The sequence below is a fragment of the Cibotium barometz genome, chromosome 49, assembly GCF_041138505.1.
Source record: "Cibotium barometz isolate CiBa-2024 chromosome 49, ASM4113850v1, whole genome shotgun sequence".
NCBI classification, from domain to species: Eukaryota; Viridiplantae; Streptophyta; class Polypodiopsida; order Cyatheales; family Cibotiaceae; genus Cibotium; species Cibotium barometz.
Genome location: NC_141094.1, coordinates 5,530,495 through 5,674,673, shown reverse-complemented (window position 1 = coordinate 5,674,673; position 144,179 = coordinate 5,530,495).

Genomic DNA, 144,179 nt, shown 5'->3' with positions numbered 1-144,179 from the left:
AAAAATCTTCTTCTGCTTCACTCAACACTCAACACACCATATACAAGATAAGAGTACACACAATATGAAAGGTACTCAACCAAATACATACAAGGGTTCTCTCTAGTATGAACCCAACTAAATGAGCTGGCGCTATAACTATGCCAGTCTCTAGAATGGCTGTCACACAGCCTGTCTAGTATGAACAAGGGTACACACAATATGAAAGGTACTCAACCAAATACATACAAGGGTTCTCTCTAGTATGAACCCAACTAAATGAGCTGGCGCTATAACTATGCCAGTCTCTAGAATGGCTGTCACACAGCCTGTCATCCCACTGGCCGCATATAACCCAAGATCTCACCAACCATGCCAGTGGTGTAAGTGTGGGGTCTATCCCCCAGGCGGGTCATCAGTGTCCACCGCCTCACTAGACGAGCTCGATATCTCAACACTCCCCTCGAGGCGGGCCTATCCCCCAGGCGGGTCATCAGTGTCCACCGCCTCACTAGACGAGCTCGATATCTCAACACTCCCCTCGAGCTCAACTCCATCTCATGTACACAAACAAGTGAAGCTCTGAATCTGTGGAGCTTCTCTGTACCCAATGCTTTAGTGAAGATGTCAGCTACCTGATCCTGTGTGCTGACATAAACAAGGTCAAGGTCTCCTGCCAAGACCTTCTCTCTTACAAAATGGTAGTGGACCTCTATATGCTTCGTGCGAGCATGAAAAATTGGATTCCTGGCCAACTGTATACTGCTAATATTGTCACAAAAAATGACAACTTGTCTATCCACTGATAGACCCAAATCTGCAAGTAGCTTTCTCAACCAAGCTACCTCACATGCTGCCATAGCAGCTCCTCTGTACTCGGCCTCTGTACTGGATAGAGCAACCGTAGGCTGCTTCTTGCTGCTCCAAGTAAAAGCAACACTCCCCAAAGAAAACATGAAGCCACTAGTAGATCTTTTATCTGAGATACTACCAGCCCAATCAGCATCTGTGTACCCATGTACACATATCTCTGTCCCAGTCTCATAAAATAGTCCACAATGCAAATCAAACCTCACATACCTCAGTATGCGTCTCAATGCATCCAAATGCGGTTTCCGTGGAACCTGCATAAACTGACTCACCAATCCAACAGCATAGCCCAAATCCGGTCTGGTGATCGTCATGTAGATCAAGCTTCCTACTATGCGCCTATACATAGTAGGATCCTCCAAAATCTCTCCTGAATCTGCACTCAACTTGCCATTCTGATCCAATGGCACTGAGATAGGCTTACAGCCTATCATACCATACTTGGACAACATGTCCAAGCCATACTGTCTCTGTAGTAATCCAATACCATGTGGTGACCTAATCACCTCAATGCCCAAGAAATATTTGAGCTCCCCCAGATCCTTCATCTCAAACTTCTGTCTAAGCAAGATCTTTACATCAAAGATCTCTACATCATGGTCCCCCGTAATGATCAAGTCATCTACATAGATGACACAACAAGCACAACCCCTCTATCACTGTGTCTCACATATAACGAGAAATCTGCATTGGCTACATGAAAGCCAATAGTGACAAGATATGCAGAAATCTTGTCAGACCATGCTCTTGGTGCTTGCTTTAAGCCATACAAGGCTTTCTTCAACCTGCAAACATGCTCGGGGTGACTCACATCCTCATAACCAGGTGGCTGCAACATATACACCTCTTCTTGCAAATCCCCATGCAAGAATGCATTCTTTACATCCATCGGATGTAAAGACCATTGCTTTGATGCAGCCACTGCTATCACAACTCTCACTGTTGCCATCTTGGTAACTGGGCTGAAAGTTTCCTTATAATCAATGCCATATGTCTGCGCATATCCTTTGGCTACTACCAATCTAGCCTTGTACCTACTTATGCTTCCATCACTGTTATGTTTTACTTTGTACACCCACTTGCATCCAATGTCTTTCTTGCCTTTAGGCAATTGTACTAAATCCCAAGTCTCATTTCCATATAGTGCATCCATCTCCTCATCCATAGCTTTCTCCCAACATACATTTCGAACAGCCTCATCAATGCATGTGGGCTCTATAACCTGCACAACTTTTGCCACGAATGCATAGTGATGTGCCACATAACCATTATAGGTAAACCTCTGCATAGGATTCTTCACTCTCCTAGATCTTCGCAGCTTTGCATTCATGGCTTCATAGCCTTCTTTACATCAGGTGTTCTCATAGTTGGTATCCCAAGATCCTCATCAAGGCTCATCTCTGAGCCACTAGACTCTCCACCATCAACATGAGAATGCCCTGCAGAAATGTCTGGCATACTAAGAGGCTCAATCACTTTCTCTTTGCCTTTATGTGATGTACTAATCACATTTGCAGGATTGGTATTATGATGCAGCCTGCCACTCGCTGCCACTCCATGGTCTATCAACTGAACCACTAGATGAGGACTTTCCTGGTCCACTCAAGACTGTGATTGTGGTTGCTGACTTGCATTCTGTGCAACCACATTTCCACTCACATTAGCCCCAACAGCTTCTTTTTCAGCAGTATACTAGCTGCTCATCTCATCAAAAACAACATCCCTGCTTACCCTCAACTCACATGTAGCAGGGTTATAACACCTGCATCCCTTTTTCTCAAGGAAATAATACACATTTTTCAGCTTTTGGATCCAGCTTAGTTCTCAGCTCATCTCGCACATGCACATGTGCGATGCATCCAAAGACAGATGAGACAAATCATGTTTTTTGCCAGTAAACCTCTCCTCATCATGTATGGCTGTAGTTGGAGTCTTGTTCATGATGTAAACTGCTGTAGAAACAGCCTCAGCCCAATAGCTATGTGGCATATTCTTCTCTCCTATCAATGCTCATGCAATCTCAGCAATGTGCCTGTTTTTTCGCTCAGCAACTCCATTTTGCTGTGGAGTGTATCTGCTTGTAAACTATCTTTGAATACCATTCTTCTTTAAAAATTCAGAGAACTCATTGGAGAAGTACTCTCCCCCTCCATCTGACCTTAGGCACTTTACATGTTTCCCTGTTTGCTTTTAAACCATAACTCTGAAATTCTGAAAATGAGTGAACACCTCTCCCTTCTCCTTCATGAAGTATACCCACACTTTCCTTGTGTGGTCATCATCAATAAATGTCACATAATACCTGCAGAAGAATACCCGCAGCCTCCCATGGACATGATCTTCGTAGTAGGAACCCATACATCTGAATGCACAACATCTAGTGCATTTCTGCTCACATTTCTGTCACGTGGAAATACATGCTTTGTTTGCTTTTCAAATTGGCATGCTTCACATATTTTCTACATACCTTCAACTTTAAACTTTGGTAGCCCTGTCACAATTCCTTTAGTTTGCAAAGACTTCATTTTCTGCACATTCACATGTCCAATTCTTTTATGCCAAATGTATGTGTCTACAACAATTCCTGAACCATTTGCAAACATCGCAGCACTCACTTCAGACATGTTTACATTCAATGTAAACATTCTGCCCACTCTGTTGCCTTTTGCAACCAACTTGCACTTGTCCTTAAAGTCTTCAACATAACAACCATCAGGGTTAAACCAAACCTGCAAACCTTGCTCAATCATCTGGCCAATTGAAACCAGATTCTTTGTTATGTTCGAAACATGAAGTACATATGCAAGGTACTTCACTTTGCCATCCTGCACATAGACAATGGCACATCTCCAACATGGGCAATTGGATGAGCAGTGTCATCCCTTGTTTCCACAAAACCTGGTCTTTCAAGGTCTTTCATCTCCTTGAACCACTCCCCATGACTTGTCATGTGGTTTGAAGCACCTGAATCAACGTACCATACATCATCTTTATGTGCTGCTTCAACATTTTCAGACATGGCATTAACGACATGCTCGATAATAAACAACCTTTCCATGACCTCTTTGACTCCCCCTGCCTTTGAATTGGCCTCTTCCACCTGCGTGTTGTTGTTGTTGTGAATTCTACGGGAAAGGTGAAAAGATGTAGGGGGGAAGAGAGCTTGAGCTCTTGCAAGCACACACACACACTCACAAAACCCTAATAGAGAACACACAAGGTGAGAGGCTGACAATCTTCTTCTGCTTCACTCAACACTCAACACACCATATACAAGATAAGAGTACACACAATATGAAAGGTACTCAACCAAATACATACAAGGGTTCTCTATAGTATGAACCCAACTAAATGAGCTGGCGCTATAACTATGCGAGTCTCTAGAATGGCTGTCACACAGCCTGTCATCCCACTGGCCGCATATCACCCAAGATCTCACCAACCATGCCAGTGGTGTAAGTGTGGGGTCTATCCCCCAGGCGGGTCATCAATGTCCACCGCCTCACTAGACGAGCTTGATATCTCAACACTCCCCTCGAGGCGGGCCTATCCCCCAGGCGGGTCATCAGTGTCCACCGCCTCACTAGACGAGCTCGATATCTCAACACTCCCCTCGAGCTCAACTCCATCTCTGAATCTGTGGAGCTTCTCTGTACCCAATGCTTTGGTGAAGATGTCAGCTACCTAATCCTGTGTGCTGACATAAACAAGGTCAAGGTCTCCTGCCAAGACCTTCTCTCTGACAAAATGGTAGTGGACCTCTATATGCTTCGTGCAAGCATGAAAAACTGGGTTCCTGGCCAACTGTATACTGCTAATGTTGTCACAAAAAATGACAACTTGTCTATCCACTGATAGACCCAAATCTGCAAGTAGCTTTCTCAACCAAGCTACCTCACATGCTGCCATAGTAGCTCCTCTGTACTCGGCCTCTGTACTGGATAGAGCAACCGTAGGCTGCTTCTTGCTGCTCCAAGTCACAGCAGCACTCCCCAAAGAAAACATGAAGCCACTAGTAGATCTTCTATCTGAGATACTACCAGCCCAATCAGCATCTGTGTACCCATGTACACATATCTCTGTCCCAGTCTCGTAAAATAGACCACAATGCAAAGTAGACCTCACATACCTCAGTATGCGTCTCAATGCATCCAAATGCGGTTTCCGTGGAACCTGCATAAACTGACTCACCAACCCAAAAGCATAGCTCAAATCTGGTCTGGTGATCGTCATGTAGATCAAGCTTCCTACTATGCGCCTATGCATAGTAGGATCCTCCAAAATCTCTCCTAAATCTGCACTCAACTTGCCATTCTGATCCAATGGCACTAAGATAGGCTTACAGCCTGTCATACCATACTTGAACAACATGTCCAAGCCATACTGTCTCTGCAGTAATCCAACACCATGTGGTGACCTAATCACCTCAATGCCCAAGAAATATTTGAGCTCCCCCAGATCCTTCATCTCAAACTTCTGTCTAAGCAAGATCTTTACATCAAAGATCTCTGCATCATGGTCCCCCGTAATGATCAAGTCATCTACATAGATGACACAACAAGCACAACCCCTCTATCACCGTGTCTCACATACAACGAGAAATCCGCATTGGCTACATGAAAGCCAATAGTGACAAGATATTCAGAAATCTTGTCAGACCATGCTCTTGGTGCTTGCTTTAAGCCATACAAGGCTTTCTTCAACCTGCAAACATGCTCAGGTTGACTCACATCCTCATAACCAGGTGGCTGCAACATATACACCTCTTCTTGCAAATCCCCATGCAAGAATGCATTCTTTACATCCATCTGATGTAAAGACCATTGCTTTGATGTAGCCACTGCTATCACAACTCTCACTATTGCCATCTTGGCAACTGGGCTGAAAGTTTTCTCATAATCAATGCCATATGTGTGTGCATACCCTTTGGCTACCAATCTAGCCTTATACCTGTTTATGCTTCCATCACTGTTATGTTTTACTTTGTAGACCCACTTGCATCCAATGGCTTTCTTGCCTTTAGGAAATTGCACTAAATCCCAAGTTTCATTTTCATATAGTGCATCCATCTCCTCATCCATAGCTTTCTCCCAACACACATTTCCAACAGCCTCATCAATGCATGTGGGCTCTACAACCTACACAACCTCTGCCATATATGCATAGTGATGCGCCACACATAGGTAAACCTCTGCACAGGGTTTTTCACTCTCCCAGCTCTTCGTAGCTTTTCATTCATGGCTTCTATAGCCTTCTTTACACGAGGTGTTCTCATAGCTGGGATCCCAAGCTCCTCATCAAGGCTCATCTCTGAGCCACTAGACTCTCCACATCAACATGAGAATGTCCTGCAGAAATGTCAGGCATACCAAGGGGCTCAACCACTTTCTCTTTTCCTTTACGTGATGTACTAATCACATTTGCAGGACTGGTATTATGACGCAGCCTGCCACTCCATGGTCTATCAATAGACCCACTAGATGAGGACTCTCCTGGTCCACTCAAAGACTGTGATCGCTGACCTGCATTCTGTGCAACCACACTTCCACTCACATCAGTCCCAGCTTCTTTTTCAGCATTATACTAGCTGCTCATCTCATCAAAGACAACATCCCTGCTTACCCTCAACTCACGTGTAGCAGGGTTATAACACCTGTATCCCTTTTGCTCAAGGGAATATCCAATAAACACACATTTTTCAGCTTTTGGATCCAGCTTAGTTCTCAGCTCATCTGGCACATGCACATATGCAATGCATCCAAAGACTTTCAGATGAGACAAATCAGGTTTTCTGCCAGTAAACCTCTCCTCTGGAGTTACATCATGTATGGCTGCAGTTGGAGTCTTGTTCATGATGTATACTGTTGTAGAATCAGCCTCAGCAGCCCAATAGCTATGCGGCATATTCTTCTCTTCCATCAATGCTCGCGCAATCTCAGCAATGTGCCTGTTTTTTTGCTCAGCAACTCCATTTTGCTGCAGAGTGTATCTGCATGTAAACTGTCTCCGAATACCATTCTTCTTCAAAAATTCAGAGAACTCATTGGAGAAGTACTCTCCCCCTCCATCTGACCTTAGGCACTTTACATATTTCCCTGTTTGCTTTTCAACCAAAACTCTGAAATTCTGAAAGTGAGTGAACACCTCACTCTTCTCCTTCATGAAATATACCCACACTTTCCTTGTGTGGTCATCAATGAATGTCACATAATACCTGCAGCCTCCCATAGACATGGTCTTCGTAGGACCCCATACATCTGAATGCACAACATCTAGTGCATTCCTTGTGTGGTCATCAATGAATGTCACATAATACCTGCAGCCTCCCATAGACATGGTCTTCGTAGGACCCCATACATCTGAATGCACAACATCTAGTGCATTTCTGCTCACATATCTGTTACGTGGAAATACATGCTTTGTTTGCTTTCCAAATTGGCATGCTTCACATATTCTCTGCATACCTTCCACTTTAAACTTTGGTAGACTTCATTCTCTGTACATTCACATGTCCAATTCTTTTATGCCAAATGTCTGTGTCTGCAACAATTCCTGAACCATTTGCAAACATTATAGCACTCATTTCAGGCATGTCTACATTCAACGTAAACATTCTGCCCACTTTGTTGCCTTTTGCAACCAACCTACACTTGTCTTTAAAATCTTTAACATAACAACCATCAGGGTTAAACCGAATCTACAAACCCTGCTCAATCATCTGGCCAACTGAAACCAGATTCTTTGTTATGTTCGAAACGTGAAGTACATCTGCAAGGTACTTCACTTTGCCATCCTGCATAGACAATGGCACATCTCCAACATGGGCAATTGGATGAGCAGTGTCATCCCCTGTTTCCACAAAACCTGGTCGTTCAAGGTTTTTCATCTCCTTGAACCACTCCCCATGACTTGTGATGTGGTTCGAAGCACTTGAATCCATATACCATACATCATCTTTTTGTGCTGCTTCAACATTTTCAGACATGGCATTCACGACATGCTGCATAATGAACAACCTTTCATTATCCTCATTGTTTCTGCTTGAGGATGTATAATAGTTGTTCTGCTACACTTTCCCATTTTGCATGTCAGCCTGCTTCTTATAACATTCTGCCTGCACATGTCCAGGCTTACCACAATAAAAGCATTCACGTGCATCATTATATTACCTTTGCCAATTTCCACGTCCTCTTTGACTTCCCCTGCCTTTGAATTTGCCAATTTCCACGTCCTCTTTGACTTCCCCTGCCTTTGAATTTGCCTCTTCCACCTGTGTGTTGTTGATAATGTACATGATTGTTAACGAGCATGATATTGATTGAACATAAAAAAATCAAAATAAAAAAGGAAAAAAGAATACAAAAGGAAAATGAGAAATGGTCCAAGCTCCCACCTTAATCGATGACTGGGGGCTGGAAGAACCGGGGAAGACGATGCATGATCGGAAACAGGAGCTCAAAGTGCATAGCAATGGACACACGATATGCGAAATGACAAAAAAGGAAAGAATTTTTGATTTTATAATGCAGCCGGATAGGGTCGTTGTCTTAATAAAGAAAGCCACGTGGCATTTTGAGATTGGCCCATGAGAAGTGATTGTTTCACGGCGTGAAATTTTTTGAACCAGTTCACGGCATGAACCTTTTAGGATTGGCTCTCATGGCGTGAACTTCTTTGAACCAATTCATGGTGTGAACTTTTTAGGATTGGCTCACGATGCGAACTTCTTTGAACCAGTTCACTGCGTGAACTTTTTAGGATTAGCTCATGGCATAAACTTTTTTGGATCATGAATGTTTAAGATTGATACCTTCTATTTTTTTCTTCATGCTCAGTCATTCAAACATGCATTAAATGAGTGAATGATACCCAATTTACCTTGTATCCATTGGGCAACAAATAGATACCTTCATCTTTTATTGCCATGGAAACCAAGGTGACACCTTGGCACTTCGAGGTTGGTGTTGATGTAGGCATTTTAGCTCCGTGTAGGAGTTTTTGATTCTTCCTTCCACCCAACTAAGCAATGTTGTTATTGGGTCCTATGGGTGGGGGCTTTTATCCTTGTCCCTTGGCTAAACTTCTTTGTTTCGTTTAGAGTATTTGTCCAGCTCCTTGATTGAAGAGGTTACTGACATTTCTTTAGCAATCCTCAACCCATCTTGTTGAGTTGTTTTCCTCCTCCATACCAATGTTTCTATAGTTTTAGCATTAGCTTTAGTTGGGTGTTGGTGTTGCATGCTTTTACTACCCTTTACTTTGTTACCGGAAAAATTTGTGACAGTGGCCACCAAGCGAGGTTTGGGTACCCACACTACCGTATTGCCTTGGTAGTATCCTTGTGAGGTTTGGGTACCCACACTACCGTATTGCCTTGGTAGTATCCTTGCGCTCGTAGTAGTAAATCCTTTTGGACCCATTTCTTATGAAGGCCTTGTGGGATGTTGGTATGTCTGGAGGAGTACTACCAACTTGTTTGTGACGGCCAAGTCTGATTTTTGGCTCCTTTGTGAATCTTTCTTAATGTATCCTTCTCATGCTTCTTGTGGGGCTGGTTTTTGAGTTGAACCTTGGGCACCCATTTATGTGTACCCTGTGACTTCGGGTATTGTTTGTGTAGGGTTTTTGGGACTGATGCTTGTTCTATTTTATGAGTTGATGTTACCATACTCGGTGTCGTTCTTTCATCAATAATGATCTGTTCCCCTCTGTTTGTCAGGCTCCATAAGGGTTTGGAGATGAAATTGTCGCCCTCGTTCAACAGCGCTGTCCTCTTCTCCCATTGAATATTACATTTGCTAGCGTAAATCCAAGATTGTCCTAGGATCATTTCCTCTTCCATGGAACCTACAGGCATGACAAACACTTTCCCAACCAAGGAGTTATTTCTGATGGAAATGTTAACACTTAAAAATCGCTCAGCTTTCATAGTTATCAAGTGTACACTGTGTACTTGTGCATTAGTGGGTTCAAGGTGTGGTCTATTTAAGGCTACCCATGTCTCATATGAGATCATGTTATGACTTGATCCCATATCTAGTAGTGCAATGCTCGTTGCATGGCCTTTAGCTGTAGTGAGTTTCATCTTGAGTCGTGTTGGCTCAATGTTCAGTTCCTCTTCGTCCCCGCCGAGAGAGTCAAGGCCATGTTAGCATGTAACATTCTCTTCTAGAGTAATTGTTTAGCTTTGGCCTCCCTTGCCTTAGCCTCTTCTTGAGCTTGCTGGATTTTTTCCTTTGTGAGCTGTTTTTTTGTTTTAAGAGATGTTCTTGCAAGAGCATCTTGGGTCAGTGGTACAAAATATTTTTTGAGTTTGCTACCATTGACGTAACCCTCCATATGTATGCCATCAATTGTCTCAATTCTAACCAACCCCTGAGGTGTGATCTCAGACACCCGGAAGGGTCCTAGGCCTCTATATTTGATTTTCTTTTTTCTGGTGCTTCCTACACCATACATGAGGACAAGGTTTCCTATTTCCAGTTGTTTTTGTTTCAATTTTTTGTCGAACCAATGCTTACTATGCGTAGTTTCTCAACCATGAGTCCATGTGATGCTATTAGCTTGGTCTCATTAAGCTTCTCTAATTCGATTAGCCTTTCAGCTAATGCATTCTCTGTTAGACGTTCTTGCACTGCAATCCTTAAGCTCGGAACTAGGTATTCCATAGGCATTACTGTCTCAACATCATAAGCTAGATGAAAGGGAGTGTATCTTGTCGTCGTTACCTTATATGATGTTCAATATGCCCATAGGGCTGCTGTCAGCTTATGTTCCCAGTCCGTTCGACTTGCCTCCAAGGTTTTGGATAAGATAGTACACAAAATTTTGTTTGTACTCTCTGCTTGACCATTAGCATGTGGATAATAAGGTGATGATTTCCATTGGACCACTAAGAATACAACAAGTGAATGATCTATCACCTCATTAAGAAAATGTGAGCCACGATCACTAACTAATTCTAATGGGCAGCCGAACCTCGAGATAATTTGCTCATATAAGAATTTTGTTGTTGTTCGTGCATCAGCTCGCTTCGAGGCTCTGGCTTCCGCCCATTTGGTGAAATAGTCCGTGTGGCCACGATCACATATCGGGCTTGTGAGATGGATGTGCCACTGGACTAATATGTCCAACAAAATCTACTCCCCATTTTTCAAAGGGTTGTCTTACAATAATAGGGGTGAGCAGCATTTTGTCCCTTTGTTGTGGGATAGTAAAACGCTGACATTCTTTGTACCTTTTGATAAATTCTATGGCGTCTCCAAACAACATGGGCCACCATAATCCTACTCTTGAAGTACCTTGCGAGCCGCGATTTCCCCAACAAAATGCTCTCCTGCTATCCCTGAATGAGCTTCATCCATATCATGATGAACTCATCTTCTCTCATACATCCTTAGAACACTGTCTTTACCCAGCTTATATAGCTCTCTCGCAATTAATTGATAAGCCGCCACATTTTATCTTTGTTCAAGGGTGTTTTCGAGACGGAAAACCATAAGCTAGATAATCAGATATCTCCTTGCTCCATTCAGGTACCATGTCTAGTTTGAACAAACGAGCATCAGGGAGATCATCTTCAACGCCCATTTTGCTGGTTCTCTATTTAGAATTCTTGGCATATGATCGGCTAACATATAATGTGCCCCTTTTTGTAAGTGTAAAGACAAATTCCAACAGTAATAGCAACCATCGTGTGATTCTTCTCGTGGTGTAAGGCTTATTCACTAGGTACAATAAGGCTTGATGGTCCACGAAAAATACGAATTTGTTGGCCAATAGGTAGTGTCGACACTTCTTGGGAACGTAAACCGTGGCCAATCCTTCTCTTTGTGGTGGTGTAGTTCACTTCTACATCATTTAATTGATGATGACTAGCGAAGTAGACTAGATAGTCTTTGAACTCACCAGGCTGGGCTGGTACGCATCCAATAGCAAAGTTTCATGCATCAATATGCACATGAAATATGAGGTCCCAATTGGGGGGTCGTAGAATTGGCACACTAGCCAATGCTTGGTTCAATCGATCATATGCTTCTTGGCATTCCTCAGTCCATTCAAAGACAATGAGTAGCTTGTACAATGGCCTGGCGGTTTTAGCATAGAAAATGATGAAGCGACGATAATACCCAACGTGGCCAAAAATCTTTGCACACCTTTGTAGTTAGTGGGCGCGGTGGCAGCTCTAATATCAACTTGACTTTGCTATCATCCATGGATATACCATTCTTTGAAACAATGTGTCCCAAAATTGGCACTTTAAAGGGTTCAAGGATATACGATATAATCAACATCGCTCGAACACCTTCCTTAAGCAAGCCAGATAGTCCACCCATCGAGAGCATGCGCACCGATCATCAATGAATACCTCCAACCACTTCTGCAAGTAGTCTTTAAAGGCTGTGCACATCAATCGTTGAAATGTTGCTGGGGCATTGGTGAGACCGAAGGGCATGACTTTGTATGCAAATGTCTCCCACATTGTATTGAAAGTTGTCTTGTGCTGGTCTTCTAGTGCTATTGACACCTGATCGTAGCCGAAAAATCCATCCAAGAAGCTGTAAGCCACTCTCTCCAAAACATGTTCTATATAGGGTAATGGATAATGGTATTTCCTAGTAGCTACGTTGACCTTTTTAAGATCAACACATACCCTAAGTTTTCCATTCTTCTTTGGCACTTTTATGATTGGTGATAACCAATCCGTGTGTTCTATCTCTCATAGATGAAATCCATAGCAATGAGCTTGTCTATTTTCTCATTTACAATTGTCGCATACTTAGGATTCATTTGGTAGGGTTTCTACTTGGTTGGTCTTGATCCTTCCATGATTGGAATTGTATGCTGCACTACCTTAGATGGTACGCCCTTCATCTCCTTATAATTCCTGGCAAAACAATCCTTGTAAGGTTCCCCCCTTCCACAAATAGGGGAAACACTTAAGATAGTCCACTAAGTCTTAACTTGGAGAAAATTTCCTACTCATCGACACCTTGACCATGCAGAGATTCAAAGATACGATTCATAGGTAAGACCTAGTTCTATCCCGCAGGAGGGGGAGCGTGGTCTTCTAAAATCAAATCATCCATAGGGTAATTGATCACATAAATTGGGCAACTACAAGACTTGATTTCTAGAGGCAACGCTTTTTTCCTCATCCATGTAAGGCACAGCCGCCGCCGCCGCTGGCCTAGTCTTCTAGAATAGACCCGCTGGCCTAGTCTTCTAGAATAGAGTTGCCCGAGAACTTATTTATCTAGCGTAGGGCTTTCACTTAATCTGTTGGAAAGCTACCCAACTAATCGGGTCCACTCGTCCGTAGGATGGTGCCATCGGGGCATTCCATCCTCCCACTTTCCACCCTACTCACGCGTCAATTTGTTTTCTAATTAATCCTACCACACTGTTTGACATAAACAAACATGTTCCTTAATTAAGACCCTTTTCACAAGGTTTGTTAAAATAGCCTTTTTCTACAATACAATCATACCAAAGACAAGATTTATAAAAACAAAGTTAAACATGAATCAATTTCATACAAGCCAAAGTGGCTCTCTTATTCTTTTCCTTTATACCGCCACCGATGATCTAGAATTCGACCTTCCAGCCTCCACATGCTAGGCAAAACCCTACGGGACCATACACCTCATCGTCCGCCGCCGCTGGCGAGGACTCAAGCTGGCCTGTCGCCCTCTCAGGCTCCATCGCCGCTCGATCCTCCCGCCCCTCAGAGGGATGTCTGCGCACTAGGGTGGGCTAATTCACCGCACTAGCCTGGGCCCTCAGAACTAGGCAGCATCATCACAATCACTTGCCTCAATCGGTAAACCTCATTCTCCCAATGGTATGAGGGATACCATGGGCCAACTCCAGGCCTTACTAACGTCTCCGCCGTCCGGCTACACAAGCACAAGAACGGGGCAGCGTCAAGGCAGGGAGAAGTTATACCTGTACCTTAATTTAACCAAGATAACAATCCATTTACTCACTAAACTATATGACTAGGATCCATGTCACCTTCTTTAAGAAAACAATCTTTTTCACAAAGATTTTAGCATTTCAACTTGAGATTGCGATAAGACATTCTTTATTAAGGCATATGCTATTGCTTAAAAGAATATGCACTTTAAATGGTAAATCAATCAAATAGATCACTGTAACAATCAATAGAAAATCCGGGGCCATACCTCAACCCCTAAGAATGATATGTAAATAAAAAAAACAAAATATGTATATACCTTATAGAAATTTGTCGTTTATCTCGTTGTCCTTGCTTATTAACAAGAGCTTTAGAACTTGACATATGAGAATAGAGTCTTCTAATACCTTGTCCTTTGATTGAAATCATCCAATAATCTCCAAGCTTTATCTCCTCTTACTCATACTGTGATTCTTCTCTCTTTCTAAGATCTATGGCAAAATAGCCTTCTTCTACAGGTCTACAGCATAGTATTCTTTCTCTAAAAGAAAAGCTATGGAGTTTTGGTCTCTTCCTCCGAAAGACTATAGAAATCTAAGCTTCTTTTCTAAGATATTAGATAAGAATGAAGGGATATAAGCATCTTCAACTCTAGGATTACCTTGAGGCTACTTGCTGTCTTCTCACAGTTTTCTCTATGTAGAGACCCTGACAGAAACAGCAAACTGTTTCGGCCATAACTCTTTGATAAGAACTCAGAATATGGTCATGTAACCAGTCAAAAGAACGGGAAGGCATCTAGTCTACAAGCTAGCGTAGGCAGAATAGGCAAAAACGTGTGTATATAGCCACAAACGCGCCATCTTTGGAAACACGTTGTTTTTCCACATTTTTAGTATGAATGGACTCTAAATGTGTAAAAGTACTCTAAATATGACCTCTTATCACCTAAAATCGAAATTCTATTTTTGGGGGTACTTATCTCTTAATAGAACTATTCTTATGTTCTTATTTCTTTTAGGATTTTTAGAGCTAATATTTTTATTCTAACACTTTCCTAATGTTTCTAGCCTTATTGTCTCACTCTTCTCTAAATACACTCTCTTTCCTTATTGAAATCTATATTAAAAGAGACACATACATACATGGCTTGGGAGGGACCTTACAATCTCCCCCACTTAAAAGATTCGAGATGTCCTCATCTCGCGAGCTAGGGTAGTATCTAAGTAAATCCTCCTATCTCTTTCAAAGCGGTGTCCCCCCACTAGTTAAAAATCTTCTTTTATCTAAACATTGTTCCGAGTCCCTTATTTCATTTGTTTGGCTTGTTTTATTTTACTTCCAAAAGATCTTTATTATTCTAGAGTTAATTGGCCTTATTATCCTAATTTCTTGCATCCATATACCTCTCATATGATATGAACCTTAGAATTCCTTATTCTATACCCCCCATGTAATATGGTACTTAACAAATTATCATGGTGGAAAAATATAAGGGAATCAATTCTTTACGCAATCTAACCTATGATAGTAATTTCATAATCTTAGAATCGTCTTGTAGAATACTTCTATTCATCATGCATATTACTTCATATGAATCTTGCACCAATCATCTATTTACTTATAGAAATACTTGTTGAATTCGATTATCTTTAACCCTGCTATCCCTATTTCTTGACCTAATTTTTACTCTAGCTCATGATTCCTTGTAGCCAAGAGTGGACTTGACGTTCCTCTTGAATTAGGGGACCTCTTCTTGATTAACATGGAAGGACTCATGTCCTTCTTGACACTTTCTATATAAAAACTTTATCATAGTCTCTGGCTATAACTATGGCTTCTGAAATAGAGGATGGTTTTACATTCTTGATGAGGTTATTCAAAGGTAGATTAAGCTTCCAGATGAATTGATGGAGAAGAGTTACCTCATCCATCTCTGCAGCAAATCAGAGAAGTTTAACAAAAGTTAGGTGGTATTCTTTTAGGGTCTTCCTTTCTTGGGTTAGCTCAGAAAATTCATTCATTTTATCCTCTCAAAATCCTGGAGGACAAAACCTTTCACGAAGGTATACTTTCATGGCATCCCATAACTGATTCTAGCTCCAGTAGTGGTTAGATTGACAACAATGCTTCTAACTTTCTAGCTCCAATGGTTAGATTGACAACAATGCTTCCAACTAATTTAGCATTTCTTACGATTTTTAGACGCGAGCAAGGGTGAGCTTGCTTCTTTCATTGTATCCATTAAAAGTTCAAAACTATCAAATACTTATCATAGCACCACATTTGAAGGCAGTCAGGATTAATACATCTAAGATCTTCATTTTTTTGAGAATTACACATTTGGTATCTTGGGATTAACACATCTAAGAGCATGATCCTCTGGGAATTACACATCCGAGACCCATGTTTGTCTGAGATGGGTTTAAAATCTTAGATGATCGTCCTAGTGTAAAGTATCGAATGGATGGCATTCACACGTCAACTATTCAAATCTTAATGGAGTTACAATCTTAATAATTTATAATATGCAAGTTAATGAGATATATCCTGAAAATTTCTCTAAACAAGTTTCGGTCTATCCTTCTAGTCATTCAGTCTCTCACTAGTTTCTTAATTTGATCACCCTATGTTTTCCTCACAAAAGGTTTTTTCCCCAATCTCATTTCTCAAATTTATTGTACAAATATCTTGCGTGTGCACCCCCAAGATATAAGCACAATTTCATAGGATGATTGTCTCAACATGTGAGGATATTCAAATCACTTCTATGGCCAGTAGAGATGATTGATTCGTCCTCATATGATAACCAATCACTTGTTTTAATCCCTTGATAGTTAACCTTTGAAAAACAAATCCTAGGAACTAAGATCGGCTCTGATACCACTTGTAAGGTTCCCCCCTTCCACAAATAGGGGAAACACTTAAGATAGTCCACTAAGTCTTAACTTGGAGAAAATTTCCTACTCATCGACACCTTGACCATGCAGAGATTCAAAGATACGATTCATAGGTAAGACCTAGTTCTATCCCGCAGGAGGGGGAGCGTGGTCTTCTAAAATCAAATCATCCATAGGGTAATTGATCACATAAATTGGGCAACTACAAGACTTGATGTCTAGAGGCAACGCTTTTTTCCTTATCCATGCAAGGCACAGCCGCTGGCCTAGTCTTCTAGAATAGAGTTGCCCGAGAACCTATTTATCTAGCGTAGGGCTTTCACTTAATCTGTTGGAAAGCTACCCGACAAATCGGGTCCACCCGCCGTCCGTAGGATGGTGCCATCGGGGCATTCCATCCTCCCACTTTCCACCCTACTCACGCGTCAATTTGTTTTCTAATTAATCCTACCACACTGTTTGACATAAACAAACATGTTTCTTAATTAAGACCCTTTTCACAAGGTTTGTTAAAACAGCCTTTTTCTACAATACAATCATACCAAAGACAAGATTTATAAAAACAAAGTTAAACATGAATCAATTTCATACAAGCCAAAGTGGCTCTCTTATTCTTTTCCTTTATACCGCCGATGATCTAGAATTCGGCCTTCCAGCCTCCACATGCTGGGCAAAACCCTACGGGACCATACACCTCATCGTCAGCCACTGGCGAGGACTCAAGCCAGCCTGTCGCCCTCTCAGGCTCCATCGCTCGATCCTCCCGCCCCTCAGAGGGATGTCTGCGCACTAGGGTGGGCTAATTCATCGCACTAGTCTAGGCCCTCAGAACTAGGCAGCATCATCACAATCACTTGCCTCAATCGGCAAACCTCATTCTCCCAATGGTATGAGGGATACCATGGGCCAACTGCAGGCCTTACTAACGTCTCCGCCGTCCGGCTACACAAGCACAAGAATGGGGCAGCGTCAAGGCAGGGAGAAGTTGTACCTATACCTTAATTTAACCAAGATAACAATCCATTTACTCACTAAATCATATGACTAGGATCCATGTCACCTTCTTTAAGAAAACAATCTTTTTCACAAAGATTTTAGCATTTCAACTTGAGATTGCGATAAGACATTCTTTATTAAGGCATATGCTATTGCTTAAAAGAATACAAACTTTAAATGGTAAATCAATCAAATAGATCACTGTAACAATCAATAGAGAAGCCGGGGCCATACCTCAACCCCTAAGAATGATATGTAAATAAAAAAAAACAAAATATGTATATACCTTATAGAAATTTGTCGTTTATCTCGTTGTCCTTGCTTATTAACAAGAGCTTTAGAACTTGACATATGAGAATAGAGTCTTCTAATACCTTGTCCTTTGATTGAATCTCCAAGCTTTATCTCCTCTTACTCATACTGTGATTCTTCTCTCTTTCTAAGATCTATGGCAAAATAGCCTTCTTCTACAGGTCTACAGCATAGTATTCTTTCTCTAAAAGAAAAGCTATGGAGTTTTGGTCTCTTCCTCCGAAAGACTATAGAAATCTAAGCTTCTTTTCTAAGATATTAGATAAGAATGAAGGGATATAAGCATCTTCAACTCTAGGATTACCTTGAGGCTACTTGCTGTCTTCTCACAGTTTTCTCTATGTAGAGACCCTGACAGAAACAGAAAACTGTTTCGGCCATAACTCTTTGATAAGAACTCAGAATATGGTCATGTAACCAGTCAAAAGAACGGGAAGGCATCTAGTCTACAAGCCAACGTAGGCAGAATAGGCAAAAACGTGTGTATATAGCCACAAACGTGCCATCTTTGGAAACACGTTGTTTTTCCACATTTTTAGTATGCATGGACTCTAAATGTGTAAAAGTGCTCTAAATATGACCTCTTATCACCTAAAATCGAAATTCTATTTTTGGGGATACTTATCTCTTAATAGAACTATTCTTATGTTCTTATTTCTTTTAGGATTTTTAGAGCTAATATTTTTATTCTAACACTTTCCTAATGTTTCTAGCCTTATTGTCTCACTCTTCTCTAAATACACTCTCTTTCTTTATTGAAATCTATATTAAAAGAGACACATACATACATGGCTTGGGAGGGACCTTACAATCCTTAAATTCCTCAAGGAGGGCAACGAGGTCCTCTTCTTCAGCCAAAGAAGAGGGCAATGAGCTCCTCTTCTTTAGCCGAAGTCAAGTCCTTAGTAATGAATACGAGTCTGGCTTCCTCCCTTTGTCCCGCAATATCAACTTCCTTGACCTCCCCAGCCATCGCATGATGTGGATATTGTTGAGATATTGAGCTCATCTAGTGAGGTGGTGGACACACTGATGACCCACCTGGGGGATATGCCCCACACACCACTGGCATGGTTGGTGAGATCATGGGTGATATGTGGCTAGTGGAATGACAGGCTGTGTGACAGCCATTCTAGAGACTGGCATAGTTATAGTGTCAGCTCATTTTAGTTGGGTTCATACTATAGAGAACCCTAGTATGTATTTGGTCAAGTACCTTTTCATATTGTGTGTACTCTTATCTTTGTATATGATATGTTGAGTGTTTTGTGAAGAAGAAGAAGATTTTCAGCCTCTCACCTTGTGTGCTCTCTTTTAGGGTTTTGTGAGTGTGTGTGTGTGCTTGCAAGAGCTCAAGCTCTCTTCTCCCCTGCATCTTTTCATGGTATCAGACTTGGTTCATGCTAAGGGCTGAGTTGCAAGCAAGAGAAGCATAGGAAGCAGTATGAGGGTAAGAGCTTCAACTACTCTCCCCTATTTGTGTTGGTGACTCCATCCTTGTCATCGGGAGCTCTACGGGAGGCACCGGCACGATCTCTGATTGAGGAGCTTTCTTCGCGAGAGTAAAGCTATAGGGCAACTATATTGTCCTATCGAATATCGAACAAAATTTTTCGTGCCAAAAACGCGTTTCGGGCATGTTAGGACTTTCGTTTTTCAGAAAGCAGGTGATTTTGAGCACTGTGTAGGTAAGTCATCGATTCTATGCAGAACTCTGTTTTAAGAACTGCAGGAAGACAAATTGGTTGTGCAGACATTTTGTGTGCTGTGCAAGGAGGTCAACAATTACCATTGGGTGTATGTATGCACATTGAGGTCACTGGTTGTGACATTTGAGTGTAGTACATACCGCCGCAGAAAATACAGCAGCTTGTGCAGGACAAAACCAGAGTGCTGTTTCTGGTAAATTTGGGTTTATTTCATGAAGGAGAAAAGTGAGGTGTTTTCTCACTTTCAGAGATTTAAAGCCTTGGTCGAGAAGGAAAAAGGCATGCAAATAAAATGCCTAAGATCATATGGTGGGGGAGAATATTTCTCCAATGAGTTCAGCGATTTTCTGAGAAAGTATGGAATCAAGAGGCAGTTTACGTCGTGCAGGTACACTTGACAACATAATGGTGTTGTAGAAAGGAAAAACAGGCACATTGTAAAAGTGGCACGTGTCTTGATGGCTGAAAAGAATATGCCACATTACTTTTGGACAGAATCAGTAACAACTACTGTGTACATTATAAATAGGACACCCGCCTGCAGGTGTTCATGGTATGACTCCTAAACAGAAGTTTACAGGCATAAGACCGGATGTGTCTCACTTGAAAGTGTTTGGGTGTATTGCATATATGATCTTGATGAAGTGAGAACAAAGTTGGATCCAAAGGCAGAGAAACGCTTCTTCATTGGTTATGCTATGGAGTAAAAAGGTTATAGATGCTATAACCCTACCACTCGTGAGATGCGATTAAGCAAAGATGTTGTCTTCAATGAGATGAGTAGCTGGTATGCACCAATAATGAAGCCAATAGAAGATGCAGATGTAAGAAGTGCTAATGTTGTGCTACATTTGGAGCAGGAATCACAGGGACTGAGTGGACTTGGGAAGTCCTTGAGCACTGGATCCAATGTTAGCACATGGTCAACTTGAGGAATGATTCAGGTAAACATGTAGCACGAAAAGGGAAGGAAAAGGTAGATCAACCTTTTGTGCCTGATTTGTCAACAAGTCACTCATATGTGGATGGTGGCTCTAGTGGCTCTGAGTAGAGCCTTGATGAGGAGCTTGGCATTCTGTATGTGGTTACTCTTGGTGTAAGGAGAACCAGGGTTATTTTGAGGACACCTGGCACACTGATCCAGGTGTACGTAGTTCTATAAGGGTTAGATACCCTGTTGCTAATAAGTTGAGATATGATGGATATACAGCCCATCATTATGCTTACATGGTAAAAGCAATAGAGGAGATTGAGCCCACCTGCTTTGAACAGGCACTTGGAAATAAGAAATGGGAAGATGCCATCGATGAGGAGATGGTAGCATTGGATGCAAATGCAACATAGGAGTTAGTGCCTTTGCCTAAGAAAAAGACGGCAATTGGATGTAAGTGGGTGTATAAAGTCAAGCACAATGCTAATGGTTCAGTGATGAGCAGGTACAAGGCCAGATTGGTTACCAAGGGCTATGCGCAGACTTATGGCATAGACTATGAGGAGACTTATGGCATAGACTATGAGGAGACATTCAGCCCGGTTGCAAGAATGGCAACTGTGAGAGTTGTCATTGCTATGGCTACAGACAGCGAAGGGTTGGTCTCTACATCAAATGGATGTAGAGAATGCTTTCTTGCATGGTGATTTGCAAGAAGAAGTGTACATGATACAGCCACCAGGTTATGAGAGTCATGCACATCCAGATTTTGTGTGCAAGTTACGCAAAGCCTTGTATGGCTTGAAAAATAGGCACCTAGAGCATGGTCAAACAAGATCAGGGAGTATCTTGTTACTATTGGATTTTAGATATCCAATGCAGATTTTTCACTATATGTGAAAAAGACAGATAGAGGGATCATGCTATTAGTCATCTATGTGGATGACTTGATTATCTCTGGTGATAGTGATGTAGACACACATGATATCAGGATACTTTTGAAGTAGAAGTTTGAGATGAAGGATTTGGGTGAATTACGGTATTTCTTGGGCATAGAGGTGGTGAGATTACCTTATGGCATTTTGCTATTGCAGAGGCAGTATGGTTTGGACATGTTGTCCAAGTATGGCATGACAGGCTATAAGCCTATTTCAGTGCCATTGGAGCAAAACACAAATCTTTGTGCAGATACAAGTGAGCTTTTGGAGGACCCCACTACATACAGGCGCATAGTGTGTAGTTTGATCTACATGAACATTACAAGGCCAGACTTAAGCTATGCTGTTGGACTTGTGAGTCAGTTTATGCAGGCCCCTAGGAAGCCACACTTGGATGCTGCTAGACAGATCCTTAGGTACATAAAGTCCACAGCTGATTATGGACTTTTCTATAAGGCTGCTACTACAGAAATACAGTTGCATGGGTACACATATGCTGATTGGGCTGGTAGTATTACAGATAGGAGATCTACCAATGGTTTTATGTTCTCATTTTGGAGTGCTGCTATGAGTTGGAGCAGTAAGAAGTAGCCAGCAGTTGCCTTGTCGAGTACTACAGAGGTAGAGTACAGGGGTGCTGCTATGGTAGCTTGTGAGGTAGCTTGGTTTCAGAAGCTACTTGGTGACATGGGAGAGCCCATGGATAGGGCAGTTGTCATATGTGACAACATGAGCAGCATACAGTTGGCTAGTAACCTAGTATATCATGCTAGAATGAAGCACATTGAGGTGCATGATATACTAGTAACCTAGTATATCATGCTAGAATGAAGCACATTGAGGTGCATTATCACTTTGTGAGGGAGAAGGTTTTAGCAAGAGATGTAGATCTAGTATATATCAACGCAGAGAATTAGGTGGCTGATATCTTCACGAAGGCATTGGGCACACATAAGCTTCACAGGTTTAGGAGCTTACTTGGAGTGCACTGTGTGGAGTTGAGCTCGAGGGGGAGTGTTGAGATATTGAGCTTAACTAGTGCTACGGTGGACATTGATGACCCGCCTGGGTGATAGCTTCCGCATCTACACCACTGGTATGGTTGGTGAGATTATGGGTGATATGCAGCCAGTGGGATGATAGGCTGTGTGATAGCCACTTTGGATTACTAGAGACTGGCATACTTATAGTGCTAGTTCATTTAGTCAGGTTCACATGATGGACCGACCCTTGTATGTTGTATATAGTGTGTACTCTTATCTTTATGTTAGGTAGAGAAGAAGAAGATAGAAGAAAATTCAGCTATCCATCTCCCTCTTGTGTCTTGCTCTCTGTTGTGTGTGTTTGCTAGGGTTTGAAGCTCTCCCTCTTCCCCACATTCTCTTTATATTTGGGTTGAGATATAAGAGCTTGCGCTATGCCCTAATCACTTCAATGTGCATAGAGTGTCCCTCCGCTCATCAGGGGAGTAACTTGCTGCGTTTTCTCTTGAGTGGCGTGGCTGACTATGGCTTCTTGTTGCATTGTCAATGCTTTTTTGGTATGATCTTATTTCCTGTGCTAGCTCAACCTCCAGTCTTTGTGATTCTGCAGCCATGTCCGAGATGATGCCCCTCATTTTTCTATCTATCTTCTTCTTCCTCCCTTTCTTTATCTCCTTCATTATGGCTTGTATTTCCACTAGTACATCTTGGCCCTCTTACATCTATTCAGTGCTGGTTGCTCTGGTAGTAATGCTAACTACATCTGCTCTACTGGTTTAGGCTCTGGGAGAGGCCTTTTTGCCACATGATTGAGGACTTGGGTCAGCAGTACATGTTGCATACCTTAGTTTGGTGGGCCTTGAGATAGTTTTTCATTTCCCTATGTATGTAATACGCCCAATCCTCTTCCTTTTCTTCATGCACTTTAGCAATCTTGTTCAATGGAACCTTGTTGTAGCGATCCATTGGCTTCACCTGCATGATCAACGACATAGCTTTGCAGGCTTTCTCCGTGACCTTATCCTGGATATTCTCATGCTCTGCCCCATTTGAGTTATACTAACTCTTCTTCAGCATAGCGTCCAAAGGCATTTTGTCGAAGGCATGGGCGTAGACTTTGACTGATGGTGGGAGCTGCAAAGCACCGAATGAGTTCTTTTGTGATTAAGAGCTACTTTGTTGTGCCATCGGCTTTTGTGACGGTGCCACGCTTGGTGGCTTTGTCATAAGTCTTGATATATTCTACACAGAGCTCCGTGTCGATGTTCCTTGGAAGGATCTGTGCCATTCTCCCTAGGCCCACTTTCTCCAGCTTCTCCTTAACCTCTGCCTCTTCCAGGATTTGGAGGCACTCTGGGCTGTGATAATGCAGTGTGACCTTTCCATGGGCTGTAAGGATCTCCTTGTTTTGTTGATGATGGCCCCATGGAAGGCTTGGGCATATGGGCCCAAGTAGTTCAATTTTGGTACACGCACTGGTTTCTTCTTTTGACTTGCTGGGGAGCCTATAGTGCTAGCTTGGGTGACTGCAGGGGGTCTCTACAGCTTCTGTTTTTATTTCGTGAAAGTTAGTTTCATGAAAGGGAGTTCCATGAAAAGGAGCTCCGTGAGATAGATCATTACAAAGAGCATGCACTCATGCTTTCCCCAATTCATCCAAAGTAGCTCCATCACATCAATCACCACAAAACAACATCCACATAGCATCCAAAATCATGTGATTCACACAAGCACAATTCACTCATTTGCATCACTTCAGCCCCTTTACCTTTACTCCATGGCCCTCATCAATGAACACAACAATCAACCAAATGGCAAGTAGACTCCAATGGTTCAATGAACACCAAAAGAGTGATGCTTGCTTAATGCTTAAGCAAATCAATGGCTCATATGATGCATCCAAGAAGTCCTTTTAATGGTAGACGTAATGGCTATGCAAGAGCTCCAAAGTCTCATGAACATTACCATCATTGCAATTAGCATGCAAGTAGTAGGCAAACTAATGGCATTCCAAACATTTCAAATGCAGCGATAATCTTCCCCGAAATCACTTGTAATGGAGCTTCTTAACAATAGCATTAAAGCATATCATATGCACCCTGACTCCATGATTTTTTTTTTTGGCATGTTAAAAATATGAGACTTGAAATGGATTGAGGCATAAGATAATGATGAGAATCAACCTCAACTACTGCGCCCAAAATCGCTGTTGCGCACAGCCGACCATTGGAGAGAAGGCGTCGTCGAAATCGCTGTAGCCGCATATCCCTCCAAATGGACTCAAAACAGTGTCGTGTGATTCAGCTTGATTTCTCCATGGAAAGAAACTTAAATCAACCAATTGCTCGGATCAGTCGGAAGCTCTTGAAATGCTCCTTCAAAACCCTACAAAAATGATGATCAATGGCAAGAAAAGGAAGCTCTATTTCCCTCGAAAATCAGACATGTAGAGATAAAGGGGTTGATCAAAACATTTTGGATTAGGCAAAGATTAATCAAGATTAGCCACTAATTTTTTTTTTTCCAATTTTGATCCTCCCTTTCAAATTTTGGGCGACCGCCTCAGAAATTGGTCCTCAGCCAGCCAAGGAAAACCTCAAAACTTTACCTAAATCAAAATTTCAAGATGATCCAAGCACTCCACACTCCCCATGCCCCATTTGTTGATCAAGAACTCAATCAAAATCAAGAAAATGTAATTGTTTTTGAAATTTTCAGAACCCGACTAAATGAGCTGGCGCTATAACTATGCCAGTGTCTAGTAATCCAAAATGGCTGTTACACAGCTTATCATCCCACTGGCCGCATATCACCCATAATCTCACCAACCATGCCAGTGGTGTAGATGTGGAAGCTATCACTCAGGTGGGTTATCAATGTCCGTCATAGCACTATTCGAGCTCAATATCTCAACAAAACACTTGACACATTAAATCAAGGCTTAGTGGAGTAATTAAATCATCTACAGGAGGCTACAGGAGGGCTAAAAATCAGCGCAGAAATCCATGATGGAGTAGAAAAATCATATGAAGCTCAAATGGATGTATAGCTTACATAATAAGCTTATAAATTGGTCCCCACATGTGTATAAACATTTTTTATATAACCTAAAAGATATCATTTGGGTGTAATGAAGCAAAAGGAGATGATTAATGCATGATTACTAGAGTTGTTAACTATGATTAATGAACAAAGCTTCACTAAAATAACAATTACTCTCTCCACTTTCACAATTGGACTAATTCCTTGCATATATGGAGTTAGAGGACATTGATAAAAAGAAAATGAATGCCTTGAAATAAGATTTGGATGCATATAAAATGAATTGGAAGCGGATTAGTGCTGGTAATTAATAGTTTATAAGTTTCGGACCAAAACAGAGAGCTAGTTTTTGCATATAATTGGTACTTGGTGACCTTGGATGATGTCCATGTTTATGTGCAACATGGAGGATGTATGGGTGTCAATGCATATTGTCTATAATTGATTTGATCATTTCCCAGTGATTTGGAGGATTGGAAGGCTTAGCAAAACCTATCACAATAGGGCATAGTGGATTGTTCATTCATAGTTGAGCTCAAATGCTACGTGGGTGATCTTGTATGCATAATACAAGCTAATTGAAGAGTTTTGGAAAGTGGAGGAATGTTTCGAATGCATTTCTTAGATTTTGTGAGTGGAACTAAGTTGTTTTCAGCTTTTGCAAATTGTTTTTGAGCCTAAGAAGTTATTGCCATGAAAATTGAGGGATGTGTGGATAGCATTGGTGCCGAGGTATATGTATGTATGTGTATGTCTAAGTTGATTGTTGGAAATCTTGAGTGAACATTATGCTAAGAAAAATGAGTGACAAATTTTTGATAAATTTTTTTGGTGAAAAGATTGATAGACACAACTTCTGCATTCGGAAGTATTGTATGACAAATTTCCTCAAAGCAAAAAGTACTCAAGCGAGGAGACGGAGCCAAGGGTTCCCCAAATGAATACAACACCCACCCAGTTTACAACACATCAGAATTGGACAGAGAGGGCCTTCAAAGTGTTGCATTATTTCTCAAATTTTTTTTACAAACACCATGTTATGCCATATACAGGACACACATAATCCCAAGGATACATGTGATACTTTGGTAAAGTTGTATGATACGACTACATCACCAAAGAAGATGCAATTAAAGTAGAAAATACTACATGGTGTGACTTGCAACAACAATAGAAGTATAAATGATTATGTGCAAGAGATCAAAGAATGTCGTGATGCATTATCATCTATTGGTGCCTCCATGGATGATGATGATTTGGTATCCATTACATTGAATGGCTTGGGTAAGGAGTACAAGGCATTTGAAAGCTCTATCAAGGCTAGATTTGGAGATTCCCTAGATTTTGATGATTATTGTGAAAGAGATGAAACTTGGTTTAGGTGACTCATTTAGCACAAATGAACATGCACGGGATCAATCATTTTATACTTATCGAGATGCTAGAGGCAGGGGGAGATTTAGTCTACGAGGATGCACAGGTGGACGTGGTTGGTAGTGTTGAGATATTGAGCTCGTCTAGTGAGGCAGTGGTCACTGATGATGACCCGCCTGGGGGATAGGCCCCACACTTACACCACTGGCATGGTTGGTGAGATCTTGGGTGATATGCGGCCAGTGGGATGATAGGCTGTGTGACAGCCATTCTAGAGACTGGCATAGTTATAGCGCCAGCTCATTTAGTCGGGTTCACACTATAGAGAACCCGTGTATGTATTTGGTTGAGTACTTTTCATATAGTGTGTACTCTTATCTTGTATATGGTGTGTTGAGTGTTGAGTAGAGAAGAAGAAGATTTTCAGCCTCTCACCTTGTGTGTTCTCTATTAGGGTTTTGTGAGTGTGTGTGTGTGCTTGCAAGAGCTCAAGCTCTCTTCCCCCCTGCATCTTTTCATGGTATCAGAGCCTGGTTCGTGCTAAGGGCTGAGCTGCAAGCAAGAGAACCACAGGAAGCGGTACGAGGGTAAGAGCTTCAACTACTCTTTCCTATTGTGTTGGTGACTACACCCTTGTCGGGAGCTCTATGGGAGGCACCGGCAAACGGTCTCTGATTGAGGGGCTTTCTTCGCGGGAGTAAAGCTATAGGGCAACTATGCAGTCCTTTGGACTGATCCTTTGGACTGAAATTTTCGGGCCGAAAACGCGTTTCGGGCGCGTCTGGACCTCCGTTTTTCAGAAAGCATGCGATTTCGAGCACTGTGGGTAAGTCATTGATTCTCTGCAGAACTCTGTTTTAAGAACTGCAGGAAGACAGATTGACTGTGCAGACACTGTGGGTGCTGCAAAGAGGTCTACAGTTGCCATTGGGTGTATGCATGCACATTGAAGTCACTGGTTGTGACATTTGAGAGTACTACAGTACCGCTGTGCAGAAAATACAGCATTTGTGCAGGGAAACCAGAGTGCAGTTTCTGGTAAAATTGTGTGTTTGGCAAGATGTCTAATGATGGCATAACACAGATTGTGGCTGAGAAGCTGGATAAGAATAACTTCCATGCTTGGAGGTTCAGGTTGACGAATTTCCTGATGGGAAAAGGCTATTGGGACTACATAGAAGGTGAGCATGAAGAGGCACCGGAGATACCGGTAAATCCGACTGCTGCAGATGTGAAAGAGTTTAAAGACTGGAACCAAGGAGCCAGGAAGGTTATGTATTGGCTTTCCATTAGTATACAGGACACCATGATTGGGCACATTCAGGATGCCAAGTCCCCCAAGGAGGCGTGGGACACCTTGGTAAAGCTTTATGAAACAAACACCAAGGCACGTAAGATACAGTTGAAGAATGAACTTCATACTGTGGAGAAAAAGAGCATGTCTGTGAATGACTATGCGCTGAAGATAAAGGGTATTGTGGAATCCCTTGCATCTATTGGTGTGTCAGTAGATGATGATGACAAGGTGGAAGTCTGTCTACGTGGTCTCGGGCCACAATACAAGGCGTTCAAGATGTCCATTCAGACTCGGGAAAACATTCCCAACTTTACAGATTTGGTGTCTATGCTGATTATCGAAGAGAAGAGCTTGGGTGAAGACCAACAGTCTTTACAAAGTAAAAACAGTTCAGAGCAACAGGCCTTCTACACGAGTTCAGGAAGAGGACGAGGTAGAGGAGGCCGTGGACGCGGTCAAGGAGGTGGCCGAACAGGTAATCAGAATTATGGTCAGCAGCAGCAGCAACAACAACAGTCCTAGAATCAACAACAACAACAACACGCAGGTGGAAGAGGTAAATTCAGAGGCAGGGGGAGTCAAAGAGGCCGTGGAAATTGGCAAAGGCAGTACAATGATACACGTGAATGCTATTATTGTGGTAAGCCTGGACATGTGCAGGCAGAATGTTATAAAAAGCAAGCTAACATGCAAAATGGGAAAGTGCAGCAAAACAACTATGCATCTTCAAGCAGAAATAATGAGGATAATGAGAGGTTGTTTGTTATGCAGCATGTCGTGAATGCCATGTCTGAAAATGTTGATGCAGCACAAAAAGATAATGTATGGTATGTGGATTCAGGCGCTTCGAACCACATGACGAGTCATGGGGAGTGGTTCAAGGAGATGAAAAACCCAGAAAGACCAGGTTTTGTGGAAACAGGGGATGACACTGCTCATCCAATTGCCCACATTGGAGATGTGCCTTGTCTATGCAGGATGGCAAAGTGAAGTACCTTGCAGATGTACTTCATGTACCGAACATAACAAAGAATCTGGTTTGAGTTGGCCAGATGATTGAGCAAGGTTTGCAGGTTCGGTTTAACCCTGATGGGTGTTATGTTGAAGATTTCAAAGACAAGTGCAGGTTGGTTGCAAAAGGCAACAGAGTGGGCAGAATGTTTACGTTGAATGTAGACATGCTTGAAATGAATGCTGCGATGTTTGCAAATGGTTCAGGAATTGTTGCAGACACAGACATATGGCATAAAAGAATTGGACATGTGAATGTGCAGAGATTGAAGTCTATGCAGACAAAAGGAATTGTGACAGGGCTGCCAAAATTTAAAGTGGAAGGTATGCATAAAATCTGTGAAGCATGCCAATTTGGGAAGCAAACAAAGCATGTGTTTCCACGTAACAGATATGTGAGCAGAAATGCACTAGATGTTGTGCATTTAGATGTATTTAGATGTTGTGCATTTAGATGTATGGGGTCCTACGAAGACCATATCTATGGGAGACTGCAGGTATTATGTGACTTTCATTGATGACCACACAAGGAAAGTGTGGGTATATTTCATGAAGGAGAAGAGTGAGGTGTTCACTCACTTTCAGAATTTCAGAGTTTTGGTTGAAAAGCAAACAGGGAAATATGTAAAGTGCCTAAGGTCAGATGGAGGGGGAGAGTACTTCTCCAATGAGTTCTCTGAATATTTGAAGAAGAATGGTATTCGGAGACAGTATACATGCAGATACACTCCGCAGTAAAATGGAGTTGCTGAGCGGAAAAACAGGCACATTACTGAGATTGCGCGAGCATTGATGGAAGAGAAGAATATGCCGCATTGCTATTGGGCTGAGGCTGTTTCTACAGCAGTATACATTATGAGCAGGACTCCAACTGCAGCCATACATGATGTAACTCCAGAGGAGGGGCTGGATCCGAAAGCTGAAAAATGTGTGTTTATTGGATATTCCCTTGAGCAAAAGGGATACAGGTGTTATAACCCTGCTACACGTGAGTTGAGGGTAAGCAGGGATGTTGTCTTTGATGAGATGAGCAGCTGGTATGCTGCTGAAAAAGAAGCTGTTGGGGCTGATGTGAGTGGAAGTGTGGTTGCACAGAATGCAGGTCAGCAATCACAGTCTTTGAGTGGACCAGGAGAGTCCTCATCTAGTGGGTCTGTTGATAGACCATGGAGTGGCAGGCTGCGTCATAATACCAGTCCTGCAAATGTGATTACTACATCACGTAAAGGAAAAGAGAAAGTGGTTGAGCCCCTTGGTATGCCTGACATTTCTGCAGGGCATTCTCATGTTGATGGAGAGTCTAGTGGCTCAGATATGAGCCTTGATGAGGAGCTTGGGATCCCAACTATGAGAACACCTGGTGTAAAGAAGGCTATGGAAGCCATGAATGAAAAGCTGCGAAGATCAGGGAGAGTGAAGAACCCTGTGCAGAGATTTACATATGATGGTTATGTGGCACATCACTATGCATATATGGCAAAGGTTGTGCAAGTTGTAGAGCCCACATGCATTGATGAGGCTGTTGGAAATGTGTGTTGGGAGAAAGCTATGGATGAGGAGATGGATGCACTATATGGAAATGAAACTTGGGACTTAGTGCAATTGCCTGAAGGCAAGAAAGCCATTGGATGCAAGTGGGTGTACAAAGTTAAACATAACAGTGATGGAAGCATAAACAGGTACAAGGCTAGATTGGTAGCCAAAGGATATGCGCAGACATATGGGATTGATTATGAGGAAACTTTCAGCCCAGTTGCCAAGATGGCAACGGTGAGAGTTGTGATAGCAGTGGCTGCGTCAAAGAAATGGTCTTTACATAAGATGGATGTAAAGAATGCATTCTTGCATGGAGATTTGCAAGAAGAGGTGTATATGTTGCAGCCACCTGGTTATGAGGATGAGGGTCACCCCGAGCATGTTTGCAGGTTGAAGAAAGCCTTGTATGGCTTAAAGCAAGCACCAAGAGCATGGTCTGACAAGATTTCTGAATATCTTGTCACTATTGGCTTTCATGTAGCCAATGCAGATTTCTCATTGTATGTGAGACATGGTGATAGAGGAGTTGTGCTTGTTGTCATCTATGTAGATGACTTGATCATTACGGGGGACCATGATGTAGAGATCTTTGATGTAAAGATCTTGCTTAGATAGAAGTTTGAGATGAAGGATCTGGGGGAGCTCAGATATTTCTTGGGCATTGAGGTGATTAGGTCACCACATGGTATTGGATTACTGCAGAGACAGTATGGCTTGGATATGTTGTCCAAGTATGGTATGACAGGCTGTAAGCCTATTTCTGTGCCATTGGATCAGAATGGCAAGTTGAGTGCAGATTCAGGAGAGATCTTGGAGGATCCTACTATGTACAGACGCATAGTAGGAAGTTTGATCTACATGACGATCACCAGACCAGATTTGAGCTATGCTGTTGGGTTGGTGAGTCAGTTTATGCAGGTTCCACGGAAACCACATTTGGATGCAGTGAGACGCATACTGAGATATGTGAAGTCTACTTTGCATTGTGGACTATTCTATGAGACTGGGACAGAGATATGTGTACATGGGTACACAGATGCTGATTGGGCTGGTAGTATCTCAGATAGACGATCTACCAGTGGATTCATGTTTTCTTTGGGGAGTGCTGCTGTGACTTGGAGCAGCAAGAAGCAGCCTACGGTTGCTCTATCGAGTACAGAGGCCGAGTACAGAGGAGCTGCTATGGCAGCATGTGAGGTAGCTTGGTTGAGAAAGCTACTTGCAGATTTGGGTCTATCAGTGGATAGACAGGTTGTCATTTTCGGTGACAACATTAGCAGTATACAGTTGGCCAGGAACCCAGTCTTTCATGCTCGTACGAAGCACATAGAGGTCCACTACCACTTCGTCAGAGAGAGGGTCTTGGCAGGAGACCTTGACCTTGTTTATGTCAGCACAGAGGATCAGGTAGCTAACATCTTCACCAAAGCATTGGGTACAGAGAAGCTCCGCAGATTCAGGGCTTCGCTTGGTGTACATGAGATGGAGTTGAGCTCGAGGGGGAGTGTTGAGATATCGAGCTCGTCTAGTGAGGCGGTGGCCACTGATGACCCGCCTGGGGGATAGGCCCCACACTTACACCACTGTCATGGTTGGTGAGATCTTGGGTGATATGCGGCCAGTGGGTTGATAGGCTGTGTGACAGCCATTCTAGAGACTGGCATAGTTATAGCGCCAACTCATTTAGTCGGGTTCACACTATAGAGAACCCGTATATGTATTTGGTTGAGTACTTTTCATATAGTGTGTACTCTTATCTTGTATATGGTGTGTTGAGTGTTGAGTAGAGAAGAAGAAGATTTTCAGCCTCTCACCTTGTGTGTTCTCTATTAGGGTTTTGTGAGTGTGTGTGTGTGCTTGCAAGAGCTCAAGCTCTCTTCCCCCCTGCATCTTTTCAGGTAGGATAGGTCACGACCATAGTCTCAATAGAATTTTTAGCCATCATTTAGTGCTAGAGGTGGTCGTGGGGGGCTATACACTTTAAAGAGGTCGAGGTAATGCTCGTGGAAAAGGTCGTTGGCAAGGCCAACAATCATCAATGCAACATGTGGATTGTCACAATTGTGGAAAGTTTAATCACATGGCTCATGATTGTTATCGCAAACTGAATGATTTGAGAGGGGGTAGAGTACATGGTGGTAATTTTGCATCCAGCAATTAGATGGTAGTGCAAATCATTTGTTTACAACAATGAAGCATGTAGTGGATTCTATGATGACACATGGAGACAATGATGATACATGGTATATGGATTTAGGAGCATCAAAATCACACGACTTGCCATGGTGAGTGGTTTGAGCATATGCAACCAATGGATGAAAAAGGATACGTGAAGACAGGTTATGATACTCAACATGCTATCACTCATGTTGGGAGTGTGCCATTGGTGATACATAATGGAGAGGTGAAGTCTATGTTAGATGTTTTGTATGTGCCTTCCATTACAAAGATTTTGGCTTCTGTTGGTCAAATGGTTGAGCAAGGATTACATGTACAATTCAATGAGCATGGATGCTTCGTTGAAGACTTTAAGAATGGCTTTAGAGTTATTGCCAAGGGTAAGAAAGAAGGTAGGTTATTCAAATTGGATGCACGTATTCCACAGTTAAAATCGGCTATGTTTTCTAAAAGCCATGATGTGGTACAAGATATTGATATGTGGCATAAACGTATGCAATCAAGATGCATAGTTGGTGGGCTACCCAGATTCAAATATAATGGAAGTATGCATGTATGTGATGCATGCTAGTTTGGAAAGCAAGGAAGGTTGCCATTTCTTCCTAGAGAAGGAAACATTAGCAGCACACCACTTGAGATTGTTAACAGTGATGTATGGGGGTCTGAACAAAGCCCATCCATTAGTGGCAACAAGTACTATGTAACCTTCATTGATGATTATAGCAAGATGACTTGTTAACAGTGATGTATGGGGGTGTGCACAAAGCCCATCCATTAGTGGCAACAAGTACTATGTAACCTTCATTGATGATTATAGCAGGATGACTTGGATCTGATTTCTTAAAAAGAAGAGCAAAGTGTTAGCAAATTTCATTGATTTCAAAGCATTTGCAAAAAAGAAATATGGTTGTTGGATCAAATGCTTAAGGACAGATGGAGGTGGTGATGAATACACCTCACATGCATTTGAGGACTTCTTGAGTAAGAATGGCATTAGAAGGCAGCTTTCATGTAGATACACACCTCAGCAAAATGGTGTTGCTTAGAGGAGAAATAGGGTCAATGTGGTGATGTGGCTAGGGAAATCCTAATTGAGAAGAGCATGCCAAAATTTTATTGGATAGAAGCATATGCCACATCGGTGTATTTACTTAACAAGACACCTACAATTGCCATGCATGAAAGTGCACCAAAGATGCATCTTACTAGATATAGGCCAGACATTGGGCATCTAAAAGTGTTTGGTAACATTGCTTATGTGCATGTGCTAGATGAGAAGAGGAAGAAACTTGATCCAAAGGTAGAAAAGTGCATCTTTGTTGGGTATGCACAGGATCACAAAGCATATAAATGTTACAATCCAGATACTAGGCAAGTGCTCATTTTATGAGATGTGGTGTTTGATGAGCCTGCTATAGTTGGTACAAAAAGCAAAGAATGAGGATGCCACTGATTCCAGTGATGATAATGTGCTTGTGGACTTTCCACAAGCAAGTTCTACTTCTATGTCTGGACCACAAGAGTTAAGTGGTAGCAGTGTACGTCCAACAGCCATGATGGTAGTGTAAATCATATGTTTGCAACAATGAAGCATGTAGTGGGTTCTATGAGATGACACATGTAGAAAGTGATGATACATGGTATATGGATTCAAGAGCATCAAAAACACATGACTTGCCATGGTGAGTGGTTTGAGCATATGCAACCAATGGATGAAAAAGGATATGTGGAGATAGGTGATGACACTCAGCATGCTATTTCTCATGTTGGGAGTGTGCCATTGGTGATGCATAATGGCTCATGTAGGTGATGACACTCAGCATGCTATTGCTCATGTTGGTGATGCATAATGGCAAGGTGAAGTCTATATCAGATGTTTTGTATGTGCCTTCTATTACAAAGATTTTGGTTCTGTTGGTCAAATGGTTGAGCAAGGATTACAGGTACAATTCAACAAGCATGGATACTTTGTTGAAGACTTTAAGAATGGATGTAGAGTTATTACCAAGGGCAAGAAAGAAGGTAAGTTATTCAAATTGGATGCACGTAATCCAGAGTTGAAATTGGTTATGTTTTCTAAAATCCATAATGTGGTCCAAGATATTAAGATGTGGCACAAACATATGTAATCAAGATGCATAGTTGGTGGGCTGCCCAGATTCAAATATGATGGGAGTATGCATGTATGTGATGCTTGCCAGTTTGGAAAGCAAGAAAGGTTGCCATTCCCTAGTGGAGGCAACATGATCAGCACACCACTGGAGATTGTTAACAGTGATGTATGGGGGTTTGCACACAAAGTCCATCATCCATTAGTGACAGCATAGCAGGATGACTTGGGTCTATTTTCTTAAAAAGAAGAGCAAAGTGTTAGCAAAGTTCATGGATTTTAAAGCATTTGCAGAAAAGAAATATGGTTGTTGGATCAAATGCTTGAGGATAGATGGAGGTGGTGAATACACCTCACATGCATTTGAGGACTTCTTGAGGAAGAAAGGCATTAGAAGGCAGCTTTCATGTAGGTACACACCTCAGAAAAATGGTGTTGTTGAGAGGAAGAACAGGGTCAACAGTGATGTGGTAGGCTAGGGAGATGATAAATGAGAAGAGCATGCCAAACTTTTATTGGACAGAAGCATACACCACAACGGTGTATTTGCTTACAAGACACCTACAACTGCCATACACAAAAGTGCGCTAGAGATGTATCTTATTGGATATAGGCCAGACATTAGGCATCTAAAAGTGTTTGGTAACATTCCTTATGTGCATGTGCCAGATGAGAAGAGGAAGAAACTTGATCCAAAGGCAGAAAAGTGCATCTTTGTTGGGTATGCATAGGATCGCAAAGCATACAAATGTTACAATCCAGATACTAGGCAAGTTCTCATTTCATGAGATGTGGTGTTTGATGAGCTTGCTAGTTGATACAAAGCAAAGGATGAGGATGCCAGTGATTCCATTGATGATAATGTGCATGTGGACTTGCCACAAGCAAGTTCTACTTCTATGTCTGGCCCACAAGAGTCAAGTGGTAGAAATGTACGTCCATGGTTAGGGAATTTGAGGCATGATAGTGGTAGCACTAGTAGTAGTGCTATGGAAAAAGGAAAGATGAAAGTTGAAGGTATTGGCATTACATGATATGAGTCATCTAGTTCGGAGAGTTGGGATGAGGAACTTGGCATACCAATCTTATGAACACTATGTGCAACTTGAGAGAGATATGTACCTCCACATTCTAGAGTGACAGGTGTACAGAGTGATCCACAAGTTTTATGGAGATCACAGAGAGTCAAGTATCTAGTTGACAGTTTGACATACCGTGGTTTTGCTATACACTATGCATATATAACCTCTTTGGTAAAGCATGTGGAACCTACATGAATGTAAGATTCCTCCTCTGCCTGAATAATGAATAAGCTTTTACCTCAATTCCCTGTAATCATCCCCTATTTCAGAATGCAAGAAAATATTGTTTTCCCTTGTTTTGGCCTAGAGAGAAGAAATATTCTAGAGAGAGGTAATTCGATATTGAGATATTTTTGGATATAAAAATTCTCTTAATATCTAAGATATATTTCCCTGAAACAGAACTTCAAAATAAATTCTCCAATGTGCATTAGAAATCAATTAAATATGTGTATTAAAGGTCTTAGCCTAAGGGTCCACATTTTAGAAATTTTTGGATTATGGTCCAAATAAGGTTCCAATGGGCCAATAGGATTAATCCAAGTGTTGGGATGAGATAAATCCAAAGAATAAAAGAAAATACCCAAAAATAAGTAAATGCTCACATAAGATGAAGAATTGACTGAGTACAAGGTTTATTAGTTAAAAATTAAGGTGGTATATTAGTAAGAAAATGAGATATTTAGGAGAAATGATGAAATTTTGACACCTTGGTAAGGAGGGGCTGACCCATCAAGTGGGCGCCTTTTTCTTCATCATTACTTGGGTTTTTTAATTCAAAAAAATGTGATATTTTAATCTCTCCTCTCTCCTTGAACAATCTGGATCAAAAAGGGAGCCAAATTGATCCAAATCTTGTCCAAATTGGGTCAAGCTGATGCTGGAAAGCTCTAGAACCCAGTTGGACTTGGTTAGTGGCCTCCCTCACCTTTAAGTAGACCCTCATTCCTTTGTATTTTCATCTTTGAGCTATACCATGCTAGTATTACCCTAAAAATTAGCATATTTCTATTATCCCTTAATTTGCCTCTTCTCTTGGGAGCTTGGAGCTTCTCTCTCCTCCAACAACTTTTGAAGATTCCTCTTCTCCTCCTGGTGGCCAAAGGATTGCTCGGGGGCTTCACTTCAAAGTAAAAATCAAGCCAATTTTAGAGGTAATCCTAATTTTTATGGTTTTTTCTCAATTATCTCAATGACTTTCTTCTTCTCAACCCCTCTAAACCTTGAGAAGCTTTAAAAGTAATGGTTCTTTCTTCAAATTAAGCTTTCCAAAGATTCATAATGTCTAAATAGAATTATATTAATCTTTTTACTTAATTATAATATTTTCTTTAAGAAAATCTCTCTCTTAATAAGATTAATCATCTTTATGGCTAGATCCTTAGTAAAAGGATGTTTTTCAATGATAATCTCTTGTTTCAATCTAAACTCTAGGCTTGATGAGCTAGAGAATGAGAATTGATATTTTCATGATTTTAAATTAGTAAAAATAATCGTTATATACCAACAATTTTAGAAATGAGGAATGTTTAATTTAGTTTAATCAAGGAGAATAATCATAATTATGCTTATAATTATGATAAGTATACATAGTTTAATTTTAAGCTTAAAAGAAGAGTTTCTATCATATTTTCATTACAAGTTTTCATTCAATTAGAAAATTAAAAATTATCAGTAATAGCAATGAAGCTATGGTGAATTTTTTTTAAAAAAATATATCTCTTATTTTTATGCATAATACTAAAAGAGGAATTCCTACCTTATTCTAGGTTTATATATTTTAAGAAAAAAGAATGATTTTTATCATATTCATGAAAAATTCTTTTTTAGTATTTATGCATAATTATTTATTTTTAGAGAAAAATAAATTTTTGATAAATTCATTTTTATGCATAAGAATTTAGTTGTAAAATGAGAAATTTCCATGATATTTGAGATTCAAACATTTAAATGTTAAAAGAGGAAATTTTGGTATATTCTAAAATATGAATATTTGTATTTATTTAAAAAGAGAAATTTTCAATGTATTAAAAAAAAAGGTCTAAATTAAATGTTAAAAGAGAAATTTTTGGCATATTCCAAAATATGAATATTTACATTTATTTAAAAAGAGAAATTTTCATTGTATTTAAGTAAAAAAAGGTGTAAATTAATTTTGATGTTAAAAGAAGAATTTTCACCATAATTTCACGTAAGAAATTAGGGTATACTAATGTTGAAGATCAAATTGGTGGAAAGAATATTTTAAGATATTTATATATGGATAAATCAACAAATTGATATATACTCAAAATTAGATTATTGAAAGAAGAGTATTTTTATAAAATCCGTTATTCTCGTATAGAACTATTTCTTAATTCTATTGTGGTTAGGAAGGAATGAATTTCATAAAGTTAGAATTTTTCTTACGGTTATAAGTTTCGTTAATTTATCTGAAGAAAATCCTTAGGAATCAAAGTTAGAAGTAAACCGAATAATTTTTGGTTAGACTACAACCGTGAGAATGGTGGCCAGTAAATTACTTGCCCATCTCTTGAATCTGAATCAAGCAAAAACCTCGTGTCCAATCCCAAATCTTCGATATACAAAGAATAGACTATCGCAAAATTAGAGAAGTTTTCCTTTAACCGAAATCACCAAGAATTAAGTTGGAAATTTAGTGAAATTGATGGGTAGATTACCCTGATGCGAGACCAGTGATTCTCATTAAGAAAATCTGGATTATGGAAAAAAGGGATTTGTGGAATCAAACTCAAACCGGGAATTCTACTCGCATATAAACTTTGCTTTTTTGAAAAGGATTGTTTTATGCCAGAATGGTGGAGGAAGCATTTGGCTTGTGATTTAAGTAAGGAGAGATTCGTTGCAATAGCTGGCGGTGGGGAGTCGTTGAGGGACATTGCTCGACAAAGCCTGCCAAGGTCTTGACCAGCCTCGCTACATTTAAAATGGTGCGCTTCCGGTATGATGGGCGAGGACCGACGAAGCGGTCCCTGAGTGAAGTGATAGGACACACCTAAGTAGGATCCTAGAGGGTTCTGACTAGTGATGCACGGGCTCGCGGTTGCTAGGACACCCATGTATACGTCTAGGAAGATATGGATGAACTAGAAAGGAATTACTTTTGTGAACTGGATTTTGATATTGGATCTCATTGGTTGACCAGCTAGTCTTCAACGGAGAGTCCGGACGACAATTTTGTAAAACAATGGACTGGATATTTTGGAGGATTATGATCAGTAATACTATGGTTTCATTGAAAGTGTAAGATTCCTCCCTCCAGATTTTGAGATGTAAAGGTGTAAGAACCTCCCCTTCTGTTCTTGTAATTATTTCCCTCTCTAAAATAGAAGAAAGATCTTGTTTTACCTTGTTTTGGCCTAGAGAGAGAAAAGTCTAGAGAGAGATAATCCAAAATTGAGATATCTTTGGATATACAAATCCTCTTAGTATCTAAAATGGATTCCCCTGAAACAGAAATTCAAAATGAACTTTCCAATGTGCATTTGGAATTAATTGAAAATGTGTATAAAGGACCTTAGTCTAAGGGTCTACATTTTCAGAACTTTTTAGATTATGGTCCAATTATTAAGGTTCCAATGGGCCAATTGGATTAATCCAAGTGTTGGGATAAGATAAATCCAAAAGAATAAAAGAAAATACCCAAAAATGAGTAAATGCTCACATAAGATGAAGAGTTGACCGAGTACAAGGTTTATTAGTTAAAAACTATGAGATATTACTGAAAAAATGAGATATTTTAGAATAATGATGCATTTTTGACACCTTGGTAAGGAGAGGGGGACTCTTGAGGTAGGCGCCTATTTCACATGTGTGGAAGGGTTTTTAACTTAAAAAAATTGTGATATTTTTATCTCTCATGTCTCCTGGATCAAACCAAATAAAAAAGGGAGCCAAACTGGTCCAAATCTTGTCCAAATTGAGTAAAACTGAACCTGAAAAATTCTAGAACCCAGTTGGACTTGGTTAGTGGCCTCCCTTACCTATAAATAGATCCTTAGTCTTTTGTAAAAAAATTTGTGAACTATACCATGCCAGTATTACATTAAAATAATCATATTTTCTATTATCCCTTAAAAATCCTCTACTTTTGTAGAGCTTGGAGCTTCTCTCTCTCTTCACTCAACAACTCTTGGAGCTTTCTTCTCAACTTACTAAACCAATTGATTGGTTGGGGGCTTCACTTCTAGATAAAGAAGCAAGCTAAACCTTGAGAGGTAAGAAGGAATTTTATGGTTTTTGTTAATATTCTCAAATGATTTCACTTCTCAATCCCTCTCAAGCTTGAGAAGTTTCTAAATAGTTGTTTGTAATGCAAATCAAGATTTCCCTAAGAATGTGAATTATTAATCATAAAAAAGTTAATCTTTATGCTTATTTAGAATGCTTTTTATGTATATATCTCTCTCTCAAAAGAATAGTCATTCCTATGGCTAATTCTTTAGAAAAAGAATGCTTCTCATTGATAAATTCTTAATTCAAAACCAAACTCTAAGCTTGTAAAGGTAGAGGATAAGAAAATGGTATTTTTATGCTTTTATGATAACAAAATAATGGTAAATTCTTTTAAATTATTTATAAGTAGTTTAAAAAACTACTTTAAGTGATTCTAAATGTGAAAGCGATAATCCTATTATTTCGAGAAAAGAGGAATAATAGAAATAGCATAATCTAGTAGAATAATCATAATTAAGTTTATGATTATGGATAAAATTTATGTTTTAATATCGTAATTTGGATTTAAGTTTAAGAATAGATCTTCTATCATAATTGTATTGCAATGTCTTATTCTTTTTAAGAAAAATTAAAAATTATCAGTAAAAATAGCAACGAAGCTTTGGTAAAATTTTTAGAAAATAATATATATCTTATTTTTATGCATAATGCTAAAAGAGGACTTCCTACCATATTCTAGGATTGGACATCCTATGCAAAAAGAATGATTTTCATCATATTCTTGAGAAATAATTTTGTAATTATGCATAATTAATTGATTATGAGAAATGAGTAAATTTTGATAAATTTATTTTTATATAAAAAGAGAAATTCCCATGATATTTGAGATCCAAGTAATTAAATACTAAAAGAGGAATTTTTGATAAATTTATTTTATGCAAAAAGAGAAATTCCCATGATATTTGAGATCCAAGTAATTAAATGGTAAAAGAGAAATTTTTGATAAATTTATTTTATGCAAAAAGAGGAATTCCCATGATATTGGAGATCCAAGAAATTAAATGGAAAAAGAGGAATTTTTAACATAATTGAAATTATGAGTATTTATCAAAAGTGAAATTTTGAGCACTATTAATTTTATTGAAAAATATGGATAGAATTGATTTTTGTAAATCCCATGAATCTTTTACTTAAAAGAAGAATATTAAATATATTTCACTTGAGAAATTTGAGAAAGAATATGAAAATATCCATCGAAAAAAATTACCTTTAACTAGGCCAAGCAATTGGCAGAAATTTAGAAAAGTCCCATCATAGGTATCGAAAGTAGAAAATGTTACTAAATGTGAATAGATTAAGATGTGAATGCGATGTGATAAGATGTGAGTGGATGTGATAAGATGTGAATGTGATGTGATGTAAATGGATGTGGATGTGGATGGGATGTGATGTGATGTAAATGGATGTGGATGTGGATGTGAAGAGATGTGGATGTGGATGGGATGTGGTGTGATGTAAATGGATGTGGATGTGGATGGGATGTGATGTGATGTAAATGGATGTGGATGTGAATGTGATGAGATGAGAATGAGGTGTGATGATATGTGAAAGGATGTGAATGTGATGAGATGAGAATGAGGTGTGATGATATGTGAAAGGATGTGAAGTGATGTGATGTGCATGTGAATGAATGAAGAGATGTGGATGGGATGTGATGTGATGAAAATAGATATGGATGTGAATGTGATGAGATATGGATAGATGTGGATGTGATGTAATGTGGATGGAATGAATGAGATGTGATGTGGATAGAAGTGGACGTGACGTAATGTGGATGGAATGTATGTGATGTAATGTGGATGCAATGAATGTGATGGATGTGAATGGGTGTGATGGATGTGAATGGGTGTAATGGATGTGAGTGGATGCGATGAGATGTGAGTGAATGTGAATGTGATGTGATCATATCTAAATGGATGTGATGCGACGTGAATATGATATGATGAGATGTAAATGGACGTGAGTATGATGTGATGAGACGTGAATGGATGAGATGTGATGTGAATAGGGGTAGATGTGATGTGAATGGATGTGATGTGAATGGATGTGATGTGATGTGATGTGAATAGGGGTAGATGTGATGTGAATGGATGTGATGTGGATATGAGTAGATGTGAATGGATGAGATGTGATGAGGATAGATGTGATGAGATGTAATATGATGTAATTGGATGAGAATGGATGAAGACGATGGGAATACATATGACTGGATGTGGAATAAGCAATGTGAATTGATGTAGAAGAATGCGGAATAATGAGAAAGGATGTGAAACAATGTGGAAAGATGAGAGTTTGTTATAGAAACTACATTTATGACCTGCTTTTAAATAACTGTTTTATGTCAAGAATGCTGGGAAAGCATTTTGACCATCTTGCGAATGAGGTCGTGGGAGACCTAATTGATAAAGTTGCAGCAACTAAATGGAGAGTCAACGGAGGACGTCTCGTGTAGCAAGGTTGACCGAGGTCTTGACCAGCCTCGGTTCGATTTAAATGGTGAGCTTCTGGTACGGTAGATGAGGGACCAAGGAAGCGGCCTATGAGTGAAGCTCTAGGTGACCTGCGAAGGAGCCTAGAGGGTGCTGACCATACGGTGCTTGGTCTCTCTGGGTCATTGATGAAGATACCCACACGTGCGTCGAGGAAGAAAATGGAACAAGGAGTTAGAGTTGTTTTCTGAACTCGAGCATGGATTTGGTTGATTGTCCTTGCTGGTCTTCAACCGATGAGTCCATGGCTCTTTTATATGGATTTGTTGGTTGATCTTGCTGATCTTCAATGGAGAGTCCATGTGGATTTTCATAAGTGAATATATTTCCGGGTACTATGAGCTAGGAACTATTGAAAAGGCCCCTGAGTGAATAGGTGGTGAGTGTTCTGGTTGCCAATGATGCCATAGGTACACCAATGAAGGAATGATTGGAAATTAGAACTTAACCTGGATATTTTGGAGGATTATGTGATCAGTGATACTATGGTTTCATTTTAGAAGATTAATTTAAAGACAGCTAAATTTGTGAAACAGGCAATTTCATATTGGGTGTGTAAGTGGTGTGACTATCTTGAATTTTACTTGAAGCGTCGGCTAGGGGACCTGGGAACTCTTTTCCCTGGTACTCGAGGCAAAACATAACCAAATTCCTAAATGGATCCTATCACTACAGTGGTTGAACAGTTGGCTAACCCATGGGATTAGGCTGGACTGATGGATCCCTAAAATGAGACTAAATTCTCTTATGGTACGATAGATGAAGTAAATCCCGAATAGTCTTTGTTCTATGGAAAAGAATCAATGGCTATGCCTCTCGATGAGGAAAGAAGCGTTGGTCTCTATGATCCAAGTGCAAGTCTCTTCATTGATCTGACCATGTGACTTATGGGTTCGGTTGGATCAGTTTGGTTAGTTAAGGCTCTTGACTATGTTAGAATAAAAATATCATGGAGGAATCGCCCTTGCTTTCTAGGCGAGAGAAGTTTTTCCGGGTTCGGTTTTGGAAGAACCGAGGGATTAGTCTCTTCTTCGGATATCCATGGGCGAGGCCCTGAGTGAGAGCCTCTACCCTGCGCAAGACGTGCTACTTCCGCTGCTAGCATCCCCGAATTTTGTTGCGCAGAGGGGGAAGGGATCTTTCAGCTGGTATCAAAGCGAATCGGCTAAAGTGGATCAACCGAGAAGCAAGAAATGTCTAAAATTTATTAAGTACCAGTAAAAGATTGTAATTGTGTGATGAAATTCATACAAATTGATATTCAGAATGAAGATTCATAAATTGGTAATTGGGTCTTCAGATGGAAGTACCACAATTGTACGGAATCCCTGACTTGCTTGAGGCCTAGATATGATGGTATTTACCTTATAACTCCAAGGATCGTGACTACTCGTATATACCGTGGGTATATCTGCAACTCTTTACTGACAATATATACGAGTAAGTCTAAGACCTTGAAATTATAAGCAAAAATGCTATTCAGATGATGAATTCGAATGCTCGTTGATATGATTTTAGAATTCTGGTTGAGAAGAATTGATGAGTTTATTTGGATTCTGATTGAAAGATGATGATTCCTGAATTCTCGTTGAAAGAAGATAAGTTGAACAAAGCCACAATGAGGATGAATGGGACGAATCCCAGTGATGATGTTAGTAACTAGAATGACGATTATGACTTTAGCAAATCACTATGAGATTAGTGGATTGTGCTGACAAATTGCTGCTGTTTGACCTTTGACCCAGTGGCTCTAATTAAGGGATGACAAATTGAGAACCTACATAACTAAAATTCTCGTAGAGGAATGTTCAGATGGAAATTCTGATCTGATGGACCATTACTGTGTTAAGAATATGAATGAATTATTCTCTGATAATAATCAGTTTTGTATGTTCTTCTTGTAGAAGGGATCTTGATCCTAGGATTGTGGGAGGCTGACCAATCTAAAGAACCCCAGAATCAGTTGGATCTAAAGAACCCCAAAATCAGTTGGATCTAAAGTCAGATTTGAATTATAAATAAAGGGACTTAACAAGAATTTTCTTATTGATAGGATCATGGTTCGAGGACATCGTGGTAGGAATGTTAATCTCCAACTCGATGAGGAAGAGCTTAACTCGGATGTTCGAAAAACTCTTCATAGATCGCAGCGTGGACCTTTCAAGGGTGAAGGAAAAAACTTGGGTGAGGCTGCGGAGAAGTGGATCGAAGCAACGGAAGAATACTTTGATGTCACTAGGTACAATGAGAAGAGTAAAATGGCTCTTGCACGGCTAAAGATAGTGGAAATAGCTAGAGTGGCATGGAGAAACCACTATGAGACAAACTGTCTGGATCAAAACACCCAAACATGGAATGATCTCAAGATTTACCTAAGGAAGAGATTCTATCCTCTCGGCTTTTTGGAAACCAAGATGAATGAATTCTTAGAGTTAACCCAGGGGAGCAGAGCTATTGAAGTGTATCACCAAGCGTTTACTCTCCTTCTCAAGTAGTCGCCACCGCTGGATGAAGAACAGTTGATGGCCAGGTTCATTCGGGGACTGAACGAACCTTTGAATATCCTAGTGAAGAATGCCAAGCCAGTTTCCATGGCCGAAGCAGTACGGATGGCGAAGGATTTCGCAAAGGCCTTCGATGTCAAGGTCCCATCGAAGTCAGTACCATCATCTTTCAAAAGATTTCTAGCTCTAGAAGGTGATTCCAACTTTGGAAGAAAGGTCCTTTTCCCGGAACTCAATCCCCTGGAATTCAACTTCAGAAGTTCCACCCTTGAACAAAGAAGTGAAATGCTATAACTGTCAAGGATTTGGACATCATAGTATGGATTGCCTAACTCCTTTTGGATCAAGGTTTTCAGGGCAGGGAAGTCAGGGACCAAGATTCCAGACTCCAGATCCTTCCTTCCCGAGTAATCAGGTTCCTTTCCGTCAAAATTAAGGAAATCCCAGAGGTAGACCCTCTAACCAACCCTCACTTTCAATCCAAAGTAATGCAAGACCTCTGCCTCAGAATAGGGGAAGTCAAAGAGAGATGTTCCCAAATCGGCCATCCACTTCCAAGGCAGTAACGCTGGAAGCGATTGAAGAAGAAGAAGATGAAAGATATTATACTCCACCTACGAGATGAGGACATCTCACGTTTTTTAAGTGGGGTAGAGTGTAAGATTCCTCCCTCTCCAGCTTTTGAGGTGTAAAGGTGTAAGAACCTCCCCTTCTGTTCTTGTAATTATTCCCCTCTTTGAAATAGAAGAAAGATCTTGTTTTATCCTATTTTGGCCTAGAGAGAGAAAATATCTAGAGAGAGATAATCCAAAATTGAGATATCTCGAGGATATCTTTGGATATAAAAATCCTCCTAGTGTCTAAAATGGATTCCCCTGAAATAGAAATTCAAAATAAACTTTCCAATGTGCATTTGGAATTAATTGAAAATGTATATAAAGGACCTTAGCCTAAGGGTCTACATTTTCAGAAATTTTTGGATTATGGTCCAATTATTAAGGTTCCAATGGGCCAATTGGATTAATCCAAGTGTTGGGATGAGATAAATCCAAAAAAATAAAATAAAATAACCAAAAATGAGTAAATGCTCACATAAGATGAAGAGTTGACTAAGTACAAGGTTTTTTAGTTAAAAACTATGAGATATTACTTAAAAAATGAGATATTTTAGAATAATGATGCATTTTTGACACCTTGGTAAGGAGAGGGGGACTCTTGAGGTAGGCTCCTATTTCACATGTGTGGAAGGATTTTTAATTTAAAAAAATTGTGATATTTTTATGTCTCCTCTCTACTGGATCAAACCAAATAAAAAGGAGCCAAACTGGTCCAAATCTTTTCCAAATTGAGTCAAACTGAACCTGAAAAATTCTAGAACCCAGTTGGTGGACTTGGTTAGTGGCCTCCCTCACCTATAAATAGATCCTTAGTCTTTTGTAAAAAAAATTGTGAACTGTACCATGCCAGTATTACATTAAAATAATCATATTTTCTATTATCCCTTAAAAATCCTCTACTTTTGGAGAGCTTGGAGCTTCTCTCTCTCTTCAACAACTCTTGGAGCTTTCTTCTCAACTTACTAAACCAATTGATTGGTTGGGGGCTTCACTTCTCGATAAAGAAGCAAGCTAAACCTTGAGGTAAGAAGGAATTTTATGGTTTTTGTTAATATTCTCAAATGATTTCACTTCTCAACCCCTCTCAAGCTTGAGAAGTTTCTAATTAGTTGTTTGTAATGCAAATCAAGATTTTCCTAAGAATTTGAATGATTAATCACAAAAAAGTTAATCTTTATGATTATTTAGAATGCTTTTTATGTATATCTCTCTCTCTCTCAAAAGAATAGTCATTCCTATGGCTAATTCTTTAGAAATAGAATGCTTCTCATTGATAAATTCTTAATTCAAAACCAAACTCTAAGCTTGTAAAGGTAGAGGATAAGAAAATGGTATTTTTATGCTTTTATGATAACAAAATAATGGTAAATTCTTTTAAATTATTTATAAGTAGTTTAAAAAACTACTTTAAGTGATTCTAAATGTGAAAGAGATAATCGTATCATTTTGGGAAAAGATAAATAATAGAAATAGCATAATCTAGTCGAATAATCATAATTAAGTTTTTGATTATGGATAAAATTTATGATTTAATATCGTAATTTGGATTAAGTTTTGTAAGGTTCCCCCCTTCTAAAATAGGGAAAACACTTAAGATAGTCCACTAAGTCTTAACTTGGAGAAAATTTTCTACCCGTCCGTAGGATGGTGCCGTCGGGGCATTCCATCCTCCCACTTTTCACCTTACTCAAGCGTCAATTTGTTTTCTAATTAAACTTACCACACTGTTTGACATAAATAAACAAGGTTTGTTAAAACAATCTTTTTCCACAATACAATAATACCAAAGACAAGATATATAAAAAAAGTTTATACATGAATCAATTCCATACAAGCCAAACCGGCTCTCTTATTATTTTCCTTTATACTACCGACGATGATCTAGAATTCGGCCTTCCAGCCTCTACATGGTGGACAAAACCCTATGGGACCATACACCTCATCGTTGACCGCTGTGGCGAGGACTCAAGCTGGTGGCCTGTCACCCTCTCAGGCTCCATCGCTCGATCCTCTCGCCCCTCAGAGGGATGTCTGCACACTAGGGTGGGCTTATTCACCACACTAGCATGGGCCCTCAGAACTAGACAGCATCATAATCTCTCGCCTCAGTTGGCGAACCTTATTCTCCTAATGGTATGAGGGATACCTTGGGCCGTTCCCCCGGGCTTTGCTAACGCCGCCCGACTACATAAGCACGGAAGGGAGTTAGCGTTGAAGCCAGGAAAAACTTGCACTCTTTAAAGATAACAATTTTAATGCAATTCATTGAATACATCATCACTCAATTTGTAACTTCATACAATTTTATGTCATTATTTTAAAAGAAAAATATACACATTTATTAGCACTAATGTTAAAAAAAAACTCTTCTTTAAAAGATGACCAAGCTAACCTGGCCACCATTTCCTTGAGGAGCTTGTAATAAAGGGAGGGTTGGAGCCGCATCGGGAGTATTTTCTCTAATCTCGTTGTTGCGTGCTCCTCCCGAGGCAATATTCTGACATTTTCGGGAAGGGGTCATCGTGGACGTCATCTTGTAGGGCTCGCTGTAACGGTCAAAACACTCCAGTGAGATCTTAATTCTGAGATCGTTTGCTCACCGTATGAGCAAAAGACCACAGCGCATGAACCCTCTCTAAGGCTAAAACCTCTTGCTAAAGTCTACGCAAATGGGGGGGGGAATTGTGAGATGTCCTGAACACAAAAACGTTTTGCTGAAGGGGGCAAGGGTTGCTGTAAGTCTCTTCACACGGCGCCCGGGGGGGGGGTGGAGGAGAGAAGAGTGAAGGACACTCACTGCCTCCTAGCAAGAGGGGGATAGAGGAAAATTGCCTTATCTGAAAAGTGGCAAATGAGAGGGTGTGGAGAGGGGTGACTGTACTACAGCAAGTACACTGCACTAGGACAGACGATCGTACGAACGGCGGCGCGGGGGGGGAGAGAGAAGAGTGAAGGACACTCACTGCCTCCTAGCAAGAGGGGGATAGAGGAAAATTTCCTTATCTGAAAAGTGGCAAATGAGGGGGTGTGGAGAGGGGTGACTGTACTACAGCAAGTACACTGCACTAGGACAGACGATCGTACGAACGGCGGCGCGGGGGGGGGGGGGGGAGAGAAGAGTGAAGGACACTCACTACCTCCTAGCAAGAGGGGGATATAGGAAAATTGCCTTATCTGAGAAGTGGCAAATGAGGGGGTGTGGAGAGGGGTGTTTGTACTACAGCAAGTACACTGCACTATGACAGACGATCGTACGGACGGTGGCACAACAGAGCATAAGCTACGCAAAAATGCGTGTTGCCCATGGAGCACCTCGCGGGGGTTTATATAACCGTGGACGCTGCGCAAAGCAAGGAAGAAAGAATGGTCTACTAGCAAAGGCTGTAGATCAGTGGCTTGCATGGCTAAGGGGGAAAGGTACGGTGCTAGTTAATAGGGAAAGGAGTGGTACGCATGTACCTTATCTGGTCAGGGGTAGCATGGGTGTCCACGTAGCGGTACGTGTGGACCATAGAGTGGGCGGCCGTCCTTTGGTTCTATGCGGCCATCGTACGGGCACCCTGATAAGTGTGTACGGTCTAAATTTTGGGACGGGTTCCCCAAATTTGGGACGTCGGCCTCAATTTGCATGCCGACCACCCCGGGGGGTGATTTTTTTTTCTTCACGATGTTCTCTTGGTCGTTAGGGTGCAGACCATTCGTCAATCAGACGCACGGTCGTGCATTTATTAAGGTTTAAAGGTCGTCACTTTTTAACTAAAAATGACTAAAATTTGCGTATAAGCTTGATCCGGTGTCCGTTTTGGATGTTGTAAAATCCTATATTAGGGTAAAATTGCACACATATTCTAAATTTGGGCTTAGAATTTGGAGATTCTAAGTATAAATGACTCATTTAATAAAATCATTGATTTTTATACCATAAAAACTCATAAATTTATCTATTACATGGACATTTCTTTATTAGTGAAGATGGGTATGTTACATCCTCCCTCCCTTAAAGAAATTGAGATGTCCTCATCTCGTCATGAATTGGGGATAGTCCTTTAAGAGTGTAGCTTCATCTTCCCAAGTTGCATCCTCTTCAGGGTAATCTTTCCACTATACTAGATGTTCTACAACAAGAGTTCTATTTCGGAGTTGCCTTTCCCTAGAATTTATGATGCTACTGGGCTGTAATTCAAGGACTCCTTGAGTAGGGATTACAACTTGTTCATCATCAAGAGTATGATCAAGACTAGGTACATAAGGTTTTAACAAACTTACATGAAATACATTGTGGACTTTGATATGGGTTGGGAGTTGGAGTTTATAGAGGCACTTTTACCTAGACACTTGATAACTGTATAGGGACCACAATACCTAGGGCTGAGCTTCTTATATTTCCCAAGTGATAGAGAACTTTGTTTGGGTCACACTCGTAGAAGAACTTTGTCTCCTTCCTTGAAGATCCTTTCAGACCTCTTGGTGTTAGCATAATGCTTTTGTCGATCTTAGGCAGCTTTAATATCCTTTTTGGATTGCCTTGGTTTGTTCCTCTATCTCTTCGAGCATTTTCCTGGATGCCTCAAATCTTATGGTCGGATCAGAGATATTTAGAGGAGACAAGCATTCTTGCCTCCCATAGAGTGCTTTGAATGGTGACATTCCTATGCTCTGATGATAAGATGCATTGTAGGCAAATTCTATCAGAGGAAGGTATTGAATCCACCTTCTTGGTTCCCATCCACAATATGCTCTGAGAATGTCTTCAATTACTTAATTGACTCTCTCAGTCTGGCCATTGGTCTCTGGATGATAAGCTGTGCTAAAGCAAAGTTGAGTTCCCAGGGCTTGAAATAAGGACTACCAGAACTTTGAAGTGAAGTCAGAATCCTGGTCACTTACTATTCTTTTTGGGAGACCATGAAGTTTGAGGACTTCCTTGATGAATATTTGAGCAACATCAGAAGCTTTGCAGGTCTTCTTTGCTGGTATAAGGTGAGCTACTTTGGTTAGTAAGTCCACTACTACCAAAATGGAGTCATATCCTCCTTGAACAGTGGGGAGACTTGTGACAAAATCTATACTAATGCACTCCCACTTCATTTGGGGAATATCCAAGGGTTGAAGTTTCCCAGGCATCTTGACCCTTTCAGCTTTGATCCTTTGGCATGAGAGACATTGCTTCAAGTATCGAAGGACATCATTTTTCAAGCCTGCCCAATGAAAGCTCCTTCTTATGGCATTTAATGTTTTTGCATAGCCTGGGGGTCTTGCAGAGCAGGACTATCATGAGCTTCATGGAGGATTCGTTTCTTTAAAGTAGAATCCTTAGGGATACATAGCCTGTGATTGAAGTAGAGGTTTCCTTCATGAGTGGAGTATCCCTTGATTAGATTCTTCTCTTTCTCTGAATTTCCCCCTTCTTCTACTAACTTCATCATCCTCTGATAATCTGGATCATGAGATGAGACTTCTTCCACTTTGACCAGTGTATGGGATTATTTGGCATTGAAATTACACTTAAGAAAGATTTACGGCTAAGTGTATCTGCTACCACATTATCTTTCCCAGGGTGGAATTTGATGTTGAAGTCATATTCTTGTAGAATTTCAATCCATCTCCTTTGCCGCATGTTGAGGTTAGGCTGGGTGAAGATCCACTTCAGACTTTTATGGTCAGTTACAAGCTGGAATTTGCCCCCCCAATAGATAATGTCTCCATAATTTGAGGCAATGAACAACTGCTAAGAGCTCCAAATCATGGGTGGCATAATTTGCTTCATATTGCTTCAGCTTGTGGGAAGCGACTGGTCTTCCTTCTTGGCCTAAGACACCACCAAGTGCTAGACTACTGGCATCAGTAAAACCACTTCAAATTCCTTGGTGAAATCAGGAAGTTTCAGGACTGGGGAAGAAGTAATAATGACCTTGAGGAGCTGATCAAAACTGTTTTGATGGATTGGCAGCCACCCAATCCTTCTTAAGAAGATCCGTCAAAGGTGCAGGTACTAAGGCATAATCTTTGATAAAAATCATATACCATCCCGTGATTCCCAAAAACCCACGAACTTCACGAACTGATTTAGGGGGTGGCCACTCCAGAATACCTTTGACCTTGGCGGGGTCTAGTGAAATGCCATCTTTGGAGACGATGAACCCAAGATACTCAATTTGATGAATAAAGAAGGTACATTTGCTCTTCTTGGCATAGAGTTTGTGTCTGTGCAGCAACAATTGCAGAACTCTATGCACATGCTCCTCATGCTCTTCCATTGATTTGGAGTAGATTAAGATGTCATAAAAAAAACAAGCACAAATTTATCCAAGTAATAAGGACGGAATATATCTTGCATTAGGCGGTTAAAGGTTGCAGGAGCATTGGTTAACCCGAATGACATTATAGTAAACTCATAGTGGCCATAACGGGTATTGAAGGTCGTCTTGGGTATATCTGCTTCCTTGACTTTGATCTGATAGTAACCAGACCTCAAATCTATTTTTGAGAAGACTTTGGCCCCATGAAGCCTGTCAAGAAGTTTGTCGATGCGAGGGATAGGATACTTATTCTTGATAGTGACTTGATTTAGTCCTCGATAATCTATGTAGAGGCAGAGAGTTCCGTCCTTCTTTTTTTTGAAAAGAATAGGTGCCCCCCAAGGAGAGCTACTGGGGCGTACGAATCCTTGCTCAATGAGTTGGGAAAGTTGCTCCTTTAAGTTCAATGGCCTCAGGAAGGGACATTTTATAGGGAATTTTTAAGATGGGTTGAGCTCCAAGGATCACCTCGATTTCATGATCCACTTCTCCAGGAGGCGGTAGCCCTGTAAGCTCGTCAGGGAAGATGTTAGAGAACTCTTGAGCCAAGAGGGTTCTGTCTCCTTACTAGGTTCAATGGCTTTGTTGAGCTTGACTAGGAAAACTTGCTGACCCTTACATGTTCCCTTAAGAAGATGTTTTGCCTTGACTACCCTAGATTTAGGTTTTCTTGTTATCCCCCCTTGAACAGATATTACTTGGCCATGCTCATTTTCATAAGTGATACTCCCCTGGTTACAATGAATGCTAGCTTTGTTTGCAAATTAACCAATCCATCCCAAGGATTCCATCATAAATTCCTAACGGCAAGACTCTAAAGTGGCACATGAGTTCGCTCATTACCCAGCTCAAAATCAAGGTTTTCTATAGAGTGGTGAGATACTACTTCTTTCCCACTTGCTAACTCTACAGTCATTCTTCTAGCTATTTTTGACCCAAGTTTAATTTTTGCAAACACCTAGGAGAAAGAAATGAATGGATACTGCCACAATCAATCAAAAGCTCGAATGGCTTACCGCCCGTGATGAGTGGATGGGGTTTGGATTACACCAAATTGTTTATTCAGACCTTGGTCTACTGCCGCATGGACAGTGGCGCGCTCTTCTTCAGCCATTTCCAAGGTCGGTTCTTCACTTATAATATAGGTAGTCCTAGAAACTTCTCCTCCGCGGGCCTCTGCCACGCCCACCGCCTCTTGCACCTTGGTGGATAGGGGTTCCATGGCCTTGATTTCCTCTGTCACCTTGGAGAAATGATGTTGCCATCTTGGGACAGTTGGCCCTAAAGTGTCCCGACTCATTGCACTCGAAACACAGAGGGCCTTCTCTGGAAGAAGCAGCATACGAGCGAGGGACAAAAGAGTTGCTTTGTCGCCCTCTGTTGTAGTAGGGGAAATTATGTTGGGGTTTCTTGTAGGGTTGATCTTTAGGGTTTGCCTCAAGGTAAGATCTCTTTTGAGGCTTAGGTTTGTCAGTCCTCATTTCTTTCACAAGGGGCTTTGCTCATATGAGAGCATCATGTAATGTGCTTGGCCTCATTGCTTCAAGGCGGGTGTCTAAGGGTTTATTTAACCCTTTTGGCAGAAATGGAAAGTAGTCATAGCTGGGGCATACTTCTGAAGAGTGATAAATTTGGAATAGTAGTCCTCAAGAGTTAAGCTACACTGCCTAAGAATAAAAAACTCATTCATCTGTATGGATTCATGGGATGGGGGAAGATATCTTTCCTTCACGGCCTGCTTGATGTCTTCCCACGTTTGAGAATGCTCGGTGACTCCCTTGTCACGGCACCACTGTTTCCACCAGAGTTTAGCATCTCCGATGAGGCAAAACCGTGCAAGCATAGGCTGATTTGCTACTTCAGTATCGACGGCAGAGAAATAATTGTCCATCGCTTCAATCCAGACTTCAGCATCCTTCTCAATTTTTGAACCTTCTCCTTTAAAGGAGGGAGGTTGCATTTGCTTGAGCAGGAGCTTCTTCTCCTGGATATCAGTGTAAAGTGTAAATTGGGAAGTGGAGGGTGATCGTCCTGGCCATCATTGTAAAAACAATTTTAAGATTAAAAGATTCATACTTGCACAATGCTTATTTTGGAGAGTAAAACATTGAAATCATTTTATTTCCAAATATCTACAAGGATGAGTTTTATTACAAAGATCTGAGACTAATATAATTAGTCTTATTTGCCACATCAAGGGAAATTCCTAAGCTTGACTATGACATAAGGGTAGAGTGGTCCACATAGGTGAAATATGGGGGTTCTGCTCTAGTTTGTAAGACTCTAAAAATTGATGGTAAGGGTGGTAGACTTTGGATTGGGGTAGGTCCCAACATAGCTACTCTATCAGCATCAGCAGCAGCAGCAGCAGAGCAGGTAAGACTTGCATCACTTGGTCATACACCCAATGATCCTAAGGTATGCGAATCCCATCTATAGTCACAGAGGTGTCAGCCCTGGGTGTAAGATTCCTCCCCTAGCCCCTCATGATGTCCAAATTCTCCCCCTGTAATCAAATCCCTCTTCAAAAATATAAAAGATCTTGTTTATACTTGTTTTGGCCTAGAGAGAGAAAATCTTCTAGAGAGAGGTGATTCAGTTATTAAATATTTTTGGATGGAAAAATATCTCATCTTATTAAAATAATTTTCCCTGAAACAGAAGTTCAAAAAGATTTTCAGAAGGTCCATTAGAAATTAAGTATAATCTATTCAAGAGGCCTTATCCTAGGGGTCCAGATTTTTTTAAAATTTTAAATTAAGGTTCCTATGGACCAATAAGATTCATCCAAATGTAGGGAGGAGATAATGGAAGAATAATTTAGGAAATGTTGGAATTAGGGTTGCAGGAAAGCACACAAAGCTTGGAGAAGAAGAAGCAAGAATGCACACAACACAAAGTGTATTAGATTGTGTCAATGTACAAAAGATAAGTTAGCCCTAGAATGATGGGCGTATATACAAGACGGGGGAAAAAACCTCCTAAAGAGGGAAAAAGTGCCCCGGCGGTCCTAAGTGTGTTCACACACATTACTGCCTATGTATATGGCAACAAATCCCCCCTGGGAGTGATGGTGTGAACGAGAGCTGGCACTCATGTATAGGGGAGTGCCATGCCCGAAGTAGATCAATCCACAAAGGGGAGCAAGCCCAAAGCTTTGCGGAAAGCTTCAAACTTCTCACGAGGAAGCGCCTTTGTGAAAAGATCGGCGAGGTTGTCCTGTGTTGGCACATAGGCCAAGCTGATCTCTCCTGCTGAGAGTCTCTCCCTGACATAGTGATAATGCATCTCAATGTGCTTTGTGCGAGCATGAAAAATTGGGTTTCTCGCAACTGCCAATGCACTCTGACTGTCAGTGTAGATAGAGGTGGCAGACTCCTGTCCAACACCCAAATCAGCCATAAGCCATCTGAGCCACACACACTCAACCGTAGTTGTGAAAGCTGTCCTGTACTCAGCTTCACAACTAGAAGTGGCCACAGTAGGTTGCTTCTTGCTCAACCAAGATATGCATGAGCTACCGAGCATGAAACAAAAACCACTTGTGGACACTCTTGTGTCATAGCAACCAGCCCAATCTGAGTCCGAATACACGCTGAACGCCCATTCTGTATCGTGCACAACATTTGCAGAATCTGCATTTGTAGAAGCATTCGCTATTGTGGCTACATTTGACTCTTTCTTCTTTGCCTCTTTAGCCTTTAGCTTAGGGCAATTCTTAATGACATGATCATTTGCCTTACAATAGTTGCACCTGGTCTTTTTCTTGCCTTTATCAAGAGCCTTCTCAGACTTATTGTTGCTACCTGTGGAAGGAGAAGAAGTTGCAGACCTACTAATAGGAGAAGAAACAGTGGAAGGGGCTGCCTTACCACTTCTTCTCTGCTACTGGGCAGCAATAAATGCTTGATCAACTACACGCTGCCTGGCCCTGTTTTGCCTGGACTGCGCTTCTTGCAAGAGATTGTTGACTAAAGTATCATACTTAACAGCATCAGGTCTGTCCTCATTAAGAAGTCTCCACGTGGAAGCAAAAGTCTCATATGTCTCAGGTAAAGCATTAAGAACAGTCTGCACAAGAGAATGATCTGGAATAATCTCACCTGTAGAAATCAACTGTTCTTTGAGATCTTTAATCTCAGCAAGAAAAACATTCATGTCATCATCTTCCTGCATAATCTTCAATTCTAGCTCTTTACGCAGGTAAGCGATTTTTGCCTCGTTACGACCTACATACAAACCAGCTAGAATATCCCAAGCCCGTTTTGCTATTTTAGCTGAACGAATATGTGGGGTGATGTTACATTTGACAGAAAGTGCAATCAAGGCATGAGCCTGTGCATCTTTACCATCCCAACGAGCTTGTTCAGCAGTGGGTAAAACAGCAGCAACAGTAGAGCTACTAGAACCTGCAACATCCTCAACAGATCCTACATCCACAGAACCTGGACGTACATCCATACCCTGCACAATGTTCCACACTCCTTTTGCAACCAAAACATGCTGCATCATGTATGCCCAAAGTGGGTAGTTGCTGTCTCCATCCAGTTTATCTTCAGCAGACAACATGCGAAATACATCATTGCTGTTATCAGCCATGGCCACTGACTGAAACTGATGCAAAAGCTACTTGTAATGAAGCAAAGACTGAACAGAAAACAACTCGTGCTATGTAGCACGGTCCACAATAGAGTACGTATGCTTGTTTTGTAGAAAATTGCACTGTCAAAATTTCTGCAAAAAATGACGAAAACACCTGTGCAGAACTTGAAATGCAAAAACGGAGCCCGAAACGACCTTAGATGCAAATTCTGTGAACGCAAAGACCTACGAGCCTATTTGCAGAGTATAGGGACCTGCAAGTGCTCGTGGAAGCTCACCTCAATCGGAGAACGTGAGTCGGAGGGTGCTGGTGGCGTAGCCCTGGGAGCCGATGCCTGCTCTGATACCAATTGTTGGAATTAGGGTTGCAGGAAAGCACACAAAGCTTGGAGAAGAAGAAGCAAGAATGCACACAACACAAAGTGTATTAGATTGTGTCAATGTACAAAAGATAAGTTAGCCCTAGAATGATGGATGTATATACAAGCCGGGGGAAAAAACCTCCTAAAAAGGGAAAAAGTGCCCCGGCGGTCCTAAGTGTGTTCACACACATCACTGCCTATGTATATGGCAACAGGAAAATCTCCCAAAAATGAGTAAATACTCACATAAGATAAAGAGTTGACTAAGGACAAGGTTAATAGTTAAAAAAGAGAGATATTTAGAAGAAATGATGCATGTTTGACACCTCAGTATTGGGGAATTCCTCTCATGAAGTAGGCACCTATTTCATATGTGTGGGAGAGTTTTAAACTCCCAAATAATGAGATATTTTTATCTCTCCTTTCTCCTGTTTCAACTAGATCCAAAAAGTGAGCTAAACTGACCTAAAAATGGTCAAAAACTGACCAAATTGATCTGGAAAATTCTAGAATCAGTTTGCTTGGTTAGAGGCTCACTTTTTCCTATAAATAGAAGCCTTCCCCTTTGTTGAAGCTTAATAGTGTTTTTGCACTCTTACTCTACTTCTCCCACGAGCGTGAATTTACTCATAATTCATTAGTTTTTGACCTTTCCCTCTTCTAAAGATTGGTGGCCACTCTTGTTTCAAACAAGAGTAGATCCCTCAAACCATCAAGCCAAAGGAAAGCTCTCAAATTCTCCTTATAAGTTGGAGATTCTTCTCTTTTCTATTTCATTTCATGGTTTTTATGATTTTTGTCTTCTTTAAAGTGAATAATGATGTTATGCCTCATTGAAAAGGCATTCCCCTCTCTTCTTTAGTAAATCCAAACCTTCTTTATCCTAGATGAATGATTAATGGATAGAATCAAGTTCTTCATAATGTTTTTCTTAAATAAGTAGAAATTGTTTACATTATAATGATTTAAATACTCTTGGTGAAATTCTAGTTGATTTTAGAGAGTTAAAAATTGAAAAATGGTCAGCCTTACAAAGGAGGTTATGGCAAAATTTTTTGAAAATTGTGTAAAATAAGTTTTACCTTTTATTATTCAAAAAGAGTAATCCCCATCGTATATGTATTCTTAAAGTGTTATTTTTCATTCTAAGAATAGAAAAATGCATACTAGAATTACTTTATTATAAAAGTGTTATTTTATTTAGAATTAATTTCTATGCATAGAAGGATGCATATTGAAATTTTTATTTTGATTATAAAAGTGTTATTTTATTTAGAATTAATTTCTATGCATAGAAGGATGCATATTGAAATTTTTATTTTGATTATAAAAGTGTTACTTTTATCATAATTGGATTTTTATGCATAATTAGATGCATAAAAGAATTTTTTTTATTATAAAAGTGTGACTTTTATCAATTTTGATTTTATGCATAGAAAGATGCATAAAGAATTTTATTTTTAATTCAAGAGTTATTTTCATAAATTTTGATTTTATGTATAAATAGATGCATAAAGAATTTTATTTTTATTCCAAAAGAGTTATTCTTATCAATTTTGATTTTATGCATAGAAAGATGCATAAAGAATTTTATTTTTAATTCAAAAGAGTTATTTTCATCAATTTTGATTTTATGCATAAATATATGCATAAAGAATTTTATTTTTATTCCAAAAGAGTTATTCTTATCAATTTTGATTTTATGCATAGAAAGATGCATAAAGATTTTTATTTTTAATTCAAAAGAGTTATTTTCATAAATTTTGATTTTATGCATAAATAGATGCATAAAGAATTTTAATTTTAATCCAAAAGAGTTATTCTTATCAATTTTGATTTTATGCATAGAAAGATGCATAAAGAATTTTATTTTTAATTCAAAAGAGATATTTTCATCAATTTTGATTTTATGCATAAATAGATGCATAAAGAATTTTATTTTTATTCCAAAAGAGTTATTCTTATCAATTTTGATTTTATGCATAGAAAGATGCATAAAGAATTCTATTTTTAATTCAAAAGAGTTATTTTCATCAATTTTGATTTTATGCATAAATAGATGCATAAAGAATTTTATTTTTATTCCTATCAATTTTTATTTTATGCATAGAAAGATGCATAAAGATTTTTATTTTTAATTCAAAAGAGTTATTTTTATGCATAAATAGATGCATAAAGAATTTTACTTTTAATCCAAAAGAGTTATTCTTATCAATTTTGATTTTATGCATAGAAAGATGCATAAAGAATTTTATTTTTAATTCAAAAGAGATATTTTCATCAATTTTGATTTTATGCATAAATAGATGCTTAAAGAATTTTATTTTTATTCCAAAAGAGTTATTCTTATTAATTTTGATTTTTATGCATAGAAAGATGCATAAAGAATTTTATTTTTAATTTTAAAGAGTTATTTTCATCAATTTTGATTTTATGCATAAATAGATGCATAAAGAATTTTATTTTTATTCCAAAAGAGTTATTCCTATCAATTTTGATTTTATGCATAGAAAGATGCATAAAGAATTTTATTTTTAATTCAAAAGAGTTATTTTCATCAATTTTGATTTTATGCATAAATAGATGCATAAAGAATTTTACTTTTAATCCAAAAGAGTTATTCTTATCAATTTTGATTTTATGCATAGAAAGATGCATAAAAGATTTATTTTTAGTTCGAAAGTTTAATTTTCATTGAAATTGAATTTATGCATAGATAGATGCATAAAAGATTTATTTTTATTTTGAAAGTGTTATTCTCATTAAAATGGAATTTATGCATAGTGAAATGCATAAAAGGTTTATTTTTAATTCAAAAGTGTTATTTTCCTTAAAATTGAATTTATGCATAAATAGATGCATAAAAGGTTTATTTTTAATTCGAAAGTGTTAGTTTCCTTAAAATTGAATTTATGCATAAATAGATGCATAAAAGTATTTTTATAAAAGTGTTATTCCTACTAAAGTTGTCTTTATGCCTAATTAGATGCATAAAGAATCTTAATATCAAAAAATTAGAATTCTCTACATTCTATAAATAGATGTGATAAGAATCAGATAGATGTAAATGGATGGATGGAAGTGATAGGAATCAGATAGATGTAAATGGATGAATGGATGTAATGTCCTGTGAATTAGGATGTGAATGAATGGTATAAGATGTGAATGAATCTGAATGGATGTAATGTCCTGTGAATTAGGATGTGAATGAATGGTATAAGATGTGAATGAATCTGAATGAATGGTATAAGATGTGAAGGAATGTGATGGCATGTGAATCGTGATATGAATGAATGATAAGGGATGTGAATGAATGACGGCATGTGAATCGGATGAATGGATGATGTGGTTTGATGTGTGAATGATGTAGATTAATGTGGATGGATGTATAGATGATGTGGTTTGATGTGTGAATGATGTGGATTAATGTAGATGGATGAATGGATGATGTGGTTTGATGTGTGAATGATGTAGATCAATGTAGATGGATGTATGGATGATGTGGTTTGATGTGTGAATGATGTAGATCAATGTAGATGGATGTATGGATGATGTGTGAATGATGTGGATTGATGTAGATGGATGTATGGATGATGTGGTTTGATGTGTGAATGATGTGGATTGATGTAGATGGATGTATGGATGATGTGGTTTGATGTGTGAATGATGTAGATCAATGTAGATGGATGTATGGATGATGTGGTTTGATGTGTAAATGATGTAGATGGATGAATGGATGATGTGGTTTGATGTGTGAATGATGTAGATTGATGTGGATGGATGTATGGGTGATGTGGATGATGTGGGATGTGGTTTGATGTGAATGATGTAGATTGATGTGGATGGATGTATGGGTGATGTGGATGGTGATGAGAAAAGATGAAATTTTGTTGGAATTGTATCTGTATGCGAAATCTGTTTTTAAAAATGGCTGTTTTATGTCAAGAATGCTGGGGAAGCATTTTGACCATTTTGAATGAGGTCGTGGAGACCTATATGTTAAAGTTGCAACTGCTGACGGAGAGTTAATGGAGGACGTCTCGTGTAGCAAAGTCGGCCGAGGTCTTGACCAGCCCCGGTTCGATTTAAAATGGTGAGCTTCCAGTACGGTGGGTGAGGGACCAAGGAAGCGCTCTATGAGAGTGAAGCGCTAGGTGACTTGCGAAGGATCCTAGAGGGTGCTGACCATATGGTGCTCGGGCTCTGGGTCGCCGAAGATACCCACACGTACGTCGGGGAAGATATTTGGAACAAGGAGTATGAGTTGTTTTCTGAATTTTGGGCATGGATCTGGTTGATCGATCTTGCTGGTCCTTAACTGATGAGTCCATGGCTCTTTTATATGGATCCGTTGGTTGATCTTGCTGATCTTCAACTGAGATTCCATTTTGTTATGTGAATATATTGCCGGTTACTACTATGCACTAGGAACTATCGAAAAGGCCCCTGTGAGTGGACAGGTGGTGAGTGTTCTGGTTGCCAATGATGCCATAGGTACACTGATGAAAGAATGAATTGGAAATTAGGATTCAACTGGATAATTACAGGTTATTGATCAGTGATATTATAGTTTCATTAAAATATTGTTTTAAAGACAGTTGAATCGGTGAACAAGGCAATTTCATATTGGGTGTGTAAGTGGTGTGACTAGTTTTAAGTTTGCATGAGCCGGCTAGGGGGTCTGGGAACTCTTTTCCCTGGTACCCGGGATAAAACCTAACCAAATTCCTAATTGGATCCCATCACTACAATGGTTGGGCGGTTGGCTAACCCAGGGGACTAGATGGGGTTAGGCTGCACTGATGGATCCCTAAGCTGAGACTCAATTATGTTATGGTACGTTAGATAAAGTAAATCCCAGTCAAAAATTGTTCTATGGAAAAGAATCAACGGCTGTGCCTCTCAATGAGGAAAAAAGCGTTGGTCTCTATGATCCAAGTACAATCTTTTCCCTGATCTAACTAAGGAACTTACGGGTTTGGTCAGATCAGTTCAGTTAGTTAAGGCTTTTGACTACGTTAGAGAAAAGTTATCCTGGAGGAATCGCCCGTGTTTTTCGGATAAGGAAAGTTTTTTCGGGTTCGGTTTTTGGAAGAACCGATGGATTAGTCTCCTGTCCAGATATCCGTGGGCAAGGCCCCGAGTGTGGGATCTTGCCCCGTGCAAGAAGTGCTACTTCCGTTGCTAGCACCCTTGTTTTCGTTGCGTGGAGGGGACAGGGATCTTACATTGGGGGTACCGACGACGACGAACCAAAATAAACAGATCATCTTCAACTTTTCAATCCAACGAATCTGCTTTAGGTCAGTGGTAAGGTTCCCAATTCGATCTGCTCGGATGAAGAAATATCTCGGTCCACGACTCCAAAAATCTCTACCCCATCCTCTTTCAATACGAGAGAAATGAGGGAGGGACATCTTCTCTAGTATCTGCACCATGGTGTCAATGAACTCGAAATTTGAGGAGTGACTAGCAGTCTCGAAGATGCATTGGAAAACTAGAAACTTCGAGTAGGCATCTTCCTCCTTCTACAATCATTCAAACATCAATTCAACTTGTTTTTTTAGTAGGATGTTTTTATTAATTAGCATTATGTTAGGTAAAATATTCATTGCAAAACAGTCCTTAAATGGCAAATCCTAGGAACTAAGATCGGCTTTGATACCAATTGTAAGGTTCCCCCCTTCTAAAATAGGGGAAACACTTAAGATAGTCCACTAAGTCTTAACTTGGAGAAAATCTCCTATTCATCAACACCTTGACCATGTAGAGATTCAAGGATACGATTCATAGGTAAGACCTAGTCCTATCCCACAAGGGGAGCATGATCTTCTAAAAATCAAATCACCCATAGGGTAATTGATCATAAATTGGGCAACTACTAGACTTGATTTCTAGAGGCAACGCTTTTTTCCTTATCCATGCAAGGCACAGCCCCGCTGGCCTAGTCTTCCAGAATAGAGTTTCCCAAGAACCTATTTATCTAGGGTAGGGCTTTCACTTAATTTGTTGGAAAGCTACCCGACTAATCGGGTCCACCCGTCCGTAGGATGGTGCCGTCAGGGCATTCCATCCTCCCACTTTCCACCCTACTCACGCGTCAATTTGTTTTCTAAGTATGCAATGCATTTGCATGTGAAGGTCTCCCAAAAGATCCGTAAGCTTGTGGCCCCATTGATGCAAAAGTGTGAAGAACAATCTTCCGATCTTGAAGAGTGTACTGTGTGAAGTTGGGGGGAACATTGAGACCTTGTTCTCCACTCTCATAAAGTAGACCATAATGTGCAGTGGTCTTCACATATCTCATGATGCGTCTCACTGCATCCAAATGTGGTTTTCTGGGGCTCTGCATAAACTAGCTTACTAGCCCCACAACATAACTCAAATCTGGGCGTGTGATAGTCATGTATATGAGACTACCAAACCATCTTCCTATACATAGACGGATCATCCAATTCCTCGCCAATAATCAGCCCGCAACTTCACATTTTGCTCCAAAGGTGTACTCATAGGCTTACACCCTGTCATGCTATATTTTGCCAACATATCCAATGCATATTGGCGCTATACTAACCATGTACCTGCATGATCTTTTACCACTTCAATTCCAAGGAAGTATCGCAACTCACCAAGGTCTTTCATGTCAAATTGCCCACTCAAAGCTTTCTTGACACGCATCACATCTGCACCATGATCACTTGTGATAATCAAGTCATCCACATAGATGACAAGTAAAACAATCCCATGCTCTATCTTCTTCACATAGAGTGAAGAATCTGCTGTAGAAATCTGAAAACCAAGTGAGATAAGATATCTGCTCATCTTATCACTCCAAGCACGAGGTGCTTGCTTCAGACCATACAATGCCTTTTTCAATCTGCATATGTGAGTGGGATATCTTGGGTGTACATACCCTTCTGGCTGTGCCATGTACACTTCCGCTTGTAGATCTCCATTTAGAGATACATTCTTGACATCCATTTGATGCATTTCCCAGCCATTAGCTACAGCCATAGCAATGACTGCTTTGGGTCTGTGCATAACCCTTTGCTACCAATCTTGCTTTATGTCTTTCAATAGAACCATCAGATTTGCACTTCACTTGGTAAACCCATTACATCCAATAACATTTTTGTCCTTTGGTAATGCAACCAAGTCCCATGTGTCATTATGGACCAATGCGTCCATCTCTACATCCATTGCTTTCTCCCATACATGCTCTCCAATAGCCTCTGTATAGCATGTAGGTTCCACATGCTTCACCATAGATGTCATATATGCATAGTGCATAGCAAAATCTCGATATGTCAATCTGTCAACTGGATATCTGACTCTCTGTGATCTCGACAATGCATGCGGGTCACTCTGTACACCTGTAAATCTAGCATGTGGTGGCACATATCTATCTTGTCTAGCACCAGGTGTGTGTAAAACAGGTATGCCAAGCTCCTCATCCAAACTCTCTGAACTAGATGACTCATAACCTGTGATTCCAATTCCTTCGACCTTCTTCTTTCCTTTGTCCATAGCACTACTCCCAATGCTCACACTCTCATGCCTCAAACGTCCTGACCATGGACGTACAGTACTACTCTCAGCTTCTGCTCTGTTGGCCCAGACATAGTAGTAGAACTAGAACTTGCTTGTGGCAAGTTCACAGGCACATCAGCCTCAAGTGACTCAATGATTCCCTCATCTTTTGCTTTGTACCAACTAGCAAGCTCATCAAACACCACATCTCGTGAGATGACCACTTGACTAGTTTGTGGATTATAACATTTGTATGCCTTTCGATCCTGTGCATATCCAACAAATACACATTTCTCTACCTTAGGATCCAACTTCCTTCTTCTTTCATCAAGCACATGTACATAAGCTATGCATCCAAAAACTTTGAGGTGTCCAATGTCTGACCTATAACCTGTAAACCGCATCTCTTGTGTGCTTCCATGAATGGCTGTTGTAGGTGTTTTGTTCAGTATATACACTGCAGTAGCACATGCTTCTGCCCAATAATAATCTGGCATGCTCTTTTCATTGAGCATCACCCTAGCCACTTCACATATGACTCTATTCTTTCTCTCAGCCACACCATTCTGCTGAGGTGTATACCTGCAAGTCAATTGTCTTCTTATTCCATGCTTCCTCAAGAAATGCTCAAAAGCCTTTGAGGTGTATTCACCACCTCCATCTGTCCTCAGACATTTAATCCAACAGCCATATTGCTTTTCTGCAAAAGCTTTGAAATCCATGAACTTTTCCAACACTTCACTCTTCTCTTTGAGAAAGTATATCCATGTCATCCTGCTGAAATCATCTATGAATGTAACATAGTATAAACTGCCTTTGATAGATGGGTTTTGTGCAGGACCCCATACATCACTGTGTACTATCTCAAGTGGCCTGCTACTCATATTTCCTTCTCTAGGAAACCTCAACTTTGCCTGCTTTCCAAACTGACAAGCTTCACAAACATGCATATGTCCATCATATTTGAACCTAGGCAATCCACTGACAATGCCTCTTGTTTGCATGTTCTTTAATCTCTGTATATTGACATGTCCAATCCTCTTATGCCACATATCAATGTCCTGTACCACATTCTTGCTTTTAGAGAACATGGCTGATTTTAGCTCAGGAATTCCAACATCCAGCTTAAACAATCTGCCTTCTTTCTTTCCTTTAGCAATGACTCTACATCCATGTTTGAAATCTTCAACGAAGCATCCATGCTCGTTGAAACGAACCTGTAATCCCTGTTCCACCATTTGACCAACTGAGACCAAGCTCTTTGTGATAGAAGGCACGTACAATACATCAGACATGACTTTGTTTGACCATTATGCATGACCAATGGTACACTTCCAACATGTGTAATGACATGCTGGGTATCATCAACTGGTTCCACATAGCCTTTCACTTCCATAGGCTTCATATGCTCAAACCATTCACCATGACATGTCATATGGTTTGATGCTCCTGAGTCCATATACCATGTGTCATCATTCTCAGCAATTGTCGTCATAGAACCCACAACATGTTTCATGGCAAACAAATGATTTGCAATGCCATCATTACTGCTTGATGCATAGTTTCCACCACCATGTTGTGCATAATTTCCACCATAATGACCACCACATTGTGCTCTACGCCCTCTCAAATCATTCTGTTTGCGGAAACAATCTCTCACCATATGTCCAAATTTGCCACAGTAATGGCATTCCACATCTTGCATAGAATTTTGTTGGCCTTGCCAACGTCCTCTACCACAGGGGTTTTACCTCTGCCTCTTTGAGGTGCATATCCACGACCACCTCGAGCACTATATGAAGGCTGAAAATTCTGTTGTGGAGGCCTGTCTTGCCATCCACGACCATTACCACCACGTCCACGTGATGTGAATCTCCCCCTGCCTCTAAAACCTCTCTGCGGGATGAGTAGAAAGCCTGATTTCTGCCATCATCATGGCTAGTAGATGCATCCAAAAATGAATCACTGAGTTTGATTTCCTCAACCAGCAAGAGTGAAACCAACTCATCGAAGTCGGGTAAACCTGTACTCCTCACTGAGATAGATGTATCAAATGATTTATATTCCTTGCCAAGACCACGCAAGGTAATATCCACCAAATCATCATCAGGCATGGGGGCATTTATTGTGGCCAATGCATCTGCAAACTTCTTGATTTCTTGCACATAATCATGTATGCTCCTTTATTCCTTTTCACATTATGTATCTGCTGCCCGCAACAACTGAGGCTTGCGAGCACTCGTGTCTGTATCAAACATCTTTACCAAAGTATCCCATGCATTTTTGGGATTCTCAGCATCCTGTATGTGTATGAGCATAGCATCAGATATACATATAGACAGATAATGCAGCACTTTGAATGCTCTCTCTGACCATTGCTTATGAGCAATAAGCTGCTGCTGTGTAGGCTGTCGAGGTAGCTCAGCACCTATAATGAGATTCCAAAATCCTTTTCCTTTCAAGAAACTTTTTATCCTGTACTTCCATGCCTGGAAGTTCTTCCTATCCAGCTTTCACCAACAATCTGTACTGGGTTATCCGACATATTGCTTGTAAGATTCCTCCCCCAACCCCTTTTTGATGTCTAGTATATTCTCCTGTAATCAATTCCTTTTCTGAAATATAAGAGATCTTGTTTGTGACTGTTTTAACCTAGAGAGAGAAAATATTCTAGAGAGAGAATATTCAGATTTTGAATATTTCTGGATAGAAAAATATCTCTTATAATTCAGATGAGTTCCCCTGAAACAGAAATTTAAAAAGAATTTTCCAATGTGCAATTGGAATTAATTGGAAATAGGTATAAAGAACCTTAGCCTAAGGGTCTAGATTTTCATAAATCTTTAGACTATGGTCCAATTAAGGTTCCTATGGGCCAATAGCATCAATCCATGTGTAGGGAGGAGATAAATCCAAATTGTAAAAAGAAAATACCCAAAAATGAGTAAATGCTCACTTGAGGTGGAGAGTAGAAAATGTACAAGGTTTATTAGAAAAAAACTATGAGCAATATTAAAAATATGAGATATTTTGGGTATAATGATTTTATTATGACACATATGTAAGGAAGGGGAGTCCCTTAAATGCTCACATAAGATGAAGAGTTGAAAATGTACAAGGTTTATTAGTAAAAAACTATAAGCAATATTAAAATGATTCCATTATGACACCTATGTAAGGAAGGGGGAGTTCTTTAAAGGAGGTGCATATTTCACATAAGATGAAGAGTTGAAAATGTACAAGGTTTATTAGTAAAAAACTATGAGCAATATTAAAATGATTCCATTATGACACATATGTAAGGAAGGGGAGTTCTTTAAAGGAGGTGCATATTTCCCTTAAATGATTTTATTATGACACATATGTAAGGAAGGGGAGTCCTTTAAATGCTCACATAAGATGAAGAGTTGAAAATGTACAAGGTTTATTAGTAAAAAACTATGAACAATATTAAAATGATTCCATTATGACACATATGTAAGGAAGGGGAGTTCTTTAAAGGAGGTGCATATTTCACATGCTTGAATGAGTTTTAAACTCATAAAAATTGAGATATTTCATCTCTCCTCTCTCCTAATCCAAGTCTAGTTCCAAAAAGTTAGCTTAATTGACCTAAAAACGGTCAAAAAGTGACCAAACTGACTTGGAAAATTCTAGAATCAGTTTGTTTGGTTAGGAGCTCAAATTTTCCTATAAATAGAAGCCTTCCCTTGTTGAAAAAAATATAGTGTCTTATGCTTTGTTACTCTACTCCTCCTAAGCCAAAATAGATAGTGTCTTATGCTTTGTTACTCTACTCCTCCTAAGCCAAAATAGATAGTGTCTTATGCTTTATTACTCTACTCCACCTAAGCCAAAATATAGAGTGTCTTAGGCATTGTTACTCTACTCTACCTAAGCCAAGAACTGTGAATTCTTTTCTCTCTTTCTTCAATCCCCATTGGTGGCTCCATCAACATACTAAACCAATTGATTGGTTGGGGGCCTCTACCGTGAATAAAGAATCAAGCAAATCATAAGGTAAGTATATTGAATTTTGATCTTTTCTATAATTTCTCAATGATTCTCTCTTCTCAACCCCTCTCAAGCTTGAGAAGTTTAATTGGTATGGTTTTTTAAATGCTATTGAAGTTAATTGGTGAAAAGTAGTGAAGAGTTACATAATTTAATAAATGCTATTGAAGTTAATTTCCATTTATGTTTAAATTCTAATGGTTTTTATGTAATTACTCTCTCTCACTCAAGAAATAGCCATACTCATGACCCATTCTCAATCCAAATGAAGCTTTTCATAAAGCTTTTCCTTAATCCAAAATTAAGCTATGCTTGGGGCCAAATTAATGGCTTTTTGCTATGCTTTTAGTTTATGCACATTGATGATTCAATCCATTATGGATTGATGACCCAATTAGAGACCATTCTAATTATATCCTTAATGATAAGCTTTATCCCTTAGAAAAAAAATTGAGATTTATCAGTCATAGTAGCGGAGCTATGGTAAAATTTTTATAGAAATTACGCATAAAATAAATTCATTCAAAGCATAAAAAGAGGACTTCCTACCATATTCTAGGAACTATCATCCTAGATTAATTAAAAGAATTTTATTATGCATGGAGATGTGGATGTTTGCATGTAGATGTAGATGTATGGATGTGAGTGTGAATGTGGAGGTGGATGTATGCATGGAGATGTGGATGTATGCATGTAGAAGTAGATGTATAGATGAGGATGTAAATAGAGATGTGGATGGATGCATGTAGATGTAGATGTATAGATGTAGATGTGAATGGAGATGTAGATGTATGCATATAGATGTAGATGGGAATGGAGATATAGATGTATGCATGTAGATGTAGATGTATAGATGTAGATGTGGATGTGGAGGTGGATGGATGCATGTAGATGTAGATGTATAGATGTAGATGTGAATGGAGATGTGGATGTATGCATGTAGATGTAGGTATAGATGTAGATGTGGATGTAGAGGTGGATGTATGCATGTAGATGTAGATGTATAGATGTGGATGTGAATGTGGAGGTGGATGTATGCATATAGATGTAGATGTATGGAGGTGAATGTGGATGTGGATGTGGAGGTATGCTTAGAGATGTAGAAGTATGCATGTAGATGTGAATGTACGCATATAGATGTGGATGTATGGATGTGAATATACGATATGTGATGTGAGGGAATCTGAAGTGATGAGATGGAAATGATGTGATGGGATGAGTATACATATAAATGGAATATGGAATAAGTAATGTAGATTGATGAGGGATAATGTGGAAAAATGAAAGTTAAAATAGAAATTGTATTGTAAACTGTTTGTAAATGCTGTTTGTAAATGCTGTTTATAAAAGATTGTTTTATGTCAAGAATGCTGGGGGGAGCATTTTGACCGTCTTGTGATTAAAATGGTGAGCTTCCGGTACGGTGGATGAGGGGCCAAGGAAGCGGCCTATGCGTGAAGCGCTAGGTTACCTGCGAAGGATCCTAGAGGGTGCTGACCGAGTGGTGTGACTAGTTTTATTTTGCATGAACATCCGGCTAGGGGGCCTTGGAACTCTTTTCCTTGGTACCCGGGACAAAACCTAACCAAATTCTTAATTGGATCCCATCACTACAGTGGTTGGGCGGTTGGCTAACCCATGGGATTGGATGGGGTTAGGCTGGACTGATGGATCCGTAAATCGAGACTCAAACTTTTGTTTTTACGATAGAAAAAAAAAAATCCCGGACAGTAACTGTTCTATGGATAGGAATCAACGGCTGTGCCTCTTGAATGGGGAAAAAAGCGTTGATCCCAATGATCCAAGTGCAAGTTTCTTCCTTGAACTGACTAAGTATCTTATAGATGTAATTGGATCATCTCGATCAGAAATGATCTTGACTACGTTAGAGTAAAAAGTTATCCTGGTGGAATCGCCCGTGCTTCCGGTTAAGAAAGTTTTTCCGGGTTCGGTTTTGGAACAACCGACGGATTAGTCTCTTATCCGGATATCCGTGGGCGAGGCCCCGAGTGTGGGACCCCTGTCCCGCACGAGAAGCGCTACTTCCGCTGCCAGTACCCCGAATCTGTTGCTCAGTGGGAACAGGGATCTTACAGTTGGTATCAGAGCATTTGGTTAATAAAGATCAACTGAGAAGACAAATATGTCAAAAAATTATCAAGACACCAAAAGGTTATAATTGTGTGATATAATTCATACAATTTGATATTCAAACTGAAATTCATAATTTGGTAATCGGTTCTTCAGATGGAAGTACCGCAATTATATAGAATCCCTGACTTGCTTGAGGCCTAGACATGATAGTATTTACCTTATAATTCCAAGGGCCGTGACTACGCGTATATACCGAGAGTATACTGCAGCTCTTTACTGACAGTATATACGAGTAAATCTAAGACTTGAAATTATAAGCGTTAATGCTATCCAGATGATGATTTCGAATGTGATTGATATGATTTTTAATTCTGTTTGAGAATGGATGAATTGATTTGGATTCTGATTGAAAATGCTGATTGAAAAATGTTGATTTTTAAAAATTAGTTGAAATATAATGAAACCACAATGAGGGGGAATGGGACGAGTCCCTGTGATGATATTCATAACTAGAATGATGATAACGAATTCAGCAAATCACTATGAGATTAGTGGGTTGTGCTGTCAGATTGCTACTGTTAATACTTGACCGGTAGATCAAGTTAAGGGATGTCAAATTGAGAACTTGCTTGACTGAAATTTCCGTGTGGAGGAATGTTCCGAAAGAAACTTTTCGGTCTAATGGACCATTATCATGTTAAAGATATGAATGATATAATCTGAATGAATTGTTATTTAATGATGAGTTCTATATAAGGGATATTTATCCCAGTGTTCTGTTGGGTTGACCAGAATATAAGCAACCCCAGAATAAAAATTGGATCTTAAGAATAAGAGCTGTCCTCTACCTTGCGAGATGAGGACATCTCGCACTTTTTAAGTGGGGTAGAATGTAAGATTCCTCCCCAGCCTTCGAGGTATACAGGAGTAAGAATCTCCCTTTCTGATCTTATAATTATTCCCTCTCTAAAATAAAAGAAAATTTCTGTTTAATAAAAAGGAAGACCCTTTTCCTAGAATACTTCTTAGGAGTCACGCCTGCTTTAAGGATTTAGAACAATGAGTTTAGAAGTGAGAATCGGTGTTTTGGATACCAAGGTTTTGGTTTTCATTCGAGTACGGCCCAAAAGAAGTTCTTTATCTCTTGGGAAGTATAAGAAGTTATCCCCCAGATATTGTGATCCTTATATCTGAATTCAATGAAAGTAGGTGACTTAGCCTACAAGTTTCTTTTATCTCCTCATCTCAAAATTCTTAATGCCTTCTATAGAAAAATGTGTCAAACGCAAATCATGGAAAGACGGTAAAACTTCAGTGGTAAGTTACCGTTGGCTTCTAGGTTACGCTAGCTCCTTCCTTTATATAAGTCGTAACTTTTACTTGTCGCTCACAGTAATCTTACTCCCATCAATCTCCTTTCTTTCTTAATCTCCTTCATGGCTTGGCAACAGGAATTAGTTTTATCCCTGATGATTTCTCACCTTCAAGACACAAGAGAGTCTGTGAAGAAAGACTTTATAGAACAGTATGAGCGCTCACTTTTTCCTCACCTAGGAACTTCTGTAGCGCAGACCAAATGGCGGACCTATCAAAACATAACTAGGGTAACACCCTGGGGTCAGCAGCACTTTCGTAACAATGTCCGCTTGGCCATGGTTATTGAAGCTTTGGGTTTGGTTCCCCGTTACTACTGCGTCATGAGATCAAGACATCTTGGGTTTTCTGAGCGGGTCTTCTTACTGGCATGTTTTCTTCCTCATGAGAAGATATGCCTTTACCCCGTTTTTGGCTTGCCTCTCAGAGGTCCTTTTGTTAGATCACCTCATACCACTGAGATAGGTGCGGCAATAACCAGCAGAATCATTCCCATAGATGAGTTACCCTATACCTGTGCAGCTTGTGAGGACTGCTTTTGTGACCATATGATGGACGGGCTTATGGAAGTGTAAAGAGTTTCTCTATCTTTACTGTATAAGTTCCGAGAATGAATAAAGTTTAAATCTTGTTCTTATTTTGAATCTTGCTCTCTTTAAGACTTTTCTTGGTGGTTAATCGTGATTAAAATTTTTCTCTAAGTCTCATATTCGTGCATCTTGCGAAATTATTCCAAGTTGCGAGATGAGGACATCTCGCGTTTTTTAAGTGGGGTAGAATGTAAGATTCCTCCCCCAACCCCTTTTTGATGTCTAGTATATTCTCCTGTAATCAATTCCTTTTCTGAAATATAAGAGATCTTGTTTGTGACTGTTTTAACCTAGAGAGAGAAAATATTCTAGAGAGAGAATATTCAGATTTTGAATATTTCTGGATAGAAAAATATCTCTTATAATTCAGATGAGTTCCCCTGAAACAGAAATTTAAAAAGAATTTTCCAATGTGCAATTGGAATTAATTAGAAATAGGTATAAAGAACCTTAGCCTAAGGGTCTAGATTTTCATAAATCTTTAGACTATGGTCCAATTAAGGTTCCTATGGGCCAATAGCATCAATCCATGTGTAGGGAGGAGATAAATCCAAATTGTAAAAAGAAAATACCCAAAAATGAGTAAATGCTCACTTGAGGTGGAGAGTAGAAAATGTACAAGGTTTATTAGAAAAAAACTATGAGCAATATTAAAAATATGAGATATTTTGGGTATAATGATTTTATTATGACACATATGTAAGGAAGGGGAGTCCCTTAAATGCTCACATAAGATGAAGAGTTGAAAATGTACAAGGTTTATTAGTAAAAAACTATAAGCAATATTAAAATGATTCCATTATGACACCTATGTAAGGAAGGGGGAGTTCTTTAAAGGAGGTGCATATTTCACATAAGATGAAGAGTTGAAAATGTACAAGGTTTATTAGTAAAAAACTATGAGCAATATTAAAATGATTCCATTATGACACATATGTAAGGAAGGGGAGTTCTTTAAAGGAGGTGCATATTTCCCTTAAATGATTTTATTATGACACATATGTAAGGAAGGGGAGTCCCTTAAATGCTCACATAAGATGAAGAGTTGAAAATGTACAAGGTTTATTAGTAAAAAACTATGAACAATATTAAAATGATTCCATTATGACACATATGTAAGGAAGGGGAGTTCTTTAAAGGAGGTGCATATTTCACATGCTTGAATGAGTTTTAAACTCATAAAAATTGAGATATTTCATCTCTCCTCTCTCCTAATCCAAGTCTAGTTCCAAAAAGTTAGCTTAACTGACCTAAAAATGGTCAAAAAGTGACCAAACTGACTTGGAAAATTCTAGAATCAGTTTGTTTGGTTAGGAGCTCAAATTTTCCTATAAATAGAAGCCTTCCCTTGTTGAAAAAAATATAGTGTCTTATGCTTTGTTACTCTACTCCTCCTAAGCCAAAATAGATAGTGTCTTATGCTTTGTTACTCTACTCCTCCTAAGCCAAAATAGATAGTGTCTTATGCTTTATTACTCTACTCCACCTAAGCCAAAATATAGAGTGTCTTAGGCATTGTTACTCTACTCTACCTAAGCCAAGAACTGTGAATTCTTTAATAATTCACTAGTTTTTGACACTTCTCTCTTTCTTCAATCCCCATTGGTGGCTCCATCAACATACTAAACCAATTGATTGGTTGGGGGCCTCTACCGTGAATAAAGAATCAAGCAAATCATAAGGTAAGTATATTGAATTTTGATCTTTTCTATAATTTCTCAATGATTCTCTCTTCTCAACCCCTCTCAAGCTTGAGAAGTTTAATTGGTATGGTTTTTTAAATGCTATTGAAGTTAATTGGTGAAAAGTAGTGAAGAGTTACATAATTTAATAAATGCTATTGAAGTTAATTTCCATTTATGTTTAAATTCTAATGGTTTTTATGTAATTACTCTCTCTCACTCAAGAAATAGCCATACTCATGACCCATTCTCAATCCAAATGAAGCTTTTCATAAAGCTTTTCATAAAGCTTTTCCTTAATCCAAAATTAAGCTATGCTTGAGGCCAAATTAATGGCTTTTTGCTATGCTTTTAGTTTATGCACATTGATGATTCAATCCATTATGGATTGATGACCCAATTAGAGACCATTCTAATTATATCCTTAATGATAAGCTTTATCCCTTAGAAAAAAAATTGAGATTTATCAGTCATAGTAGCGGAGCTATGGCAAAATTTTTATAGAAATTACGCATAAAATAAATTCATTCAAAGCATAAAAAGAGGACTTCCTACCATATTCTAGGAACTATCATCCTAGATTAATTAAAAGAATTTTATTATGCATGGAGATGTGGATGTTTGCATGTAGATGTAGATGTATGGATGTGAGTGTGAATGTGGAGGTGGATGTATGCATGGAGATGTGGATGTATGCATGTAGAAGTAGATGTATAGATGAGGATGTAAATAGAGATGTGGATGGATGCATGTAGATGTAGATGTATAGATGTAGATGTGAATGGAGATGTAGATGTATGCATATAGATGTAGATGGGAATGGAGATATGGATGTATGCATGTAGATGTAGATGTATAGATGTAGATGTGGATGTGGAGGTGGATGGATGCATGTAGATGTAGATGTATAGATGTAGATGTGAATGGAGATGTGGATGTATGCATGTAGATGTAGGTGTATAGATGTAGATGTGGATGTAGAGGTGGATGTATGCATGTAGATGTAGATGTATAGATGTGGATGTGAATGTGGAGGTGGATGTATGCATATAGATGTAGATGTATGGAGGGGAATGTGGATGTGGATGTGGAGGTATGCTTAGAGATGTAGAAGTATGCATGTAGATGTGAATGTACGCATATAGATGTGGATGTATGGATGTGAATATACGATATGTGATGTGAGGGAATCTGAAGTGATGAGATGGAAATGATGTGATGGGATGAGTATACATATAAATGGAATATGGAATAAGTAATGTAGATTGATGAGGGATAATGTGGAAAAATGAAAGTTAAAATAGAAATTGTATTGTAAACTGTTTGTAAATGCTGTTTGTAAATGCTGTTTATAAAAGATTGTTTTATGTCAAGAATGCTGGGGGGAGCATTTTGACCGTCTTATGATTAAGGTCGTGATGGTAAAGTTGCAACTGCTGACGGGGAGTCAATGAAGGACGTCTCGCGTAGCAAGGTCGGCCGAGGTCTTGACCAGCCTCGGCCGAGGTCTTGACCAGCCTCGGTGCGATTAAAATGGTGAGCTTCCGGTACGGTGGATGAGGGGCCAAGGAAGCAGCCTATGCGTGAAGCGCTAGGTTACCTGCGAAGGATCCTAGAGGGTGCTGACCATACGGTGCTCGGGCTCTGGGTCGCCTAGGATACCCACGCGTGCGTCGAGGAAGATATTGGAACAGAGTTGGAGTTGTTTTCTGAAATCGGGCATGGATCTGGTTGATTGACCTTGCTGGTCTTCAATGGATGAGTCCATGGCCCCTTATATGGATCTGTTGGTTGATCTTGCTGATCTTCAACGAGAGTCCATCTTGATAAGTGATTATATTGCCGAGTATTAAGGGCTAGGAACTATCGAAACGGCCCCTGAGCGTTCTAGTTGCCAATGATGCCATATATACTCTGATGAAGGAATGATGGAAAATTAAGAATCAATGGGATGAATTGGAAGATTATGATCAGTGATACTATGGTTTTATTAAAGGATTGTTTTAAACTGGTTGAATCTGGTTGAAAAAGGCAATTTCATATTGGGTGTGTGAGTGGTGTGACTAGTTTTATTTTGCATGAACATCCGGCTAGGGGGCCTTGGAACTCTTTTCTTTGGTACCCGGGACAAAACCTAACCAAATTCTTAATTGGATCCCATCACTACAGTGGTTGGGCGGTTGGCTAACCCATGGGATTGGATGGGGTTAGGCTGGACTGATGGATCCGTAAATCGAGACTCAAACTTTTGTTTTTATGATAGAAAAAAAAAAAAATCCCGGACAGTAACTGTTCTATGGATAGGAATCAACGGCTGTGCCTCTTGAATGGGGAAAAAAGCGTTGATCCCAATGATCCAAGTGCAAGTTTCTTCCTTGAACTGACTAAGTATCTTATAGATGTAATTGGATCATCTCGATCAGAAATGATCTTGACTACGTTAGAGTAAAAAGTTATCCTGGTGGAATCGCCCGTGCTTCCAGTTAAGAAAGTTTTTCCGGGTTCGGTTTTGGAACAACCGACGGATTAGTCTCTTATCCGGATATCCGTGGGCGAGGCCCCGAGTGTGGGACCCCTGTCCCGCACGAGAAGCGCTACTTCCGCTGCCAGTACCCCGAATCCGTTGCTCAGTGGGAACAGGGATCTTACTGTAAGATCCCTGTTCCCACTGAGCAACGGATTCGGGGTACTGGCAGCGGAAGTAAGATCCCTGTTCCCACTGAGCAACGGATTCGGGGTACTGGCAGCGGAAGTAGCGCTTCTCGTGCGGGACAGGGGTCCCACACTCGGGGCCTCGCCCACGGATATCCGGATAAGAGACTAATCCGTCGGTTGTTCCAAAACCGAACCCGGAAAAACTTTCTTAACCGGAAGCACGGGCGATTCCACCAGGATAACTTTTTACTCTAACGTAGTCAAGATCATTTCTGATCGAGATGATCCAATTACATCTATAAGATACTTAGTCAGTTCAAGGAAGAAACTTGCACTTGGATCATTGGGATCAACGCTTTTTTCCCCATTCAAGAGGCACAGCCGTTGATTCCTATCCATAGAACAGTTACTGTCCGGGATTTTTTTTTTCTATCGTAAAAACAAAAGTTTGAGTCTCGATTTACGGATCCATCAGTCCAGCCTAACCCCATCCAATCCCATGGGTTAGCCAACCGCCCAACCACTGTAGTGATGGGATCCAATTAAGAATTTGGTTAGGTTTTGTCCCGGGTACCAAGGAAAAGAGTTCCAAGGCCCCCTAGCCGGATGTTCATGCAAAATAAAACTAGTCACACCACTCACACACCCAATATGAAATTGCCTTTTTCAACCAGATTCAACCAGTTTAAAACAATCCTTTAATAAAACCATAGTATCACTGATCATAATCTTCCAATTTATCCCATTGATTCTTAATTTCCCATCATTCCTTCATCAGAGTATATATGGCATCATTGGCAACTAGAACGCTCAGGGGCCGTTTCGATAGTTCCTAGCCCTTAATACTCGGCAATATAATCACTTATCAAGATGGACTCTCGTTGAAGATCAGCAAGATCAACCAACAGATCCATATAAGGGGCCATGGACTCATCCATTGAAGACCAGCAAGGTCAATCAACCAGATCCATGCCCGATTTCAGAAAACAACTCCAACTCTGTTCCAATATCTTCCTCGACGCACGCGTGGGTATCCTAGGCGACCCAGAGCCCGAGCACCGTATGGTCAGCACCCTCTAGGATCCTTCGCAGGTAACCTAGCGCTTCACGCATAGGCCGCTTCCTTGGCCCCTCATCCACCGTACCGGAAGCTCACCATTTTAATCGCACCGAGGCTGGTCAAGACCTCGGCCGAGGCTGGTCAAGACCTCGGCCGACCTTGCTACGCGAGACGTCCTTCATTGACTCCCCGTCAGCAATTGCAACTTTACCATCACGACCTTAATCATAAGACGGTCAAAATGCTCCCCCCAGCATTCTTGACATAAAACAATCTTTTATAAACAGCATTTACAAACAGCATTTACAAACAGTTTACAATACAATTTCTATTTTAACTTTCATTTTTCCACATTATCCCTCATCAATCTACATTACTTATTCCATATTCCATTTATATGTATACTCATCCCATCACATCATTTCCATCTCATCACTTCAGATTCCCTCACATCACATATCGTATATTCACATCCATACATCCACATCTATATGCGTACATTCACATCTACATGCATACTTCTACATCTCTAAGCATACCTCCACATCCACATCCACATTCACCTCCATACATCTACATCTATATGCATACATCCACCTCCACATTCACATCCACATCTATACATCTACATCTACATGCATACATCCACCTCTACATCCACATCTACATCTATACACCTACATCTACATGCATACATCCACATCTCCATTCACATCTACATCTATACATCTACATCTACATGCATCCATCCACCTCCACATCCACATCTACATCTATACATCTACATCTACATGCATACATCCATATCTCCATTCCCATCTACATCTATATGCATACATCTACATCTCCATTCACATCTACATCTATACATCTACATCTACATGCATCCATCCACATCTCTATTTACATCCTCATCTATACATCTACTTCTACATGCATACATCCACATCTCCATGCATACATCCACCTCCACATTCACACTCACATCCATACATCTACATCTACATGCAAACATCCACATCTCCATGCATAATAAAATTCTTTTAATTAATCTAGGATGATAGTTCCTAGAATATGGTAGGAAGTCCTCTTTTTATGCTTTGAATGAATTTATTTTATGCGTAATTTCTATAAAAATTTTGCCATAGCTCCGCTACTATGACTGATAAATCTCAATTTTTTTTCTAAGGGATAAAGCTTATCATTAAGGATATAATTAGAATGGTCTCTAATTGGGTCATCAATCCATAATGGATTGAATCATCAATGTGCATAAACTAAAAGCATAGCAAAAAGCCATTAATTTGGCCTCAAGCATAGCTTAATTTTGGATTAAGGAAAAGCTTTATGAAAAGCTTTATGAAAAGCTTCATTTGGATTGAGAATGGGTCATGAGTATGGCTATTTCTTGAGTGAGAGAGAGTAATTACATAAAAACCATTAGAATTTAAACATAAATGGAAATTAACTTCAATAGCATTTATTAAATTATGTAACTCTTCACTACTTTTCACCAATTAACTTCAATAGCATTTAAAAAACCATACCAATTAAACTTCTCAAGCTTGAGAGGGGTTGAGAAGAGAGAATCATTGAGAAATTATAGAAAAGATCAAAATTCAATATACTTACCTTATGATTTGCTTGATTCTTTATTCACGGTAGAGGCCCCCAACCAATCAATTGGTTTAGTATGTTGATGGAGCCACCAATGGGGATTGAAGAAAGAGAGAAGTGTCAAAAACTAGTGAATTATTAAAGAATTCACAGTTCTTGGCTTAGGTAGAGTAGAGTAACAATGCCTAAGACACTCTATATTTTGGCTTAGGTGGAGTAGAGTAATAAAGCATAAGACACTATCTATTTTGGCTTAGGAGGAGTAGAGTAACAAAGCATAAGACACTATCTATTTTGGCTTAGGAGGAGTAGAGTAACAAAGCATAAGACACTATATTTTTTTCAACAAGGGAAGGCTTCTATTTATAGGAAAATTTGAGCTCCTAACCAAACAAACTGATTCTAGAATTTTCCAAGTCAGTTTGGTCACTTTTTGACCATTTTTAGGTCAGTTAAGCTAACTTTTTGGAACTAGACTTGGATTAGGAGAGAGGAGAGATGAAATATCTCAATTTTTATGAGTTTAAAACTCATTCAAGCATGTGAAATATGCACCTCCTTTAAAGAACTCCCCTTCCTTACATATGTGTCATAATGGAATCATTTTAATATTGTTCATAGTTTTTTACTAATAAACCTTGTACATTTTCAACTCTTCATCTTATGTGAGCATTTAAGGGACTCCCCTTCCTTACATATGTGTCATAATAAAATCATTTAAGGGAAATATGCACCTCCTTTAAAGAACTCCCCTTCCTTACATATGTGTCATAATGGAATCATTTTAATATTGCTCATAGTTTTTTACTAATAAACCTTGTACATTTTCAACTCTTCATCTTATGTGAAATATGCACCTCCTTTAAAGAACTCCCCCTTCCTTACATAGGTGTCATAATGGAATCATTTTAATATTGCTTATAGTTTTTTACTAATAAACCTTGTACATTTTCAACTCTTCATCTTATGTGAGCATTTAAGGGACTCCCCTTCCTTACATATGTGTCATAATAAAATCATTATACCCAAAATATCTCATATTTTTAATATTGCTCATAGTTTTTTTCTAATAAACCTTGTACATTTTCTACTCTCCACCTCAAGTGAGCATTTACTCATTTTTGGGTATTTTCTTTTTACAATTTGGATTTATCTCCTCCCTACACATGGATTGATGCTATTGGCCCATAGGAACCTTAATTGGACCATAGTCTAAAGATTTATGAAAATCTAGACCCTTAGGCTAAGGTTCTTTATACCTATTTCCAATTAATTCCAATTGCACATTGGAAAATTCTTTTTAAATTTCTGTTTCAGGGGAACTCATCTGAATTATAAGAGATATTTTTCTATCCAGAAATATTCAAAATCTGAATATTCTCTCTCTAGAATATTTTCTCTCTCTAGGTTAAAACAGTCACAAACAAGATCTCTTATATTTCAGAAAAGGAATTGATTACAGGAGAATATACTAGACATCAAAAAGGGGTTGGGGGAGGAATCTTACATTCTACCCCACTTAAAAAACGCGAGATGTCCTCATCTCGCAACTTGGAATAATTTCGCAAGATGCACGAATATGAGACTTAGAGAAAAATTTTAATCACGATTAACCACCAAGAAAAGTCTTAAAGAGAGCAAGATTCAAAATAAGAACAAGATTTAAACTTTATTCATTCTCGGAACTTATACAGTAAAGATAGAGAAACTCTTTACACTTCCATAAGCCCGTCCATCATATGGTCACAAAAGCAGTCCTCACAAGCTGCACAGGTATAGGGTAACTCATCTATGGGAATGATTCTGCTGGTTATTGCCGCACCTATCTCAGTGGTATGAGGTGATCTAACAAAAGGACCTCTGAGAGGCAAGCCAAAAACGGGGTAAAGGCATATCTTCTCATGAGGAAGAAAACATGCCAGTAAGAAGACCCGCTCAGAAAACCCAAGATGTCTTGATCTCATGACGCAGTAGTAACGGGGACCCAAACCCAAAGCTTCAATAACCATGGCCAAGCGGACATTGTTACGAAAGTGCTGCTGACCCCAGGGTGTTACCCTAGTTATGTTTTGATAGGTCCGCCATTTGGTCTGCGCTACAGAAGTTCCTAGGTGAGGAAAAAGTGAGCGCTCATACTGTTCTATAAAGTCTTTCTTCACAGACTCTCTTGCGTCTTGAAGGTGAGAAATCATCAGGGATAAAACTAATTCCTGTTGCCAAGCCATGAAGGAGATTAAGAAAGAAAGGAGATTGATGGGAGTAAGATTACTGTGAGCGACAAGTAAAAGTTACGACTTATATAAAGGAAGGAGCTAGCGTAACCTAGAAGCCAACGGTAACTTACCACTGAAGTTTTACCGTCTTTCCATGATTTGCGTTTGACACATTTTTCTATAGAAGGCATTAAGAATTTTGAGATGAGGAGATAAAAGAAACTTGTAGGCTAAGTCACCTACTTTCATTGAATTCAGATATAAGGATCACAATATCTGGGGGATAACTTCTTATACTTCCCAAGAGATAAAGAACTTCTTTTGGGCCGTACTCGAATGAAAACCAAAACCTTGGTATCCAAAACACCGATTCTCACTTCTAAACTCATTGTTCTAAATCCTTAAAGCAGGCGTGACTCCTGAGAAGTATTCTAGGAAAAGGGTCTTCCTTTTTATTAAACAGAAATTTTCTTTTATTTTAGAGAGGGAATAATTATAAGATCAGAAAGGGAGATTCTTACTCCTGTATACCTCGAAGGCTGGGGAGGAATCTTACATTCTACCCCACTTAAAAAGTGCGAGATGTCCTCATCTCGCAAGGTAGAGGACAGCTCTTATTCTTAAGATCCAATTTTTATTCTGGGGTTGCTTATATTCTGGTCAACCCAACAGAACACTGGGATAAATATCCCTTATATAGAACTCATCATTAAATAACAATTCATTCAGATTATATCATTCATATCTTTAACATGATAATGGTCCATTAGACCGAAAAGTTTCTTTCGGAACATTCCTCCACACGGAAATTTCAGTCAAGCAAGTTCTCAATTTGACATCCCTTAACTTGATCTACCGGTCAAGTATTAACAGTAGCAATCTGACAGCACAACCCACTAATCTCATAGTGATTTGCTGAATTCGTTATCATCATTCTAGTTATGAATATCATCACAGGGACTCGTCCCATTCCCCCTCATTGTGGTTTCATTATATTTCAACTAATTTTTAAAAATCAACATTTTTCAATCAGCATTTTCAATCAGAATCCAAATCAATTCATCCATTCTCAAACAGAATTAAAAATCATATCAATCACATTCGAAATCATCATCTGGATAGCATTAACGCTTATAATTTCAAGTCTTAGATTTACTCGTATATACTGTCAGTAAAGAGCTGCAGTATACTCTCGGTATATACGCGTAGTCACGGCCCTTGGAATTATAAGGTAAATACTATCATGTCTAGGCCTCAAGCAAGTCAGGGATTCTATATAATTGCGGTACTTCCATCTGAAGAACCGATTACCAAATTATGAATTTCAGTTTGAATATCAAATTGTATGAATTATATCACACAATTATAACCTTTTGGTGTCTTGATAATTTTTTGACATATTTGTCTTCTCAGTTGATCTTTATTAACCAAATGCTCTGATACCAACTGTAAGATCCCTGTTCCCACTGAGCAACGGATTCGGGGTACTGGCAGCGGAAGTAGCGCTTCTCGTGCGGGACAGGGGTCCCACACTCGGGGCCTCGCCCATGGATATCCGGATAAGAGACTAATCCGTCGGTTGTTCCAAAACCGAACCCGGAAAAACTTTCTTAACCGGAAGCACGGGCGATTCCACCAGGATAACTTTTTACTCTAACGTAGTCAAGATCATTTCTGATCGAGATGATCCAATTACATCTATAAGATACTTAGTCAGTTCAAGGAAGAAACTTGCACTTGGATCATTGGGATCAACGCTTTTTTCCCCATTCAAGAGGCACAGCCGTTGATTCCTATCCATAGAACAGTTACTGTCCGGGATTTTTTTTTTCTATCGTAAAAACAAAAGTTTGAGTCTCGATTTACGGATCCATCAGTCCAGCCTAACCCCATCCAATCCCATGGGTTAGCCAACCGCCCAACCACTGTAGTGATGGGATCCAATTAAGAATTTGGTTAGGTTTTGTCCCGGGTACCAAGGAAAAGAGTTCCAAGGCCCCCTAGCCGGATGTTCATGCAAAATAAAACTAGTCACACCACTCACACACCCAATATGAAATTGCCTTTTTCAACCAGATTCAACCAGTTTAAAACAATCCTTTAATAAAACCATAGTATCACTGATCATAATCTTCCAATTTATCCCATTGATTCTTAATTTCCCATCATTCCTTCATCAGAGTATATATGGCATCATTGGCAACTAGAACGCTCAGGGGCCGTTTCGATAGTTCCTAGCCCTTAATACTCGGCAATATAATCACTTATCAAGATGGACTCTCGTTGAAGATCAGCAAGATCAACCAACAGATCCATATAAGGGGCCATGGACTCATCCATTGAAGACCAGCAAGGTCAATCAACCAGATCCATGCCCGATTTCAGAAAACAACTCCAACTCTGTTCCAATATCTTCCTCGACGCACGCGTGGGTATCCTAGGCGACCCAGAGCCCGAGCACCGTATGGTCAGCACCCTCTAGGATCCTTCGCAGGTAACCTAGCGCTTCACGCATAGGCCGCTTCCTTGGCCCCTCATCCACCGTACCGGAAGCTCACCATTTTAATCGCACCGAGGCTGGTCAAGACCTCGGCCGAGGCTGGTCAAGACCTCGGCCGACCTTGCTACGCGAGACGTCCTTCATTGACTCCCCGTCAGCAATTGCAACTTTACCATCACGACCTTAATCATAAGACGGTCAAAATGCTCCCCCCAGCATTCTTGACATAAAACAATCTTTTATAAACAGCATTTACAAACAGCATTTACAAACAGTTTACAATACAATTTCTATTTTAACTTTCATTTTTCCACATTATCCCTCATCAATCTACATTACTTATTCCATATTCCATTTATATGTATACTCATCCCATCACATCATTTCCATCTCATCACTTCAGATTCCCTCACATCACATATCGTATATTCACATCCATACATCCACATCTATATGCGTACATTCACATCTACATGCATACTTCTACATCTCTAAGCATACCTCCACATCCACATCCACATTCACCTCCATACATCTACATCTATATGCATACATCCACCTCCACATTCACATCCACATCTATACATCTACATCTACATGCATACATCCACCTCTACATCCACATCTACATCTATACACCTACATCTACATGCATACATCCACATCTCCATTCACATCTACATCTATACATCTACATCTACATGCATCCATCCACCTCCACATCCACATCTACATCTATACATCTACATCTACATGCATACATCCATATCTCCATTCCCATCTACATCTATATGCATACATCTACATCTCCATTCACATCTACATCTATACATCTACATCTACATGCATCCATCCACATCTCTATTTACATCCTCATCTATACATCTACTTCTACATGCATACATCCACATCTCCATGCATACATCCACCTCCACATTCACACTCACATCCATACATCTACATCTACATGCAAACATCCACATCTCCATGCATAATAAAATTCTTTTAATTAATCTAGGATGATAGTTCCTAGAATATGGTAGGAAGTCCTCTTTTTATGCTTTGAATGAATTTATTTTATGCGTAATTTCTATAAAAATTTTGCCATAGCTCCGCTACTATGACTGATAAATCTCAATTTTTTTTCTAAGGGATAAAGCTTATCATTAAGGATATAATTAGAATGGTCTCTAATTGGGTCATCAATCCATAATGGATTGAATCATCAATGTGCATAAACTAAAAGCATAGCAAAAAGCCATTAATTTGGCCTCAAGCATAGCTTAATTTTGGATTAAGGAAAAGCTTTATGAAAAGCTTTATGAAAAGCTTCATTTGGATTGAGAATGGGTCATGAGTATGGCTATTTCTTGAGTGAGAGAGAGTAATTACATAAAAACCATTAGAATTTAAACATAAATGAAAATTAACTTCAATAGCATTTATTAAATTATGTAACTCTTCACTACTTTTCACCAATTAACTTCAATAGCATTTAAAAAACCATACCAATTAAACTTCTCAAGCTTGAGAGGGGTTGAGAAGAGAGAATCATTGAGAAATTATAGAAAAGATCAAAATTCAATATACTTACCTTATGATTTGCTTGATTCTTTATTCACGGTAGAGGCCCCCGACCAATCAATTGGTTTAGTATGTTGATGGAGCCACCAATGGGGATTGAAGAAAGAGAGAAGTGTCAAAAACTAGTGAATTATTAAAGAATTCACAGTTCTTGGCTTAGGTAGAGTAGAGTAACAATGCCTAAGACACTCTATATTTTGGCTTAGGTGGAGTAGAGTAATAAAGCATAAGACACTATCTATTTTGGCTTAGGAGGAGTAGAGTAACAAAGCATAAGACACTATCTATTTTGGCTTAGGAGGAGTAGAGTAACAAAGCATAAGACACTATATTTTTTTCAACAAGGGAAGGCTTCTATTTATAGGAAAATTTGAGCTCCTAACCAAACAAACTGATTCTAGAATTTTCCAAGTCAGTTTGGTCACTTTTTGACCATTTTTAGGTCAGTTAAGCTAACTTTTTGGAACTAGACTTGGATTAGGAGAGAGGAGAGATGAAATATCTCAATTTTTATGAGTTTAAAACTCATTCAAGCATGTGAAATATGCACCTCCTTTAAAGAACTCCCCTTCCTTACATATGTGTCATAATGGAATCATTTTAATATTGTTCATAGTTTTTTACTAATAAACCTTGTACATTTTCAACTCTTCATCTTATGTGAGCATTTAAGGGACTCCCCTTCCTTACATATGTGTCATAATAAAATCATTTAAGGGAAATATGCACTTCCTTTAAAGAACTCCCCTTCCTTACATATGTGTCATAATGGAATCATTTTAATATTGCTCATAGTTTTTTACTAATAAACCTTGTACATTTTCAACTCTTCATCTTATGTGAAATATGCACCTCCTTTAAAGAACTCCCCCTTCCTTACATAGGTGTCATAATGGAATCATTTTAATATTGCTTATAGTTTTTTACTAATAAACCTTGTACATTTTCAACTCTTCATCTTATGTGAGCATTTAAGGGACTCCCCTTCCTTATATATGTGTCATAATAAAATCATTATACCCAAAATATCTCATATTTTTAATATTGCTCATAGTTTTTTTCTAATAAACCTTGTACATTTTCTACTCTCCACCTCAAGTGAGCATTTACTCATTTTTGGGTATTTTCCTTTTACAATTTGGATTTATCTCCTCCCTACACATGGATTGATGCTATTGGCCCATAGGAACCTTAATTGGACCATAGTCTAAAGATTTATGAAAATCTAGACCCTTAGGCTAAGGTTCTTTATACCTATTTCCAATTAATTCCAATTGCACATTGGAAAATTCTTTTTAAATTTCTATTTCAGGGGAACTCATCTGAATTATAAGAGATATTTTTCTATCCAGAAATATTCAAAATCTGAATATTCTCTCTCTAGAATATTTTCTCTCTCTAGGTTAAAACAGTCACAAACAAGATCTCTTATATTTCAGAAAAGGAATTGATTACAGGAGAATATACTAGACATCAAAAAGGGGTTGGGGGAGGAATCTTACATTCTACCCCACTTAAAAAACGCGAGATGTCCTCATCTCGCAACTTGGAATAATTTCGCAAGATGCACGAATATGAGACTTAGAGAAAAATTTTAATCACGATTAACCACCAAGAAAAGTCTTAAAGAGAGCATTATTCAAAATAAGAACAAGATTTAAACTTTATTCATTCTCGGAACTTATACAGTAAAGATAGAGAAACTCTTTACACTTCCATAAGCCCGTCCATCATATGGTCACAAAAGCAGTCCTCACAAGCTGCACAGGTATAGGGTAACTCATCTATGGGAATGATTCTGCTGGTTATTGCCGCACCTATCTCAGTGGTATGAGGTGATCTAACAAAAGGACCTCTGAGAGGCAAGCCAAAAACGGGGTAAAGGCATATCTTCTCATGAGGAAGAAAACATGCCAGTAAGAAGACCCGCTCAGAAAACCCAAGATGTCTTGATCTCATGACGCAGTAGTAACGGGGACCCAAACCCAAAGCTTCAATAACCATGGCCAAGCGGACATTGTTACGAAAGTGCTGCTGACCCCAGGGTGTTACCCTAGTTATGTTTTGATAGGTCCGCCATTTGGTCTGCGCTACAGAAGTTCCTAGGTGAGGAAAAAGTGAGCGCTCATACTGTTCTATAAAGTCTTTCTTCACAGACTCTCTTGCGTCTTGAAGGTGAGAAATCATCAGGGATAAAACTAATTCCTGTTGCCAAGCCATGAAGGAGATTAAGAAAGAAAGGAGATTGATGGGAGTAAGATTACTGTGAGCGACAAGTAAAAGTTACGACTTATATAAAGGAAGGAGCTAGCGTAACCTAGAAGCCAACGGTAACTTACCACTGAAGTTTTACCGTCTTTCCATGATTTGCGTTTGACACATTTTTCTATAGAAGGCATTAAGAATTTTGAGATGAGGAGATAAAAGAAACTTGTAGGCTAAGTCACCTACTTTCATTGAATTCAGATATAAGGATCACAATATCTGGGGGATAATTTCTTATACTTCCCAAGAGATAAAGAACTTCTTTTGGGCCGTACTTGAATGAAAACCAAAACCTTGGTATCCAAAACACCGATTCTCACTTCTAAACTCATTGTTCTAAATCTTTTGGGCCGTACTCGAATGAAAACCAAAACCTTGGTATCCAAAACACCGATTCTCACTTCTAAACTCATTGTTCTAAATCCTTAAAGCAGGCGTGACTCCTGAGAAGTATTCTAGGAAAAGGGTCTTCCTTTTTATTAAACAGAAATTTTCTTTTATTTTGGAGAGGGAATAATTATAAGATCAGAAAGGGAGATTCTTACTCCTGTATACCTCGAAGGCTGGGGAGGAATCTTACATTGCTCAATGCAAAACACCTTGCGTACACTTCCAAATCTGTAAGTGAGCCTTCCTCAGCTCAACCACACTCCAATGAATGCTCCACATACTCCAATGTAGCTAACAAACTCCAAATTTGATGTAGAAAATCAACCTGTATACATCCAAGATGAATTGTCTGACACAGTCTTAGATACCCTGCTTTGATGCGCTTTCCACGGCTCCAAATCACAATGTAGTGGTGCAATCAAGTATGGACAACTTGCATTGACACCTAAACAACCTCAATGTAGAGTATCAACACCATCTGACATGTGTAAATATCAATTTTTGAAAACCCCTTTCTCTGTTTTGGAAAAAACCAGAATAACCAGTAGCAAATTTGCTCTAATTTCTTCAATATTTCACCAAATTGAGCAACCAGGCATTCATTAGCTTAGCAATAGTGTCCATCAACTCCATGTAAGAGGAATTTGTCCAATTGTATAAGACCAAAGATTAATTGCTCAAGTAAAATGACCCTGTTTCTCTGCAACCAGTGGACAGCCTGTTTAATCAGCTCATTTCCAGCTCAATTAAGCATAATTCATCAATCCAATCACATAGCCCTCTTCTCCAATGTGTGTAGCAACCAATTGCTAAAGCAAACTTGAAATGTATCAAGCAACCAATGATCTCCTCGTACCAAAATGATCAAAAATCAGCTTTGTTTCCCTGTTCTGGCTGTGCCGCCTGCTGCTGTAGAGGCCTTTGGGAAGGTTTGAATTGCTAATTGATGAGTCCTACAAGTGCCCAAGACACCTAGGTATGTGTGAAACCAGTCAATGGTTTGATTTTAGCCAAAAACACGCTCCAAATGCATTAAATCTTCACCTCCTTTTCTCTGTTTTGTGAGAGCTCAAAAAACCAAAATTTTCACTCATTCAAATGCATGTAAATTGCTCCAAAATTTGTTTAAGGCTTGCATAGGGGTTGCCAATACATCCCTCATTGTCAGATACATGTTTTCTTTGCCAGATTTACATGTATTTCCACCATACATCAATGTATTTCCACCATACATCAATGCTTTCAAGCTTTAATGGAAAGCTTCCAAAAACCAAAATTTTTCTTTGCTTTGATTTGCTCTAACTTGCTTTGTTTTTGCCTGTATCACTTGCAATCCGCTCAAGGATGTTTAGAAGACCTTACCCGGTAGGCCAATCTCTCAGATCTGATAAGAATCGGTGTGCTCCAAGCTTCACAGCTCCAATGGCAAGCTTCACAGCTTCTCTTCACAGCTTCTTCTCCCTCTTCTCTTCACTCACTCATAAACCCTAATAAACAGCACAAGGATCTGATACCATGTTGAAAGAATGGTAGAGGGGGAGGAGACACACACATAGGAGCAAACCCTAATGTATATTACAAACCCTAACCATAGAGGGAAGCCATCTCCACTCTCACACAAAGCATAATGCCATAATCCATAATCCACACAACACACTATGAGTTGTGTCCACACTCATCTAGCCCTAGCTAATGTCCACACACTATGACCAGCTGGACACGCGGTCATTTATGTCTCACACATGTTCCTACCTAACATGCCAGCACATAGCATAGCTGGCTCACACTGACATCGAGCTTGAATCTCAACAATTGTCGCATGGTCTACCCAATATCACTTCATAGTTTGGATGCTTTCCAAAATCCACTACTGTAAATGTGTGCTCATATTCAATCCCACATGTGGTGACCAATATGTTCTCTAGCAGCCCAATGGGATGTTCTAAGCTTCCATCTGGTAGCTGCAAGTGCATTCTGGTACTCCTAATAGCTGGTTTGTCCCACTTTTCCCAAATGGACCTTGTCACAATTCCCAATCCTGCACCACTATCAAGTATTGCAATTGAAGCTACTTTTCGCACTTCTAATGGGAGGGTAGCATTTCCTTGATTATCCTCACAAAATTTTCCTACTTTGTTGATAGGAAATGGCATAACATGCTTTGTCTTAGGGTGTATAGTACATTGATGGTGACCCTTTTGTAGCAATACCTGCTCTGACAAACATGTGGCAATATCATTCCACAACTTTGGTCGAAGCTTTATCAAATCAAGCAAAGGTATGGTACAAGCCACTGGTGCTGACAGAATAGGTTGCACGATACCCATATCCATCTCCTTTGTCAACCTTCTATGCATGGAGGGTATCCTCAAGGTTTGAGAACAGTTCTCATATTCTCCCAAATAAGATGGTGAGGTTTTCATTGTATGCTTACTTCTAGGAGAAACAATTGTTTGAACTTCCTCCTGGATGCTTGGGCGTCTTAAGTTGTTTTCTGTGCCGGCCCCGGTAAAATCTGCTTCAGAGAATGGAGGTGAAATAATAGAGGACATATTCTCATTAACTTTCTCATGAACTGCTGCCCACATCTCATTTTCCATGTCCTCGTTAGCATCAATAACTTCATCATTGCATGGGAAGGCAAGACTAGGTGGTGGCAGAATGTCTTCTTTCAATGGGGTGTCAACTTGTGCAGACTTCTCGCTATGTGAGATCAGTTCACTTTTCATTTCCCAACTTGATGACACTTCTGGTATGGTTTCTAATGTTGGCTTAAGAGAAGTGGGGCCCCGAGGGATAGGTGGAGGTGGGCCCTCAAGTATTGATTGAGCTTCCCTAATGAGTTGCTGATGTACAGCTAGATTGATCTTCTCCTCTCACGAGGGTTTGGGTATTCTTGAAGCTTCTTGGGTAGCTCAAATAAAGCTGCAATGCGACTTCTATGAGCATCAATGATGGCATCTAGAGTCTCGTTCACCTTATCCACAAAAACAAAACCCCTAGAACTATCCTCGATTGTACTAGCCTCATCTTGTTTAGCACTAGGCCCAGGTTGAGGTTGATGCTCCTCATGCACTTCTTGGGATGTAAAAGCTTGATCTTTCATGTTTTGTTTAGAGACTTCTTGAGAACTAGTGGATGCACTCTTAGTTTGCTTGTTGCGGTTCTTTTTCCTCCTAGTGGTCCTTTTTCTATTGGAATGTAGGGTCTTGTCCACTAGATTTGCCTTTGGATCCCTAGTTCGAGGTGTCTCATCAGTCTGCATTTTGGCATTTCGTATTTGTGATCTAGTCATGACTCTAAGTGGCACGACATCCTCATTCTTTGATGAAGGTGGCGATGGAACTGCCTCTACAAAGTTGAGTGAGACCTTTGGTTGAGAGGTGCCTTCCTCGTGTGGTTTCAGCAACAAACAATCCTTTGGAAAGTGTTCTACACAACACCCTAGACAATATCTTTCAATTGGTGGAAACTGTGGTACTGTTGTATTGGATTGAGCTGCTTACCTTGGGCGATGTGGACAATCACGAGCCCAATGAGGTTCTCCGCACTCATAACAGGGGCCCATTAGTTTGGCTTCTACTTGCTGCCATTGACTTGAGGGGCCTGGAGTCCTAGGTTGGTAGCCGCCTAGCAACATCAAAGAATTTTGTTCCCCTGGCCAGTGCTTGGCTTGGATATGCGAGACTTTCAAAGAGATTTCCCTTGGATGAATATGATGCATATTCCTCCTCCACATAGCTTGGGTTTACCAAGTCTCTACACATATTTGAATTGTCGTAGTCAACAAACCTCAAAGGAGCAATCCCAGGAGCAGGAGGTTTAGCTCCAAGTACAGGTCGTGCTTGCTCTTGTGCCATCGGTGGCTTACGTTCAAAATTAGTGTAGTGTTGATGCATTTGTGGAGCCACTGCACCCCTTTGCTGCTCACGTTCTTGTCTCATTCTTGCAATGCGAGTATATTCTTGTGTGGGTATAATTCCAAGCACAGGCCTGGCACCACTTCTTTGTGGGTTGGTTTGTGACTAGAGGAGAAAAGGTATTACATTCTTCGGTTTTATGGTTACCACCACATGCTCCACAAAGATGAGGACCTGTAGGTAGTACACTCCTCATTCGCTACTGCTGTTGTTGTGGCTGCATGGGTGGGTGATAGGTTTGTCCCAACCTCCTTAGTACTAGGTTAGCTATCTGGTCTGGATTTACTAGTGCGCTAGACCCTGAACTTTGGTCACATCACCCCACTGATCTCTAGGTTGCACCTCAGGGCCAGTACCATCTTGGAATTTGAAGTTATCTGTGAAATCCATAGCATCATGGCAACACTCATTGAAATTTGTATGCTTCTTTGCATAGAGATGTGTGTGCAGTGTTGAATTTTTGAGTCCTTTTAAGAAGAGAGAAATTAATCGACTCTGGGTGGGATTCTCATCTTCTGGGCAACGATTAATGTACTGCTTCATCCTATTTACACAGTCTCTAACATTCTCAGTCTCGCCTTGCTTGAAAGAGTAGATGTTTGCTACTGTGTCATGCTAAATTCCTATCAAGGAAAAAGCAGCAATGAATCTCTCTTCTAAAACTCGTAAAGAAGATTTGTCTGAAGCCTCTAGTGCCTGAAACCAAGCAAGGGCCTTTCCCTCAAGAGTGAGCCCAAATCCTTCAATTTGCGTATGCTTGTCAGTCACTTGCTCAGCTCAAACTGCTTGCCTAAATGCTGCTACATGGTCATATGGATCTCCCGACCCTTCGTACTTATTTACCAGTTTCTGAAGAGTTGATGGCCTTACTCGTCTTGAATACTCATCATCGGGCCTATGGCCTCTCACTCTCAGTGGGAACTGTTCCTCTCTTTGGTAGTAAGATGGTCCACATGCATCCCAATTTGGTGTGGGTCCCCTATTACCTGCCTCACCAACCCCCTCCAAAGATCTTGTTACCCGCATTTCAGGAGGTGCATTTATGGGAGGCCGAGTTGGCTCCCCTACCCTCCGATTGTCATAGTGAGAGAAACGTTGTTGTGGGGCGTGATTTGTGGTCGCACTTTTGGTGTAGGATAATATCTTGGTGCTAGAGTTGGGCTACTTGCAGTGGTCCACTTTGATGTTGAGGGTCCCTCTCTAGTGAACTCTCGTAGGGGAGGAGCAACAGTTTCTCCAAGAAAGGCTGTCTCTCCTGGTTTAGCTGTATTAGTTGAGAACATTTCCATGAATAATGGTTGTCCTCTCCACTTGAGCTCACGAATCTCCTTCCAATCTAAGGTTCGGTATTCATTGGCATCAATGATTCAGTTCTTGTATCCTGCAAGCTTCTCGACTACCACCACAAGTGCTAGAGGAAGATCTAGCTCTGGCAATCTAGTTGTGGCATAATATCCTTCTAAAGAGTCCTTATAGACCTCTTGAAGTGGGTCATCCTGAAAGACCTTTGTCACTGGAATTTGTCATACAAACTCCCATTGGTTCTCAGCCCCCTGATCCATTTTGCTCTTGCCTTTCCTATCCCTTTCCAAATTTAGATCTACAAAAAGTAAATCATCTATGGATGGCTTTGAGGACTGGGCATTGGATGGTCCGGGCATGTCCGGCTCAATGAGCCAATCATCTCTAGACTCCCTTGCACTGGAAGGCTTTGATAAGTCTAGGAACTCACTCTTAGAGAGCCCCCCTAATTTGTCTACATTCTTTGGATGATAGGTGACTTCGTAGAGCGAACACCATCTCCACCCATGTACATGCGTCCCTGGTCATTGACTAGAGGTGCTCTATCAAGCTCTGAGAAAAAGTTCGCAATCTTAACGAGATACCATTGTTGTGGATCCCAAAAGATCTCAGCTCCTTGAGCATTCGTGTAGACATATTGAAGTCTCACATTGAGTGGTAACCCCATGATGTCGGCTTCAAATGGATTAAAAGATCTTGTGGGTGTCCTATTTGGGGCTAAGGGATGACTATTTGACGGCCCTAGATTGTCCATAGACAATGAACTAGTTGTCCTGGAAAGGGTATCAGATTGGGATTCGGAAAAGGTTTCAGCAATATTTGCCAAATTTCCTACCGATTGGGTCCCACTTTCCTGCGTAGGCACTCTAGAAGGTGCCCTAGACCCTATGGCAGTGTCTATATGACGTCCCGACCGTAAGTGCATATAAGGTCAAATTTTAAGGTTGTTTTTTTTTAATTTATTTTTTTTTCAAAAAATCCAAAAATTTTCAAGTTGGCTCAAACTTTGCCAGAACCCATTTTGAACCCCCTCGAACACATTAGGCCAAAAAATAGCGTATTTTTCATGATCAAAAATTGCCTAAAATTTACCAGTTTCTCATACTGAACTCACTATGGGAAAATGGTTCCGAGACTGAAATTTCGACGATGGGTGTTTTCTAACTCCTCTCGAAAAGTTAGATAACCTCCCAATTTTTTGTGGCAAAAAATGAAAAATTTTCCAGACTCTTTTTTTTTTGGTACCCCCTTATCCGGTGCGGTGGCAGTCTTTATGGTGCGGTGTGTGGGTCTCTCCGCGTGGTGCACTGTTCACACACAATCGCCTTCTTTTATTATTATTATTTTTTTTTGAAAGTTCGTGTGTAGTGAACTAAATGTGTGTGCAGCTGTGAGATTTGCAACGAATTCAATGCGTGTGCAGTGAACTAAATGCGTGTGCAGCTGAACTAAATGCGTGTGCAATGAACTAAATGCGTGTGCAGCTGTGAGATTTGCAGCAAATTCGAAATGTTCAATCTTCATGTGTGTGTACAGATTTCAGTTTCTCTACAGGTGCAGGTTTAACAGAGAACTAAAATGCAGGTTTAACAGAGAACTAAAATACACAAAATTAAAGATGCAGAAAACTAAACTAAGCTAAGAACAGAAAATAAAATGAACATGCAGAAAATTGAAACCGTAAAAATTATCCTCAAACAGAATGACAGAAATGCAAAAATAGGCCTCTCTCTTTCGCACACAAATTGAAATTGGCAGGTTTAGCGCCTACCTCCAATCCTTCCCGTGTGTTGAATCCTTGTCCTGACCTCAAGGGAGAAGCGTAGCTAGCCAATCGCACTCAAATTGCAAGACAAATAAAGAGAATTTAACAACAGATTAGTCTTAAATAAGTACCAAAATTAGTCCCAAAGCGTGCTCTCCTATTCCCAACAGTTTTGCAACCGATTGGAGCTTAACAAGGAGTGGTAGTGTGTGTATGGTGCTCAACTAATGTAGGCACTCGCTCCTCGGCAGCAGCACCATTGTAGAGCGGTTCTCTCTACCGTGAAATATAGTGCTCATAGAGTACTACCGATCAACAAATGTATTGAGAAACACAATGTCAATCCGAGGACTCGACCCGATTAGTGTATGAAGGCTTATCCCTTGCGGGAGAGCTCACATACACGAACCACCACTTGACGATTCAACCATTCAATCACTTCAATCAATCTCTCAATCCCTTTAACCCACTACACTAATCAAGAGAACAAGCAATGCATGGCAATCTCTTAATCCCATTCAAACATTGATTAAATCTTAGCTTTCCCTAATGCCAGCAAACCCATAAGCGTGCATCTACTAATCCACAAGCTTAAGCAAGCATAGAATGTAACATTCACAAACCCACAAGCTCATAGAGAGAGTCTATCCATGAATAATTCATTGCCAATGAAGTGGGCAAGAGCTTGCATCAATGGAGACTACACACACACACACTACAAGCATGCAGCGTACACAAGAGAAAGAAAGAAGCATTCAACTAATCATAGATTAATCTACTTCAATGATGCTAAAACAGATTAAGAGAATAAAGTGGAGCTATACTCATTGGAGCTTGATGCTCATTAGATTACAATAGAGAGAGAGAGTTAGAGACCTAAGCTCTGATACCAAGTTGAGAATCATGGATCGAGCTCTCCTAATGACAAGACATCTAACTAATCATTAACTAATCGTACACTAATGTCAATACTAATCTAAGGTGGATAGAAATGAAGAAAACTCAATGAGTGTGCTAATTAAGATGCACTCAAGTACAATTATACACCAAGATGCATTAGCTTGGATACATAAAGAGACTTGAGATAAGTGCAAGTGATATAATCCATTGCTTGATAACCTCAAGGTCCCGCATGATTAAAGAAAAGTTATTTTGAAACAAGTAAATTTTCCTTGTTGTTGCTACTCATCTTTTGGTGTAAGATGTTCAACATTCCGGTGTTCCAAGGATCGGAAGAAGAAGACCCGGGGAGTTATCTCCGAGAGTTTAACCGAGCATGTCGCTTGACGGGTTGGTCTATGAAGGAGAGGGCAGAAATACTTCCAGATTTCTTGGAGGGTGTGGCCTTAACTTGGCATAAGGCTTTGCCAATTGGCTGTGTACAATGCCCTTGTGGAGAAGGATAGAAGGAAAAAATGGTTTGATCGCCACCTGAAAGACAAGGACATCAAGGTTGGGGATAAAGTCCTGATGTATGGAGTGCGTAACGAAAAGAAGAAGCTCAAATATGATGGTAAGGAACCGTATAGAGTATGGGAAATTACCCCGCAAGGTACCATCCGAGTGTTGCCATAGCTTGAGAGCTCAAGAGCTTCACTCAATAGCTTATGAGAATGGCCAAAAACGTCCCCTTTCTTTAGCTAACATCTCTTTTATAAAGATGTCACTAACCCTAACCCTAGGCCTCTTTCACACATGGGCGGACAACCCCATAAATGAGCCTTGCTTAATACACTTAGAACTCTCATTTCGAACCCAAATTGGCCTAAAACGATTTACATTGCACTTCGGCACAAAAATAATATGGAAAAATTATGTGTGTCTTTATGTTCCCATGGCTACAATCCCGCTCTCTCGCATTAATTGCTTCCGGCCTCCTTCCATAATCTGTAATCCCGTGAGTGTTCCCGTGGAACAATTATAATCTTTGGTTAATCCTTTCGATCATAGTTTGCATGAGATTAATCATGTTTTTCTTATTCATGTCCCCACCTTCTTTAGGTATTTATGAAACATTTGCCTCTTTATGTACCCCTTCATTGACATTGCCACTAATTTCTTCTTGCATATCTCCTTGAGCATTCTGATTTGCTTCTTCTTGTCTTGCTTATAATGTGCCTGCTTCATACTCAAGAGCTTCTTTATAATTCCCCTTGTTAAGTTTGGCCTTCAGCATCATCTTAATTGCTCAAAAGACTTTTGGAACCAAACTCACCATCATAGTACCTAATCCTCTTCCTTACCGCTTTACCGATAGCACTCACGACGACAAGGAAGATTTAAGAAAACTCTCCCCTTGGCCTCTCCACCTATATGCCAAGGTACCCTCACCACATATCTAGCTTTCTAGTTATGCAAAGATCAGTTGAAATCTTAGAAATGGATGAGAGTAAAGAATAGATACCAATGGAATTTATAAAACATGCCAAACGATTACAACATCAAGATTCACTTGCTTTATGCCTCCCTTATAAATCTGGTACATAGCCTTTCACTATGAGCTCAGAAACACATAAAAGCTATCTCAAAGAAGCATAAGGATGTCTCATTCCATACATCATGCATCCAAATAGCTCAATGTACTCCTCTACCCACCACCATTTATGCATCAATCAAGCCAATACAGAGATATAATTGCCATTTGAATCATCAATTTGATGTGGATTCAAATGCAATTGCATGTTTCCATGTATGGCCATCATGACAACCCCATACAATCAAGAAATAGCATGCAAGCTCCATTACTCATGTATCTTGATCAAGATCTTGTTGAAATTGCATTCAATGGAGCTTAAACGGTAAAAAGTAAAGCTTATATTGAAACATGGTACTCTCTTTTTCTTTCTTGGTGGAATAATGTAGGAAATTCAATCCAAAGAAAACCAAAAGCTCACCATTGTTCCAAGCTTTGAAGGACTTGAGACTATCCAATAGAAGGGAACCATTGAGAAGCCATTTAATTGAAAAAAACCATTAGAGAACTTATGTGAAGCAATGGAATCATTGGAGACCTTATGTGAAGCAATGGCAGTGGTTTACCTTAAAAATGTAGCTTCAGTGGTCCAAAAACGCATAGCCAGTTGTGTTACATTGGTGCCACAAATCGCTTCCCATTCTTCTCGATAATTATGCTTAAAAGGAGTCTAGTGCTTGCCTAAGCTTCTCCCAAGCTTAACAAGATTCTTTGTGACCATGAAGCTCAACATTTAAGCAAAAAAAGACGCATCTCCAACCATCAAACGACCTTCACGACCCTCAAAGGCGACTTGAAGTAGATATTTGTGAAGCTCTTGATGTGCCTATGAAAAACCCCAAGTCAATGCCAGTGTTAAACCACAAATTTAAGCCCTATTTCCTTCAAGATCAAGCAAGAAGAACAGGAAGATTGAAAACGTTTTTGGATAAGCACACTAGTCAAGATTAGCAGTTTTCCCCAAATTTGGTCCCATGATTTAAACTTAGGGGCAGATCCCTCATAATTTGGTCCTCTACCATCCCATGGACCCAAAACTTAGGAAAGGAGAATAAAAGGATCAATTCCACTCAAACAAGACTAATTCAACACAACAAGATCATCATGTCCCCATTTCTTGATCAAGCAAATCAAGAAATCCAATAATTCCTTAATTTTTCTTGAAAAACTGGGATGGAAATGGATCAAAGACATAGCTCTAATACCAATGAAAGAAAGTAGCATCTAGACTAGCCTTGATTTATCCTAATTAGCCTTGGATTATACTAGATTATGATGATTAGCCTAGGTTTAGAGAGAAGAGAGAGTCAATGACTTGTATTATGATGGTTATCAAACAGGTACCCAAAATATGGTTATCAAAAAGGTACCCAAAAGGTAAATGACTTGTATTATGATGGTTATCAAAATGGTTCCCAAAATATGGCATATGTGACCTATATACATGACCCCCCTTTCACGCTATCATAAGTGTTGTCCATGGGCATGGTCAAGTAGCCTTGGGCCCATTATTCATATGAGACCATTCCACTTTGTTATAAAATAAAAGAAAGTAGCATCTAGATTAGCCTTGATTTAACCTAATTAGCCTTGGATTAGCCTAGACTATGATGATTAGCCTAGGTTTAGAGAGAAGAGAGAGTAAATGGATTGTATTATGATGGTTATCAAAAAGGAACCCAAAATATGGCATATGTGATCTATATACATAACCCCCCTTTCACATTATCATAAGTGTTTTCCATGGGCATGACCAGTCAATTGGCTTTCGGCCCATTATTCATATGAGACCATGCCACTTTGTTACAAACCATCCCCACAACCATTGATATGTACATATAATTACAATCCTCATGGATGGAGTATATTTCAAAGGACTCATGTCAAACTTGAAGCTCATGCTCACACCATGTATGGGAGGCCAAAATTGCTTGTATATGGCTGTAAACTACTCTTAAAGCCCTCAAAACAAGCCATAACATCTACCCCATAATGGTATAAGAATCTTGAGTAGCTTCCAATCATTATGCATATTATTTCCAAGGGTAGCCATATTGTCATTGTCATGATAAGCACACATAGAGGTAATGGTAACCCATCATCATAGTAAACATCTCCCTTCTTTAATATACCCAGATCAAAAGGAAATTAACCATCCTTCTCTACATCCTCAACTTCATCATTCAAATCTTCAAATTGCACCTCATATTCATCCACATCCTCTTTAATGTCTTTGTGGTAGGGTTCGGTGAGAATCATACTTAGGGTTATCTTCTTGGCCTTACAAACCTTCCAATGATCCTTGTTCCATTTGTCACTACACTTGAAGCACAAACCCTTTTCCTTTAAATCATTAATACGATCTTCTCCAATAATCTTGCTCTTGTTACTTCCCATCACCATTTGGAGGTCGAGGAAAAGAGTTACCAAATCTGAAATTTTCTCTTCCACCTCTTCCATAGACGATTGGGAATCTAGGAGGACCCGTGTGATAAGCAACTCCACTTGAAGATTTGCCCAAAGTTGAAGTGCCAATATCCACCCTTAATCCATGCCTTGATCCACTAGCATGGGTATACTTTACCTCATAGATCTCTACAAGAAGCAAGGCCTCCTTCATGGTTTTGGGCCTTTGAGCATCCATATCAACCTTGATGTTGTTTTGTAGCCCTTTGATAAACTTCCTCAATTTGTACTCCTCACTCAAGCCTTCCACATGATGTGAAAACTTCATAAACTTGTGCACATAGCCCTTGATATTGCCTATTTGAGTGAGATCATCCCATTTCTCCACCATCCTTGATCTATTGAGGGTTGAAACAAAGGTTCTCCTTATATCATTCTTTACATCTTCCCAAGTAGTGATCAAATAGCCATGAGCATTCAAGTGCCACCACCATGCATGGGTTTAACCTTCTAGATGCAAAGTAGCAAAAAACCTTGGCCCTATCACTACAAGGACTAAGTTTAAAGTAAAATGCTCCATCTTGTCAATCCATTCTTCAAACTTTTCATTGGTCGAGACTTCACTCTTGAACTTAGTAAAACTCAACTTGTCCTTCACGCCCTTAAATGCATCTTCACCAATACTTTGATGATGAACATGCAGTCTATGCTCCATTGGTATAACATGATTTTCCCCAAACTCATTGAAGTGATGAGGTCTACCTTGATTGGGTCCCATTCCATTGTTTAAATGATGACTCATCAAAGTGATGACTACTCATGTGTGAAGGATGATGACCCATCTCATTAAAGTGTTTTTCACTCATGTGTGGATGATTCCAATTTCCATTCACAGGCTAGATTCTTCTAAAACTATGCCTTTGCTTTTGTCCACATTTCTCCCTTGCATTGATGAAACCCCATTCATAGGACCATGCATAGGCATATCGGGCATACTTGTTCCACCTTGATGCATCAATGATAGAGGCATCTTGTCCTTTCCAAGAATAGACCCATGATTCCCATCATCATGGTGCATACTAGCTTGAGAAGTATGCAATGCATTTGCATGTGAAGGTCTCACAAAAGATCCATAAGCTTGTGGCCCCATTGATGGAAAAGTGTTTTGTGCATATGGATGCAACATAGGTCCACCGTAAGCTTCTTTGCTTTTATCTGCATCTTGCGTCAAGCTTGAAATCCCATTATGTAACTCCTTGCTCATAGAGTCAAACTTGTCCACCATGAACTGAAATCTTGGGTTCATCCTTTCAATCATAGTTTGCATGAGATTAATCATGTTGTTTATGTTCATGTCCCACCTTCTTCAGGTATTTGCAAAACATTTGCCTCTTAACATACCCCTTCATTGACATTGCCATTAATTTATTCTTCCATAGCTCCTTGAGCATCCTGATTTGCTTCTTCTCTTGCTTTCGATGTGCCTAATTCATACTCAAGAGCTTCTTTGTAATTCCCCTTGTTGCGTTTGGCCTTCGGCATCATCTCAATTTCTCAAAAGACTTTTGGAAGGGTTCCCAAACTCCAAATTTAATGGTCTATGGCTCTATAAAAAGGTATTTCAATGCTCTATCCTCGCATGTAGTTGCCTTTAACTTGGTCACAACCATGTACTATTCTCTTTTTTGATTTTTTTTTTTGGGAAAATCAACTTTAACACCAAAGTGGCCAAATCGCGATCAAACGAAGGCCAATTTTGGAAGTCTTTAGCTTGATAGAATTCTCTAAACAAGCCCTATGCATCCATGTCAGTGCCTTGACCAAATTTTATCGACAACCATCCTCTGTTTTTGTTATGAAATGAGATTTATGGAATTAATTGTGAAATTATTTGATATTTTATGTGATATTTATGGTATGCTTATTCGGCACATGGACCTGGCTGGCCAGAATCCATTGCACCCACACTACTCAGTGCACTGATATTCTCACCAAAAACACAAGACTTATTAAATCTTGCTTATCCGCCCAACACAATGCGACCACTGCTTTCTAGTGCTTGCCTAATATTCTCCCAAGCTTAACAAGCTTCTTTGTGACCATGAAGCTCAACACTTCAGTGAAAAAAGGTGAATGGTTTGACCAGTGCATCTTCGGCCATCAAGTGACCTTCACAACCCTCAAAGGAGACTTGAAGTAGATCTTTGTGAAGCTCTTGATGTGCCTATGAAAAACCCTATGTCAATGCTAGTGCTAAACCACAGATTGAAGCCCTATTTCCTTCAAATCAAGCAAAAATAAGAGAAATATTAAAAATGTTTTTGGATTAGCACACTAATCAAGATTAACATTTCTCCCAAATTTGGTATCATGATTTAAAATTAGGGACAAATCCCTTAGAATATGGTCCTCTGCCATCCCATGGCCCCAAAACTTAGGAAAGGAGAATCAAACGATTAATTCCACTCAAACTTTTCTCATTTGCACCTCAAAAGCTCTTTCTTATTCCAAAATATCTTTTAGATCACCATCTGGGGGGGAATGACCATTCGCACCAAGAGACGGTTCCCTGAGAATCTTCTCCGGAATAGGAGACACCATCCACACTGCCGCATATTCTGCGGAAATGCATGCTACATCCACTACACAGAGTGGAACCAGATCTACATTAGCTCACAAAATTGCTCCTCTTTGTCTTCATCCAAGCCTTCAGAGCGTAAATGACTTGTATTATGATGGTTATCAAAAAGGTACCCAAAATATGGCATATGTGACCTATATGTTGAGATATCAAGCTCGTCTAGTGAGGCGGTGGACACTGATGACCCGCCTGGGGGATAGGCCCCACACTTACACCACTGGCATGGTTGGTGAGATCTTGGGTGATATGCGGCCAGTGGGATGATAGGCTATGTGATAGCCATTCTAGAGACTGGCATAGTTATAGTGCCAGCTCATTTAGTCGGGTTCACACTATAGAGAACCCGTGTATGTATTTGGTTGAGTACCTTTCATATAGTGTGTACTCTTATTCTTGTATATGGTGTGTTGAGTGTTGAGTAGAGAGGAAGAAGATTTTCAGCCTCTCACCTTGTCTGTTCTCTATTAGGGTTTTGTGAGTGTGTGTGTGTGCTTGCAAGAGCTCAAGCTCTCTTCCCCCCTGCATCTTTTCATGGTATCAGAGCTTGGTTCGTGCTAAGGGCTGAGCTGCAAGCAAGAGAACCACAGGAAGCGGTAGGGTAAGAGATTCAACTACTCTTCCCTATTTGTGTTGGTGACTACACCCTTGTCGTCGGGAGCTCTACGGGAGGCACCGGCAACGATCTCTGATTGAGGAGCTTTCTTCGCGGGAGTAAAGCTATAGGGCAACTATATAGTCCTATATCGGACTGATATTTTCGGGCCGGAAACGCGTTTCGGGTGCGTCTGGACCTCCGTTTTTCAGAAAGTAGGCGATTTCGAGCACTACGGATAAGTCACCGATTCTCTGCAGAACTCTGTTTTAAGAACTGTAGGAAGACAGATTGACTGTGCAGACACTGTGGGTGCTGCAAAGAGGTCTACAGTTGCCATTGGGTGTATATAACACAGATTGTGGCTGAGAAGCTGGATAAGAATAACTTCCATGCTTGGAGGTTCAGGTTTACGAATTTCCTGATGGGAAAAGGCTATTGGGACTACATATGAAAAGATGCAGGGGGGAAGAGAGCTTGAGCTCTTGCAAGCACACTCACACACTCACAAAACCCTAATAGAGAACACACAATATGAAAGGTACTCAACCAATACATACACGGGTTCTCTATAGTGTGAACCCGACTAAATGAGCTGGCGCTATAACTATGCCAGTCTCTAGAGTGGCTGTCACACAGCCTGTCATCCCACTAGCCGCATATCACCCAAGATCTCACCAACCATGCCAGTGGTGTAAGTGCGGGGCCTATCCCCCAGGCGGGTCATCAGTGTCCACCGCCTCACTAGAGCTCGATATCTCAACACTCCCCCTCGAGCTCAACTCCATCTCATGTACACCAAGCGAAGCCCTGAATCTGCGGAGCTTCTCTGTACCCAATGCTTTGGTGAAGATGTTAGCTACCTGATCCTCTGTGCTGACATAAACAAGGTCAAGGTCTCCTGCCAAGACCCTCTCTCTGACGAAGTGGTAGTGGACCTCTATGTGCTTCGTACGAGCATGAAAGACTGGGTTCCTGGCCAACTGTATACTGCTAATGTTGTCACAGAAAATGACAACTTGTCTATCCACTGATAGACCCAAATCTGCAAGTAGCTTTCTCAACCAAGCTACCTCACATGCTGCCATAGCAGCTCCTCTATACTCGGCCTCTGTACTCGATAGAGCAACCGTAGGCTGCTTCTTGCTGCTCCAAGTCACAGCAGCACTCCCCAAAGAAAACATGAAACCACTGGTAGATCTTCTGTCTGAGATACTACCAGCCCAATCAGCATCTGTGTACCCATGTACACATATCTCTGTCCCAGTCTCATAGAATAGTCCACAATGCAAAGTAGACCTCACATACCGCAGTATGCGTCTCACTGCATCTAAATGCGGTTTCCGTGGAACCTGCATAAACTGACTAACCAACCCAACAGCATAGCTCAAATCTGGTCTGGTGATCGTCATGTAGATCAAACTTCCTACTATGCGTCTGTACATAGTAGGATCCTCCAAGATCTCTCCTGAATCTGCACTCAACTTGCCATTCTGATCCAATGGCACAGAAATAGGCTTACAGCCTGTCATACCATACTTGGACAACATGTCCAAGCCATACTGTCTCTGCAGTAATCCAATACCATGTGGTGACCTAATCACCTCAATGCCCAAGAAATATCTGAGCTCCCCCAGATCCTTCATCTCGAACTTCTGTCTAAGCAAGATCTTTACATCAAAGATCTCTGCATCATGGTCCCCCGTAATGATCAAGTCATCTACATAGATGACAACAAGCACAACTCCTCTATCACCATGTCTCACATATAATGAGAAATCTGCATTGGCTACATGAAAGCCAATAGTGACAAGATATTCAGAAATCTTGTCAGACCATGCTCTTGGTGCTTGCTTTAAGCCATACAAGGCTTTCTTCAACCTGCAAACATGCTCGGGGTGACCCACATCCTCATAACCAGGTGGCTGCAACATATACACCTCTTCTTGCAAATCCCCATGCAAGAATGCATTCTTTACATCCATCTGATGTAAAGACCATTTCTTTGACGCAGCCACTGCTATCACAACTCTCACCGTTGCCATCTTGGCAACTGGGCTGAAAGTTTCCTCATAATCAATCCCATATGTCTGCGCATATCCTTTGGCTACCAATCTAGCCTTGTACCTGTTTATGCTTCCATCACTGTTATGTTTAACTTTGTACACCCACTTGCATCCAATGGCTTTCTTGCCTTCAGGCAATTGCACTAAGTCCCAAGTTTCATTTCCATATAGTGCATCCATCTCCTCATCCATAGCTTTCTCCCAACACACATTTCCAACAGCCTCATCAATGCATGTGGGTTCAACAACCTGCACAACCTTTGCCATATATGCATAGTGATGTGCCACATAACCATCATATGTAAATCTCTGCACAGGGTTCTTCACTCTCCCTGATCTTCGCAGCTTTTCATTCATGGCTTCCATAGCCTTCTTTACACCAGGTGTTCTCATAGTTGGGATCCCAAGCTCCTCATCAAGGCTCATATCTGAGCCACTAGACTCTCCATCAACATGAGAATGCCCTGCAGAAATGTCAGGCATACCAAGGGGCTCAACCACTTTCTCTTTTCCTTTACGTGATGTACTAATCACATTTGCAGGACTGGTATTATGACGCAACCTGCCACTCCATGGTCTATCAACAGACCCACTAGATGAGGACTCTCCTGGTCCACTCAAAGACTGTGATTGCTGACCTGCATTCTGTGCAACCACACTTCCACTCACATCAGCCCCAACAGCTTCTTTTTCAGCAGCATACCAGCTGCTCATCTCATCAAAGACAACATCCCTGCTTACCCTCAACTCACGTGTAGCAGGGTTATAACACCTGTACCCCTTTTGCTCAAGGGAGTATCCAATAAACACACATTTTTCAGCTTTTGGATCCAGCTTAGTTCTTAGCTCATCTGGCACATGCACATATGCAATGCATCCAAAAACTTTCAGATGAGACAAATCTGGTTTTCTGCCAGTAAACCTCTCCTCTGGAGTTACATCATGTATGGCTGCAGTTGGAGTCCTGTTCATGATGTATACTGCTGTAGAAACAGCCTCAGCCCAATAGCAATGTGGCATATTCTTCTCTTCCATCAATGCTCGCGCAATCTCTGCAATGTGCCTATTTTTCCGCTCAGCAACTCCATTTTGCTGCGGAGTATATCTGCATGTGAACTGTCTCCGAATACCATTCTTCTTCAAGAATTCAGAGAACTCATTGGAGAAGTACTCTCCCCCTCCATCTGACCTTAGGCACTTTACATATTTCCCTGTTTGCTTTTCAACCAAAACTCTGAAATTCTGAAAGTGAGTGAACACCTCACTCTTCTCCTTCATGAAATATACCCACACTTTTCTTGTGTGGTCATCAATGAAAGTGACATAGTACCTGCAGCCTCCCATAGACACGGTCTTCGTAGGACCCCATACATCTGAATGCACAACATCTAGTGCATTTCTGCTCACATATCTGTTACGTGGAAACACGTGCTTTGTTTGCTTCCCAAATTGGCATGCTTCACATATTTTCTGCATACCTTCCACTTTAAATTTTGGCAGCCCTGTCACAATTCCTTTTGTCTGCATAGACTTCAATCTCTGCACATTTACATGTCCAATTCTTTTATGCCATATGTCTGTGTCTGCAACAACTCCTGAACCATTTGCAAACATCGCAGCACTCATTTCAGGCATGTCTACATCCAACGTAAACATTCTGCCCACTCTGTTGCCTTTTGCAACCAACCTGCACTTGTCTTTGAAGTCTTCGACATAACATCCATCAGGGTTAAACCGAACCTGCAAACCCTGCTCAATCATCTGGCCAACTGAAACCAGATTCTTTGTTATGTTCGGTACATGAAGTACATCTGCAAGGTACTTCACTTTGCCATCCTGCATGGACAATGGCACATCTCCAACGTGGGCAATTGGATGAGCAGTGTCATCCCCTGTTTCCACAAAACCTGGTCTTTCCGGGTTTTTCATCTCCTTGAACCACTCCCCATGACTCGTCATGTGGTTCGAAGCGCCTGAATCCACATACCATACATTATCTTTTTGTGCTGCATCAGCATTTTCAGACATGGCATTCACAACATGCTGCATAACAAACAACCTTTCATTGTCCTCATTATTTCTGCTTGAGGATGCATAGTTGTTTTGCTGCAGTTTCCCATTTTGCATGTCAGCCTGCTTCTTATAACATTCTGACTGCACATGTCCTGGCTTACCACAATAGTAGCATTCACGTGCATCATTATATTGCCTTTGCCAATTTCCACGGCCTCTTTGACTCCCTCTGCCTCTGAATTTGCCTCTTCCACCTGCGTGTTGTTGTTGTTGTTGATTCTGGGACTGTTGTTGTTGCTGCTGCTGCTGGCCATAATTCTGATTACCTGTTCGGCCACCTCCTTGACCGCGTCCACGGCCTCCTCTACCTCGTCCTCTTCCTGAACTCGTGTAGAAGGCCTGTTGCTCTGAACTGTTTTTGCTTTGTGAAGACTGTTGGTCTTCACCCAAGCTCTTCTCTTCGATAATCAGCATAGACACCAAATCTGTAAAGTTGGGAATGTTTTCCCGAGTCTGAATAGACGTCTTAAACGCCTTGTATTGTGGCCCGAGACCACGTAGACAGACTTCCACCTTGTCATCATCATCTACTGACACACCAATAGATGCAAGGGATTCCACAATACCCTTTATCTTCAGCGCATAGTCATTCACAGACATGCTCTTTTTCTCCACAGTATGAAGTTCATTCTTCAACTGTATCTTACGAGCCTTGGTATTTGTTTCATAAAGCTTTACCAAGGTGTCCCACGCCTCCTTGGGGGACTTGGCATCCTGAATGTGCCCAATCATGGTGTCCTGTATACTAATGGAAAGCCAATACATAACCTTCCTGGCTCCTTGGTTCCAGTCTTTAAACTCTTTCACATCTGCAGCAGTCGGATTTATATCCGGTATCTCCGGTGCCTCTTCATGCTCACCTTCTATGTAGTCCCAATAGCCTTTTCCCATCAGGAAGTTTGTCAACCTGAACCTCCAAGCATGGAAGTTATTCTTATCCAGCTTCTCAGCCACAATCTGTGTTATGCCATCATTAGACATCTTGCCAAACACACAATTTCACCAAAAAACTGCACTCTGGTTTTTCTTGCACAAGTGCTGTATTTTCTGCAGAGCGGTACTGTAGTACTCTCAAATGTCACAACCAGTGACTTCAATGTGCATACATACACCCAATGGCAACTGTAGACCTCTTTGCAGCACCCACAATGGCTGCACAGTCAATCTGTCTTCCTGCAGTTCTTAAAACAGAGTTCTGCAGAGAATCGATGACTTACCCACAGTGCTTGAAATCGCCTGCTTTCTGAAAAACGGAGGTCCAGACGCGCCCGAAACGCGTTTTCGGCCCGAAAATTTCAGTCCGTAGGACTCAGTTCGTAGGACTCAGTTCGTAGCCCTATAGCTTCACTCCCGCGAAGAAAGCTCCTCAATCGGAGATCGTTTGCCGGTGCCTCCCGTAGAGCTCCCGACAAGGGTGTAGTCACCAACACAATAGGGAAGAGTAGTTGAAGCTCTTACCCTTGTACCGCTTCCTGTGGTTCTCTTGCTTGCAGCTCAGCCCTTAGCACGAACCAGGCTCTGATACCATGAAAAGATGCAGGGGGGAAGAGAGCTTGAGCTCTTGCAAGCACACTCACACACTCACAAAACCCTAATAGAGAACACACAATATGAAAGGTACTCAACCAATACATACACGGGTTCTCTATAGTGTGAACCCGACTAAATGAGCTGGCGCTATAACTATGCCAGTCTCTAGAGTGGCTGTCACACAGCCTGTCATCCCACTGGCCGCATATCACCCAAGATCTCACCAACCATGCCAGTGGTGTAAGTGCGGGGCCTATCCCCCAGGCGGGTCATCAGTGTCCACCACCTCACTAGAGCTCGATATCTCAACAACATAGAAGGTGAGCATGAAGAGGCACCGGAGAGATCGGATATAAATCCGACTGCTCTGCAGATGTGAAAGAGTTTAAAGACTGGAACCAAGGAGCCAGGAAGGTTATGTATTGGCTCTCCATTAGTATACACAGGACACCATGATTGGGCACATTCAGGATGCCAAGTCCCCCAAGGAGGCGTGGGACACCTTGGTAAAGCTCTATGAAACAAATACCAAGGCACGTAAGATACAGTTGAAGAATTAACTTCATACTGTGGAGAAAAAGAGCATGTCTGTGAATGACTATGCGCTGAAGATAAAGGGTATTGTGGAATCCCTTGCATCTATTGGTGTGTCAGTAGATGATGATGATAAGGTGGAAGTCTGTCTACATGGTCTCGGGCCACAATACAAGGCGTTCAAGACGTCTATTAAGACTCGGGAAAACATTCCCAACTTTACAGATTTGGTGTCTATGCTGATTATCGAAGAGAAGAGCTTGGGTTCACCCAACAGTCTTCACAAAGCAAAAACAGTGGAGGCGTTGGCATAGGCTGTAGTAGCTTGCAGACGACAGCAAAGGCAGACGGCGACGTTGGCATAGCCGATAGCAGCGCAGAGGCGGCCGGCGGCGTACGTCCGCATTGTGCGCAAGACAGAGAGGTGTCGGCGTAGCAGTTCGAGCTCTGCAGTGGGAGCTACCTGCTGCAGACGGCGGTGGAAGAAGCTGGGTGCAGCCTGCACAGCAGACGGCGACTGGAGGAAGCGAAAGAAGGCAGAGGGGTCGGCATCGAGCTCTGCGTGGAGGGGGCCGTCGGCGTTGAGTGCTGCTAGTACAGAAGGCGTCAGTTGCAAAGTGGAGGCAGAGGAGTCGGCAGCTGAAAGGAGTAGACGGCCCGCCAACGCATCAAGGCAGCTGGTAGAAGCGTGAAGGACGCGTTGAAGGTGACCCACGTGAATGCAGCGGCAAAGACGACGAGCGGCGAGCGGGCGAGCGTGAAAGATAAGGTAGGTGGAATTTTCCATTTTTTTTAATTTTTTTAATTTTTAATTATTTTTTGTATTTTTAAATAAAAAAAATAAAAAAAATAATATTTTTTTAAAAAGAAAAGAAAAGAAAAAGAGATTAAAAAAGAAAAAAAGAAAGAAAAATAATTAAATTTAGAAAAAAGAAATTAAAAAAAAGAAAGAAAAAAAGGAATAGTAAAAAAAAATTTTAAAAAAGAGGAAAAACAATTAAATTAAAAAAAAAATTTATTCTTTTGAATCCATTGTTCCTTATTTAAATTTTTGCATAAGTAAAGTAGCGTGCATTTTTTATTTTTAATTTTTGTAATTACGTGCATAATTAGTAGATTTATATTTTTTGTAATTAGGCACGAAATTTATTAGTAAAAAAAAAACAAAACAAAAAAAAACAAAACAAAACAAAAGGAGAAAAAACAAAAGAAAACTAAAGAAAATTAAAAAAAAAAACAAAAAAGAAAAAGAAAAAAAATTCTATAAATTAAGTGTTTTTTTTAGGAGTCTATTTTTTTACATATTTTGTAATTCTTCATTTTTAATTTTTTTGGCATAATTAGTGTAACCTGTATTTTTTAATTTTTGTAACTTTGTGCATAATTAGTATTTTTTTTTAGTGTGATTCATAATTTTTGTGTAAGTTTAAAAAAATAAAAACATAAAAAACATAAAATCATTAAAAAAAATTATAATTAAATAAAAATAAAAAAATAGGATAGATAGTTATACCGCACATACTCCTTTTAGTGCATTTAGTGATTAGGTAGGTTTTATATATATATATATATATATAAAACCAAAAAAAACAAAACAAAACAAAAACACATAAAAAACCAAAAAAATTTGACCTTATGCACTTGCGGTCGGGACGTCTTGTAGATTCTGCCATAGGGCCTAGGGCACCTTCTAGAGTACCTACGCAGGAAAGTGGGACCCAATCGGTAGGAAATTTGGCAGATATTGCTGAAACCCTTTCTGAATCCCAATCCGATACCCTTTCCTCTAGAACAACTAGTTCATTATCCATGGACAATCTAGGGCTGACAAATAGTCATCCCGTAGCCCCAAATAGGACACCCTCAAGATCCTTTAATCCATTTGAAGCCGACACCATGGGGTTAACACTCAATGTGAGACTCCAATATGTCTACACAAATGCTCAAGGAGCTGAGATCTTTAGGGATCCACAACAACGGTATCTTGTTAAGATCGCAGACATTTTCTTAGAACTTGATAGAGCACCTCTAGTCAATGACCAGGGTAACATGTACATGGGTGGAGATGGTGTTCGCTACGAAGTCACCTACCATCCAGAAAAGGTAGACAAATTAGGGGAGCTCTCTAAAACCAAGTTCTTAGACTTATCAGAACTTTCCAGAGCAAGGGAGTCTAGAGATGATTGGTTCATCGAGCCGGACATGCCTGGACCATCCAATGCCCAGTCCTCAAAACCATCCATAGATGATTTACTTCTTGTAGATCTAAATTTGGAAAGGGATAGGAAAGGCAAGAGTAAAATGGATCAGGGGGCTGAAAGCCAATGGGAGTTTGTACGACAAATTCCTGTGACAAAGGTCTTACAGGATGACCCACTTCAAGAGGTCTATAAGGACTCGTTAGAGGGGTATTATGCCACAACTAGATTGCCACAGCTGGATCTTCCTCTAGCTCATGTAGTGGTAGTTGAGAAGCTTGCAGGACACATGAACAGAATAATTGATAAATGGGCCAATGAATACCGAACCTTAGATTGGAAAGAGATTTGGGAACTCACGTGGAAAGGACAACCATTATTCATGGAAGTGTTCTCAACAAATACAGCCAAACCGGGAGAGACAGCCTTTCTTGGAGAAACTGTTGCTCCTCCCCTACGAGAGTTCACTAGAGAGGGACCTTCAACATCCAAGTGGACCACAGCTAGTAGCCCAACTCTAGCACCAAGATATCGTCCTACACCAAATGTGCGACCACAGGTCACACCACACCAACATCTTTCTCATTATAACAATCGGAGGGTAGGGGAGTCAGCTCGGCCTCCCATTAATGCACCTCCTGAAATGCGGGTGACAAGATCTTTGGAGGGGTTTGGTGAGGCTGGTAATAGGGTACCCACACCAATTTTGGAAACATGTGGACCATCTTTCCAAAGAGAGGAACAATTCCCACTGAGAGTAAGAGGCCGTAGGCCCTATGATGAGTATTCAAGACAAGTAAGGCCATCAACTCTTCAGAAACTGGTAAAGAAGTATGAAGGGTCGGGAGATCCATATGATCATGTAGAAGCATTTAGGCAAGCAGTTCGAGCTGAGCAAATGGCTGATAAGCATACTCAAATTGAAGGATTTGGACTCACTCTTGAGGGAAAAGCCCTGGCTTGGTTTCAGGCATTAGAGGCTTCAGACAAATCTTCTTTACGAGTTTTGGAAGAGAGATTCATTGCTGCTTTTTCCTTGATGGGAATTCAACATGACACGGTAGCACACATCTACTCTTTCAAACAAGGCGAGAATGAGAGTGTTAGAGACTGTGTAAATAGAATGAAGCAGTACATTAATCGTTGCCCTGAAGATGAGAAGCCCGCCCAAAGTCGATTAATTTCTCTCTTCTTAAAAGGACTCAAAAATTCAACACTGCATACACATCTCTATGCGAAGAAGCATACAAATTTCAATGAGTGTTGCCATGATGCTATGGATTTCACCGATAACTTCAAGTTCCAAGATGGTTCTGGCCCAGAGGTGAAACCTAGAGATCAGTGGGGTGATGACCAAAGTTCAGGGTCTAGCGCGCTAGTAAATCCAGACCAGATAGCTAACCTAGTACTACGGAGATTGGGACAGACCTATCGTCCACCCATGCAGCCACAACAACAGGAGTGTACTTCCTACAGGACCTCATCTTTGTGGATCATGTGGCGGTAACCATAAAACAGAGGATTGTAACACCTTTTCTCCTCTAGTCACAAACCAACCCACAAAAAAGTCGTGCCAAGCCTGTGCTTGGAACTTTACCCATACCACACAGGAATGCACTCGCATTGCGAGAATGAGACAGGAACGTGAGCAGCCAAGGGGTGGAGTGGCTCCACAAATGTATCAACAGTATACTAATTTTGAGCGTAAGCCACCGATGGCACAAGAGCAAGCACGACCTGTTCTTGGTGCTTAACCTCCTGCTCCTGTGAGGGTTGTCGACTACGACAATTCAAATATGTGTAGAGAATTGGTAAACCCAGGCTATGTGGAGGAAGAATATGTATCATATTCATCCAAAGAAAATATCTTTGAAAGTCCCGCATACCCAAGCCTAGCACTGGACGTTCAACCAGGGGAACAAAACTCTTTAATGTTGCTAGGCGGGTATCAACCTAGGACTCCAGGCCCCTCAGGTCAATGGCAGCCAAGGAAAGTAGAGGCCAAACCAATGGGCCCCTGTTATGAGTGCGGAGAACCCCATTGGGCTCGTGATTGTCCACATCGCTCAATGCAAGCATCTCGGTCCAATACAACAGTACAACAGTTTCCACCAATTGAAAGATATTGTCTAGGGTGCTGTGTAGAACACTTCCCAAAAGACTGTCTGCTGAAACCACATGAGGAAGGCACCTCTCAACCAAAGGTCTCACTCAACCTTGTGGGTGCAGTTCCATCACCACCTTCATCTGAGAATGGGGATGTCGTGCCACTTAGAGTCATGACTAGATCACAGACACGAAATGCAGAAATGCAAACTGATGAGACACCTCGAACTAGGGATGCAAAAACAAATCTAGTGGACAAGACCCTACAGTCCAGTAGAAAAAAAACCACTCGGAGGAAGAAGAACCGAAGCAAACAAACTAAAAGTACATCCACTAGTTCTCAAGAAGCCTCTAAACAAAACATGAGGGATAAAACTTTTACTTCCCAAGAAGTGCATGAGGAACATCAACCTCAACCTGAGCCTAGTGCTAAACAGAATGAGGCTAGTACAACTGAGGATAGTTCTGGGGGTTCTGTTTTTGTGGATAAAGTGAATGAGACTCTAGAGGCCATCATTGATGCTCATAGAAGTCGCATTGCAGCTTTATCTGAGCTACCCAAGAAGCTTCAAGAATACCCAAACCCTCGTGAGGAGAAGATCAATCTAGCTGTACATCAGCAACTCATTAGGGAAGCTCAGTCAATACTTGAGGGACCACCACCACCTATTCCTCGGGGCCCAACCTCTCTTAAGCCAACATTAGAAACCATACCAGAAATGTCATCAGGTCGGGAAATGAAAAGTGAGCTCCTTTCACAAGCTCATAGCGAAAGGTCTGCACCAATTGACACCCAATTGAAAGGAGGTAATCTGCCACCACCTAGCCTTGTCTTCCCATGCAATGATGAAGTTATTGATGCTAATGAGGACATGGCAAATGAGATGTGGGCCACAGTTCACGAGAAAGTTCATGAGAACATGTCTTCTATTAGTTCGCCTCCATTCTCTGAGGTGGATTTTACCAGGGGCATGGAAAACAACTTTAGACACCCAAGCATCCAGGAGGAAGTTCAAACAATTGCTTCTCCTAGAAGTAAGCATACAATGAAAACCTTACCATCATATCTGGGAGAATATGAGAACTGTTCTCAAACCTTGAGGATACCCTCCATGCATAAAAGGTTGACAAAGGAGAAAGATATGAGTATGGTGCAAGCTATTTTGTCAGCACCAGTGGCTTGTACCTTACCTTTGCTTGATTTGATAAAAATTCGACCTGAGTTGTGGAATGATATTGCCACAAGTTTGTCAGAGCAGGTATTGCTACAAAAGGGTCACCATGAGTGTACTATACACTCTGAAACAAAGCATGTAATGCCAGTTCCTATCAACAAAGTAGGAAAATTTTGTGAGGACGATCAGGGAAATGCTACCCTCCCATTAGAAGTGCGAAAAGTATCTTCAACTGCAATACTTGATAGTGGCGCAGGAGTGGGCATTGTGACAAGGTCCATTTGGGAAAAGTGGGGCAAACCAGCTATTAGGAGTACCAGGATGCGCTTGCAGCTAGCAGATGGAAGCTTAGAACATCCCCTTGGGCTGCTTGAGAACATATTGGTCACCACATGTGGGATTGAATATGAGCACACCTTTGCAGTAGTGGATTTTGGAAAACATCCAAACTATGAAGTGATATTGGGTAGACCGTTCATGCGACAATTTCAAATGATTCAAGATTGGGGATACAATTATTTGTACCTCCGACATGATTCTGTCATCACAAGGGTCAACCTAAGGAATCACTCATATCGTGATGTAACAAGGTCTCCAATAGATGAGTTTGATTCTGCTTCATCTGAGGGCTCAAGAGTTACATTGTCCGATGGGCGAGAGGATCTATGGATGTGCGGAGCCTCATGTAGGGATTTCAACACTGAGAGACTTAAGGGTAATCGAAGTGTATCAGATGAGGCATACATTCCACAACCCTTCCCTGAGCATTTAATTGATCCATTAGAATGGAGTCATGTCCTTGCAACATTATCGACATGTGCTTTACCGAAGCCAATTCAATTTTGTGACTCAGATGGATATGATATTATTCCTATACGAATGATACAACCACGTGCCCTTCTAGATGATTTGTACTATAGGGATACATCCACAACAGTTCTGCATATCGAGGAAGTCTCAGTAGAGGACTTAATACTCGAATCTGCTAATGATGCTGATAAGGAAGATGGCTGGGACTCTGATTTTAATAATGATGTGACAATCCCTGAGGAAGAGTTAGGAAAGGCGCGCCTACTCTTGAGAGGAAGGGAGGTTCAAATAGAGATCCCTCGAAGCCGACCTAAACGTAAATGCTGTAAGAGCCATAAAAGAATCCGTAGACAAGATGAGCGTGAACAATGTGAGAGACTACAAAAAGAAAAGGAGGAGTCTAAGAGTGAAAACTCTCGACCACCACCTCACTTCTCAGGAAAGAACGGATATCTATACTATGTCCAAGCACAAGATAGTATCAAAGACCAAGTCAAACGATCAGATGGATTCCAAGCAGGGGAAAAGCTAACAACTGTTAGCAAAAATCGTAAAAAGACGAAGAAACAAAAACCAAAACTCAAGTCTAAAACCGATTCAAAAAAGAGTGTGGGAAGTGCAAAGACAACGGTTGAACAAAAAAATCCGATGCAAGATAGCAAAGGAGAGCTCAAAACCACATGGTCTTCAATGAGTGAAGACTCAAGTGGACAAGAACAAGGTCTCAATGTTCCTCCCAATTTCACACAGTACACTCTTCAAGATCGGAAGATTGTTCTTCAACAGCCCATGCGACAAAAACCAAGCATGCCAGGGGTTTCATACGATGGTCCAGAGGATGCAAAAAAGATTGATATTACTAAGCCAGGAGAAGAGTCTTGCTATGTGTGGATTGCCACAGACTTGTCCTTAGATGAGGAGAAGTTATTAATACAAACAATAAAGGAGTATCACGATGTTTTTGCTTGGAGTTATAAAGACCTCAAAGGAGTTGATCCAAGCATATGTCAGCATACAATTCCATTGCGAGAGGATGCAAAACCCTCCAAGCAACGTCCTTATACCTACAATGAAAATTTTGCACGGAAGATAAAGGAAGAAATAGACAAGCTCTTAGAGGCAGAATTTATCTATGAGATTGAACACACTGAATGGGTCTCCCCTATTGTAGTGGTGCCCAAGAAAAATGGAAAACTCCGAGTATGTGTAAACCTTAAGAAGGTAAATGCAGCTACTGTGCGTGATCATTACCCACTTCCAATCACGGATCATGTTATGGAACGAGTTGCACGGAAAAAGGCATATAGTTTCTTGGATGGATTCTCCGGGTACAACCAAGTGTCAATTGATCCAAAGGATCAACACAAGACAGCCTTTACTACTGAAGATGGCATCTTTGCCTATCGTGTTATGCCATTTGGTCTAACAAATGCACCAGCAACCTTTCAGCGGTTAATGAGTCATGTATTCAAGGAGTACCTTAGGCAATTTCTTGAGATTTTCATGGATGATTTATGTGTTCACTCACAAGAGCGTGATGATCATATAGAACACCTGAGACTTGTGTTTCAAAAGTGTCAACTTTATCGTATATGCTTGAATCCTGACAAGTGCAAATTCATGGTAAGACAAGGGAAAATTTTGGGCCATATTGTCTCTCGCAATGGGATTTCAACAGATATGGATAAAATTGATGTCATTGTCTCATTACCTCGGCCTATCAACACTAAAGGGGTACAAACATTCATGGGACATTGTGGCTATTACCGTAGATTCATCTACATGTATGCTGTCCTAGCCAGACCGTTATATGCTCTTCTTGTAAAGTTTAATTGGACGGATGAGTGTGAGGAATCCTTTGAAAAGTTGAAGCAAGCATTAGTGACTGCACCCATTTTACGGGCACCAGATTGGAACCAAATCTTTCATGTCCACATTGATGCTTCCAACTTTGCAATTGGATGTATTTTCGCTCAATCGGGAGAACACAATAAGGATTTCCCAATCTCATATGCTAGTCGACAGTTGAACAATGCTGAGAGGAATTACACCACAACAGAAAGAGAAGGATTGTCCATGATATATGCAGTGAAAAAGTTTCGCCATTACCTTTTGGCAAACAAATTCATATTTTTTGTGGACCATCAAGCATTGCTATATTTGGTGAATAAACCTTGTGCAACTGGAAGGATTGTAAGGTGGTTTATCATCCTTCTTGAGTTTGATTTTGAAGTGGCAGTTCGAAAAGGAACAACTCATCTAAGGGCAGATCATTTGTCTCGAATCACCTCTGGCGAAGCTCCTGTGGGTGTGGATGATGATATGTTAGATTCAACACTTTTCCTTGTAGAGACAGCTCCTAGATGGTCTGAATCCATTTTAGAAATTTTGACAAGTGGGCAAATACAACTAGCGGGTCCTAATGTGGACCTATGGCGACCATTCAAGCTAATCTCAGGGAGATTATATCGTCAGGGTAATGATGGAGTGTTGAGGCCCCGACCAATATGAGGAGATCTTGGAATGGGCACATGCAAGTACCGATGGAATCCATGCATCAGCTACTACTTGTGTACGACGTATCTCTCAGGATGGGCAATGGTGGCCTACCATGCATGCAGATGCTGAAACATTTGTTCGTAACTATGCTTTATGTAAAATTCAGAAGCCAATTCATAATGTCACATTATTCCAAATTTCAACTACACCAAGTTGGAGTAAGTATATTGTGGACTATCTTCAGCATGGTCATTTGGATCAAACAATTCCTAAACATCGAAAGCAGGCTATTAAAATTGAAGCGGCAAACTATATGCTGATAGAGGGCCAACTCTACAAGAGGGGCAAGGATGGCAACTTACGCATGTGTGTATGTGAAGCTGACTATCTGAAAATCTTAACTCATGCACATGCAGGTGTTGGTGGTGGACACTTTTCTGGCAATACCACAACTAAGTTGATTAGGTGGTCTGGGCTTTGGTGGCCAACCTTACAAATGGATGCCGAAGAATATGTGAAACGTTGTGACGATTGTCAAAGGACCAAACCTCCCATCACAAAGGACAATATGCCATTGCGGCCTATGTTAAGCACACGTGCTTTTGCAAAATGGGGAATTGATTTTGTCGGTCCCATTAAACCTCCAGCTCGTCACACGCATGCAGAATATATTATAGTCGCAACCGACTATTTGACCAAATGGGTTGAGGCAAAGGCAACAGTCAAAAATGATGCCAGAACAACAGCCAAATTCTTGTATGAGTACGTATTTACACGCTATGGCTTACCTATTGAGATCGTTAGTGATCAAGGTGTACACTTTGTAAATGAAGTCATAGAATTTTTGCTTCAAGAATTTATGGTAATTCACAAGCGTTCTGCACCCTATCATCCCCAGACCAATGGACAAGCTGAGAGTACTAACAAGATTCTCTGCACAGCACTCACAAAGATTGTTGAGGGACATAGGACTGATTGGGAGCAAAAGTTGCACTCAGTTCTCTGGGCATATAGGACAGCCTATAAAACATCTGTGGGCACAACACCATTTGAACTTGCTTTTGGGCTAGATGCAATTCTTCCCATTGAATTTCTTGTACCTACTCTACGAGTAGCTAAACAATTGGATTGGACTGGTCATGAGCTTTCACAACGCGTTGACGAATTGGAAAAGCTTGATGAGACCCGCTTATTGGCGGTAATGGGGATGTATGCCGAGAAGAGGAGACAGAAGCAATGGTATGATAGAAATGTAACAACTGGCCGATTCAAAAAAGGAGACCTGGTGCTCTTGTACACACTTAAGAAACATAAGAGAAAGCTCAAGAAACGTGGCCTAGGACCGTTTGTGATTAATGAGCTTACTCCAAGTGGTGCAGTACGTTTAGAGACACTAGACGGTGAGCAAATGCCTAACTTCATTAATGGAAGTCGTCTCAAGAAATACAATGAACCATTAACTGAAGCCATGCTTCAACAGATGCATGCTGCACAAACACGGAAAGAAGCACTTGACCTACTTAAACGTCAGGCTCAAGAGGAGGCTAAAGCTAGAGTTGCAAAAGCCAAGGAGCGTCGCAAAGCTGATGAGCCATATGTCGAACCATTCAATATTCAAGTGTGCCTTCATCTTCATGAGACTACCTACTTTGTCTTTGCCTTAATTGACTCTGGTGCAGATTATAATGTTCTCTCATTTGACACCTGGATAGCCTTAGGTCAACCACCACTTGTGCAAATTCCTGTGGACCTACGAAGCTTCTCCGGAGAAGATAACCCTATAGAGGGAAAATGTGTCATTATGATGACCATTCAGGATCACCAGATGTCAGTGCCCTTTTATGTGGCACGTAAGTCCAAGGCAGTAGTAGAGGTTGTTCTCGGTAGATCGTGGTTAAGTGCTACCAATTGCTCATTAGATTGGAAGAATAGACAATACGAGTTGCAAATTGATTCTGATTGCATCTTGGGATCTGCTACTCCACGAGCTTTATTGTGTCAAGGGGGTGATGTTTCTACCTTACCCAACCCACAATCAAAATCTGCTCTTGAAGCTCCAAAACAAATGATGTGGATAATTGATGAGTACTCAAGTGAGGGCCATGGCTGGCATGTTCCAACTACTCTAGTTGCTGCTCAAAGAAGGCCAGGTAAGAAGGAATTATCAATGTGGCTACCCAAAGATGCATACAAACTTGTACCATCTAGTCCAGTTGCTAAGCCTCCTAAGAAGCACATCATTTCCAAACCTAAACCTCGGATTGTTAATCGATGGGTCCCAAAACATGTTCTTAAAGCACAAGGCTATTATGAGGGTGCAACAGCAATTTGGCTTCCAAAATGCCATGCTTTGGCAGGGGTAAAAGAGTGTTTCAGAAAGATTCCAAAAGCCACCCTTGATTTTCCATATCAGTGGGTGCAAAATAAATCAACACAAACTCTTCAAGAAAGGAAAGGTGGCTGTGATAGCACCTACAAAACTACTTGTGTTGATCTTCCTAAAACATGTATTGAAACACCGGTTGTCCCGATTTCTCCTTGTTACACAATTCAACCATCAACTTGTGTACCTACGACAAGTCCAAATGAGTCTCATTTGAGCATAGATTCTAGCATTTCAATGCCTAAATCCTCTTATCTTGCTCAAATTCCAAGACAATTGCTAAAGTTTCCACCGCTTAAAAAGGATATACCAAAAACTAAAGATAAGGCATTAACACTACAATTAAAGCTCTTTGGTAAATCAATGTTTGAATAATGTAGTTCCTTATGTCTTTAGAAGATGTGTTTTCTTTGAGATAATCTTGTTTTTGATTGGAATTGTCATGATGGATATGAGTGTTCTAAATTTCATTGTTCTACGTCCAGATAACTCCTGATGGATATTTGGCGAGATACATGTCCACCATGCATTGACCCTGATAGTACTTGACCAGATCATCGTGGGGGTTATAGTGCTCCTCCGTTTCAAACACATTCTAGGTACTTCTATGCTCCCTTAGGTGAAAATTGCTGTGGGCATCACTTTGTCACATTATTCTATCAACAGCATCACCCATTTCCACATTGTCAAGAGTGTGCACGGCTTGTATTAGAAGAAGCTTCACATATTTGTTGGATATGCCGCTCTTACTTTAGACGATATGGCACGGGCTTAATGAAGCAAATTGTGGGAGTTACACCCCAACGCCATAATCTTCTTAATGTGAGAATACCAGAGAGAGGACCAAATCAACGTAGATTACCTGAGGAGGTTCAAGCACAACAATGGAGGGATACAAGCCTAAATGACTTGCAACCACCGATCTTGCAAGCCCTCCTTCCCCAAGCCTCCACATGTCAATATTGGATCAATATGAGTACCTACATTGCGCAGTTCCAAAATCGAAACTGTCTGATTAACCTTCCCATAGAACCAATGCCATACTTTAGTGAGGAAGCACTCCTTCCTCTACCACCTTCTCCAGCGGCCGGTTTTTGTGAAGGGTTGTCTCTGCATCCTGAGGAAATTGATACCATCTTTCCAGCAGACGAGGACACGGATCCACCACCAGCGCAAGGGTAAGTTCAACAACTCCATAATAAGATCGACAAGCCAGGGCACTTTTCTCCCATTGGGTTTTTCCCCTCGGCTATATTCGGTGTTTGGCACCAATAGCAAATTTTATTTTTTTCTTTTCTTTTCGTGTTTGTTAATAAAAATTTTGCAGAAATCTCCGTAAAAAACAAGAGCATCAAACACGCCCCAATAGTCCACCTATCGTGCAAACAAATTAGGAAGGGGGGAGACATGCTACGCTTACAAAGATCAAGGAGAAGCAATCTGCACAAAATCAGCAATGCATCAATGCAAACGAACAACATCAACAGGGCACTACAACAGGTGTATTCAAATCTTAATCTTTATTTCTTTATGTGCTCTTATCTTTCGAATATATGGTTTGCATGTTCACACAATGTTGGCTGCTTGAAGTTTTTGATTAGTTGTTAAAATATTGTGAGTGAATTCTAGAGTCTTAGAAGACTTAGGAAAAGATATTTCTATCTAAAGACAGTGTAGGATATATACCAAGGGAATATGCCAAGTTCTTATGCTTTCAAGGTATATTAGTTATCCCTAGTGGTAGCTACCTCTTAGATATGAGCTAGGTGCTAGGAGTAATAAAAATTTATAAAAAAAATTATACCCTAAAAAATATATATATATATATACAAAGTAAATTGAGACATGATGTGTCTACAGCCATGTGGAATGCTTGGTAGGACCTGGGGTTGTCTTAGCACCTTGGGGCCGATGCCTTGGTTTCCATGGGGTGAACACTGGTGTCTAAAAGCTTCAGAAAAAGACCTTTGAGGAATCTATCACCTTGATAGATGTTGGTAGGACTCTGGGGTACACTATGGGCCCTTGAGACCGATGCCCTCATCTTCATGGGGTACTCCTTAGGTCATAAAAGAAAGAAAAAGGGTCTGTCGCCCTTGAGATACTTAGCGGTCTTTAGATTCTCTTGGCGGAGGTCTCTTGGCCATTGCTTGGGTCTCTTTGGGATGGAACCTTAATCTTTATCACCTTCTACACACACATCAAAAAAAAAAAAAGAAGAAGAAGAAGAAGAAGAAAAAAAGAGTTCCAATCACCTTTGCTCATATTTAGGAGTAGGTTTGCCACTTAGGAATAACTTACATACTTGTAGGACATTGAGACTGCGGTCATAACCGGTGGTGTACAAAGCACACTTGCCTTTGCATAGCATTATCTACCACTTAAGTCTCACTTTGACTAGTCTTTACTCACCTATTTTAGTACTCATTAAAACTTTAATCAGCCTTGCACTTGTATGCCCACGTGTGAAATTATCATTGCTGGTTTTTCTTTTCTTTTCTTTTTTTCAATAAGAGACTTTACTTGTATCCATTGTTTTTTTTTTGTTGCAGCTCTTGCTACTACCGCGCTCGAGGACGTGCGCAAAATAGAAAGGGGGGAGTGTTGCATGACGAATGAAGATCAATACAAGGATGCAACAAAAAAGACACTTAGGGCTCTTGAAAAGAGTTCCAAGTTGTGGATGAATGTGGGAGTGGGTTTGACAATAATCCCACATGGGAACTTTTGGGAGTTTTAGAGTTTTTGTATAAAAAGTGGCTCATTTGAGAGCTTATGTACATTGGGAAAACTCATGTTTGAGCTCTCTTGAGACTAGCTCTCCCTCTTCTTCCATAGAGGTGCAAGCTCTTCTCTCTCCCCATCTACATTGTTGTAAGTTCTATTCTTTTGTTAATTCAATGCAATGAGTTGATATTTGTCTCTCTTCTCATGTCAATTCTCTAGTATGCATGTTTCTTATTGATAGCTTCAAGGGTTGTGTGCATGCTAGGGAAATGAGTATTTGAGAATGAAGAATGCTTTGATCTTGTGTAAGCAATAGCTAAGCTTTCTTCTTGTTTGGATGTATGGATGAGTGGAATGTGGAGTTGAGTGAGCAATAGCAAGATTGAGCTTGAGTGTGTGTTGAGTCTATGTCATTAGTAGTAGTTTTCTTAGCATTCTCTCCATCAAATGGATAAGCTTTTGTGCACCGGTACGGGTTGAATCCCTAGCTCCGAAAGGGATGCAAATCCCATTGGATTGAGCTAAGTGTGGATCATACTACTCTTGCTACAAGTGAGAGAGTTATTCCGTCTCTCCAGGGGTCCTACGAAGACCATATCTATGGGAGGCTGCAGGTATTATGTGACTTTCATTGATGACCACACAAGGAAAGTGTGGGTATATTTCATGAAGGAGAAGAGTGAGGTGTTCACTCACTTTCAGAATTTCAGAGCTTTGGTTGAAAAGCAAACAGGGAAATATGTAAAGTGCCTAAGGTCAGATGGAGGGGGAGAGTACTTCTCCAATGAGTTCTCTGAATTTTTGAAGAAGAATAATATTCGGAGACAGTTTACATGCAGATACACTCCGCAGCAAAATGGAGTTGCTGAGCGAAAAAACAGGCACATTGCAGAGATTGCACGAGCATTGATGGAAGAGAAGAATATGCCGCATTGCTATTGGGCTGAGGCTGTTTCTACAGCAGTATACATCATGAACAGGACTCCAACTGCAGCCATACATGATGTAACTCCAGAGGAGAGGTTTACTGGCAAAAAACCAGATTTGTCTCATCTGAAAGTCTTTGGATGCATTGCATATGTGAATGTGCCAGATGAGCTGAGAACTAAGCTGGATTCGAAAGCTGAAAAATGTGTGTTTATTGGATATTCCCTTGAGCAAAAGGGATACAGGTGTTATAACCCTGCTACACGTGAGTTGAGGGTAAGCAGGGATGTTGTTTTTGATGAGATGAGTGTTGAAAATACAAGTGAATAGGGTGTGTGTGGGAACAAGCTCTTGGATAGAGGCTGTAAAAGAGGAGATGTAATTGTGAAAGAACCTGTGAAAAGGTTAGAAGAATCTACTGGGAGAGAATAATGGGTAGCATGAGGGAATTCAGGAGTGTGGAGATATTCTGGGAGATATTCAGGGAAAAGAGAAGAGGTGGAGAGAATCAGGCAAGAGGTGGAGATATTCAGGGAGTGAATCATGGAGAAATCAATGGGATTTGATGCTTGATGTAAACTCTATAAATTGAGGCATAGCCCTAATGAGAATTTGCTGGTTTTTGAGTATCCATGCCTGTTGAGATATCGAGCTCTAGTGAGGCGGTGGACACTGATGACCCGCCTGGGGGATAGGCCCCGCACTTACACCACTAGCATGGTTGGTGAGATCTTGGGTGATATGCGGCCAGTGGGATGACAGGCTGTGTGACAGCCATTCTAGAGACTGGCATAGTTATAGCGCCAGCTCATTTAGTCGGGTTCACACTATAGAGAACCCGTGTATGTATTGGTTGAGTACCTTTCATATTATTGTGTACTCTTATTCTTGTATATGGTGTGTTGAGTGTTGAGTAGAGAAGAAGAAGATTTTCAGCCTCTCACCTTGTGTGTTCTCTATTAGGGTTTGTGAGTGTGTGTGTGTGCTTGCAAGAGCTCAAGCTCTCTTCCCCCCTGCATCTTTTCATGGTATCAGAGCCTGGTTCGTGCTAAGGGCTGAGCTGCAAGCAAGAGAACCACAGGAAGCGGTACGAGGGTAAGAGCTTCAACTACTCTTTCCTATTGTGTTGGTGACTACACCCTTGTCGGGAGCTCTACGGGAGGCACCGGCAAACGATCTCCGATTGAGGAGCTTTCTTCGCGGGAGTGAAGCTATAGGGCAACTATACAGTCCTACGGACTACAATTTTCGGACCGAAAACGCGTTTCGGGTGCGTCTGGACCTCCGTTTTTCAGAAAGCAGGCGATTTCGAGCACTGCGGGTAAGTCATCGATTCTCTGCAGAACTCTGTTTTAAGAACTGCAGGAAGACAGATTGACTGTGCAGACACTGTGGGTGCTGCAAAGAGGTCTACAGTTGCCATTGGGTGTATGTATGCACATTGAAGTCACTGGTTGTGACATTCAGTGGACTGCAGTACCGCTGTGCAGAAAATACAGCATTTGTGCAGAAAAACCAGAGTGCAGTTTCTGGTAAAATTGTGTGTTTGGCAAGATGTCTAATGATGGCATAACACAGATTGTGGCTGAGAAGCTGGACAAGAATAACTTCCATGCTTGGAGGTTCAGGTTGACTAATTTCCTGATGGGAAAAGGCTATTGGGACTACATAGAAGGTGAGCATGAAGAGGCACCGGAGATACCGGATATAAATCCGACTGCTGCAGATGTGAAAGAGTTTAAAGAATGGAACCAAGGAGCCAGGAAGGTTATGTATTGGCTCTCCATTAGTATACAGGACACCATGATTGGCCACATTCAGGATGCCAAGTCCCCCAAGGAGGCGTGGGACACCTTGGTAAAGCTTTATGAAACAAACACCAAGGCACGTAAGATACAGTTGAAGAATGAACTTCATACTGTGGAGAAAAAGAGCATGTCTGTGAATGACTATGCGTTGAAGATAAAGGGTATTGTGGAATCCCTTGCATCTATTGGTGTGTCAGTAGATGATGATGATAAGGTGGAGGTCTGTCTACGTGGTCTCGGGCCACAATACAAGGCGTTCAAGACGTCTATTCAGACTCGGGAAAATATTCCCAACTTTACAGATTTGGTGTCTATGCTGATTATCGAAGAGAAGAACTTGGGTGAAGACCAACAGTCTTCACAAAGCAAAAATAGTTCAGAGCAACAGGCCTTCTACACGAGTTCAGGAAGAGGACGAGGTAGAGGAGGCCGTGGACGCGGTCAAGGAGGTGGCCGAACAGGTAATCAGAATTATGGCCAGCAGCAGCAGCAACAACAACAACAGTCCCAGAATCAACAACAACAACAACACGCAGGTGGAAGAGGCAGATTCAGAGGCAGGGGGAGTCAAAGAGGCCGTGGAAATTGGCAAAGGCAATATAATGATGCACGTGAATGCTACTATTGTGGTAAGCCAGGACATGTGCAGTCAGAATGTTATAAGAAGCAGGCTGACATGCAAAATGGGAAAGTGCAGCAAAACAACTATGCATCCTCAAGCAGAAATAATGAGGATAATGAAAGGTTGTTTGTTATGCAGCATGTTGTGAATGCCATGTCTGAAAATGTTGATGCAGCACAAAAGGATAATGTATGGTATGTGGATTCAGGCGCTTCGAACCACATGACGAGTCATGGGGAGTGGTTCAAGGAGATGAAAAACCCGGAAAGACCAGGTTTTGTGGAAACAGGGGATGACACTGCTCATCCAATTGCCCACGTTGGAGATGTGCCATTGTCTATGCAGGATGGCAAAGTGAAGTACCTTGCAGATGTACTTCATGTACCAAACATAACAAAGAATCTGGTTTCAGTTGGCCAGATGATTGAGCAGGGTTTGCAGGTTAGGTTTAACCCTGATGGATGTTATGTTGAAGATTTTAAAGACAAGTGCAGGTTGGTTGCAAAAGGCAACAGAGTGGGCAGAATGTTTACGTTGGATGTAGACATGCCTGAAATGAGTGCTGCAATGTTTGCAAATGGTTCAGGAGTTGTTGCAGACACAGACATATGGCATAAAAGGATTGGTCATGTGAATGTGCAGAGATTGAAGTCTATGCAGACAAAAGGAATTGTGACAGGGCTGCCAAAATTTAAAGTGGAAGGTATGCAGAAAATATGTGAAGCATGCCAATTTGGGAAGCAAACAAAGCATGTGTTTCCACGTAACAGATATGTGAGCAGAAATGCACTAGATGTTGTGCATTCAGATGTATGGGGTCCTACGAAGACCGTGTCTATGGGAGGCTGCAGGTACTATGTCACTTTCATTGATGACCACACAAGGAAAGTGTGGGTATATTTCATGAAGGAGAAGAGTGAGGTTTTCACTCACTTTCAGAATTTCAGGTTTTTGGTTGAAAAGCAAACAGGAAAATATGTAAAGTGCCTAAGGTCAGATGGAGGGGGAGAGTACTTCTCCAATGAGTTCTCTGAATTCTTGAAGAAGAATGGTATTCGGAGACAGTTCACATGTAGATATACTCCGCAGCAAAATGGAGTGGCTGAGCGAAAAAACAGGCACATTGCTGAGATTGCGCGGGCATTGATGGAAGAGAAAAATATGCCGCATTGCTATTGGGCTGAGGCTGTTTCTACAGCAGTATACATCATGAACAGGACTCCAACTGCAGCCATACATGATGTAACTCCAGAGGAGAGGTTTACTGGCAGAAAACCAGATTTATCTCATCTGAAAGTTTTTGGATGCATTGCATATGTGCATGTGCCAGATGAGCTGAGAACTAAGCTGGATCCGAAAGCTGAAAAATGTGTGTTTATTGGATACTCCCTTGAGCAAAAGGGGTACAGGTGTTATAACCCTGCTACACGTGAGTTGAGGGTAAGCAGGGATGTTGTCTTTGATGAGATGAGCAGCTGGTATGCTGCTGAAAAAGAAGCTGTTGGGGCTGATGTGAGTGGAAGTGTGGTTGCACAGAATGCAGGTCAGCAATCACAGTCTTTGAGTGGACCAGGAGAGTCCTCATCTAGTGGGTCTGTTGATAGACCATGGAGTGGCAGGTTGCGTCATAATACCAGCCCTGCAAATGTGATTAGTACATCACGTAAAGGAAAAGAGAAAGTGGTTGAGCCCCTTGGTATGCCTGACATTTCTGCAGGGCATTCTCAGGTTGATGGAGAGTCTAGTGGCTTAGATATGAGTCTTGATGAGGAGCTTGGGATCCCAGCTATGAGAACACCTGGTGTAAAGAAGGCTATGGAAGCCATGAATGAAAAGCTGCGAAGATCAGGGAGAGTGAAGAACCCTGTGCAGAGATTTACATATGATGGTTATGTGGCACATCACTATGCATATATGGCAAAGGTTGTGCAGGTTGTTGAGCCCACATGCATTGATGAGGCTGTTGGAAATGTGTGTTGGGAGAAAGCTATGGATGAGGAGATGGATGCACTATATGGAAATGAAACTTGGGATTTAGTGCAATTGCCAGAAGGCAAGAAAGCCATTGGATGCAAGTGGGTGTACAAAGTTAAACATAACAGTGATGGGAGCATAAACAGGTATAAGGCTAGATTGGTAGCCAAAGGATATGCGCAGACATATGGGATTGATTATGAGGAAACTTTCAGCCCAGTTGCCAAGATGGCAACGGTGAGAGTTGTGATAGCAGTGGCTGCGTCAAAGAAATGGTCTTTACATCAGATGGATGTAAAGAATGCATTCTTGCATGGGGATTTGCAAGAAGAGGTGTATATGTTGCAGCCACCTGGTTATGAGGATGTGGGTCACCCCGAGCATGTTTGCAGGTTGAAGAAAGCCTTGTATGGCTTAAAGCAAGCACCAAGAGCATGGTCTGACAAGATTTCTGAATATCTTGTCACTATTGGCTTTCATGTAGCCAATGCAGATTTCTCATTGTATGTGAGACATGGTGATAGAGGAGTTGTGCTTGTTGTCATCTATGTAGATGACTTGATCATTACGGGGGATCATGATGCAGAGATCTTTGATGTAAAGATCTTGCTTAGACAGAAGTTCGAGATGAAGGATCTGGGGGAGCTCAGATATTTCTTGGGCATTGAGGTGATTAGGTCACCACATGGTATTGGATTACTGCAGAGACAGTATGGCTTGGACATGTTGTCCAAGTATGGTATGACAGGCTGTAAGCCTATTTCTGTGCCATTGGATCAGAATGGCAAGTTGAGTGCAGATTCAGGAGAGATCTTGGAGGATCCTACTATGTACAGACGCATAGTAGGAAGTTTGATCTACATGACGATCACCAGACCAGATTTGAGCTATGCTGTTGGGTTGGTTAGTCAGTTTATGCAGGTTCCACGGAAACCGCATTTAGATGCAGTGAGACGCATACTGCGGTATGTGAGGTCTACTTTGCATTGTGGACTATTCTATGAGACTGGGACAGAGATATGTGTACATGGGTACACAGATGCTGATTGGGCTGGTAGTATCTCAGACAGAAGATCTACCAGTGGTTTCATGTTTTCTTTGGGGAGTGCTGCTGTGACTTGGAGCAGCAAGAAGCAGCCTACGGTTGCTCTATCGAGTACAGAGGCCGAGTATAGAGGAGCTGCTATGGCAGCATGTGAGGTAGCTTGGTTGAGAAAGCTACTTGCAGATTTGGGTCTATCAGTGGATAGACAAGTTGTCATTTTCTGTGACAACATTAGCAGTATACAGTTGGCCAGGAACCCAGTCTTTCATGCTCGTACGAAGCACATAGAGGTCCACTACCACTTCGTCAGAGAGAGGGTCTTGGCAGGAGACCTTGACCTTGTTTATGTCAGCACAGAGGATCAGGTAGCTAACATCTTCACCAAAGCATTGGGTACAGAGAAGCTCCGCAGATTCAGGGCTTCGCTTGGTGTACATGAGATGGAGTTGAGCTCGAGGGGGAGTGTTGAGATATCGAGCTCTAGTGAGGCGGTGGACACTGATGACCCGCCTGGGGGATAGGCCCCGCACTTACACCACTGGCATGGTTGGTGAGATCTTGGGTGATATGCGGCCAGTGGGATGACAGGCTGTGTGACAGCCACTCTAGAGACTGGCATAGTTATAGCGCCAGCTCATTTAGTCGGGTTCACACTATAGAGAACCCGTGTATGTATTGGTTGAGTACCTTTCATATTGTGTGTTCTCTATTAGGGTTTTGTGAGTGTGTGAGTGTGCTTGCAAGAGCTCAAGCTCTCTTCCCCCCTGCATCTTTTCATATGTAGTCCCAATAGCCTTTTCCCATCAGGAAATTCGTAAACCTGAACCTCCAAGCATGGAAGTTATTCTTATCCAGCTTCTCAGCCACAATCTGTGTTATATACACCCAATGGCAACTGTAGACCTCTTTGCAGCACCCACAGTGTCTGCACAGTCAATCTGTCTTCCTACAGTTCTTAAAACAGAGTTCTGCAAATATTGTTTTGGAAATGTTTTGGTTATTTTATAAATTTTCCTGTCTATTGTCTTTTGTTTGCTAATGGCTCTCCAACATTGTGAATACTATAGATTCAACATCTTTTTAGCGAGCCAAGCAATATGGGTTTAATAGTGATTTTTTGTATCTGCACCATTGGTTCGAAAAAAAAATTATTGCAATGGTCATTTTAGAACATTTCATGTCTTCTTTGTTTGATTGCTACAGAATTGCACTGTGGTTCCACTCTTCTCTTTAACATTTCATGCTCGCTTGACATCATACCATGCCCCTACCTGCTCACTTTCACAAGAACATGAGCTCTACTCATTGCTTTGTGCTCGCTGCTCTTGGCTCGCTTTTTGACCATCCCCACATTTCTGTAGGGCATTCTCATGTTGATGGAGAGTCTAGTGGCTCGCAGATATGAGCCTTGATGAGGAGCTTGGGATCCCAGCTATGAGAACACCTGGTGTAAAGAAGGCTATGGAAGCCATGAATGAAAACCTACGAAGATCTGGGAGAGTGAAAAATCCTGTGCAGAGATTTACCTATGATGGTTATGTGGCACATCACTATGCATATATGGCAAAGGTTGTGTAGGTTGTTGAGCCCACATGCATTGATGAGGCTATTGGAAATGTGTGTTGGGTGAAAGCTATGGATGAGGAGATGGATGCACTATATGGAAATGAGACTTGGGATTTAGTGCAATTGTTTGAAGGCAAGAAAGCCATTGGATGCAAGTGGGTGTACAAAGTTAAACATAACAGTGATGGAAGCATAAACAGGTACAAGGCTAGATTGGTAGCCAAAGGATATGCGCAGACATATGGGATTGATTATGAGGAAACTTTCAGCCCAGTTGCCAAGATGGCAATGGTGAGAGTTGTGATAGCAGTGGCTGCGTCAAAGCAATGGTCTTTACATCAGATGGATGTAAAGAATGCATTCTTGCATGGGGATTTGCAAGAAGAGGTATATATGTTGTAGCAACCTGGTTATGAGGATGTGGGTCACCCCGAGCATGTCTGCAGGCTGAAGAAAGCCTTGTATGGCTTAAAACAAGCACCAAGAGCATGGTCTGACAAGATTTCTGAATATCTTGTCACTATTGGCTTTCATGTAGCCAATGCAGATTTCTCGCTGTATGTGAGACATGGTGATAGAGGAGTTGTGCTTGTTGTCATCTATGTAGATGACTTGATCATTACGGGGGACCATGATGTAGAGATCTTTGATGTAAAGATCTTGCTTAGACAGAAGTTCGAGATGAAGGATCTAGGGGAGCTCAGATATTTCTTGGGCATTGAGATGATTAGGTCACCACATGGTATTGGATTATTGCAGAGACAGTATGGCTTGGACATGTTGTCCAAGTATGGTATGACAGGCTGTAAGCCTATTTTCGTGCCATTGGATCAGAATGGCAAGTTGAGTGCAGATTCAGGAGAGATTTTGGAGGATCCTACTATGTATAGACGCATAGTAGGAAGTTTGATCTACATGACGATCACCAGACCAGATTTGAGCTATGCTGTTGGGTTGGTGAGTCAGTTTATGCAGGTTCCACGGAAACCGCATTTGGATGCAGTGAGACGCATACTGAGGTATGTGAGGTCTACTTTGCATTGTGGACTATTCTATGAGGCTGGGACAGAGATATGTGTACATGGGTACACAGATGCTGATTGGGCTGGTAGTATCTCAGATAGAAGATCTACCAGTGGATTCATGTTTTCTTTGGGGAGTGCTGCTGTGACTTGGAGCAGCAAGAAGCAGCCTACGGTTGCTCTATCGAGTACAGAGGCCGAGTACAGAGGAGCTGCTATGGCAGCATGTGAGGTAGCTTGGTTGAGAAAGCTACTTGCAGATTTGGGTCTATCAGTGAATAGACAAGTTGTCATTTTCTGTGACAACATTAGCAGTATACAGTTGGCCAGGAACCCAGTCTTTCATGCTCGTACGAAGCACATAGAGGTCCACTACCACTTCGTCAGAGAGAAGGTCTTGGCAGGAGACCTTGACCTTGTTTATGTCAGCACAGAGGATCAGGTAGCTGACATCTTCACCAAAGCATTGGGTACAGAGAAGCTCCGCAGATTCAGGGCTTCGCTTGGTGTACATGAGATGGAGTTGAGCTCGAGGGGGAGTGTTGAGATATCGAGCTCTAGTGAGGCGGTGGACACTGATGACCCGCCTGGGGGATAGGCCCCGCACTTACACCACTAGCATGGTTGGTGAGATCTTGGGTGATATGCGGCCAGTGGGATGACAGGCTGTGTGACAGCCATTCTAGAGACTGGCATAGTTATAGCGCCAGCTCATTTAGTCGGGTTCACACTATAGAGAACCCGTGTATGTATTGGTTGAGTACCTTTCATATTATTGTGTACTCTTATTCTTGTATATGGTGTGTTGAGTGTTGAGTAGAGAAGAAGAAGATTTTCAGCCTCTCACCTTGTGTGTTCTCTATTAGGGTTTGTGAGTGTGTGTGTGTGCTTGCAAGAGCTCAAGCTCTCTTCCCCCCTGCATCTTTTCAATGCCTACATTAATCTATGTGCTAATTATTCACTAATTATGTCTTAATCACTTGCTAATCACTTTGTTAATTATGCTGATTCTAGTGTTTGATCCACCATAGCTCATCATTTTGCTCAAATTTCAACATGGTATCAGAGCCATGCCTAGAATCAACCAGATTTATGAGTCTATTAGTGAATTAACTAGGATTAGTAAAATAATTAGCAAAAAATCAATTTTTTAGTAAGCTTTCACTCTTCCCCTTCACCCCCAGCCAGTGGAGGGTCTCTAGCATCTAGCACAGTTAAAATTAGGTCTTGTGCTTCTAATACAAGCTAGCTAAGGTCCTTGGCTTCAAGCCCATCAAGAAAACGCAGCAAACCGCCGGCGGGTTCAGGAGATTTTCGTGTTTTTTCCAGCGCAGAATTCTCTGATGAAATTGCAGATCTTGTGCTCATCCAATCAAATTGCTTCAATTCCTCTTAGCCCCGGGGGTTTTCAAGCATGCTCTACAAGCTGGTGAAGACAGAAATCAATTTCATCAAGTCTACAGAGAGATCCAAGCTCTTCATCAAATCTGCAGGTGACTTTGGTAAAACAGAGATTAAGCTTTCATTATTTGGTCAAATCTTGTGTTTCTAGGCTTAATCCTCTACTAGACTCATTGCTATTGATGCCTTTGAAAGCATTTGAGCTCATTTGAAGTGGAAGGCACCAGATCTGAGCTCCCCGCATACTCTGTTTTCAGCACACAAACCAGAGCATTAATTTGCTAATCAGTGATTAATCAGTGCTAATCACTATACTTTGGTGCAATTGAGGGTTCAAATTAACCATTAGGTATCTAATACAGATCCTTAAAGCTTCAGATTGCAAATCGGAGCTGGTTTGATACTCCAACCATCCCGTACAAATTGGTTACTCTCAATTTAATGTAATTTCTGGTGATTTTATGCTGATAAAATTGTTGTAATCATCTATTAAACACGAGATTGAGTTGTAAAAGGGTAGACACTTCCCTTGAATCTTGAATTTGGATCAAGAGGTAAGACCCCCTTCACATCACCATGAATTCAGCACAGGAAATAGCCAAATTTAATGGAGAACAGTTTTATACATGGCAAACAAAAACCATGTATTTGCTGATGAGGAAAAATCTGTGGGGATTAGTTGAAGGGAGAGATGAATGCCCAGAGAGAGGGAAAAATGAGTGGAAGAGTAGGAATGAAAAAGCATTGGGGCTTATTGCACTCAGTTTAAATGATGAGATCATTCATCATATCACAGGGATACAGTGGGCAAAAGATGCATGGGATGAACTCAATAAATTATTTGGTACACAAGCAAAAAATTCCAAGATAAATCTATTAATGAAATTTTACAAATTGGACATGAAGGAAAGTTAACCCTTAATCACACACTTGAACAAATATAAAAGTATTAAGCAACAGCTGGCAGCTATTGGCAAAAAGGTAGAAGATGATGAAGCATTAGCTGTACTTTTGAAGAGTGTGGACAAAGGAGATTATGAAAACATTGTAGCAACACTAAAGAATGTACCTGAACTGAAGATACACGAGATAGAAGCAGCTCTACTAGAGCAAGAGAGCAGAGGCAAAGAGAAGAAAGAGCTCGACTCAACAGCAGGAGAGGAAAAAGCATTCTTCACCCGAGGAGGATTCTCTCGAGGACGAGGATGAGGAAGAGGCAGAGTAGGAGGGAGGACCTTCACTTGCCACAAATGTGGAAAGCCAGGACACATGGCGAGAGACTGCTACAGTAAACCCAGTGAAGAAGGAACGACATCGGCAAACTTCATGGAGGCTCCAAGAGAAGTGGAGTCGGATCATCTTTTCTGAGAGAGAGAGAGAGAGAACCCACAACCCAATGTAACCTGCCCCAATAAAGTAAAACCACCTCTAAGCCACCGATGATGTAGGCCAAGTGGTAGATGTATGTGTGAGCACTTTAGTCAAGGTCACGGGCACTTATAGTAGCCTTGGACACATAGAGAGAGAGAGTGTCAAGGACTATGGAGTTTAGGGACTTGAGGCACTGGTCGCGGGCTATCAAGTAAGAGGGAAACTTGATACAGGGTCCAGGTGTGTTAGGATTATTCACTTGAGGGGAGGTGTTGAAAATACAAGTGAATAGGGTGTGTGTGGGAACAAGCTCTTGGATAGAGGCTGTAAAAGAGGAGATGTAATTGTGAAAGAACCTGTGAAAAGGTTAGAAGAATCTACTGGGAGAGAATAATGGGTAGCATGAGGGAATTTAGGAGTGTGGAGATATTCTGGGAGATATTCAGGGAAAAGAGAAGAGGTGGAGAGAATCAGGCAAGAGGTGGAGATATTCAGGGAGTGAATCATGGAGAAATTAATGGGATTTGATGCTTGATGTAAACTCTATAAATTGAGGCATAGCCCTAATGAGAATTTGCTGGTTTTTGAGTATCCATGCCTACATTAATCTATGTGCTAATTATTCACTAATTACATCTTAATCACTTGCTAATCACTTTGTTAATTATGCTGATTCTAGTGTTTGATCCACCATAGCTCATCATTTTGCTCAAATTTCAACAATGAGCAGCTGGTATGTTGTTTTTTGATGAGATGAGCAGCTAGTATGTTGCTGAAAAAGAAGCTGGTATGTTGCTGAAAAAGAAGTTGTCGAGGCTGCTGATGTGAGTGGAAGTGTGGTTGCACAGAATGCAGGTCAGCAATCACAGTCTTTGAGTGGACCAGGAGAGTCCTCCTCTAGTGGGTCTGTTGATAGACCATGGAGTGGCAGGCTGCGTCATAATACCAGTCCTGCAAATGTGATTACTACATCACGTAAAGGAAAAGAGAAAGTGGTTGAGCCCCTTGGTATGCCTGACATTTCTGCAGGGCATTCTCATGTTGATGGAGAGTCTAGTGGCTCAGATATGAGCCTTGATGAGGAGCTTGGGATCCCAGCTATGAGAACACCTGCTGGTGTAAAGAAGGCTATGGAAGCCATGAATGAAAAGCTGCGAAGATCAGGGAGAGTGAAGAACCCTGTGCAGAGATTTACTTATGATGGTTATGTGGCACATCACTATGCATATATGGCAAAGGTTGTGTAGGTTGTTGAGCCCACATGCATTGATGAGGCTGTTGGAAATGTGTGTTGGGAGAAAGCTATGGATGAGGAGATGGATGCACTATATGGAAATAAAACTTGGGATTTAGTGCAATTGCTTGAAGGCAAGAAAGCCATTGGATGCAAGTGGGTGTACAAAGTTAAACATAAGAGTGATGGGAGCATAAACAGGTACAAGGCTAGATTGGTAGCCATAGGATATGCGCAGACATATGGGATTAATTATGAGGAAACTTTCAGCCCAGTTGCCAAGATGGCAACGGTGAGAGTTGTGATAGCAATGGCTGCGTCAAAGCAATAGTCTTTACATCAGATGGATGTAAAGAATGCATTCTTGCATGGGGATTTCCAAGAAGAGGTGTATATGTTGCAGCCACCTGGATATGAGGATGTGGGTCACCCCGAGCATGTTCGCAGGTTGAAGAAAGCCTTGTATGGCTTAAAACAAGCACCAAGAGCATGGTCTGACAAGATTTCTGAATATCTTGTCACTATTGGCTTTCATGTAGCCAATGCAGATTTCTCGCTGTATGTGAGACATGGTGATAGAGGAGTTGTGCTTGTTGTCATCTATGTAGATGACTTGATCATTACGGGGGACCATGATGTAGAGATCTTTGATGTAAAGATCTTGCTTAGACAGAAGTTCGAGATGAAGGATCTAGGGGAGCTCAGATATTTCTTGGGCATTGAGATGATTAGGTCACCACATGGTATTGGATTATTGCAGAGACAGTATGGCTTGGACATGTTGTCCAAGTATGGTATGACAGGCTGTAAGCCTATTTTCGTGCCATTGGATCAGAATGGCAAGTTGAGTGCAGATTCAGGAGAGATCTTGGAGGATCCTACTATGTACAGACGCATAGTAGGAAGTTTGATCTACATGACGATCACCAGACCAGATTTGAGCTATGCTATTGGGTTGGTGAGTCAGTTTATGCAGGTTCCACGGAAACCGCATTTGGATGCAGTGAGACGCATACTGAGGTATGTGAAGTCTACTTTGAATTGTGGACTATTCTATGAGACTGGGACAGAGATATGTGTACATGGGTACACAGATGCTGATTGGGCTAGTAGTATCTCAGACAGAAGATCTACCAGTGGCTTTATGTTTTCTTTGGGGAGTGCTGCTGTGACTTGGAGCAGCAAGAAGCAGCCTACGGTTGCTCTATCCAGTACAGAGGCCGAGTACAGAGGAGCTGCTATGGCAGCATGTGAGGTAGCTTGGTTGAGAAAGCTACTTGCAGATTTGGGTCTATCAGTGGATAGACAAGTTGTCATTTTCTGTGACAACATTAGTAGTATACAGTTGGCCAGGAACCCAGTCTTTCATGCTCGTATGAAGCACATAGAGGTCCACTACCACTTCGTCAGAGAGAGGGTCTTGGCAGGAGATCTTGACCTTGTTTATGTCAGCACAGAGGATTAGGTAGCTGACATCTTCACCAAAGCATTGGGTACAGAGAAGCTCCGCAGATTCAGGGCTTCGCTTGGTGTACATGAGATGGAGTTGAGCTCAAGGGGGAGTGTTGAGATATCGAGCTCGTCTAGTGAGGCAGTGGACACTGATGACCCGCCTGGGGGATAGGCCCCACACTTACACCACTGGCATGGTTGGTGAGATCTTGGGTGTTATGCGGCCAGTGGGATGACAGGCTGTGTGACAGCCATTCTAGAGACTGGCATAGTTATAGTGCCAGCTCATTTAGTCGGGTTCACACTATAGAGAACCCGTGTATGTATTTGGTTGAGTACCTTTCATATAGTGTGTAATCTTATTCTTGTATATGGTGTGTTGAGTGTTGAGTAGAGAAGAAGAAGATTTTCAGCCTCTCACCTTGTCTGTTCTCTATTAGGGTTTTGTGAGTGTGTGTGTGTGCTTGCAAGAGCTCAAGCTCTCTTCTCCCCTGCATCTTTTCACTATATACATGACCCCACTTTCACACTATCATAAGTGTTGTCCATGGGTATGATCAATTGGCCTTGGGCTCATTATTCATATGAGACCATTCCACTTTGTTATAAAATGAAAGAAAGTAGCATCTAGATTAGCCTCGATTTATCCTAATTATCCTTGGAGTGGCCTAGGTTTAGAGAGAAGAGAGAGTAAAAGACTTGTATTATGATGGTTATCAAAAAGCTACCCAAAATATGGCATATGTGACCTATATACATGACCCCCCTTTCACACTATCATATGTGACCTATATACATGACCCCCCTTTCACACTATCATAAGTGTTATCCATGGGCATGGTCAATTGGCCTTGGGCCCATTATTCATATGAGACCATACCACTTTGTTACAAACCATCCCCACCCAAAAGGTTTCTTCCTTAAAACCATTGATATGTACAATTTTAATCCTCATGGATGGAGTATATGTCAATGGACTCATGTCAAACTTGAAGCTCATGCTCACACCATGTATGGGAGGCTGAAATTGCATGTATATGGTTATAAACTGCTCTTAAAGCCCTCAAAACAAGCCATAACATCTACCCCATAATGGTATAAGAACCTTGAGTAGCTTCCAATCATTATGCATCCAATTTCCAAGGGTATAGGGCTATCCATAATGAATTTACAAGAAATTCTAGCAAGTTAATTCATTATTCACATGACCCTAGTTGGACTTCTAAAATTCATTCAACAACCTTTTAAATCCTTCCAATATAGAGGCAGGTTTCCAAAAGATTCTTCCTTAGGTAGCCTTGCCATTTGACCAAGTACTCCAACTAATGTACGATTGTGAAGAACGCTTTCTCTTGTACCCAAAATTGCTTCCAGCACATAATCATTCCTTCCTCATTCACTAGAGGTAATTCATCTTGCACAAATACCTCTGACACCCAAGGTAAAATTTGAGATGTGATACATGTGGTCATTCCATTCTCATCCAATAGGTACTCTGATTGGATATCCAAAATCCAATCTTTACGTACCTCTGATATTGCCGTGTATCTACATGCCCATATACATGACATTGCATCTATCACAACATTCTCTTTCACTTTCATGTAAGAGATTTTTAAATCATAATTTTGCAATGTAGCCACCAAGCTTATTTGCTTGGGAGAGAGTGTAGGTTGAGATAAGAAGTATTGAAGAACTCTATGATTACTCTTTACAAACAAATGACTCCCATACAAGTAATGATGCCACTTCTTTATTGCATGAAGTATTGCCAACATCTCTTGATCATAGAAATGCATAACCATTTCCTGCTCATCAAGCTTTCAACTCTCAAAATGCGATCACTCCATGTTCTTGGAACAAAACAACTCCAATGCCTCTTCCACATGCATCGGCTTCTTGAACCACAGATGGCTTTGTGAAGTCCAAGCATACAAGTATAGGGGCTAATGTAAGCATCTCCTTGAGCTCTTGGAAGCTCTTCTTGCCTATAGCATCCCAAAAGATAGATTCTTTCTTAAGCTTGTCAGTATGAGGCATGGTAATATGAGCATACCTCTTAAATGAACCTCCTATAAAATGATTACAAGCCCAAGAATCCCGTTAATTGAGTGGTATTTGTAGGAATGGGCCAATACTTAACACACTCAACCTTCTTATGATCTACCATAATGCCTTCTTTGCCCACTATGTGTCCAAGATACTTAACCTTTTGCTCCATAAACACTACAACACATCGGGAGTAAAATAGTATTTTCGAAAGTAAAATATCAAGGATTTTCACGATGCTGAGCAGCGATTTATCACTGCTCTACATCATTTTGACATAGTTGAGCATTGCTTTTTGTAGGGAAAACTCACTGTTCAGCAGTGAAAAACTGCTACTAAGTAGCATCTATAGCAGAGCGAAAAAATATTGCTATACTGTAAAAATATCCCGCATTTTTTGTCGCTTCTTTTGTCACAGCGTAGTTTTATCTTTTGAATACAATAAACTTGTACTCTGAGTTTTTTTGCAGGTTTATGTCTTATCTATCACTTCTACCTCTCCTACCCTATACTCTTGAAGCGCAAGTAAGGTATGTCTACTCTTTTCCTTTATCTCCTATGCAAACAAGCTTTCCCCATGAAAGCTTTCTTTTGATTATTTCCTTTCCCTTTCCTCTCTTTTAAGTTTTTCTTTTCTTCTTTTTTCCTTCTTATTCAAGCTTATCCATTACGAGTATTTTTCCTTCTTCTTTTTCCCTAATTAAGAGCTCTCTATCAAAGCTTCATATAGTAAGAAATATTGATTTTTCTTAATACTTTCTTTTCTTAACTTGGTTTAATTTGTAGGTTTTCCCTAATTAAGAGCTCTCTATCAAAGCTTCATATAGTAAGAAATATTGATTTTTCTTAATACTTTCTTTTCTTAACTTGGTTTAATTTGTAGGTTTTCAACACATACAAGCCTCCCAAGAGATCTCTTTCTTGTATGTTTCTTCTTTCATACTTTTATAAATCTATAGGGTTTGTAAATTTTAGGGATTTTAAGATTAGGTTTTATTATTGATACTTTTTTTTTCTTAATTTGGTTTGATTTTGTAGGTTTTAAACACATACAAGCCTCACAAGGTAAGATATCTCTTTCTTGTATATTCTTTCTCTTATACTTTTACATGTTATAGGGTTTGTAAGTTTAGGGTTTTAAGATTAGTGTTTTAACACACTATGAGTTGTGTACACACTCATGCTCCCACGAAGCATATAGAGGTCCACTACCATTTTGTCAGAGAGAAGGTTTTGGCAGCAGGAGATGTTGACCTCGTTTATGTCAGCACATAGGATTAGGTCGCTGCTGACATCTTCACCAAAGCATTGGGTATAGAGAAGCTCCGTAGATTTAGGGCTTTGCTTGGTGTACATAAGATGGAGTTGAGCTCAAGGGGGAGTGTTGAGATATCAAGCTCATCTAGTGAGGCAGTAAACACTGACCCCCCTGGGGGGAAGGCCCCACACTTATACCACTGGCATGGTTGGTGAGATCATGGGTGATATGCGGCCAGTGGGACGACAGGCTATGTGACAGCCATTCTAGAGACTGGCATAGTTATAGCGCCAGCTCACTTAGTTGGGTTCACACTATAGAGAACTACCCTAGTATGTATTTGGTTGAGTACCTTTTCATATGGTGTGTACTCTTATCTTTGTATATTGTGTGTTGAGTGTTGTGTGAAGAAGAAGAAGATTTTCAGCCTCTCACCTTGTGTGTTCTCTTTTAAGGTTTTATGAGTGTGTCTGTGCTTGCAAGAGCTCAAGCTCTCTTCTTCCCTGCATCTTTTCATGGTATTAGAGGAGCTGCAAGCAAGAGAAGCACAGGAAGAGGACGAGGTAGAGGAGGCCATGGACGTGGCCAAGGAGGTGGCTGAACAGGTAATCAAAATTATGGCTAGCAGTAGCAACAACAACAGTCCCAGAATTCACGACAATAACACACAGGTGGAAGAGACCAATTTAGAGACAGGGGAAGTCAAAGAGGTCGTGGAAATTGGCAAAGGCAGTATAATGATACACGTGGATTCTTTTATTGTGGTAAGCCTGGACATGTGTAGGCAGATTGTTTTATAAGAAGCAGGCTGACATGCAAAATGGGAAATTGCAGCAAAACAACTATGCATCCTCGAGCAGAAACAATGAGGATAATGAAAGGTTGTTTGTTATGTAGCATGTTGTTAATGCCATGTCTAAAAATGTTGAAGCAGCACATAAAGATGATGTATGGTACGTTGATTCAGGTGCTTCGAACCACATGACAAGTCATGGGGAGTGGTTCAAGGAGATGAAAAAACTTGAAAGACCGGGTTTTGTGGAAACAAGGGATGACACTGCTCATCCAATTGCCCATGTTGGAGATGTGCCATTGTCTATACAGGATGGAAAAGTGAAGTACCTTCTTGCAGATGTACTTCATGTTCCGAACATAACAAAGAATCTGGTTTCAGTTGGCCAGATGATTGAGCAGGGTTTGCAGGTTCGGTTTAACCCTGATGGTTGTTATGTTGAAGACTTTAAAGACAAGGTTGGTTGCAAAAGGCAACAGAGTGGGCAGAATGTTTACATTGAATGTAAACATGCCTGAAGTGAGTGTTGTAATGTTTGCAAATGGTTCACGAATTGTTGCAAACACAGACATTTGGCATAAAAGAATTGGACATGTGAATGTGCAGAGAATGAAGTCTATGCAGAGACTAAAGGAATTGTGACACGGCTGCCAAAGTTTAAAGTTGAAGGTATGCAGAAAATATGTGAAGCATGGCAATTTGGAAAGCAAACAAAGCATGTATTTCCACATGATAGAAATGTGAGCAGAAATGAACTAGATGTTGTGCATTCAAATGTATGGGGTCCTACGAAGACCATGTCTATGGGAGGTTGCAAGTATTATTATGTGACATTTATTGATGACCACACAAGGAAAGTGTGGGTATACTTCATGAAGGAGAAGGGTGAGGTGTTCACTCATTTTTAGAATTTTAGAGTTATGGTTGAAAAGCAAACAGGGAAATATGTAAAGTGTCTAAGGTCAGATGGAGGGGAAGAGGACTTCTCCAATGAGTTCTCTAAATTTTTGAAGAAGAATGGGATTCAGAGACAGTTTACATGCAGATACACTCCGCAGATAAAGTTGCTGAGTGAAAACATAGACACAATGGTGATCTTGCACGAGCATTGATGGGAGAGGAGAATATGCCACATAGCTATTGGACTGAGACTGTTTCTATAGCAGTTTACATAATGAAGAGGACTCCAATTGTAGCCATACATGATGTAACTCCAGAGAAGAGGTTTACTGGCAAAAAACCTGATTTGTCTCATCTGAAAGTGGATGCATTGCATATGTGCATGTGCGAGATGAGCTGAGAACTAAGCTGGATCCAAAAGCTAAAAAATGTGTGTTTATTGGGTATTCCCTTGAGCAACAGGGATACAGGTGTTATAACCCTACTACACGTGAGTTGAGGGTAAGCAGGGATGTTGTTTTTGATGAGATGAGTAGTTGGTATGCTGCTGAAAAAGAAGCTGTTGGGGTTGATGTGAGTGGAAATGTGGTTGCACAGAATGCAAGTCACCAATCACAGTCTTTGAGTGGACCAGGAGAGTCCTCATCTAGTGGTTCAGTTGATAAACCATGGAGTGGCAGGCTGCATCATAA